Source organism: Pipistrellus kuhlii, unplaced genomic scaffold (assembly GCF_014108245.1).
Source record: "Pipistrellus kuhlii isolate mPipKuh1 unplaced genomic scaffold, mPipKuh1.p scaffold_m20_p_1, whole genome shotgun sequence".
Taxonomy (NCBI): domain Eukaryota; kingdom Metazoa; phylum Chordata; class Mammalia; order Chiroptera; family Vespertilionidae; genus Pipistrellus; species Pipistrellus kuhlii.
In genome coordinates this window covers 89,717,000-89,861,178 of record NW_023425404.1, presented here as the reverse complement: position 1 = coordinate 89,861,178, position 144,179 = coordinate 89,717,000, and the positions used below count along the sequence as shown (strand labels likewise).

At 43.6% G+C, this 144,179-nt stretch overlaps 2 protein-coding genes, 1 long non-coding RNA gene and 1 pseudogene across 4 annotated transcripts; 3 read left to right on the top strand and 1 right to left on the bottom strand.

Annotated features, from left to right (window-relative positions):
• Positions 1-42,394: 42,394 nt before the first annotated feature.
• On the top strand, positions 42,395-63,197 carry CD276 (CD276 molecule). The gene is made up of 9 exons (XM_045587084.1): positions 42,395-42,415; positions 43,167-43,287; positions 54,756-55,094; positions 55,267-55,563; positions 56,725-56,790; positions 58,892-59,026; positions 60,106-60,147; positions 61,208-61,243; positions 62,388-63,197. Exons 2-9 carry the CDS (start codon positions 43,221-43,223, stop codon positions 62,447-62,449), a joined length of 1,044 nt encoding a protein of 347 aa, XP_045443040.1. The 5' UTR covers positions 42,395-42,415; positions 43,167-43,220; the 3' UTR covers positions 62,450-63,197.
• A 2,216-nt stretch (positions 63,198-65,413) lies between these two features.
• LOC123653004 lies at positions 65,414-69,997 on the top strand. The gene is made up of 3 exons (XR_006742618.1): positions 65,414-66,799; positions 67,165-67,166; positions 69,984-69,997. It is a non-coding gene; the product is annotated as an uncharacterized LOC123653004 (long non-coding RNA).
• A 14,103-nt stretch (positions 69,998-84,100) lies between these two features.
• LOC118729144 lies at positions 84,101-84,927 on the top strand (annotated as a pseudogene).
• Positions 84,928-102,040: 17,113 nt separating this feature from the next.
• Positions 102,041-113,638, bottom strand: INSYN1 (inhibitory synaptic factor 1). Of its 2 annotated transcripts, XM_036456377.2 has the most exons (3): positions 112,560-113,638; positions 111,448-112,167; positions 102,046-102,831 (listed from the first exon to the last, which is right to left on the bottom strand). In XM_036456377.2, the coding sequence occupies exons 2-3, from the start codon at positions 111,601-111,603 to the stop codon at positions 102,118-102,120; spliced, it is 870 nt and encodes a 289-aa protein (XP_036312270.1). In that variant the 5' UTR covers positions 111,604-112,167; positions 112,560-113,638; the 3' UTR covers positions 102,046-102,117. The 2 variants fall into 2 exon arrangements, with proteins under 2 accessions (XP_045443035.1, XP_036312270.1); XM_045587079.1 differs by lacking the exons at positions 111,448-112,167; positions 112,560-113,638 and adding an exon at positions 109,802-109,910 and having other exon boundaries at positions 102,041-102,831.
• Positions 113,639-144,179: the final 30,541 nt, after the last annotated feature.

The following is a 144,179-nucleotide window of genomic DNA, read 5'->3' as shown; positions in this document are numbered from 1 at the left end:
TGTTCTCTTTGGTTTTGCCTCTTCCCATTCTGATTCCCTGATTTCAGTGTGGAGAGGATGCTGGGTGGGGATGGTGTGGCTTGGAAAGACCAACAACTCTTCTCTGTCCTAGTCTCCTCTTCTTTGTTCTTCTTAAAGCCAGGAGGAAAGTAGGAGGAGGATGCCAAGAAAACCTTGCTGCCACTTTGCTGGGCTGGTCCTGATGACACACTGCTGCCCTGATTCACAGAAATCACTTTGAGAGGAAGAATTGATTTCTTCTCTTGGGTGGGATCATGGGGCTTGGAGCCCCAGTCAGTTCTAAACTGACTCAGATAATCAGAAAAAGGGAAGGTCAACATGGAACTATTTCCAGGGAACTCTTGAGACTGCTTCCCTCCCCCATGCCTCTTCCCATTCATAGAGCACCTATACTAACTAGGTACGTTCAGATAATTCTGCTCAATTCAGTCCTACAATCATCCTAAAATGGTAGAGTTTATAATGTCTATTTTACAAATGAGCAAACTGAGGTTTAGACAGTATGGGTTCCTAAAGTCACATGACTAGGAAGTAATGAGTTTGGATTTGAACCTCTACCTCTGACTCCAAAGTCATCTTCTGAAATATCAGAGCTCACTTCTTCCATGAAGACCCTTTTAGCTAGGCCAGCCCATCATGTTGTCGAAGCATGGACCCTCTTTTGAGGGTTGATGAGATGAAGATCCAGAGAGAATGGGTTCACTCAAACCTAGAAGTGAGTAATGGAGCCTGGTCTAAAAATAACTCGTCAATGTTGCTCTTTTCTTTGGTTAAGTGTAAAATAATTACATTCTCATTGTCAAAGTTACAGAAGTGTATCAACTAGAAAATAGTTGGAGACTCCCACACCGCAGATTGGGTTCCCTATCAGGGTTCTAGTCCCTTTTCCCGTAACATCCATCCATCCATCCCTCTGTCTACCTAAACATTCATTCATTTGTTCAATGAACAATGCACTGACCTCTTATTATTCCCAAGCTTTTGCTAGAATTAAGAATACAATAGTAAAGCAGATGCGTTTCCTGCTCAGAGAACTTTCAATATGATAAGAAGAAAACAAACTGGGCAATAAATGACAGGGACTACCTTAAAGTGGCAAACCTCTGATCCACCTTTTCTGCCAAGATGAATCTCAGGATAGAGAGAACTGAAAGGGAACTGAAAGGCCCACTGTGGGGGGTGGCCAGTCTGGGGGATGAGGCACAGTCAAGTAGTGCCATGGAGGAGCTGGGATCTTATTCCAAATAAGAGGAACAGTCCTAAGATAAAATATTGAAATATTAAAAGTGATTATATGATGCAACTTGGGTTTTCATAGCAGTACTGGCTGCTGTGTAGATTGGAGTATAGAACTGGGTGGGGGGCAAGGGATAAAGTGGGGAGACTGGTGAACAGACTTCTGTGGTTATGCAGGCAAGAGTTGATGGTTATTTGGCAGACTAGTGAGAGAAGCAGAGGTAGAAGAGATAAAGATATATCAGGCCAGCCGAAACTGGTTTGGCTCAGTTGATAGAGAGTCGTCCTGTGGACTGAAAGGTCCCGGGTTCCATTCCAATCAAGGGCATATACCTTGGTTGCGGGTACATCCCCGGTGGTGTGTGCAGGAGGCAGCTGATTGATGTTTCTGTCTCATTGATGTTTCTGACTCTATTCCTCTCCCTTCCTTTCTGTAAAAAAAAAAATCAATAAAATATATATATTAAAAAAAAAGAAGAAGAAGATATATCAGGCCAGCAAACCTTTTCTGCAAAGAGGCAGAAAGTAAATATTTGAAGCCAATTGCTATTATTTGTTCTGCTGTTATAGTGTACAAGCAGCCACAGAGAATGTGCAAATGAAAGAAGTGTGGCTGTGTGCCAATGAAACTTTATTTTAGACACTGAAATTTGAATTACATATAATTTCCTTGTATCACAAAACAATCTTTTCTTTTGATTTCCCCAGCCATTTAAAAAGGGAAAAACCTTTCTTAACTGGTGATCTGAATAAAAGCAAGTGGTGGGTTAGATTTGGTACTTAAATTGCTATATTTTGCAGACCCCTAATATATATACACTGAGTGGTCAGATTATTATAATCTCTGAACGCATAATAATCTGGCCACTCAGTGTATATTCTATATAATAAAAAGCTAATATGAAAATTGTCCCCTCTACCAGAAATTTGTCCAGCAGGCAGGCCAGACAACTGCCCATGTCCCCTCCCCCTGGCCAGGCTGACCAGACTCCACCCATGTACAAATTCATGCACCAGGCCTCTAATACACACACACACACACACACACCATAATAATCTGGCCACTCGGTGTATATACTAGAGGCCTGGTGCACGAAAATCGTGCATGGGGGTGAGGGTCCCCTCAGCCCGCCTGCACCCTCTCCTGTTGGGACCCCTCCAGGATCAGGCCTAAACCAGCAGTCGAACATCCCTCTCACAATCTGGGAATACTGGCTCCTAACTGCTCACCTGCCTGCCTGCCTGCCTCACTGGCCCTAACTGGCCCCTATCCACCGGCTTGGTTGCCCCTAACTGCCCCCGTGCTTCCCTCCCTCCCCCGCTGCCAGCCTGGTCACCCCTTACTACTGCCCTTGCCAGTCTGGTCGCTCCTAACTACCCCCACTGCCAGTATGGTCACCCCTCACTGCCCCCCGACTACTGCCAGCCTGGTCGCCCCCCTGTGGGTTTGGTCACCCCATGTAGCCTGCTGTTCGGTTATTTGGTTGCCCCTCACAAACGCCTCTTCTGGACTGGTTACCCCACCCAGCTTGCTGCTCAATTGTTTGGTTGCCCCAACTGTCTCCCCCAGCCCCGCCTTGCTGGCCTGGTAGCCCCATGCAGCCTGCTGCTCAGTCATTTTGCCACCTCTAACTAACTACCCTGCAGGCTTTGTCGCCCCCTGCTGCTCAGTTGTTTGGTTGTCCCCAATCCCCAACCCTTTCTCCTCCCTTTACCTCCAGGTCACCCTTAACTCCCCTCCTTCCCCCCCTGTGTGCCTGGTTGCCCCAAACAGCCTGTTTGGTCATCAGTTTGGTTGTAATGGTTGCTTAGGGTTTATATATAAATATTGGGATGCTTGTTCTTTGTGATGGACTGTAGAGGTGAGAGAAACTCAGGTTTCTGGCTTGAGCAGAGGGTGGGAGAGTAGTGCCTTTACCAAGTGTAAAGGGCTAGGGAAGAACAGGTTTGGGGAAGAAATCAAGAGTTTGAAAAGGGACATGTAAAGAGGGAGATGCCTGTACAGACATTAAGAAGCAGTTTAAGTTTGGAACACAGATGAAAGGTGTAGACTGAAGAAGTAAATTCAGGAGTTGCCAGTATATAAATGATATTTAAAGCCATTGGAGTGGATAAAATCGTCTAGGCCCATGGTTGGCAAACCATAGCTCGCGAGCCACATGCGGCTCTTTGGCCCCTTGAGTGTGGCTCTTCCACAAAATACCATGGCTTGGGCAAGTCTATTTTGAAAAAGTGGCATTAGAAGAGGTTTAAGTTTAAAAAAATTGGCTCTCAAAAGAAATTTCAATCGTTCTACTGTTGATATTTGGCTCTGTTGACTAATGAGTTTGCCCACCACTGGTCTAGGCGGAAAATAATAGAGAGTTAAAGAGAGAGCCTAGAAGATGCAATGAAGTGCTGGAGAAGGAAGGTCCTGCAATGATAGAGATTAGGTGACTAGGTCCGAGACCATAAGACATTCTGTTAATACAAAAATGAGATCATATTATATTTGTACTAGAAGCCCGGTGCACAAAATTCGTGCACAGGGTGTGTGTGTGTGTCCCTCAGCCCAGCCTGCACTGTCTCCAATCTGGTACCCCTTGAGGGATGTCCAACTGCCCGTCAAACATCCCTAAAACATTGACTAAATGGGCAGTCAGACACCCCTCTCACAATCCAGGACTGCTGGCTCCCAACTGCATGCCTGCTTGCCTGCCTGCTTGCCCCTAACCACTTCTGCCTGCCAGCCTGACCACCCACTAACTACTCCCCTCCCAGCCTAGTTGATGCCTAACTGCTTCCCTGCCTGCCCGATTGCCCCTAACTGCCCTCCCCTGCCGGCCTGGTCACCCCTAACTGCCCTCCCCTGCTGGCCTGGTCACCCCCAATTGTTCTCCCTGAAGGTCTGGGCCCCCCCCCCAACTGCCCTCCCCTGCAGGCCTGGTCCCCCCACAACTGCCCTCCCCTGCAGGCCGGTCCCCCTCAACTGCCCTCCCCTGCAGGCCTGGTCTCCCCCCAACTGCCCTCCTCTACTGGCCTGGTCTCCCCCAACTGCCCTCCTTTGCTGGCCTGATCGCCCACAATTGCCCTCTCCTGCAGGCTATCTTGTGGCAGCCATCTTGTATCCACATGGGGGCAGCCATCTGTGTGTTGGAGTGATGGTCAATTTGCATATCACTTTTTTATTAGATAGGATGGTTGTTCACTCAATAATACTAGTATGTCATGGACTTATTTCCATATCAGTATGTCTTCTTTTGAAAAGCTATATGCTATTCCATTATCTAGATTGGCTGTAGTTAATGTATCAGTTCCCCATTGCTTCCCACTTTTGCTGCTACTTGGGTATCTTTGTGCAATGATGCTAAACTAGCTTCTAAAACTATAGCCCATGGGCCAAACCTTTTGTTGCTTGTTTTGTATAGGCACAGCTAAGAATGGTTTTTACATTTTTTTTTCAAAATTTCTTTATTGATTAAGGTATCAGATATTTGTCCTTATCCCCCCATTCCCAGCCAAACCCCTCCTCACGTATGCTCCTACCCCCCTGTTGTCCATGTGGTTGGAAAAAATCATGTGATTCTTGAAAATTATATTCAATTCATATATGAGTGTCCATAAAGTTCTCTTGGAACAGAGCTGTTTTGTCCCATTATACATTATCTACAACTGCTGTCCTGCTACATCAGGCTACTGGATGGCCTACAAAACGTAAAATATTTTCCATCTGGATCTTTGCTGACCCCTGCAAAAATTCTACATCTAGACCAGTGGTAGGTTTATGCACTTTTTTTTCCTTTTTCTCAAAAGAAGGCATACTAATATGGAAATAAGTCCATGATTGTTGAGTGAACAATCATCTATACTAATAAAAGGGTAATGTGTTTATTAGAAAGGGTTGACCAGACATTTTCCAGATGTTCGACTTCCTTCCAAAGCCATTGTGGCAGGGGCCAAGGCATATGGCAGTTAGGGGCAATCAGGCAAGCAGGAGAGGGCAGTTATGGCCTGCAGGGGAGGGCTGTTGGGGGCAACCACACTGGCAGGGGAGGACAGTTGAGGGCAAGCAGGCTGGCAGCGGAGTGAGTGCATTTGGGGGCGACCAGGCCTGCAGGGGAGGGCCATTGGGGACAACAAGACTGGCAGAGGAGGGCAGTTGGGGGCATTAGGCAGGCAGGCAGGTGAATAGTTAGGAGCCAGTGGTCCTGGATTGCGAGAGGGATGTCCAACTGTCTCTGCAGGATTGGGCCTAAATTGGCAATTAGACATCCCCCAAAGGGTTCCCGATTGAAGAGGGTGCAGGCCAGGCTGAGGGACACCCCCTCCCCCTGTGCACAGATTTTGTGCACCAGGCCTCTAGTACAAATATAATATGACTTGATCTTACACCCAGGACCAGTAGTGGGTTTACATACAGGTGGAGTTGAGTGTTTTGAGTAGCTTCAGAAGGGTATAATCTCTAAAAAAATTCCTTAATTCCCTGAAGTCCACCATTAACTCATTATTTTAAGTAAATTGTTGCCCTTTTATATATCTTCCTTTGGAATTTAAACCTCCTCAACAAAGTTATCATTACATATTAATCAGTTAATCAAGATTGAGCCTACCTATAGCAATAATGTTACTCCTCTACTTCAGACTCTTCCTTACCACCTCCAAAGTACAAACAAAACTTCCTCTCTGGCCCCTGACTTCCTTTTAGCTTCTCCCAATCTTGTGATCAGCACCTTGCTATTCATGTTAGTCCATTCTGAAATGCTTGCAATTCCTCCAGCTTGCTATGCTGCTTCCTATCTTAGTGCCCTTGCCTGGGTTTCTCTCTCAGTCTGGAATGGCCTTTTTCTCTCTACCTAGTAGCTTCGTGTCAATCTCAGGGCTCAGTTTTGGTATTACCAAGTATATAAGGTGCCTCCAAGTGGCTTACACTGCATGTTATGGAGTAGAGTACACTGGCTGCAGTGATGCGTGTACATGTTCACCTTTCCGTTTGGAATGCAGGCTGCTTGAGGACAGACCCAAAGTTTAATCATTTCTCTGTTCCCATGAATAGTTAAAAAAATTACTGGATACATAAGTGGATGTATATTCAAGGACTTCTTCAGTTGTAGGTAATAGAACTTAATTCAAACTGGCTTAAGAAAAAAAGAGAGGAGAATCCAAGATGGCTGACCAGGTAAACACCTAGCCACAGCCGCACACAACAATTTCAATAAAATACAACTAAAATATAAAATGGACATTATCCAGAACGACAGGAAAGTCAACTGATAGGAAATTCTACAATGAGAAGCAAGGAGAAAACCAGAAGGAAGCGCGGAGGAGCTGTAAAAGCCTAAGGTACGGAGACACACGGCGTGCATGCAGAGAGGACGGAGCCGGAGAGGAGGGCAGCTGAGTGCCTGGCTGGCGTTCCCTAGCAGGAAGGAGATAAAAGCTCCGACTGTGTTGGGCCCCAGTTGCGACTGCTCTGAACCCCAGTTCTGGGCCAGACCCTGGGGTCCCAGGCTCAAACAGAGGGAGCTGGGCTGTAAGGCGGAACCCCGGGGGAGTGGCGAAAGGAGGTCCCGGAGGCATGAACATTGCGCGCAGAGAAGGGACGGTTGGCTGTGCCGAGGGACTGCCCTGGCGGTATGGAGACAGGGGCTCCAGACTTCTTTGAACGCCACCTCCAATTCCACTTCCAACTGAACTGAACCCCAGTTCCGGGCTCATTGCGGGAGAGCATAGACTGTTTGGTAGCAGGCGAAAATCGAGGGCACCTTTCTCTCAGAGACACTTGCAGCGAGTACTGAAGGACCCTGAGACCCAGGAGCCGCATAGGGCTCCAAAGCTGTAGGCTCCATCCTGAAACCCCGCCCCATCAGGAAAGCTGCGAAAATGCTGAGACAATGAAATAGATCACAAACGAAAGAAATGGAGGACAAAAACCGACTGGATATAGAGTTCAAATCTACGCTCATAAGGTTTTTTAAGAATTTCCTAGAAAAGATCGATAAGACCTATGAGGATATGAAAAGAGATCAACTAGAATTAATAAGGAATCAACAAGAAATGATAAGGGATCAACAAGAAATGATAAGGGTTCAACAAGAAATAAAGAATACATTGTCTGAAATAAAAAATATTATACAGAGTCCTAAAAACAGAATGGAAGATTGCAAGAATCAAGTCAAAGATTTGGAACATAAAGAGCCAGAAGACACTCCTCCACAGAAGCTAGAAGGCAAGAGAATCCAGAAAATTGAAGATAATGTAAGAAACCTCTGGGACAACTTCAAGCGAACCAACATCAGAATTATGGGGGTCCCAGAAGATGAGAGAGAGCAAGATATCGAAAACATACTGAACCTGTCAGAATGGCCAACATCAACAAATCAACAAATGACAAGTGTTGGCGAGGTTGCGGAGAAAAAGGAACCCTCGTGCACTGCTTGTGCGAATGCAGACTGGTGCAACCACTGTGGAGAACAGTGTGGAATTTCCTCAAAAAACTGAAAATGGAACTCCCATTTGATCCAGTAATCCCACTCCTAGGAATATATCCCAAGAAACTAGAAACACCAATCAGAAAGGATATATGCACCCCTATGTTCATAGCAGCACAATCTACAATAGCCAGAATTTGGAAACAGCCTAGGTGCCTGTCAGCAGATGATTGGATCCAAAAACTATTGTACATCTACACAATGGACTACTATGCTGCCATAAAAAAGAAGGAATTCTCATCATTTGCAGCAACCTGGATGGAATTAGAGAACATCATGCTGAGTGAAATAAGCCAATCAATGAAAGAGAAACACCACATGACCTACTCATTTGTGGATAATAAAGATCATTATAAACTGATGAACCAAAAGATAGATACAGAGACAGTAAAGCAACAAGCAGATTGTCAAATTTCAGCGGGGAGGGGAGGAGGATCTGGGGGAGATAATAGATCAACTGAAGGACTTGTATACATGCATATAAGTACATGGACATAAAGGTCTGGGGAGGGAGGGGATGTGTGGGAGGGAGGGAGGGGGGAAAATCAATAAAATATGTAAAAATAAGTAAATAAAAAAAGAAGAAAAAAAAAAAAGAAAAGAAAACATACTGAAAGAAATAGTGACAGAAAACTTCCCCCACCTGGTGAAAGAATTAGACTTACAAGTCCAGGAAGTGCACAGAACTCCAAACAAAAGGAATCCAAAGAGGACCACACCAAGACAAATCATAATTAAAATTCCAAGAGCAAAAGACAAAGAGAATATTAAATGCAGCAAGAGCAAAGCAGGTAGTTACCTATAAAGGAGCACCTATACGATTGTCAGCTGATTTCTCAACAGAAACTATTCAGGCCAGACGGGAATGGCAAGAAATATTCAAGGTGATGAATAGTAAGAACCTACAGCCAAAGATAATTTATCCAGCAAAGCTATCACTCAGAATCAAAGGCCAGGTAAAGAGCTTCACTAATAAAAAAAAGCTAAAGGGAGTTCATCAACACCAAACCAGAATTATATGAATTGCTAAAAGGGGTCCTCAATAAAGAGGAAGAAAATAAAGGTAAAAATTATGAACAACAAATACGTACCGTATTTTTCGGACCATAAGACGCACCAGTTTTTAGAGAAGGGAAATGAAGAAAAAAAGATTCTGAAACAAATAGTGTCCTAAAATATTTTATGTGCATTAAAACCCAACATCACAGTCATAAACACATGTAATCAACCCTGTAAAGTAAACAGCAGCATTTAGAACCATTTTAGAGCCGGGCAAGCACACACAGACCACACAGAGCCGGGCAAGTAAAACACTTTTTTTTTTAAAGTATATGTGTAGGCTATATTTGGATCATAAGACGCAGGGACTTTTTCCCCCCACTTCTGGGGGGAAAAAAGTGCGTCTTATGGTCCGAAAAATATGGTAACTATCAACAAGTGAATTGAAAAACCAAGGGAATTTAAAAAAAATCTGATGAACAATATTAACTGTAGAATATAATAGAGTCAGAGGTATGGAAGGGGAGTGAACTGATGATTCTTGGGGAAAAGGACAGGGGGATGTGGGAAGAGAGTGAACATAAACTGTTCACCTATGGATGAGGACAATGGGGAGTGGGGAAAGGGCAGAGGGTGGGGTGGGAACATGGTGGAGGAGAGCAATGGGGGGAGGGAGGAAGGAACATTTGTAGTATGAACAATAAAAATTTATTAAAAAAAGAAAAAAAGAAAAAAGATTAGCTCAAGTGCCTGGGCAGTCTAGGTGTGCAGCTTGCATCAGGCATAGAAGCTTAAATGATATTTTCAGGGCTCTATATCCCTCTAGCTTTCAACTCTGCCCCTGTATGAGCCAATTTTTTATATTGTTGGTAGCCGATAGACTCATTGCACATCCTCCTTAACAACCTCAGCAAGAAGGAATCTTTTCTGATAATTCCCTAACATGCTGGGAAGTCTCTGATTGGGTGTGGCTCGGTTCACTGGCCAAGCCCCATCAGCATTAGATTGTCTGGGTTCCCTGCAGGAAAGTGACCCTGCTATCAGAAGGAGTAAATCTAGAATAGGAGAGAGGCTGTGAAGCAGAGTAAGAGTATCAAGACTAGTGACTGACTTATGATTAGGCAGACATTTGGAGTGTGTGTGTGGAGGGGTGAGTATGGGAGAATGGAGGAATTAAGAGAAAAAGAGCCCTGGCTCTGCTGGTGTGGCTCAGTGGTTAAACATCAACCTATGAAGCAGGAGGCAGGTGATGGTTGTTCAATTTCACTCAGGGCACAGGCCCAGGTTGGGGCTCCATCTACATTGGGGGTGGTGGTGGTGGTGCAGGAGGCAGCTGATGGATAATTCTCATCATTGATGCTTCTATCTCTCCCTCTCCCTTCCTCTCTGAAATCAATAAAATATCAATAACAAATATTTTTTTTTAAAAAAGAGCCCTGGTCAGTTTTTTTCCAGTGGTTAGAGGGTCGCACGTTTGATTCCTGGTCAAAAGCACATACCTGGGTTGCAGGTTCGATCCCTGGTCCCATGCAGGAAGTGACCAATTAATGTGTCTCTCTTTTATTTGTGTTTCTCTCTCCCCCTCCCCCTCCCTCCCCTCTCCACCTCCCCCTCCCTCTCCCCCTCCCCCTCCCTCTCCCCCTCTCCCTCCCCCTCCCTCTCCCCCTCCCTCTCCCTCCTCACATCTCCCTTCCACTTACTTTAAAAATCAATGGAAAAATATCCTCACTCCTTGGGTGAGGATATTTTCCCTCTCTTTTTCCCTCTCCCTCTCCCTCCTCACATCTTCCTTCCACTTACTTTAAAAATCAATGGAAAAATATCCTCACTCCTTGGGTGAAGGTTACAGAAAGAAAGGAAAAAGGAAAAAAAAAAAAAAAAAGAGAGAGAGAGAGAGAGAGAGAGAGAGAGAGAGAACTCCTGGACATGGACAACAGTGTGGTGATTCTGGGGGTGGAGGTAGAAGATGGCATAGAGGGGATAAAAGGTGATGGGAAAAATTAAATCAAAAACAATAAGAACAACAACATCAAAAGACTAAATACTGAAGACAGAAGATTTGTTCAGCATGTTTGTCAGTGAAAATAAGACCAGAAGCTGTGAAGAAGGAACTTCCAGGTGGGGAGGTGATAATCTGCTTTAAATGGATTTGTCTTCTGGCAATGGAGATTGCATACCATGGCACTGAGTGAACTTGGAAATAAGATCTCTGAGAAGCTGTCAGGGATATTTCGGGACAGTTTGGGATAGACGGGAGGGAGAGAAGTGTAGGTATAGGTTTTAGTTTTTCACAGTTTTCCTGTTTCCAAGATAAATTTGGGGTCCTTAACGGACCACTAACTACCTGGCCTCATTTCCTTATAGCCTTTCCTAGGAGTCTCTGTCTTCCAGTGGTTGTTCCCTCCTCCACAAACTTGCTTGTGCTGTCCCATAAGCTAGACAGCTGAACTGTGTCTCCTCCTCTGTGAGGACTTTCCTAATCCTCCCCACTCCTCCAGCAAACTGCTTGACCCTCTACTCTCACAATATCCTATCTAATAAAAGTAATATACAGCCGAAACCGGTTTGGCTCAGTGGTAGAGCGTCGGTCTGCGGACTGAAAGGTCCCAGGTTCAATTCTAGTCAAGGGCATGTACATTGGTTGCGGGCACATCCCCGGTAGGGGGTGTGCAAGAGGCAGCTGGTCGATGTTTCTCTTTCATCGACGTTTCTAGCTCTCTATCCCTCTCTCCTCCTCTCTGAAAAAATCAATAAAATATATTTTTAAAAAAAAGTAATATACAAATTTACTGTCACTCCAACACTAAGGTGACCAGATCAGTCCCGATTTCTAACATTTTTTCCTGCATTCTGCGGCGTTTTTAAAAAGTCCTGATTTTTGGAAAGAATCTTTCCAATCTTTCAAAAAATCGGGACTTTTTAAAAACGCTGCAGGACTCAGGAAAAATGGTTAGAAATTGGGACTGTCCTGCCAAAAGTGGGACGATTTGGTCACCTTATCCAACATACAAGATGCTTCCATGTAGTCAAAGATGGCTACCCCCTTGTGGACACAAGATGGCCAGCAGGGGAGGATAGTTAGGAGGGATTAAGGCCTGCAAGGGAGGGCAATTGTGGGTGATCAGGCCAGGAGTGGAGGGCAGTTGGGAGGGACCGGGCCTGCAAGGGAGGGCAGTTGGGGGGCGATCAAACCTACAGGGGAGGACAGTTGGGAGGGACTAGGCCTACAGAGGAAGAAAGCTGGGGTGACCAGGCCTGCAGGGAAGGGAGGTGGGGGGAACCCAGCCTGCAGGAGAGAGCAGTTCGGGAGGACCAAGACTGCAGGGGAAGGCAGTTGGGGGTGACCAGGCCTGCAGGGGAAGGCAGTTAAGGATGACCAGGCATGCAGGGGCGGGCAGTTAGAGTCAATCATTTTATTAGATAGGATTTAGTGCAAACAAAATAATATAAAGTGGAACCTCGGTTTTTGAACTTAATTTGTTCTGGAAGGCTGTTCCAGAAGCTATTTGTTAAAAAAAAAAACACTAATCATTTTCCCCCATTATAAATCGTGTAAATTTAATTAATTGTTCCAGAACCCCAAATGATTCCCTGTTTTAACCTTACTTATATACAGCACATGTCTAATGTACTGTTTATAAATTAACACTTTAAAAACAAAATGGACATAAAATGTAAATGAAGATTTAACAAAAAGGAAATGAAATGTAGAGTAAAAAGTGAAATTTACAAACACACTAGAATTTACCTTTAATGTTGAGAGCTATTGATGACTGACTATGGAGGGATGGAGGATGTCATTGTTTGGAATGGGGGTCTCCTTCTGTAAAAAGATCAGGTAGCTGTTCTGTGCTTCTTTCTCCCTTTGTCTCCATTAGAACTTGCTTCTGGGTTCTAAAAGTCTGTCTCACTAAAAGCCTATCCAATGATGTGTTTTTGTATGTGTTTTAACACTTGCCTGAGTGAAACACTGCACTGCCATTATTATGGTAGGGTTTGCTACCTCTTTGTCAGGGTGATATTTCTCAATAAAAGTTTGCATTTCTCTCCATTTGCGAAGCATTTCTTTGATTAGTGAAGTAAGAATACTCCCATTCCCTCCTCCTCCTCCTCAGCTGCCGCGTGTTGCTGCTCCCTCTGAAGGTATTGGAGCTCCTCGGTGGTCAGCTCAGTGCTGTGGTCCTCTGCCAACTCCTCCACATCATCATCATCCACCTCCAAGCCATGGACTCGCCCAGAGACACAATACCCTCCACAACAGACACAGGCTCATCCTCAAAGCCCTCAAAGTCTCTTAGAGCAACAGACTCAGGCCACAGTGTCTTCCAGGCTGATTGCACATTTCCCCCCATGCTTTGTCTATCAGCCTCATGCAAGTGGGGATATTCCAAAACTCCCTGAGGGTTAAAGCAGTTTCGGAGGTCACCTCAAAACACCTCGGAAACAGTGCCTTCTTAAAATTAGAAGTGACCTGCTGGCCCATGGGCTGGATGAGAGGAGTTGTTAGGTGGCAAGAACCTAACAGTGATAAAGCTGTATTCTACTGCCATCTCGGCCTCCAAGCCTGTAATATCCCAAATAGCAAGCTGGGACTCTCCTTGCAGGTTCTTGTCCTACAAAGTTTGAAGAATAAAATTTGTGGACTAAAAGATTTTAGGCAAAAGTGTGGAAATTTATTATAAGTGTATACAAACTGGGGAGGGGGGAGTCCCCAAAATGGGAAAAATCCTTTCTCTTTCTGTAAAATGGAAAAAAAGACACACCAGTCCAGAGTTTCTTTGTCTATGGGTTTATAAATGCTGGCAGCTCTTTGTCTGTTTATCCCACTTTCTAATTGGACCCTTCCTTATTTTATAGCCCTCGTTGTTTCCTAATTGGCCATTTTCCCCTCTTTCCCTGCATGGTATCAGTTTCAAAGTTACAAACCTCACTGGTGCCCCCCACCACCCTTCTGCTTCCCCTTACCTTGTAACATTATTGTAAATAATTTGGCAGATTGGAGCTGTCTCTGCCTGTCATGTATGCATTTCCCTCCCAAGAACCCTCCTCCCCTAATCTGCCTTTCCTGTCTCAAAAATCCTTTCACCTTGAGGGTAGGCAGGAGCATGGTCCATTATAAGAAGTGCCCTGAGTGGCATTTGTTTTTCCCAAAGGTATTTATTCACACTTGGAGCAAACTCTTCATAAGTCCACTTAGTAAAAAGGTTATACAAGCTTTGCTATTAGCCCACCACATGGCATTCACTTTGTTTTTCAATATTTATTAACATTAAAAAAACCCCACATTCAGAGAAATCAAGAACTGCTGTCTCGCACAACAATTTCAAAACTACTACTATAAGACAAAACGGACATCATCCAGAACCACAAGAAGGCTGGCTGAATGGAAATTCTACAACTAGAAGGAAAAAGAAAAGAACACTGAGAGTCAGAGGAGCTGTGGAAGTAAAGGCAGAGGTATGGAGGCACGCACGCAGAGAGGGCTGTCAACTGAGTACGAGGCTTTCTTTTTCAAGTGGGAGGGAGACAAAAGCTCTTGACTGCTCTAAACTCCAGTTCTGGTTGAGACTCTAGGGACCTAGACTCATGGGGAGAAACTGGATGGTCTGTCAGCGGGTGAAACTTGAGAGCAGCTTTCTCTCAGAAGTGCTTGCAGCCATTACTGGATTACCTCGGGACACTAAGACCCAGGGGCTTCTTAGGGGAAGCCACAGCTGTTTGCTCTGCTCTCAAATCCCACCACTCGAAGCCATGGCTGTTTGCTCCGCCCTGAGACTCCACCCCATCCAAGCTGAGGGAAGAGGCTTTTGCATATGAATGGCCTGGTCCTTTGAATTCTAAACTTATCTAACAAACTGTAGCTGAGTCTGTGAGACCCAGAACATCCAAAACAAGGGCCAAGACTCTGCAGCAGCTTGCATTGCTTCACAGCTGGGCCTCATCTGGGCACCTCCAAAACCCAAACAAAGAGGAGGAATCTGCAGATTTCTCTGTAGCTCCTGCTGGGTGGCCTCAGGCAGAGGCTAAATTAGCACTGCCTTAAAGATCCAAGAGCCAGTAGTCAGAGTAGGACCATTCAGATTACAACTCCTCACATTGATAAGGGACACACTCAGGGGACAGACTCAGTGAGCACCAAAGCCCCACTAAAGCAAGTCTTGCCTCAAAAGGGTGTCTCTAGCACAGAAATTCTCCCAGCATAGACACAGCTGATCCTCACAGCCAATTGACCTGGGTCAAGTCCTCCCAGTGATACCAACAACAATCAAGGCTTAATTACAACAAGACTGTGCACACAGCCGACAAAGGGGTGCACCAAGAGGGTCCACCCCAGGTAACTGGGGAGTCTGAGCCACTGGGCCCTAGCACACAAAGCCACTCTGTCAACTCAGAGAAGCAGCCAAAATGCAGAGAGAAAGAAACATCACAAATGAAAGAAATGGAGGAAAGCAAACGACTGGATATAGAGTTCTAAACCATGGTTATAAGGTTTTTCAAGAATTTTCTAGAAAAGGCCTATAAATTTAGTGAGACCCTTGAGGATATGAAATAAGACCAACTAGAAATTAAGCATACACTGACTGAAATAAAAAATAATATACAGAGATCCAATAGCAGACTAGAGCACCACAAAAATCAAGTCAAAGATTTGAAATTCAAAGAAGCAAAAAACACCCAACCAGAAAAGAAAAGAAAAAAAAGAATTGAAAAATATGAAGATAGTGTAAGAAACTTCTGGGACAACTTCAAGCATACCAACATCCGAATTATGGGGGTGCCAGAAGAAGAGAGAGAGCAAGATAATGAAAACCTATTTGAAGAAATAATGACCGAAAACTTCCACACCTGTTGAAAGAAATAGACTTAAAAGTCCAGGAAGCACAGAGAACCCCAAGCAAAAGGATTCCAAAGAGGACCATACCAAGACATCATAATTAAAATGCCAAGAGCAAAAGACAGAGAATATCAAAACAGCAAGAGAAAAACAGTTAATAACCTACAAAGGAGTACCCTTACAATTGTCAGCTGATTACTCAACAGAAACTATGCAGGCCAGATGGGAGTTGCAAGAAATATTCAAAGTGATGAATAGCAAGAACCTACAAACAACAGTACTCTACCCACAAAGCTATCATTCAGAATTGAAGGGCAGATAAAGAGCTTCACAGATAAAAGAAAGCTAAAGGAATTCATCACCACCAAACCAGTATTATATGAAATGCTGAAAGGTATTCTTTAAGGAGAGGAAAAAGAAGAAAAAGGTAAAGATAAAAATTATGAACAACAGCTGAAACTGGTTTGGCTCAGTGGATAGAGCGTCAGCCTGCAGACTGAACAGTCCTGGGTTCAATTCCGGGCAAGGGCATGTACCTTGGTTGCGGGCACATCCCCAGTGGGGAGTGTGCAAGAGGCAACTGGTCTATGATTCTCCCTCATCGATATTTCTAACTCTCTATCCCTCTCTCTTCCTCTCTGTAAAAAATCAATAAAATATATTTAAAAATTATGAACAACAAATATATATATCTATTAACAAATGAATCTAAAAATCAAGTGAATGAAAAATCTGATGAACAGAATAAACTGTGAATATAATAGAATCAGGGGCATAGAAAGGGAGTGGACTGACAATTCTTGGGGGGAAAGGGGTGTGGGGGGTGTGGGAAGATACTGGATAAAAATCGTACACCTATTGATAGGACAGTGGGGGGGGGGCAGAGTGTGGGGTGGGAACCAGGTAGGGGGGGTTATGGGAGGAAGAAAGAGGAACAATTGTAATAATCTGAACAATAAAGATTTATTTAAAAGAACTATTCAAACCTGTAAAGAATTTTTGTGAATTTATTTAAGCCAACCTGTCGACAATTGCCGGGAAGCAGAATCTCAAGGTATTGGGCTAGTGTTCTGGAGAATGGCAATTTTTCACCTTGTTTCATAAATTACTAGAGGCCTGGTGCATGAAAATCCATGCACTGGAGGGGGGTCCCTCAGCCTAGACCACCCCCTCCCACAGTTTGAAAGCCTTCAGGGCGAGAAGTGACCCGGCCATCAGCGGAAGGCGACGCCCCGTCACACCTCTGCAGCTGCCACTGCTGGCACCACATCCTTGGCCCGACCTGGTTACCTGAGCCTCAGGTGGTCCTGGGTAACTGGGCTTGCCTGTGCCTCGGGTGTCAGCTGGGCAACTGCCATCCAATGCTTGCCTGCGCCTCTGGCTGTGGAGCTGAGGGGACTGGGGTACTCCTGAGGCAGGCATGCAGAGTGGCCAGATGTCTGCCGCCCCTGAGGGGCTCAGGGGACTGGGTACCAACATCTTGTGGCTGTGGGTGCCGCCATCTTTGAGGGTGGGACAGTCAGCATATTCCCTCCTTATTGGTTGTGGACACTACCATTTTTGAGGGCACGGTAGTCAATTAGCATATTTCCTCCTTATTAACTGTGGGCATCTCCATCTTTTCAACAACCTGAGGGTCAATTAGCATATTCCCTCTTTATTAGATAGGATAGTCAAAGGAGGAGACCTAAGTGGGTTACATGAAATCCATTGGTGATAGATTAGGGAGATGGGAGAAGCAAAGGGGAGGGGTAACCTCTAAGATTAAATAAAAAGTAAAATGATAGAGACATACTTTTATTTAAGTGCATATAGGATAAACAGTCAACAATTAACATGATGACAATAACAATGAAGGAATTTATGATCATTGTCCTGGTGTTCAGTCATATTTGGTTGTGCCATGAGGGGCCCAGATAAAGGCATTATAAGTTACCTTGATATTCCAATGATATGTTATCATAGATGCAAACACATCAGACAGTCTTATTTACCGTATTTTTCGGACCATAAGACACTCCAGACCATAAGACGCACCAGTTTTTAGAGAAGGGAAATGAAGAAAAAAAGATTCTGAAACAAATAGTGTCCTAAAATATTTTATGTGCATTAAAACCCAACATCACAGTCATAAACACATGTAATCAACCCTGTAAAGTAAACAGCATTTAGAACCATTTTAGAGCCGGGCAAGCACACAGAGACCACACAGAGCCGGGCAAGTAAAAAACTTTTTTTTTAAAGTATATGTGTAGGCTATATTTGGACCATAAGACTCAGGGACTTTTTCCCCCCACTTCTGGGGGGAAAAAAGTGCGTCTTATGGTCCGAAAAATACGGTAAAGATTGACCTTTTTTTTTTTTTTGCCTTTTAAAGTTTTTAATACAAAAATATTCATACACAATTTTCCAAACACAACTTCCACTTTAAATGCTTTTCCTCCCCAATGTTGGCAATTCCCAAGTCTACATTTCCATATATTCCCCTGATGTGAGCTTCAAGTTTCAGAGTCCATCGGAACGTGGTAGCATCATGTTCCTAAGAAGCCTGGCTGCATGTCCGTCAGGTCTAGACACCAGGAGGCACAGAGGTTGAGGTTTAAGTTCTGATAGTTTCACATCCCAATGGCACATGGGCACTGTCATGGACACCACACTTTTAGGACTTAGCATGGGGGTTTGCCTTCCGCTCCTGACAGCAGGTCATCCTGGAAGATGGGCTCTGTCCACATGAGCAGGTTCTACATCAAGATAAATACTTCAAAGGCCTCAGAGTACAGACCTGAGTGTGAGGCCTGGGAGCGAGGGAGAGCGGACAGACATTTCCACATGAGTGGGGGCCAGACTGGCCTCCCCAGTGGTCATTGCTGAGGTGGACACACTCCTGGGCCTTTTCAGCTGATGATGTGCCTATCTTCCCAGGCCAGTGCCTGCCGAGCATCCATGACCTCACTTGGCATAGGTTCTTGACGCCAAGGAATCCTGAGGTTGGCCATTTCATTTTGTTTCTGCTTCACATTAATGACATAAGGGCTGAAACATGTTTGGAGACTGAAACCCCATGTCACTGCTGAGGCGAGGTCCCATGGAGATGGAGTCCTACAGCCCCAGTGGGAAGGCCCTTCAAGATCTGGCACTCCTCCAATGGCTGGTCCTGACCATGGATGGTTTCCTAAAGACTCAAAAGTGTGAGATCCTTCCTCCCCCCCCCCCCAACTGGTGGGGGCATTTATGATGTTACTGCATCTGCCATGGAGAAATCCCCAAGACATTGAACCACCAATCCGCCCATGCCGAGTGCCCTGGGGCCCACCCCTCCAGTTCCGCCCTGGGCCCAACCCCTTCCAGTTCCCTTTCCTTAAAAGGATCCTCCACCTGCCCATGTGGGCTGCTGTCTGTTTCCATTTCTCCGTCTGTAGCCCGGTTGGGTCCCTTCTCTCCCTCCTCCTCTAATCTGATTTCTCTATCTCTATAATGAATCTCGCTCACCACTGTGGAATAAACCTTCCTTTAATATGCCCGCCATGTTCCCTCCCACACGCCTGGGATAGCAGGCACCAGCGCACATGTGTGCTCCCCCTTCTCAGGGGGTTCTAGCCCCAGGGTGGAGACGGACTCCAGAAAGAAGAATTGTGTCTTGCACAGAGAATGCAATATTTTCCAGAAGATTCTCCAGGGTTGGCAGGCGATGCCCTGGCTGAGCATGTCTGACTGGCTCAGTTGTGTTCTGCAAACAGACCCACAGAGCGAGGAAGCAGCCGTGACAACGCATGGCCAGCTCTAGCCTTGCCTCACCTCAGGCCCTGGAGAGAACACTTTAGAGATGCACATGTGAAGACGTCCAAGCGAAAGGCGAAGATCTTCCAAGATTGACTTATCAGGGAAGAATCTAGCATAGGACAAGACTACCTACTATAAATTGCTTTTAGTTAAAAAGTTTTAATTTTAGAGCATTTTTTTGTGTGGTTACTTTAAAGCTCTAGAGTTTACAAGGCCACGATGCAGGTCTTCCTTGAACTACTCAGATTAACATGTGACCCCTTTTTGTCCACACGTTATTTTTCTTGAGAACTCCTAGGTTTTCAGAATGGTAGATCAGTGGATGCTTCAGTTTAAAGTTCCCACTCCCTTTACCACACAGCAATAACATCAGCCTGTCCTCCACTGGCTTGTGTCCTGGCAGTGACTTCTGTGTGATGTAGGTCCTCTTTGCCATTTCCTCCCAGAAGCGGCCTTTCTCATCATAATTGAACATTGTTGGGAACAAATCCGTTGGCCTATAAGTATTGAAATTCTGTCATGAAATTACCAATAGCTACTTGGTTAGAACTATCAGCCTCTCCATGCCTCACTACACTATGAATGCCACTTCTTTTCTTAAATTTATCAAACTACCCCTTGTTAAGGTCACTAAAGGAGGAACACGTGAGGCCAAAAGGGATAAAGAATTATAAATTTACTTGAGGCTTGGTGCACAAGATTCATGTACGGGTTGGAATCCCCTCAGCTCAGCCTGCACCCTCTAGGATAGGGCCTAAACTGGCAGACATCCCTCTCGTAATCCTGGACCACTGGTTCCTATTATAATTACTCACCTGCCTGCCTTGTTGCCCCTAACTTCCCTCCACTGCCAGCCAGGTCACCCCCAACTGCACCCTCCCTGCTAGCCTGGTTGCTCCTAACTCCCCCCTCCCCCACCAGCCTGGTCACCACTTACTGCCCCCCTGCCTGCCTAGTTGCCCCCAATTGCACCCCCACTGGCCTAGTCACTCCTCACTACTCCCCTCCCTGCCAGCCTAATCACCTCCAACTGCCCCCCACCAGTGTGGTTGCCCCTAACTGCCCCTTGCTGACCTGGTCACCTCTTACTGCCCCCAGCTAGCCTGGTCACCTCCTACTGCCCCCTGCTGGCCTGGTCACCCCCAAATGCCCCCCACACCACCAACCTGGTCAATCCTCATGGCCCCCCTGCCAGCCTGGTTGCCCCACACAGCCTCCTGCTCAGTTGTTTGGTCACCCCTCACTAACCCCCCTGCCGGCCTGGTCATTGGCAACCATCTTTTGAGGGTTAATTTGTATATTACCTCTTTATTTTATAGGATTATTACATCTGCTAGCAGAAGGGCTGAGACCAAAATGGCATTATCAGGTAGAGTAGTTAGGTATAGGATATTTATGTCTTTTGTAAAGGTCAGCCAGAATAACTGGTCGGACCAGGTGCTGGTGGGGCCAGATGTAGTTGGTCCACTGGGAATTAAGGACCATTAATCATGAAACCTCCAATGAAAATAATAGAAAAATTGCCAAAAGGGGCAAGAGCCCAAAGTGGGACCTAATGGAACCCAAGAATATGCCTAACACCCACTACTAGCTTTAAGTGAATAATTTTCAGCACCTAATCCAGGGGTGTCTTTTAGGAGGTCAGTATGCACATATCGTTACCTCCAAAATGCTGTCACATATCATTACTTCCAAAATGCTGTCACTGGCTGATTTTCATTTATCCAAGTCAACAGCAATTTATGGAACCAAAAAAGACACCAAATAGCCATAGCAATCTTGAAAAAGAAGAACAAAGTTGGAGGAATCACAATACCAGATTTCAAGTTATACTACAAAGCCACCATAATCAAAATAGCCTGGTAGTGGCACAAGAACAGTTGAGAACTACTACAAGAACAGGTATATAGATCAATGGAATAGAACAGAGACCCAGAAATTGACCCAAGCCATTATGCTCAATTAATATTTGACATAGGATGCAAAAGCATACAGTGAGGTCAAGGCAGTCTCTTCAATAAATGGTGTTTGGAAAATTGGACAGGTACATGCAAAAAAACGAAACTAGACCACCAATTTACATCATACATAAGAATAAATGCAAAATGGATAAAAGACTTAAATGTAAATTGTGAAACCATAAAAATCCTAGAAGAATCCATAGGCAGCAAAATCTCAGATATCTCTCATGCCAATATGCTTATGGATACGTCTCCTGGGGCAAAGGAAACTAATGAGAAAATAAACAAATAGGACTACATCAAAATAAAAAGCTGCATAGCAAAAGAAACCATCGACAAAATGGAAAGGGAACCCACTGTGTGGGAGAATATATTTGACAATATTACATCTGATAAAGGGTTAATATCCAAAACATATAAGTAACTCATACAACTTAACAAAAGGAAGATAAACAATCCAATTAAACAATGGGCAAAGAAATAGATACTGGACATAAAGATGGACAAGAGACATATGAAAAAATGCTCAAAGTTGCCGAGACCGGTTTGGCTCAATGGATAGAGTGTCGGCTTGGGGACTGAAGGGTTCGATTCCGGTCAAGTGCATGTACCTTGGTTGCGGGCATATCCCCAGTAGGGGGTGTGCAAGAGGCAGCTGATCGATGACTCTCTCTCATCGATGTTTCTAACTCTCTATCTCTCTCCCTTCCTCTCTGTACAAAATCAATAAAATATATTAAAAAAAAAAAAAGGAAAAAATGCTTAAAGTCACTGATCATCAGAGAGATGCAAATTAAAACAACATTGAGGAATTACCTCACACCTGTCAGAATGGCTGCTATCAACAAATCAACAAATGACAAGTGCTGGTGAGGATGTGGAAAAAAGGGAACCCTAGAACACTGCTAGTGGGAATGCAGACTGGAGTAGCTATTATGAAAAAAAAAAATGGAGTTTCCTAAAAAAATTAAATATGGAACTGCCATTTGACCCAGTGACCCCACTTCTAGAAATATCCTAAGAAACCTGAAGCACCAATCAGAAAGAATGTATGCAACCATATGTTCATAGCAGCACATTTTTCAATAGCTAAGATCTGGAAACAGCCCAAATGACCATCAGTAGATGAGTAGATAAAAAAAATCTGTAGTATATTTATGTAATGGAATACTATGCAGCAGTAAAAAAGAATCTCTTACCCTTTGAGATAGTATGGCAGGACCTAGAGAGTATCATGCTAAGTGAAATAAGTCAGTCAAAGAATGACAAGTATCACATAATCTCATTGGTGTGTGGAATCTAGGTAACAAAATAAACGTAGTGGACCTAGAGACATGGAATCATGGCACAGAGTGCAGAATGTCAAAAGGAAGGTGGGGAAAGGTGGGTGGATGGGAAAGCAATCAACTAAGAACCTTGTATACGCACTGTATACTGTTCATTCAGTCTCAATTTTTCTTTCTCCTAATTTCCCCTGAAAGTACTTTTATAAATCCAGATATTCTAGGAATTCTAATAATTTTCATCCAGTTCAAAGGGGATGATCTGAAAATGTGAGAATCATTTCCATGGATCCCTAGTATTAACATTTTTTTTCAAATGCATTATAACAATACAGTGACTGTCTCTAAAATGATATGGTTATGGATTTGATTATAATGTAGATGGCATGCAATTTTGTCCTTTCTGAAAAACACAATATTCCAGAATAACAATTAGAGTTACAAATGAAAGCATAATGCAATTATTTCTTTAATTGATGTGGCTTAAGAAAAAAAATTTCCTGAGGTTTATTCTCTAACTTCATTTGTCCTTGGGTATGGTCAATAAATGACATTAATTGGATTTTTGCTATTTGTCTCCCTGAGTAGGTTGTTATAAGCTACTTACCTTCTGTCAAAATGCAAATAGTTTATTCTTTTAAAAATATATATATTTTATTGATTTTTTACAGAGAGGAAAGGAGAGAGAGAAAGAGCTAGAAATGTCAATGAGAGAGAAACATTGACCAGCTGCCTCTTGCATACCCCCTACAGGGGTTGTGCCCGCAACCAAGGTACATGCCCTTGACCGAAATCGAACCTGGGACCTTTCAGTCCGCAGATTGATGCTCTAATACCGAGCCAAACTGGTTTCAGCACAAATAATTTATTCTTAAGTGTCCTTGTTTTAGGAAACATAGGATTTACTAGATGGCACCAAATTGCTGTTTAACCATCTCAGTTTCCCTATTCCTGGTTTACCGGCCTGTGTTATTTATGTAACTTCCTTTTAACATTTTAAAAAAATTTTTACTTTATTGTTTAAAGTATTACAAATAGTAGTACATATGTCTCCTTTTTTTCCCCATTGACCTTCCGCTGGCCTCCCCTACCCCCCTGGCACATGCCCTCTTCCTACCCACCCAATGTCTTTTGCCCATTGGTTATGCTTATATGCATGCATACAAGTCCTTCTGTTGATCTCTTACCCCCACCCCCCAAATTCTCCCCAGCCTTCCTGCTGTAATTTGGCAGTCTCTCTAATGCTTCTCTGCCTCTGTATCTATATTTTTGTTCATCGGGTCATAATGTTCTTTATTATCCCTAAATGAGTGAGATCATGTGGTATTTTCCTTTCATTGACTGGCTTAATACACTTACCATAATGTTGTCCAGTTCCATCCATGCTGTTGCAAATGGTAAGAATTCCTTCTTTTTATAGCAATGTAGTATTCCATTGTGTATCAATGTTTTCCAAACTTTTGACATATGTGTACCCCTTCTATAATTTTCATAATACTGAGTACCCCTTGTACTCATGAGAATGTAGAATTAGGCGCAGCTAAGCACGGTGCAGTGCATATCCCCACCAAACTCTTCCCATACCCCTGGGGGTATGCATACCACACTTTGGGAAACACTGGTAGATGTACCATTATTTTCTATTCCAGTCATCTTTTGATGGGCACTTAGGCTGTTTCCAAATCTTAGCTATGGTTAATACTGCCACTATGAATATAGGGGTGCATATATCCTTTCTTATTGGTGTTTCTATAATGGTTTCTTGGGATATATTCCTAGAAGTGCGATCACTGGGTCAAATGGAAGTTTCATTTTTAGTTTTTTTTGTTTGTTTGTTTAGTTTTGTTTTTTTAAAAACAACCAACAAAGGTTTTTGTTTCTTTATTTTTTATTTTTTAAGTATATTTTTTATTGACTTTTTATAGAGAGGAAGGGAGAGGAACAGAGAGCTAGAAACATCCACTGGGGATGTGCCCGCAACCAAGATACATACCCTTGACCGGAATCGAACCTGGGACCCTTCAGTCCACAGGCTCTATCCACTGATCCAAACCAGTGTCGACCCATTTTTAGTTTATTGAAGAAACTCCATACTGTTCTCCACAGTGGCTGCACCAATTTGCATTCCCACCAGCAGTGCACGAGGGTTGCTTTTTCTCCACATACTCTCCAGCACTTGTTATTTGTTCATTTGTTGTTGATAGCCATTTTGACAGGTGTGAGGTACTCCTCATTGTTGTTGTTTTTTTTAAAATAAGTTTTTATTGTTCATATTATTATAAATGTCCCTCCCCCCCTCCCCCATTGCTCTCCTCCACCAGGTTCCCACCCCACCCTCTGGCCTTTCCCCACTCCCCATTGTCCTCATTCATAGGTGCACAGTTTATGTTCAGTCTCTTCCCACATCCCCCTCTCCCCTTTTCCCCAAGAATCATCAGTTCACTCCCCTTCCATACCTCTGATTCTGTTATATTCAACAGTTAATATTGTTCATCAGATTTTTTTTTAATTTCCTTGGTTTTTAGATTCACTTGTTGATAGTTACGTATTTGTTGTTCATAATTTTTATCTTTATTTACTTTCTCTTCTGAAAGAACCCCTTCAGCAATTCATATAATTCTGGTTTGGTGTTGATGAACTCCTTTAGCTTTTTTTTTTATTAGTGAAGCTCTTTATCTGGCCTTCGATTCTGAGTGATAGCTTTGCTGGATAGATTATCTTTGGCTGTAGGTTCTTGCTATTCATCACCTTGAATATTTCTTGCCATTCCTGTCTGGCCTGCATGGTTTCTGTTGAGAAATCAGCTGACAATCGTATAGATGCTCCTTTATAGGTAACTACCTTCTTTGCTCTTGCTTCTTTTAATATTCTCTCTTTGATTTTTGCTCTTGGAATTTTAATTATGATGTGTCTTGGTGTGGTCCTCTTTGGATTCCTTTTATTTGGAGTTCTGTGCACTTCCTGGACTTGTAAGTCTAATTCTTTCACCAGGTGGGGGAAGTTTTCTGTCACTATTTCTTTCAGTATGTTTTCAGTATCTTGCTCTCTCATCTTCTGGGACCCCCATAATTCTGATGTTGGTTCGCTTGAAGTTGTCCCAGAGGTTTCTTACATTATCTTCAATTTTCTGGATTCTCTTGCCTTCTAGCTTCTGTGGAGGAGTGTCTTCTGGCTCCTTATGTTCCAAATCTTTGACTTGATTCTTGCAATCTTCCATTCTGTTTTTAGGACTCTGTATAATATTTTTTATTTCAGACAATGTATTCTTTATTTCTTGTTGATCCCTTATCATTTCTTGTTGATCCCTTATCATTTCTTATTGATTCCTTATTAATTCTAGTTGATCTTTTTTTTATATCCTCATAGGTCTTATCGATCTTTTCTAGGAAATTCTTGAAAAACCTTATAAGCGTAGCTTTGAACTCTATATCCAGCCGCTTTTTGTCCTCTTCTTTCGTTTGTGATCTATTTCATTGTCGCATTTCGCAGCTACAGATGGGGCGGGGTTTCAGGGTGTAGCCTACAGCCTTGGCTTCTGAGAGCCCCGCCCTATGCAGTTCCTGGGTCTCAGGGTCCTTCAGTACTCGCTGCAAGTGCCTCTGAGAGAAAAGTGCCTTCAATTTTCGCCTGCTACCAAACAGTCTGTGCTCCCCCGCAATGAGCCCGGTATTGGGGTTCAGTTCAGTTGGAAATGGGGTTGGAGATGGCGTTCAGAGCAGTCTGGAGCCCCAGTCTCCTTCCCACCAGGGCAATACCGCGGCACAGCCAACCGTCCCTTCTCTGTGCGCAATGTGCGCGCCGCCGGGACCTCCTTTCGCCGCTTCCCCGGGGCTCCGCCTTACAGCCCAGCTCCCTATGGATTTGCCTAGGTCCCTGGGGTTCCGCCTTACAGCCCAGCTCCCTATGGATTAGCCTGGGTCCTCGGGGTTCCGCCTTATAGCCCAGCTCCCTATGGATGAGCCTGGGTCCCCGGGGTCTGGCCTAGAACTGGGGTTCAATCTCCTTCCTGCTAGAGAACGCCAGCCAGGCACTCAGCCGCCCTCCTCTTCAGCTCCGTCCTCTCCACATGGGCCGTGTCTCCATACCGTAGGCTTTTACAGCTCCTCCGTGTTTCCTTCTGGTTTTCTCCTTGCTTCTCGTTGTAGAATTTCCAGTCAGTCGACTTTCCTGTAGTTCTGGGTAATGTCCATTTTATATTTTAGTTGTATTTTATTGAAATTGTTGTGTGCGGCTGTGGCTAGGTGTTTACCTGGGCGCAGCCATCTTGGATTCCTCCCTCATTGTTGTTTTGATTTGCATCTCTTGTATGATTAGTGACTTTGAGCATGTTTTCATATGTCTCTGAATAGAGGCCTGGTGCACGAATTCGTGCACTCAGAGGGGGTGGGTCCCTCAGCCCAGCCTGCACCCTCTTGCAATACAGGAGCCCTTGGGGGACATCCAACTGATAGCCTAGCTCTGCTCCCAGCTGTCAGTTGGACATCCTTAGTGCTGCTGCAGAGGCAGGAGAGGCTGTACTCGCCAGCTGTGACCCGATTTCTGGTGCACTCAACACTAGGGAGCAGCTCCTGCATTGAGCGGGATTGGGCCGAAACCAGCCCTCCAACATCCCATGAGGGGTCTCAGATCCCGAGAGGGTTTAGGCCAGGCAGAGGGACCCACTGGTGAACAATCAGGGCTGAGGAGGGACATAGGAGGGCATGTCCAGCCCTTCTCACTCAGTCCCTATCAGCCGGACCCCAGCAGCAAGCTAACCTACCGGTCAGAGCATCTGGCCCCTGGTTGTCAGTGTCAGAGCACATCATAGCAAGCGGTTGAGCAGTCTTAGTATATCATTAGCATATTATGCTTTGATTGGTTGAACTGACAACTGGATGAACAGACACTTAGGCTTTTATCATATAGGATTTCTGTATGTCCTCTTTCGAGAAGTATCTATTTAAATCCTTTGCCCATTTTTTTTTTATTGGGTTGTTTATCTTCCTTTTGTTAAGTTGTATGAGTTCCCTGTAAATGTTTGATTAAACTCTTATTTGAAATATCATTGGTAAATATGTTCTCCCACGCAGTGGGCTTTCTTGATGTTTTGTTGATGGTGTAGTTCCATTTGTTTATTTTCTCCTTAATCTCTGTTGCACTAGATCTGTGTCTTTAAAGGTATTGCTATGACATATGTCTGCAATTTTGCTGCCTATGGAGTCATACGATTTTTACGGTTTCCCTTCTTATATTCAAGTCCTTTAACCATTTTGAGTTTGTTTTTGTGTATGGTGTAAGTTGGTGATCTAGTTTCATTTTGTTGCATGTATCTAATCAAATTTCCCAGCACCATTTATTAAAGAGACTGTTTGACTTTATTGTATGCTCTTGCCTCCTTTGTCAAATATTAATTGAGTATAATGGCTTGGGTCCATTTCTAGGTTCTCTCTTCTGTTCCATTGGTCTATTTTTATGTTCTTGTGCCAGTACCAGTCAGTTTTGAGAACCGTGGCTTGGTAATATAGCTTGATATCTGGTATTGTTGATTCCTCCAACTTTTTGTTCTTCTTTCTCAGGATATCTGTGGCTATTTGGGGTGTTTATTATCTCAGATTAATTTCTGGAGAGTTCATTTTAGATCTTAGAAATATGCCATTGGTATTTTATTATTATTTTTTTAAATTTAATAAATCTTATTCAGATTATTACAATAGTTTCTCCCCCCCCCCCCAACTCCCCTCCACCTGGTTCCTACCCCACCCTCTGCCCTTGCCTCTCCTGCACTGTTCTTATCCATAGGTGTACAATATTTTGTCCAGTCTCTTCCTGCACCCCTGAGAATTATCAGTCCACTCCCTTTCTATGCCCCTGATTCTATTATATTCACAGTTTATTCTGTTGATCAGATTTTTCATTCACTTGATTTTTGGGTTCACTTTTTAATAGATATGTATTTGTTGATCATAATTTTTATCTTTACTTTTTTCTTCTTTTTCCTCTCCTTAAAGAATACCTTTCAGCATTTCATATAATACTGGTTTGGTGGTGATGAATTCCTTTAGCTTTCTTTTATCTGTGAAGCTCTTTATCTGCCCTTCAATTCTGAATGATAGCTTTCTGGGTAGAGTACTCTTGTTTGTAGGTTCTTGCTATTTATCATTTTGAATATTCTTGCAACTCCCATCTGGTCTGCATAGTTTCTATTGAGAAATCAGCTGATAATCACATGGTGCTCCCTTATGGGTAATTAACTGTTTTTCTCTTGCTGCTTTAAATATTCTCTCTTTGTCTTTTGTTCTTGGTGTTTTAATTATGATGTGTCTTGGTGTGGTCCTCTTTGGATGCCTTTTGTTTGGGGTTCTCTGTGCTTCCTGGACTTGTAAGTCTATTTCTTTCACCAGGTGGGGGAAGTTTTCGGTCATTATTTCTTCAAATAGATTTTCAATATTTTGCTCTCTCTCTTCTTCTGGCACCCCCATAATTTGGATGTTGGTATGCTTGAAGTTGTCCTAGAGGCTTCTTACACTATCTTCATATTTTTTAATTCTTTTTTCTTTTTGCTTTTGTGATTGAGTATTTTTTGCTTTTTTGTAATGCAAATCTTAGACTTGAATCTTGTGATCCTCTAGTCTGCTTTTAGATCTCTTTATAATATATATTTTTTATTTCAGTCAGTGTATGCTTAATTTCTAGTTGGTTCTTCTTTCAAATCCTCAAGTGTCTCACAAAATTTATAGGCCTTTTCTAGAAAATTCTTGAAAAACCTTATAACCATGGTTTTGAACTCTATATCCAGTCGTTTGCTTTCCTCTATTTCTTTCATTTGTGATGTTTGTTTCTCTCTGCATTTTGCCTGAGTTGATAGAGTGGCTTTATGTGCTAGGTGTCCTCTAGGGCCCAGTGACTCAGACTCCCCAGTTATCTGAGGTGGACACTCTTGGTACACCCCTTTGTGGACTGTGTGCCCAGTCTTATTGTAATTAAGCCTTGATTGTTGTTGGTATCACTGGGAGGAACTGACCTCCAGGCCAATTGGCTGTGAGTATCAGCTGTGTCTGTGTTGGGACAACTTCTTTGCTGGAGACATCCTTATGAGACAAGACCTACAAAAGCCTTTGTGCTCAGCTTGGATGGTGTGGAGACTCAGGATGGAGCAGACAGCATTGTTATCCAATCAGCCCTCCCCTAATAGGCCCCTGTGTCTCAGTGTCCCACAGTAATCGCTGCAAGCACCTCTGAGAGAAAGCTGCCCTTGATTTCTGCCTGCTGCCAGACAGTTGAATATCTCCCCGAATGAGTCTGGGTCCCCAGAATCTTGCCCAGAACTGGTGGTAAGCGAAGTTGGGAGCTTTTGTCTCCCTCCCACCTGTGAAAGCCAGGCGCATACTCAGTTGCCTGCCCTCTCCGTACACATGCCTTCTGCAGTTGCTCTGAGTCTCAGTATGCTTTTCTCTTTCTTGAACAGTCCAGTTTCACCCCATAAGAATCTGGGTCCCCAAAGTCTCTCCTGGGACTGGAGTTCAGTGCAGTCGGGAGCTTTTGTCTCTTTCCCTCTTGAGAAAGCCACCCGTGCCCTCAGTTGCCAGTCCTCTCTGCACGTGTGTTCGTCTCAGTATTTCTGCCTGCTGCAGCTCCTCCTAATCTGTGTGCTTTTCTCTTTCTTTCTAGTTGTAGAATTTACATTCACCCAGCCTTCCTATGGTTCTGGATGATGTCCTTTTTGTTTTTTAGTTGTAATTTTGAAATTGTGAGAGGCCACAGTTTAGGTGTTTACCTATGCTGCCATCTTGGTTTTCTCTAAAAAAAAAATAGTTTCTTAAGTAAAAGATAAAAAATAAAAATGTGTAGTAGTGAATGTCATGCACTTCTTCTACTGTTGTATTTGGCATGCCTGTTTTCTGTCAGATAATCAGTATAGTATTGAAATTCCCTGCATTCCACTGCTCCTCTGTGTTGTAAGCCATAATCCTGTTTTCAAGCATGTGATATTTCTTAGTTTCTCAGACTGCCTTTAGATGTATTTACACAGGAGTTAATTTATGATTCCACCTCTGGGTGGCAGTGTTTCTATATTGACATATGTGGCTATAAGTCCTCTCTAGGCAGTATTTAATTTTTGTTTTCCCTGCCTCACTTAATACTGAGTTGGGGGAATGGACTGCCCCAGAGCTGGTTTCTGAACTCTGATCCCCAGGTTCCACAAAAACAACTTTCCCCTGCAATCTCTGGGAGTGTTTTTTATTTGGGAGATCCTATGTACTGGGCATATTAATCTAAAGCAAGGATTTAAAGAGAAAAAAAAAAAAAAGCCAGAGTAATCACACAAACTTGGCAACTTTTTCCCTCAGCACTGTGCGCATCTCTGTGCACATCTTTTCCCCTTGGCACTGCACAGCTGGTATACTGGTAGAACTTCCGGTTGCCTTTCTGTGCCTGGCGCAGATATGGGTTGATTTCTAGAGTTCCCTTCTGCCAGCAACCCCATGAATCCCTTTCCACATTTGCAGGCTACACTGACCCCAATGGCCATAGATTTTGTGGGGGCGCAGATTTCCTTTGAAACTCTAGATTTCGCTGTGCGCTTTTCTCCCTCCAGCCTGGTTTTCAGACCTCACCTTTTTCTAGGTTTATTTAACCTTTCTGTGAGAAGGTGCAGGGCTCATCTGCATCTGTGTATTCATGCTCTTGAGACCGGTGTTCACCAGTTTGCAGCTGGTCCCTGGGTGTTGTGTTAGTATGGTCCCAGGAGGTATCTGAGTTCTTCCCAGTTGATGGTAAGGCTAAGCTTCTGATCACGGCCACTCTCCCCTTCAAGATGGTGCAGTCTCTCTTAACATTTTTCTTTACAAACATTCTACAACTTCCACAAACCGTGCTATGCCTCTTGCCTTCTATTATACCCAAATCGTAATTTATTTCCAATTAGTTAGAATTCTTAACCTTTAGAAGCCCTAATTTTAGGTGACACATAAATAATTAACATTCCTCAGATTAGCAATACATTCTCAATTTAAAGAGTTTCTTCAAATAAAATACAAGACTTCTTCATTAACAGTTTCAAATCCATCCTCTAGATCACATGTGTCAAACACAAGGCCCGCGGGCCAAATCCGTCCCACCAGGCCTTGCAGTGTGGCCCGCACCGCGCTGTCATCACTGCACTCCACTGCGTTTCCATCACAATGACAGTTTTTGACTGTTCAGTAAACCATTCGGCCCGCGATTTAGGCTGGATTTTAGATTTTGGCCCCTTCTCTGATTGAGTTCGACACCCCTACTCTAGATTGTCCATATGAGGCAAACTCAGATTAATATTTCAGTGTTCTGCTTGTTGGGGTAGCCAAAAAAAAGAATGCGAGAGACCAAAGTGTTAGAGATTATAAACTTATTAGGTCATCTGGATACCAAATGGCGTCAGCATCCAAAGTCAGGGAGTCAGATTTTTTAAAGGACTCTAGGAGGGCTTTTTCTGGGCATAGAATTCTCTGGGCAGGTCTGGATCCTATGAAGGTCCAGATGTGAAGAATAATGGTCTTAGCAAGTGAAATGTGGTCTAAGTGAAAGGGAATGCCCATGGTGAAGTGACTTAAAGGTCAGTTCCCAGGCGTGGGAGTATTGATTCAATTAGTTGATCAGACCTAACTTTTCAGCTTTTTTGTCTTATGGAATAAGGATGAAGTCATATCTTCCATAGTTACTTTTTGCTAAGGGAAGACATTGAGATAATAGGGGGATGGACTTTTATTTTAGTCAGCTGGAACATTGTATAGATTCTTCTTGGTTGGAGCAAAGAGTTCTAGCATGATTTCCCTGGTTGATGAAGGCGTGAAACCAGTCCTGTTGAGTGACTTGGGAGGTGAAAGCTGGTCCTGAGGCTTCCACAGCATCACTTGTCTGGTTTGCTGCTTTTCTGGGCCTGGAGCTAAAAGACAACTGAAGCCTAGATGTTATCTTTAGGGAGGAAAAGATTAGGGACCTACTAGTAAGTTGCCTGACTAGTGATATGAAAGAGGAAGATAGGTTACCTTGGGGGTGAGGTTCTTGTTTTCCCAGTTTTGCCCTTTGTTAGGCATCCAGAGCTTTCTTGTAGGTCCTGAGACAGGATTTCAAAATATGGTTGATCAGTGGTTCAGCTCCCTATGCCAGTCCCAATACCTGCTGTGATTCAAAGTGTTATGAGGAAAGGGATTATCTGGACTGCCCTTTTGTGTCAGATATGATGGGTTACAGGGAATGATAAAGACTGATTATTGGGGGCTACATCTACACTGGGTGAGAGATAGATGAAAGTACAAGTTCCTGTCCAGTGGTTGAAGCAAATGTATGTGTTTTCCCCACAGAGGAAGAAGAATCCCTTATCATGGAGATTAGCTAAAAGGTGCAGGGAGAAGAGATGGACTAAAGGGTATAAGATTCTTTTTCCAATTTCCACACTCCAAACCCAGAGGGTAGTCACCATGGTGCTATCCATAAGGGGTAATAGATGTGTACTTGAGATCCTATTGCAGTGAAAGTGGGCATGAATACTAGAGTGGGCTGTTATCCAAGGGAAGAGAGAAAGGGAAGGAAAGGAGAAGTTAAAGCCAAGGGCCTGGATGGTTGGATAAGAGGTAAAATGTAGGAAATAACTATTGGCTTCTGGGGATACCTGCTAGTTAACCCATTGGGACCAATAGCCGTTGGGTAGTTCTAAGTTGCAAACTGATGATGACAGATGGACTATTGATATATTGTTCTGTGACCTTGTAAAGTATAGAGCGTCTTAGGCGATTTGTGGGGTGTGTAGAGTGATAGGACCTGTGACCAGGATGGAGGGAGGAACTGCCTTAGTAAGAGATTGAATGTAAGTACAGAAAAGAAGGGAGGCTTGATTTGCCTGGTCTGTAGGATAATTACCTAGAAGGGTGTCTGCCTTTTGAGACATATAGTTCCCTTTTCCTTTTTATAAGCTAGAGTGATTTTTGCATGGTCCCATCTCTTGATTGTTATAGGGATGGTGGTATACACTGAAGAGGAGAGGGAAAGGCAGAGCCAGCAATCCCTGGCTAAGGCTGGATTGGTCTGGTTTAGGAGGAATGGGTAAGGTTAAGTGTTTGTTCTAGATGAGTGGAGGTGAGAAAGTTCTTTATAGGAGTAGGAGAGGAGGGCTGGGATAGGATGGGAAGGAGAGCTAATCCTGCTTCCAGGGTTGGGATCTTTTCCAGGTGGTGGAAAGGTACGTTTGGGATCTAGAAAGAGGAAACCTCATCCCATGGGTAATCGAAGCCCCCTGGTAGAAGGGAGTCCCATAGAAAGGTGAGATCTTGGTGCAAAGGTAGAGGGGGCAGCCGAAACCGGTTTGGCTCAATGGATAGAGCGTCGGCTTGGGGACTGAAGGGACCCAGGTTCGATTCCGGTCAAGGGCATGTACCTTGGTTGCGGGCATATCCCCAGTAGGGGGTGTGCAAGAGGCAGCTGATCGATGACTCTCTCATTGATGTTTCTAGCTCTCTATCTCTCTCCCTTCCTCTCTGTACAAAATCAATAAAATGTATTTAAAAAAAAAAAAGGGAGAGGGGGCAGTAGTAGGACATGGAGGGTTTGCATTGGGAGAGAAGGTGGGCTTTCAGGGAGGTCAGGGTATTGGGGTCGGTGCACAGGGGGCACGGGCAGGGAGGTCAGGTTATTGAGGTCAGTACACAGGGGCACGGGCAGGGAGGTCAGGGTATTGGGGTCAGTACACAGGGGCACGGGCAGGGAGGACAGGGTATTGGGGTCGGTGCACAGGGGGCACGGGCAGGGAGGTCAGGGTATTGGGGTCAGTGCACAGGGGCACGTGCAGGGAGGTCAGGTTATTGGGGTCAGTACACAGGGGCACGGGCAGGGAGGTCAGGGTATTGGGGTCAGTACACAGGGGCACGGGCAGGGAGGTCAGGGTATTGGGGTCGGTGCACAGGGGCACGGGCAGGGAGGTCAGGGTATTGGGGTCGGTGCACAGGGGCACGGGCAGGGAGGTCAGGGTATTGGGGTCGGTGCACAGGGGCACGGGCAGGGAGGTCAGGGTATTGGGGTTGGTGCACAGGGGGCACGGGCAGGGAGGTCAGGGTATTGGGGTCAGTGCACAGGGGGCACATGCAGGGAGGTCAGGGTATTGGGGTCAGTGCAGAGGGGCATGGGCAGGGCTGCTCACTCATGTGTCCTCCTCTTCTGGGGTGTAGGAAGGTGGGGTCTGGTGGGCCTGATCTGGTGGCTGTGACACTGAGGGGACTCTAGCTCATGTGATGGTGGTGTTCCTGGGATGGGTTTTAGTCTGGAAAGGTGGGACCATGGGGCATGCCTGATAGTTTAGCTGCAGTCGGGTAGCTAGGAGTACCTGATAAGGGCCTTGCCATGTAAATTGTTTGACAAATGGGTTTCCTTTAGGAGGACCCCGGTCCCTGGCTGTAGAGGAGCAGGGGAGGATGTCCCCAGTAAAAGGATGAGGGAGGACCTGGTCAGCATGTTCTCTCAGTAACTGTCGGATGAGATTTAAAATAAGGACATAGTCTCCTAGAGGGGTCTCTGTGGAAGGGAAGTTTCCTAATAAGAAGGGTTTTCTATACATGAGTTCAAAGGGATTAAGAAAGGAGGGTGCATGGGGCGTTGCCCTGATGCATATAAGGGCTAGAGGTAGGAGAGTACTCCAAATTACTTTAAAAAAAATTTTAAATTATTTATTTATTTTTTAAAATAAATCTTTATTGTTCATATTATTACAAATGTTCCTCTTTTTTTCTCCCTCAATTGCTCCCCTCCACCAGGTTCCCACCCACCCTCTGCTCTTTGCCCACTCCGCATTGTCCTCACCCATAGGTGCACAGTTTATGTTCAGGCTCTTCCCGCACCCCTCACTCCCCTTTTTCCCGAGAATCGTCAGTCCACTCCCCTTCCATACCTCTGATTCTATTATATTCACCAGTTAATATTGTTCATCAGGGTTTTTATTTTTATTTATTTTATTTTATTTTTTTAAATATATTTTATTGATTTTTACAGAGAGGAAGGGAGAGAGATAGAGAGCTAGAAACATCGATGAGAGAGAAACATCGACCAGCTGCCTCTTGCACACCCCCTACTGGGGATGTGCCTGCAACCAACGTACATGCCCCTGACCGGAATCGAACCCGGGACCTTTCAGTCCACAGACCGACGCTCTACCACTGAGCCAAACAGGTTTTGGCTCATCAGGGTTTTTAATTCCCTTGGTTTTTAGATTCACTTGTTGATAATTATGTATTTGTTGTTCATAATTTTTATCTTTATTTTCTTCCTCTTCATTGAGGACCCCTTTCAGCAATTCATATAATTCTGGTTTGGTGGTGATGAACTTTTTTAGCTTTTTATTTATTTATTTGTGAAGCTCTTTATCTGGCCTTTGACTCTAAGTGATAGCTTTGCTGGGTAGCATAATTTTGGCTGTAGGTTCTTGTTATTCATCAACTTGAATATTTCTTGCCATTCCTGTCTGGCCTGCATGGTTTCTGTTGAGAAATCAGCTGACAATTGTATGAGTGCTCCTTTATAGGTAACTACCTGCTTTGCTCTTGGTGCTTTTAATATTCTCTCTTTGTATTTTGCTCTTGGGATTTTAATTATGATGTGTCTTGGTGTGGTCCTCTTTGGATTCCTTTTGTTTGGGGTTCTGTGCACTTCCTGGACTTGTAAGTCTATTTCTTTCACCAGGTGGGGGAAGTTTTCTGTCACTATTTCTTCCAATATGTTTTCGGTATCTTGCTCTCTCTTCTTCTGGGACCCCCATAATTCTGATGTTGGTTAGCTTGAAGTTGTCCCAGAGGTTTCTTACACTATCTTCAACTTTCTGGATTCTCTTGTCTTCTTGCTTCTGTGGAGGAGTGTCCTCTGGCTCTTTGTGTTCCAAGTCTTTGACTTGATTCTTGCATTCCTCTAGCTTGCTATTGGGTGTCTGTATAATATTTTTTATTTCAATCAGTGTATGTTTAATTTCTAGTTGGTCCTTTTCCATGTCCTCGAGGGTCTCTCTCATATGTTTGAGGGTCTCGCTAAATTTATCGGCCTTTTCTAGGAAATTCTTGAAAAACCTTATAACCGTGATTTTGAACTCTATATCCAGTCCCTTGTCCTCCATTTCTTTCATTTGTGATCTGTATCCTTGTCTCAGCATTTTTGCTGCTTCCATGAGTTGGTAGGGTGGCTTTGTGTGCTAAAGTGTCCTATATGGTTGAGTGGGTCAGCCTCCCAGTTACCTGAGGTGAACACTCTTGGTGCCCCCTTTTGTGGACTGTATGTACAGCCTTGTTGTGTTAAGTATTGATTGTTGTTGGTATCACTGGGAAGAACTGATCTCCAGGCCAATTGACTGTGAGGATCAGCTGTGTCTCTGCCAGGAGACAGCCTTATTCGACTAGACTTACAAAATTGCAAAAGCCTGTGTGCTCAGCTTGGATGGGGTGGACTTACAGGGTAGAGCCTACAGCCTTCCTGAGTCTCAGTGTTCCTCAGTGTCCTTTGGTACTCGCTACAAGTACCTCTGAGAGAAAGATGCCCTCGAGTTTCACCCGCTACCAGACAGTTTAGTCTCTCCCCCAATGAGCCCGGAACTGGGGTTCAGTGCAGTTAGAAGTGGGGTTCAGTGCAGTCCAGAGCTTTTGTCTCCTTCCCGCCAGCACATGTGTCAAACACAAGGCCCACGGGCCAAATCCATCCCGCCAGGCCTTGCAATGTGGCCCGCACCGCGCTGTCATCACTGCACTCCGCTGCGTTTCCATCACAATGACAGTTTATGACTGTTCAGTAAACCATTCGGCCCGCGATTTAGGCTGGATTTTAGATTTTGGCCCCTTCTCTGATTGAGTTCGACACCCCTAGTAGGAGATAGATTGGGCAATCCAGCGGCACAGTCAACAGTCTGTCCTCTGCATACATTCACATGCACGCCTCCAGAGCTCTGCCTTTCACCGCTCCCCTGAGTTTCGCCCTTACGGCCCAGACTCCCTTCATATGAGCCTGGGTCCCCAGGGTCTGGCCAAGAACTGGGGTTCAGTGCAGTTGGAACTGGGGTACAGTGCATCTGGAAGCTTTCATCGCCTTCCCGCTAGGAAACGCCATCCAGGCACTCAGCGGCCCCTCCTCTCTGGCTCCGTCCTCTCCACACACACACCCGTGTCTCCGTACCTTAGGCTTTTACTGCTCCTCTGATTTTCCTTCTGGTTTTCTCTTTCCTTCTAGTTGTAGAATTTCTAGTCAGTCAACTTTCCTGTAGTTCTGGATAATGTCCATTTTGTATTTTAGTTGTATTTTTGAAATTATTGTTTGAGGCTGCAGTTAGGCATTTACCTCTGTCGCCATCTTGGGTTCTCCCTCCAAATTTTTTTTAGTTTTGGAGAGTTAATTTAGTTAGGTGAGACTTAATTAAGGGATTCACTTTTTCTACCTTGCCTGAAGGTTTGGGCTGGTAGGGTACATAAGATCCAGCAGACGTTCAGAGTGGAGGAGACCTGTTGAGTCATTTGGGATATGAAAGCAGGTCCATTTTCTGATTGTAATGAGGTGGGTCAGACATAGTGGGGAATGCTTTTACCCAGTCTGAGAAGGCATCTATAAGGGTTAAGAGATATTTGATTGAAGTCAATTTGCCAGTCTTGTCTAGGGATTTGGCCCCTAGACTGATAAGTGGAGAAAAGAAGGAGGTCTACTTCCTTGGGGAGATACTGAGTAACAAGTAGAACAGGTTTGGTGATATCTTACAGTAGGGAGGTTAGGCTAGGACATGTGATGAGGGTTTTTAGGAGTTATAAAAGTAGTCTGTATCCTATATGTAGGGAATTGTGAGTAGCCTGTAAGATATCATGGGCCAGTCCCTGGGGAAGGACATATTTTCCCTGAAATTTTAACCAGGGATCTTCCTGAGTGGTCCCAGGAGTTAATAACTGAAGTTCTTCTGGAGTGTATTTGGGTGTTAGATGGGTAGAGCTAAGAGCTGGGGTGATGGAGGCTTCCTCTGAGCTGCTGCCTTGGCCTTCTGGCCTGCTTGGTCATCTCCCTGTGTTATGGGATCATTCCTGACTTGGTGTCCTTTGCAGTGTATGACTTTTAAGAAGGCTAGAAAGGGGAGAGAAGGTCCTAAATGCCAAGCAGGAAGACTTGTTGTGCCTTTCAGTGATAGTGTCAAGGACTGTGAATGAGCAGTGGAAATGAAAGTCTAGGCTCTGATCTAGGGACATAAGCAACAGGAGAGAGCCTGGGTGAGGCTGCTTTAGCTTACTAAGAGAGAAGGGGTCCCTTTGGTCATCAGGGATGATCAGGTCCTGACTTTCTGGACAAACTTTTCTATAATTTTCACAAACTTTTCTACTGATTCATAAATAACCATCATTAGCCAAAAAGTAAAACAACCAGCATTTCTCAGATTGATATTTATGAACACACTTTAAACACACTCTTACATCTAAGAAAATATACCTTCCACAAAGTATAAGAAACATCTGTAATAAAAGCTAAGTGCAGGCAAATTTAAAACTTGTCTAGCAATTAATGTTTCAGTATTTTTTGTTATTTTAAAATATTTAGATGTTTATCATTTAACCCAGCAATGGTCCAAAGCCTTTAAATGACCAAAGACTTTTTTTTTTTTTTAAACTTATGTATAAGCATATGAGGCTGGATAAAAGGCATGGGGTAGCAGGGGTCTTCAAACTATGGCCCGCGGGCCACATGAGGCCCGCAGAGGAGTCTGATCCGGCCCGCCAGGTTTTTTGGGCAGTGAGTGCAGCCGAGGTGTTACAGTAGGAATTAGTAGTTCATATAGTCCGGCCCTCCAGCTCTCTGAGGGACCGTGATCTGGCCCCCACTTTAAAAAGTTTGAGGACGCCTGGTAGAGGGAGCAGGTCCACAGCCCCTTGGATTTAAAGCTGCCACATATTAAGGTTTTGGTGATAATGATTCAACTTCTGATATTAGCAGGACTGGTAAGTAAGCATTTTCAGTTTTGCAGTAAAGAAATTTTTGGGGAAAGTGTAGGTGAGAAGGCATTGAGGTGAGATCAGTTTTCAGAACATTAAAAGGGTAAAATGCTGGCCTTGGGATCTAAAGCCTCAGTGAGGGATCCTTTGCCCTGTCATAGAGGAGCTTTGCGAGAAGACTAAAGTTGGGAACCAAGGGACGAAAGTACTCAGCAAGTCCGAGAAAGGAAATTATTTCTTGTTTGGAGGAGATAACATGTTTACATTTTAAGGTAATGGCTGGATTTTGTGGGGTGAGAGTGAAACTGAGGTGGGTGACTGTGGTTCGGGACAATTGGGAATTATGAGGGGATGCATGGTAGCCCTTGTTGGGCACTGAAGTAGAGTGGATAAAAGAGTGGATAAAGAGTAAGATGCACTTCAGGGGTGAGGTGGCTAATGGCTGTGAGACTAGTCCCTCAAACCCCATAATGGAGACTGAGGAGGGGACAAGGGTCCCAGCAAATTTGGGAGGACAGAATAAGTGGCCACAGAGTCAATTAAAAGGAGATTGGCTTACCTGCCACCACAGTCATTACCCGAGGCTCTGTCCTGGTGATGTAAGTCTATGGGGTCTTGTCAGGGCCTGGGCAGCTTCAGTCTTCAGTGGCCAGTCCCAGGAGGTCAGGAAGCTCCAAACCAGATCCAGAGGGTGCCTTTTCTGGACTGGCTGAGGTCTGACCTGGAGAGGACAGACTACAGTCTGATTTCCAGTGGTCTTCCCTTTCACACTTTGGGTTTGAGCAGGACTTGGCCCAGTCTCCTTCTTTGTTGCATTTGAAGCATGGACCAGGAGAAGGCTTAGCCCCTAACTTACCCTTGGGTGGAGGACTAGCACTTCATTTGGGGCTCATGAGAACAGTGGGTAGGAGCTGGAAGGCCTTGTTCTGGGCCTCAGCCTTGACCCGATCTCACTTTGGTTTTTGTATTTGGGTTTCCTCGTCTCTATTATTGAAGACCTTAAAGGCCAGGTTAATGAGGCTTTTTTTGAGATGTTTGTGGACCTATGTTTATTTTTTGAAGTTTGTGGTGTCTGTTGGGGTTGATTGGGATATAAAATGGATGTTCAGAAGAAGGTTCCCTCTGGGGAGGTGTGGTCTAAGGTGATAAGTTTCTGTAAGGCCTCCATGAGGCAAGAGGAAGAGAGCTGGATTTTTATCAGAACCCTGAATGATTTTATTAAGTTGTTGTAGTTGACTGCCTTACAGGCAGCCTTTTTGAGTCCGGCAATATGGCTACAGGGCTGGTGCCTGGAGAATTAACTTGACAGTGCTACCTTGGGTTAGTTTGAGGGACCATGCCAGTGCCAACCAGAATCCTGTCTATGGAGAGCATCAGCATGGCCCTGAGCTGCTAGCCAAATGTGCTCCTTCTCCTCTGGGGTGAGAGAGGAGGAAAGAATGACACAGATGTCGTGCCAGGACAGGTCATAGGACTGGGTCAGATACTTAAATTCCTTAATAAATGTGGTGGAATCAGTGGAAAAAGACCTGAGATGCCTTGCAATCTGTGTGAGGTCGGACATATAAAATGGGACATGGACTTGGACTATCCCCTCAGATACTGTTTAGGGAAGGTGTCCCTGCTGCTAAACAAATCACCATGAGAAATGAGGGGGTGACCCTCAGGTCTAGGGAAGGACCTAAAGCTAAATGGCTGAGGAGTCTTCTGGCCTAGTGCTAGGACTTTTGAGACAAGATACTTTTGAGAAGTCAGTGAGAGTGAGTGGTCAAAACTCAAAGGAAATTGTGGCAGGTTACTCACCTAGATTGGCCAGTGTGGGATGGAGGGTCAGCAATGGAGAAAGAGAGATTCCCAATCTAGCGTCCTCCTTGGCTGGTTTGAGAGGGCCCATAAGGGAGGGAGGCCTAATTGAGGCCAACAATTGAGTCATCCAAATAGGATTTGGAGGTAAACCCAGGATGAGCTGCTGATGCCTACTGCTCTATGAATAGCAAACATAGGGTGACTGAAGCCAGTTAGATGGCTCTCATTCCCTGTGGAACCCTCCCAGGCTTCAGCATCAAATTTTAGGGTCACCAAAGGAGGAATGCACAAGGCCAAAGTGGTAAGGGATTATAAACTCATTAGGTCATCTGGATACCAGATGGGCTGAGCCCCCAAATGGTGCCAGAATCCAAAGACAGGGAGTCAGAGATTTTAAAGGACTGTAGGAAGGCTTTTTCTAGGCGGAGAATTCTCTGGGCAGGTCTGGATCCTAGGAAGGTTCAGAGGGAAGGATAATGGTCTTAGCAAGTGGAATGTGGTCTTGGCAAAATGGAATGTGGGGTCTAAGTGAAAGGGAATGTCTATTGTGAAGTGGCCTAAAGGACAGTTCCCAGGGGAGAGAGTATTAATTCATTTATTAGATTAGACCCAACACTGTTATTTCAAAATACCTAGATATTTAATAATTTTTTACTATTCAATCTATTAGAAAACTACAAAAATTTTAAGTTACCAAAGACTTTGGAAAACTATGTTTAGGCATATAATTATCACTGAAAAAGCTTTATCATGTACCTTTCATTTTAGTTATATTTATTTTGTCTTAACAATTTTGAAATTTTAAAGTCAATTATTATTACCCAAGGCATTTTCTTGGCAAATTTGTAGCAAGGATAACTCACCAGCCTTCAGTGGCTTTAATGTGAAAGTACTATTTTATTTTATTTTATTTTATTTTATTTATTTATTTTATTTTATTTTTCTTTATAAAATGGGAGTGGCCCAATTTTCACAACCTGCTGGAGGGTACTTCTGCAGATCTGGTCCTCCTGGGTAAGAGACTTGGAGTGGGCCACAGACCTACCTCTCACTCAGTCCTGCCTCCAGTCTTGGGGATCAGCCCCAAGAGGTCAGCCTCTTCCATTTCTGATTGTCTTGGTCACTCAATCAATATCTATGAAACTAGCAAATGTTCCCTCTCTCTGGGCCCCACACTCATACACCCAGCTGCTTCCCAAAACTTGCTCCTGGAAGTTTCTGCACAAACCATGCCCTGCACGGAACCCGTTTCTGTCTGAGTACTCCACAGGTTACTGGGCACAAAACTGTGGGCCCCTCACGGCTCCCTTTCTCTGTCTTCACACCCTCCAGTCCTATATCTTTCACCCAGTTCTACTTCTGTCCTGCAGATGCCTGCAGAATAATCTTTATGAAGCAAAGTAGGACCATATCCTTTCCTCAATTCTAGAATCTTTGGTTGCTCCCAGCTGCCTTTAAAGTAAAGGCCAGACCTCTTAGTCTCTGTCTTAAGTCTGGCTCCAACTTCAGCTCCTCTCCCCACACTGATCTGAGCACATCCTTGCCCTGAGCAGGCTGACCTTGACTCTATTTGCCTCTACTTGCCTCTTCTTCCTTATACTTGCATCTTAGTTCTGAAAGGGTAGGTCATAGCCACTTCTCCTGGTTTACCCTCCCCAGTGACTCAGTTCCTGCCAGCATCTCTCGAAAATTCCCTCAGCAGAGAGCCTTGTGGGTGTGTGGGAGGAAGGACCTCTCAGCTGGCAGTTGCAATCTTGCCCCACGCTGGTCCAGGGGAGATGGGGTCAATATGCCTGGAGAGAATCGTTTGAGACAAAGGCTTCCATTCCTCTTTCTCACAGGTAGGGGAAGCCTTCTGCCACCGAGAGCCCAGCCGTCAGTTGTCTCCGAGGAAGATGGGCAGCCCTGGCACAGGTGTGCACATGGCCACTACCCTAGGAGTGCTGTGGTTCTTCTTCACAGGTGAGGGGTGCGGTTTTAGGGTTGGAGGTGGGGGAGGGACTCCCACCATGGGTTTTGTGGCACATCTCTGTCTAACAGGGAAGGGGAGGGGTTATTGAACCTCTTCCCAATCTCCCCTGTCCCCTGTCCATGCTCATTCCCACCTCCAGGATCCAACAGGCAACTTATTTTACACTAGGGCCCCAGTGCGCAAGATTCGTGGTGCAGTCCCTCCACCTGCCCTGCACCCTCTCCATCTGGGAGCCTCAGGGGAGCCCTCTCTAATCCGGGAGTTTCTGTCTGTCTTTGCAGTCATATGAGCAAATTGTCTGAGACCCTAACTCAGTTTGGTTTGGTGCTCACAATAATAGAGACCTTTTTTTCCTTCTTCTTTTTTTCTTTGCTACACTGGTGGAGATTTTCTTAAAGTTGCAGGACATCTTCCCTTTAATTTTTCCTTGACACTCTGATTTTACTTATCTCTCACCCTGCTTTCACTCCATCCCCCACCTGCAACAGTAACTTTGCTCTAGTGACTAGGACCATGGTCGGCAAACTGCAGCTCGCAAGCCACAGGCGGCTCTTTGGCCCCTTCAGTATAGCTCTTCCACAAAATACTATGACCTGGGTGAGTCTATTTTGAAGAAGTGGCATTAGAAGAAGTTTAAGTTTTAAAAATTTGGCTCTCAAAAAGAAATTTCAATTGTTGTACTATTGATATTTGGCTTTGTTGACTGAGTTTGCCAACCACTGGTCTAGGAGATCCTGCAACATGTCTGCTACCAGAACTACGATTCCTAGCATTCCTGGTGCTTCCCATGCTCTGGGTTTCCCCTTCTGGTCCAGGGGCTGCCACCAGAACTAGGACTCCCAGAATTTCTGGTGCTCCCCATGCTCCTGGTTTCTGCTTCAAGTCCAGAGGCTGCACAAACCAAAAGGACTGTGAACTACAGCCACCCCCCCCCCCCCCCCCAGGTCAGACTGACGGGACCAGACACTCCAGTGGCATCATGGGACCCCAGCCACTCAGTGCTGGTGTGCACACTTGCGTTGGCCACAGGTTCAAAGCAGACAGGGTCCTGGGGACGCCTGCAGTGTTGCCCTGGCTATGCAGAGGGTACGTGGGCATCCCATCCCGCCCCTGGCTGCTCAGCACCTGTGCACTTGCACACTGCCCACAGGCCCACCATCTTTGTCAGGATAATTTGCATATTCACTCCCGATTGGCTGTGGGCATCGCAGAGGAATGATTAATTTACATATTTGTCTATTATTAGTGTGGATTTCTTAGCTTCCATTTCCCCTTCAATAAAATGACATTGTGCTGAAACCAGTTTGGCTCAACGGATAGAGCGCTGGTCTGCAGACTGAAAGGTCCCAGGTTCGATTCTGGTCAAGGACGTGTACATTGGTTGCAGGCACATCCCCAGTGGAAGGTGTGCAGGAGGCAGCTGGTCGATGATTCTCTCTCATCAATGTTTTTAGCTTCTATCTCTCTGTGAAAAATCAATAAAATATATATTTTTAAAAATGGCATTGTGAGCACTAATAAGTCAAATGTCACCTCCTCAGCAAGGCTTTCCTGACTACCTTATATAAAACAGCATATCCCTCCCCATCCTGACCTTACTTCATGCTTCTGGCATTTATCTCTACTTGACATATTATATGTTTATTTCCTTATTGCTTTCTCTGCACTATGAAGAGGATTGGTGCCAGCCACATAATAGGTGCTCATTAACTATATTAAATAAATTATTCAAATCTTCCAACATTGTTGTTTGGCAGAGTTGGTATTCAATGGTGGCAACTACTTTCATAACAATATTCTCACCTTGTATTTCAAATCCCAATCAGCACCTCTCTTCTGAGGAGGGACCGCCTTCTTCCTCCATAGATGAAGACAAAGCTTAGTGTCTGCCGCCATCTAGTGGTCGAAAAGCGACATCTCTAGCCACTGCTGCTCTTCTTTAGAGAAAGGACTTTGGGTGATTCTTCAGGTTTCGTTCCCCAAATGCTCTATAACAGGCGTCCTCAAACTTTTTAAAGTGGGGGCCAGATCACGGTCCCTCAGAGAGCTGGAGGGCCGGACTATATGAACTACTAATTCCTACTGTAACACCTCGGCTGCGCTCACTGCCCAAAAAACCTGGCGGGCCGGATCAGGCTCCTCTGCGGGCCGCATGTGGCCCGCGGGCCGTAGTTTGAAGACCCCTGCTCTATAAGAAGGGCACTCTGGTCCAGTTGGTCTCTAGTAGCAAAGCTGGCCTGGAACGCCTGGGATTGCAGGGAGAGAGCTCAGTGCACTGCACAGATTATGATATCCCCTTCTTTCCATAAAATGTTCTTCCCCCCATTACCATATTATTTTATTTATTTATTTATTTATTTATTTATTTATTTATTTATTTTTAAATTGAATTTATTGGGGGTGACATTGGTTAATAAAATTATACAGGTTTCAGGTATACAATTCTACAGTACATTATCTATATATTGTATTGTGTGTTCACCAAATCAAGTCAAGTCTCTTTCTATCACCATTTATTCCCCCTTTCCCGTCTTCTACCTCTCCTCAGCCCCCTTCCCTCTGGCAATCACCATACTGTTGTCTGTTTCTATGAGCCTTTCTCTGTTTTCTTTTCTTAATCCCTTTACTCTTTTCACCCAGCCCTCAACTCCCTCCCCTCTGATAGCTGTCAGTTTGTTCTCTGTATTCATGAGCCTGTCTCCACTTTTTTAGTTTATTTTGTTCATGAGATTCCATATATAGTGAAATTACAATATATGGTACTTATCTTTCTCTGATTGGCTTTTTTCACTTAGCATAATACTTCCAGGTTCATCCATGCTATCAAAAAAGGCAAGGCGAGTAGCTCTCCATTGTGTAAATGTACCACTGTGTTTTATCTACTCTTCTACTGATGGGCACTTGGGCTGCTTCCAAATCTTGGCGATTGTAAATAATGCTGCATAAGAGTGCATATATTCTTTTGAATTAGTGTTTTGGGTTTCTTTGGATATATTTCCAGAAGTGGAATCACTGGATCCATTTTTAATTTTTTGAGGTAACTACATACTGCTTTCCACAGTAGCTGCATCAATCTATATTCCCTTTTCTCCACATGAAAGGTACAGAGAAGATGTCTTATTGTGGTTTTAATTTGCACTTCTCTGAGGATTAATATTGTTGGGCATGCCTTCATATATGCATTTGGCCATCTGTATGTTTTCTTTGGAGAAGTGTCTATTCAGGCCTTTTGCCAATTTCTTAATTGGATTTTTAATTTTTGGTATTGAGTTTTATAAGGTCCTTCTAAATTTCGGATATTAAGCCCTTATTGGATGTATGGCCAAAATGTTCTCCCATTCGGGGGGTTGTCTTTTTATTTTGTTGATAGTTTCCATTGCTGGGCAAAAACTTTTTAGTTTGATGTAGTCCCATTTGTTTAGTTTTTGTTTGTTTGTTTGTTTGTTTCCCTTGCCCAAAGAGATATATCAGAAAATATATTGATACAAGAAATGACTGAGATTTTACTTATGTTTTCTAGTAGGATATTTATGGTTTGGAGCCTAACATTTAAGTCTTTAACCCATTTAGAGTTTATTCTTGTGTATAGTGTCTGAAAGTAGTCTAGTTTCATTTTTTGCACACATCTATCCAATATTCCAAACACCATTTATTGAATTGACTATCTTTACCCTGCTGTATGATTTTGCCTCCTTTGTAAAATATTGACTGTAAAGGCATGTGTTTACTTCTGGGCTTTCTATTCTGTTCCATTGATCAGTATGCCAGTACTATATTGTTTTGATTACTCTAGTCTTGTATAGTTTGATATCAGGTAGAAAGATTCCTCTAACTTTATTCTTTTTTTCTCAAGATTGCTGTGGCAATTTGGGATCTTTTGTGGTTCAATATAAATTTTTGGAATATTTGTTCAAGTTTTGTGAAATATGCCATTGTATCTTGATAGGAATTGCATTGAATCTGTAGATTGCTTTGGGTAGAATGGACTTTTTAATGATGTTAATTATTCCTATCCATGAACATGGTATATGTTTCAACTTATTTGTATTTTCTTCAATTTTGTTCTTCAGTTTGTTATAATTTTTTGAGTATAGGTCTTTTACATTCTTGGTTAAATTTATTCCTAGGTTTTTTATTCTTTTGGGGGCAATTTTGAATGAAATTGTTTTCTTAGCTTCTCTTTCTGATAGTTCATTATTGATGTACAAAAATGCAACTGATTTCTGGGTATTTATTTTGTATTCAGCTATTTTGCAGAATTTATTTTTCAGTTCTAGTAGTTTTTGTGTGTGGAATCTTTAAGGTTCTTTATATACAGTAATGTGTAATCTGCAAATAATGACAGTTCTACTTCTTCCTTTTCAATTTGAATATCTTTATTTCTTCTTCTTCTCTGATCACTGTGGCTAGAACTTCCAGCACTATGTTGAATAAGAATGGTGATATTCCCAATCTTGGGGGAATATCTGTAGTCTTTCCCATTGAATGTGATGTTGGCTGTAGGTTTTTCATATATGGCCTTTATTATGTTGCTCTATGGTCCCTCTATTCCTGCTTTGCTGAGATTTGTATGTTGTCGTTGTTTCTTTTGCTTTTTTTTTGTGTGTGTGTGTGTGTTGTTGTTGTTTTTTTAACCATAAATGGGTGCTGGATTTTATCAAATGCTTTTTCTGCCTCTATTGATATGATGGTATAGTTTTTATATTCCATTTTGTTTATGTAAAGGCATTACATTTGTTAATTTGTGAATATTGTACCAGCCTTACATCCTCAGAATAAATCTCACTTGGTCATTTTGTATGATCTTTTAAATGTATTGCTGGATCTGATTTGCTAATATTTTGTTAAGGATTTTTAGCATCTGTGTTCATCAGAGATATTGTCCTATAATTTTTTTTTTCTTTATCTGGTTTTGAAATTCAGATAATACTGGTCTCATAGAATGAGCTTCAGAGTTTTCCCTCTTCTTGAATATTTTGGAATAGTTTGAAAAGGATAGGTGTTAGATGAATGTTTGGCAGAAGTCATCTGTGAAATCAACCAGTCCAGGACTTTTGATTGTTGGTGTTTTTTTAATTACTACTTCAGTTTCACTAGTTGTAATCTGTCTATCCAGATTCTCTCTGATTCAGTTTTGGAAGATTGTATGCTTCTAGGTATTTATCCATTCATTCCAATTTGGTTGGCATATAGTTGTTTGTAATATTTTCTTGAAAAAATGTTATTTTTGTGAATTCAAGAAACCTTTCTGAATACTGTATTTAGTAAATTATGTGTTAAGATTGATTTTCACATGTTTTTTAGTGTGCCTGTTTTGCTGGTACCAAAAGCACACACTTATCAAACTATGACCCAGGAATGGCAGTGTCAGGGTAGGGGCACACCTTCCCCAAAAAGTCTATTGGGGATCCTTTCCTAATTTTGCAGGGCTCCAAAAGAAGAGTTGGAATGGAGACAGAAGTATACGGTGGGGCAGCTACAGGGGACATCAATAGGATGGAGGGCAGGTGTGGAGCAGGGGTTTTGTCTCTGGCTGTACCTGCTTTTGGAGATGGAGATGACCCTGGCTGATGAGATCCAAGCTCCTGTGTTCCCCTCACTAGACTTCATCAGCAAACCCTGTTCATCCTCCCTCCTAAATAAACCTTGAATCTGTCTCCTTTTTTCATAGCCACTGCCAATCTCTGAAACTAAACCATCATTACTTCTTACAGGGACCACTGAAGAGCCAGAGGGAATTTGAAGCATTGTTATCCAGATTATACATGATTAAAACTCTCCAAATGATTTCCAAATGACTATATATATTTTATTGTTTTTTTTACAGAGAAGGAGAGGGATAGAAAGTTAGAAACATCGATGAGAGAGAATCATCGATCAGCTGCCTCTTACACACCCCCTACTGGGGATGTGCCCGCAACTAAGGTACATGCCCTTGACAGGAATTGAACCCAGGACCTTTCAGTCTGCAGGCCAACACTCTATCCACTGAGCCAAACCGGCTTTGGCTTTATCTTTATTTTATTTTATTTTTGTTTTCAAAGTAATATTTTATTTTTCAATTACAGTTGATATACAATATCATATTAGTTTCAGTGTGTACAAAATGGTGATTAGACATTTATATAACTTATGAGGTGATCACCCCCATAAATCTAGTATACATCTAACACCATAAAGTTATGACAATATTATTGGCTGTATTCCCTTTTCTGTATTTTACATCCCCATGACTATTTTGTGATTACCAATTTATACTTCTTTATCCCTTCCTCTTTCACACCCAGCCTCCCAACCATCTGCAACCATCAAAATGTCTGTATCTATGAGTCTGTGTTTTGCATGTTCATTGATTTTGTTTTTTAGATTTTACATATAATTGAAATCATGTGGTATTTGTCTTCCTCTGAATTATTTCACTTAGAATAATACTTTTTAGGTCCTTCCAGATTGTCACAAATGTTAAGATTTCATTCAATTTTATGGCTGGGTATGTATGTACCACTTCCTTATCCATTGTATGTATGTACCACTTCTTTATCCATTCATCTATTGATGAACATGTAGGTTGCTTGCATATCTTAACTATCCTATATACGTAATAAAAAGCTAATATTCAATTAGACTGAACAGTGAAAACAACTGAAACAAATAACCAGCGCTATGATGTGCGCTGACCACCAGGGGGCGTTGGCAGCAGATGGCAGAGAGCAGAACATGGTGGGCGGCGGGATGGTGGAGCAGGTAAGCTGGGACGCTAGACCAAAGCGAGGCGCCAGTCGCTGTCATCAGGGTGAGCTTCTGCTGGTTACTAAAAATTCTTTGCTCCTGCTTGCTGTGGTCCTGCCCAAAGCTCGCACCTGCTGCTAGCACTGGCCCTGCTTGCACCTGCTGCCAGTACTGAAGCTGCCTCTTGTACCCGCCGTCAGCAACAGCACCGCTCGCGCTCACTGCTGGTGTTGGAACCGCCACTCACACCCACTGTTGGTGCCGGCCCCACTTGTACCTGCAGCCCGCACCTGGCACCAGTCCTTATCACTGGGCACTGTCAGCAGATGCAAGCGGTGTCTGCTGGTCCTGATGGCCCCATGAAGGCTTCTCCATCTTCTCCTGCTCCTGAGGTGTGATTGAGGCAGCAGCCACCACTTGCACCTACTGCTGGTGCCAGCCCCAATAGCTCTGCGCCCTCAGCACATAGGGTCGGCAGTGGGAGTGGGGCTACTAGCAGACAGGGGACGGGGGCCACAGCAGGAGGGTCAGGCAGGGGGTGTGCAGGATGGGCCAAGACCCGCCCCTGTGCCCACTGCAGCCTGGAGGCCCATAGTCCCTTTCAAGGTGTACAAATTCGTTGGCCCCCTAGTTGTTAATAATGGTGCGATGAACATAGGGGTACATATGTCTTTTTGAATTAGTGTTTTTGATCTCTTCAGATAAATACCCAAAAGTGGAATTGCTGGGTCCTTCTTTGTCTTTTGTTATTATAGCCTTTGTTTTAAAAGTCTATTTTGTCTGGTATAAGTATTGCTACCCCAGCTTTTTAATTTAAATTCTATTTTCATGAAATACCTTTTTCATCTTTTTACTTTCAGTGTGTGTGTGTCTTTTGATCTGAAGTAAGTTTCTTGTAAGCAGCATATATAAAGATATTTTTTTTCTTTTTTTCTTTTTTTTTTTTATGTGTTAATCGTCACCTGAGGATATTTTTTCCATTGAATTTTAGAGAGGGTAGGGCTGAGGGAGGGAAGAGGAGAGAGAGAAACATCGATGTGAGAGAGAAATGTGCCCTGACTGGGAATGGAGATCAAAGCTGCAAACATTTGGGACATGGGCCAATGTTCTAACCACTGAGCACACTAGCCAGGGCAAGGGTCTTGTTTTCTTATCTATTCAGCCACCCTATGTCTTTTCATTTAAGCATTTAATATGTTTTATATTTAAAGTAATTGTTGACAGATATGTAGTTATTGCCATATTATTATTCACACTTTTTGTTATTAATCTTTACCTAAGGATATTTTTTTCATTGATTTTTTTAGAGAGAGTGGAAGGGAGGAGGAGAAACACCAATGTGAGAGAGACACATCAATTGGTTGCCTCCTGCACTCATCCTGATGGGGACTTGTTGTGGGGTCAAACCCTGGGTTCAAAATAAGACCACTGGAGGCTGATGATTAATTTAAAAAAGCAGGCAAAGAATTTATTGGAATATCTGGCCAGGGCAGCCGCAAGAGCACCACACGCAGGCGGACTCCAAACGACTGTGAGGCTTTAGGGGCAGGTAGTTATTTTTAAAAGTTCTGAGAAGGAAAACCCCCATTCTGCAACAAACTGTTGTTTGGAATTTTCTGCTATTCTTCCTAGATAAAATGTTGCTTTCTAGTTTGCTTTAGCCCGTTTGAAGCATGATGAAAATAAACTTAGCTGTCTGACCTTGCAGGCCAGTGACCAGATATGCCCACAATCTCAATACCATACCAGGTGCACTTTTTTTAATTGGATAGAACAGCATTGTTTTTCAAGGCCAGAATAGAGATAACCACTAAGTGCACATAGGGCTGGCTCTTTAATAAAAAATAAAAAATATAAAAAAAGGAAGTTCTGCCTGTAACCTTGCTTAGAATTTGAATTCATCCTAATTCAGACTGAGGATGGAGTCTGCAACAAAGGTACATGCCCTTGACTGGAATTGAACCTGTGATCTTCAGTCAGGTTGATGCTCTAATCACTGAGAAAAACCATCTAGGGCTTATCATTCATAGTTGAATCTTCTTTTCTTATTTTCCTTCATGAAAGCCCTTTAATATTTCATGTAATGAAATAGTGATGAACTTGGTTAGCTTTTCTCGTCTGGAAAGCTCTTTATCCTTTGATTCTAAATGATAGCTTTGCTGAGTAGAGTAATCTTGGTTCTAGGAACTTGTTTTTCACCACTTTGAATATTTTGTGCCAATTTCTTCGGGCCTGCAAAATTTCTATTGAGAAATCAGCTGTCAGTCTTACAGAAGCTCCATTGCAGGTAACTCTCTGCTTTTTTTCCTTGCTGCTCTTAAGATTCTCTCTTTGTCTTTAACCTTTGGGATTTTAATTATGATGGGCCTTGGTGTGGGCCTCTTTGGGTTTATCTTGTTTGGGACTCTTTGTGCTTCCTAGTCTTGTCTGTCTATTTCCTTCTCCAGTTAGGGATTTTTTTTTCTGTCATTGTTTCTTCAAATAACTTATTTCCTTGCTTCCTCTCTTTTCCTCTGGGACCTCTATGCTATGGATGTTGAGACATTTTATGTTGTCCCAGAAGTCCCTTAAAACTATCCTAATTTTTTAATTCTTTTTTCTTTTTGCTATTTTTATTGGGTGTTTTCTGCTAATTTATCTTCCAAATTGCTGATTGATCCTCTGCTTCTTCTATTCCACTGTTAATTCCCTTTAATATAGTCTTCATTTCAGTTAATGAATTATTCATTTCTAACTGCTTTATGTTTTCTATCTTCATTTTTATGTCTCTTATTTCTTTGTTGAAATCATTACTGAGACCATTGAGCATCCTTATAACCAGTGTTTTGAATTCTGCATCTGGTAGATTGCTTGTCTTGATCGTGGTTAGTTATTTTTCTAGAGTTTTGGTATGTTATTTTATTTGGGACTATTTTTTCTGTATCCTTATTTTGGCTGGCTCCTTGTGTTGGTTTCTATTTATTAGGTAGAGCTGCTCTGCCTTCTGGTTTTGGTAGAGTGGTCTATGTAGTAGGTGTCCTGTGGGGCCCAGTGGCACATTCTCTGTGGTCAGCCTAGCCAGGTGCTCCAGATATATCCCTGGTGTATGCCCTTCTCTGTAGTTGAGCCCTGATTGCTATTGGCATGTCAGTGGGAGGAATTGACGCTTAGGCTGACTGGCTGAGGACTGGCTATGAGTACAGTAGAACTGTTATTTAGTGATTGACTGTACAGAACAAGTTACTTTAGTGGGGCTCCAGTGTGTCAGGCTCTTTTTCATTCCCTTTAAGTCTCAGCTTAATAGCTCTAAGAATGTGTCTCACTACCATATTTAAAAGTATGGGCACTTTTTTTCCTTCTATACAAGCTAATCATGTTTATTTAAGACAAGAAAAAAGCACTTGTGATCCTTTCTCATCCAGAGAAAACCACTATTAACACTACAATGCATACTTTTTTAGACTCCCCTTTCCAATTTATAAAGATAATACTAGATGCCTGGTGCACGGAATCTGTACAGAAAAGAGGGATGGTCCCTCAGCCCAGCCTGCACCCTCTCGCAATCTGAAACCACTGGCTCCTAATGCTCACCTGCCTGTCTGCATGATTGCCCCTAACCACTCTGCCTGCCTGCCTGATTGCCCTTAACACTCACCTGCATGCCTGATTGACCCTAACCACTCTGCCTGGTTGCCTCTAACCACTCTGCCTGCCTGCCTGCCTGATTGCCACTAACGGCCTTTGCCTTGGCCCCCGCTGCTGTGGCTTCTCCAAGAAGGATGTCTGGAAGGTCATTTGGCTGTCCAGTCTAAACAGTATATTACACTTTTATTATTACAAATATATTCATGAGAAAATGAAAACAGCACAGATAGCTGTACCTGCCGGGTGTTTGAAAAGCTACCTCTGTACTTTCTAATTCATTGGCATGTTTTCTTCCAAGTCTAGACCTAATCACATGCTAATAAGGATTTGTGTGCTAGTATGTTCATCTCTTCCATTAAAATGTCAGCTCTTTATAGATGTGACTTTGGTCCTATTTTCTTGCATTCCTAACTATTTGGCAAATACAATAGTAAGTAGGTGCTTACTGTATTTGTATTGATTGAATGAGAATTGTAGCCAGTAAATTTACTTTAGGTCTCAGGCCTCAAAGTTCAGGTAAGATGAGGTTTGGGGTTCACCCTGAAGGAGAAGGGGGTTAGAGTGGCCCAGAGTGCTCCACCCATCCTGACTACCTTGCCCCACTGACTATGCCCCCAGGCACTGCCTGGAGATACAGGCCCTAACTAATCATGTCTATTTAAGAAAAGATAAAAGCAGGGTCGGTAGTAGTAAAGGGTGAGGGTGATGGTAACAGACCTTCTCTGCTCTCTAGATCTCCTGACTCAGAGCCCTGGAGATTTCTGGAAGGATGGAGAAGCATTCAGATCTCACTCAGCAGGGATAAAGGAAAGGAGAGGGAAATGAGTCCTAGCTGGGAGGAAGGGTTTGCTAGGGCCAGGGACAGCCCGTCTGACCCCCAGAATGGACCTTGTCAGACCAAGGCCAACCTGCTGTGATTTCTGTCAGATGAGGGAGACTCTATGTCTGGGAGTCTGAAGCTCGATCTGCTTTTGGGTGTGGGGAGAAAATGGGAAAGTGGAACGGGGCTTGGGGTTGATTGGGAAGGAGGTGTGGGAGGCTGGAGGGTGCTAACAGTGCGTTGCTACCCCTCCTCACTACCCTGTTCCTCCAACCTTGCTGTCAGGTGCAGTAGAGGTCCAGGTCCCTGAAGACCCTGTGGTGGCCCTGCTGGGCACCGATGCTACTCTGCGCTGCTCCTTCTCACCGGAGCCCAGTTTCAGTCTGGAGCAGCTCAACCTCATCTGGCAGCTGACAGACACCAAACAGCTGGTGCACAGCTTCACGCAGGGCCAGGATCAGGGCAGCGCCTATGCCAACCGCACTGCACTCTTCCCTGACCTACTGGCTCAGGGCAACGCATCCCTGAGGCTTCAGCGTGTTCGTGTGGCTGATGAGGGCAGCTTTACCTGCTTCGTGAGCATCCGAGACTTTGGCAGTGCTGCAGTCAGCCTGCAGGTGGCAGGTGAGCACCAGAAGGGGGCACCCTCCCCCTGAATCACCCTTCTCACTTCCCTAACTCCTTATCCACTGCCCTGTGCTGACCCCTGTTACTCACAGCCCCAGGCACCCTGTTCCTCCACTGTGTCCCCTCTGTCCTTGCCTTATCTTGACCTTTACCCTTTGCCTCCCTCCAGCCCCCTACTCAAAGCCCAGCATGACCCTGGAGCCCAACAAGGACCTGCAGCCTGGAGATATAGTGACCATCACATGCTCCAGCTACCAGGGCTACCCTGAGGCCGAGGTGTTCTGGCAGGATGGGCAGGGTGTGCCTTTGGCGGGCAATGTGACCACATCGCAGATGGCCAATGAACAGGGTTTGTTTGACGTGCACAGTGTTCTGAGAGTGGTGCTGGGTGCTAATGGCACCTACAGCTGCCTGGTGCGCAACCTTGTGCTGCAGCAGGACACTCACGGCTCCGTCACCATCACAGGTAGGGGACTGATGAACAGGTGGGGAGGATGAAGGAGCCACCCTCTCTTTTCTAGATGCTGGGCTGGAATTTAGATAGGTTTGAATGTTCAGAAGACTTGAAAAACCATTTTCATACATTTTAGGTGTCTCAAATCCTCTCCCAATAAGTCCTTAAGGGACTTGCCTAATGAACTAATAAGAGGCATTTGTAATGTTTGCTATCCTAGCAGCACCTTAGGTGGCACTTATGCTTCTTATATAGGGAACCAAGTACCTGCCTGGAATATGAAGTGTGAGTGGGGGTTCTGGGGCAGCCCCAAGGCATGGTCGTGGTGAGAGAGTGTTTTCTATGGGAACTTCTGGCTGATGGGAAGGCTTTGCTGCGTCCTTGGGTGCCATTTGATTCTGAGACCCTGAGAGACAGCAGGGCTTCTACATGTGGTCAGCCCGCAGCAACCCATCAATGTCAGCTCTCCTATAATTGCGCTCGCAACCCAGGCAGCAGTAGAATGGCTGGGGCTCTCTCTGCTGCTCCATACTAGGTTGATGCCACAATCTCTGGTTTGGGGGAGGGAGGTGTCCTAGTACAGACACCCTTTCTCTTCCTTGAATGCCCATCTTAGTGGGCATCCCTTGTGCCTGGAGATGTGAAGCAGGCTTAGGCCAAGGGAAGCAGTCTCCATCTGTGTTTGGATCTCAGTCTAGTTCCTCTAGTTCCTCATTGACATGCAGCCAACTGACCTTTCCAGGGGCCTCCCAATAAATCTGGGCCAGGACAGCAGGTTCTGTCCTGTTTTTCTTCGTATGACTTCTACTCAACCCCCTTTCCCCCAGCCCACCCATGTCCTGATCTGCACCTGGTCCCCAGTTTCTACACAAGCCTCAGAATTCACTGACTTATTCCTCTCTCTTCTCACAGGTGAACCTGGACCTTCCAAGGCCTTCACTTGTCTTCTAGGCATTCAGGCTCACTCCTCCTCTTTCAGTTGTTGCCTTCTGTAAAGTCTGTGTTCCCTCTGCCCACCCCTGCAAGATGAACCCCACCCTATTCCTGGAGACCCCCTGGGCTAGTGATCTTTGTGGGGAAGTCCCTGTCCCAGATTTTGGATGTTCTGAGGATGTCTCCTTGGCCTTTTAAAGAACAGCTTTTTTTTTTTTTTTTTTTTTGGTGTGTTTGCAGGAGAAAATAAGAACTATCAGATAGTGAGGTTGACTGCAGTGGTTCAAGAGAAGTCTCCAGGGACTGGTGAGAGTTGAGAGTCCTTGACAGATTGGTGGGCTTCCTGGCAATTTGTACACTGGGCTGAAATGGACATTTGCCATGCCTGCAAAAAGGGCTTGTCAGTCAAATGTAATTGCAAGGAGGTTTACCCCACCAAAGACAAAGATCTTTATTTAAAACTTTAGTAACTAACATTTAAAGTGCTTTACTTTTACAGATGAGGAAACTGAAGCCCTGCCAGGCCATCGACCAGCCCAGTGGCTCTGGGTCTTCTGGGGATCAGGCACCTCTTTGAAAATTGGATAAATGATAAATGCAATAGCTTGTATATTTAAATTTTGAGGGTGTGTGGCCCCTCTAAATTCATGCCTGGGGGGGGGGGGTCTGTTGACCTTGGCTCCAGCACCCTCCAGTGAGCAGATGAACCAGGTCCAAAATTCAACTCTTAGCCTTTCAGTTTAATTTTCTCTCCTCCCCACCACCCAGCCTCCTGTTTTTGTTAGAGCAGGTCTGGCCTACTTTGGAGTCCTTGGCCTGTATCTCACTTCAAGCAGCTTTGTGCCTTGTAAAACATTCTGGGATTGAAACTTCTAGCCATCCAGCCTAGTTTCTCCTACACCTGCTGGAGGTTAGTGAAGCTAAGTGGGCTTTATGGAGCAGGCACTGTACAGGAGCCAGAAGACAAAGGTCTGAACTTTTCTGGTTGAATGAGGGAAAGTCTAACCTGTGTTCTAGGCACCAGCCCACGATGAACAACGAAAGAGTCTTCCTTCCCCTGGGTATTTCTTTGGCTCTGCTCTGTCATCGCTGTAGGAGCCCCAGCCTGGGCTCCCCAGAGGTTTTATGGACTGGCCCTCCTGACTCCTCATATAACTGCTGTCCTCTCCTGTTTATCAGGTGATGGGTTCCTCTGCTTCCTGTGTCCAGATAGCAGCTTTGCCAGCCATGCCAGCTGAAGGTAGCATCTGCCTCAAATGCCCATATCTATGCCAGTGCCTCCACTGCTAAAGGTCTGAGGACAATACTCAGCAAAGCTGGTGCATTCTACAGGAGCCATTGGGCCCCAGGCTGCTAATGCCTGGGGTGTTTGTGTTTTCCAGAGAGCATAGGAAAGCAGCACTGTCTTTGGTTAGATTTGTTGTCCCCAAGCCTTCTACCCTGGAGCCAGCAGGAATCTTAGGACTGGGCTGGAGGATGGCATGCTCAGAACAACTGCTGGCCCTGACCCAGATGTGGGCACTTCATTTCCTCCATCTGTTGTGAGAAAGTTCACAGAAGGGCCCTCAGCATTTCACAGAAAGACAACCATGGCAAGCTCCTCAGTCTAGTGCCCTCAGTGCCCATCCTCATTGACATGTAGGATCTGAAGACACTTTCCGTAAAAAGCTGGGTAATAAATATTTTAGGCTTTATGGACCACACACCATCTTTTACTGTTGCTGTTTTCCTACTTCCTTCTGTTCTTCCCTTGCCATTTCTTGGCAACCCTTTACAAAAATTATCTCACGGGCTATACAAACACAGGTTACAGGCCAGATTTAACTGACAGGCCTTAGTTTGCTGACTCCTGATTTGTAGGGTGGGGAATGTCACCAGGTGGGGCTGGGGTAGTCAGGGAAGACCTCCTAAAGAGGTGGACTTAAGGTAGGTGGAGAGCTTAAGAGCATTTTTTTAGGTCAGGGAAACTGACAGTAATGTATGGTGGCTGGAAGGAGTCAGTTGTCTCTGCAGAGAAGGGCCAGGACACTGGAAGGAGTCAGAGGTTCCTATATTGGAATTAGATACAAAGGAGGGGGAGGGGGAGTTAAGTGGCAGCTAGATTATTGAGGTCCTCGAATCTTGTGGAAAAAAAATTGAAGGATTATTCTCAGATCTGCAGGGAGCCATAGAAAGTGCTTGAGCATCATCAACTGAAGACTCTTCAACCTTACCAGGTTGAAGCATGTTCTTACCAGCCATGGTCTGTCAGGGTTTGGAGGGTGTATGGATGAGCAAGGAAAGGGTATGTGCATAGTGTTGTGGCCCAGAGAGGGTGGGAGCCCCCCATTCACCTTGGAGCCAGAGGGTACTGTCTTCATGGCCATGGGGGCCAGAGATGATGATTTCTCCCCACTGTCCCTCTCAGGACAGCCCATGACATTCCCCCCTGAGGCCCTGTGGGTGACCGTGGGACTCTCTGTCTGTCTTGTTGCACTGCTGGTGGCCCTGGCCTTCGTGTGCTGGAGAAAGATCAAACAGAGCTGTGAAGAGGAGAATGCAGGTGAGAGGGATGTGTGGATGTGCGAGCACATATCTTTGGGCATGTTGATGTACCTGTGACATCAAATATTACTTTCCCCTGACAGAATGAATGTGGGTGTGCCGGTGGGTCTAGATTGTGTGTGTATGACCTTGGGGCTGAATATGTCTTGTGTGTGTGAACAAATTGAGTCTACTTGTGAGTGTGCAAGTATGGCAGGTTAAATATGTATATGAGTGTGACTGGAAGCGAGTAGTGAGGAGGTGAATATGTATATGAGTGTGACTGAAGTGTGAGGAGGTGATGAATGTGTCTGTGAGAATACTAGTTAGTCCCATGAGTATATCTGTAAGAGCCCAGGTTTAGAAATTTAATGTAAGTGTAAATGTTTCATGGATTTGGGGTCATTATGTGAAGGTGTGTCTGCCTCAGAGGGGCCAGAGCCTGGATCCTCTGACATTTGCTGGGGTAGAATCGGTTTGAGCTGATTTTGGTGACTGGCAGTTGGTGAGTTGATCTCAGTAGATGGGTGGCTTGATCTTAGTAGGTAAATTGATCCTAGTGAGTAGTGGGTGAGGGAGTGGACATGGATGAGCAGGTGAATTGACCCTGGTGGGTGGTACAGAGGTTAACAGAGGTTTTCTTGGGTAAACATGGAAGTAATGGTGAGAGATAAAGTTGACTTGGTATCAGGAAGGACAGTGAATATGTGAATGGGGAAGGGCTGGTCAGTTGACAGATAACTGATGCTTGTGCAGCAGTGCCTGGGTGGGCTGGTGAAGGATGAGTGGACCAATAGATGGGTGGGTATGCATGTTGGAGGGTGGTGGTTGTCCAGATTGGTGGTTGAATGGACAGGTAAATGATGGGTTTAGTGAATTGGTGAAGGTGAGTAGCTGGTCCTTGGCTAGGAGAGTGGCTGGGAGCCCTTTATCCTGCCCTGGAGCTCTGCTCTGTGATACTTGCTCTCAAGTTATGACTCTATATCTAATACTTGACCATGGTCAGGCCTACCTCCCATTTACCTGCCTCTTGCACCCCCAGGTAGGGAAGTGCAATAATGGAAATGGGGCTGAGAAAGTTTTTGTTTGCTCTTCCAGGAGCTGAGGACCAGGATGGGGATGGAGAAGGAACTAAGACTGGTAAGTCTAAGCTTATATAGCCTTATTGGCTGAGGAAAGGACACAGGGACAGGAAGAGGTTTTCAGGACCTGGAGGAGCCATATTTGCTTGAGGTTGAATGAAGCGTGTCCTGTGAACTGAGACCTCACCACCCAGTGAGTCTGGTCTCTGCTCAGCATTAGGCCTACTATCATACCTGGTACCTAGGAAGCGCTCAATACCTTGGAGTCCTGTTACTAGTCAGATAGTGTAATGTAGTCTCATTCTGTATAGAAGTTAAGTAACTCTGGTAACTTCCTCCTTTGAGCTTCAGTTTTTCATCTGTAAATGTCATCCTGCCCTTGCCCTGATGGCACCCGAAGCTTGTTTTTGGAGCTCTCTGAAGTGACAGGATAGGAAAGATATGTTTTTGAAGGTCCTAGTGCTGTGGGGGCACAAACTGGGAGCCCAGCTTGGGGTGGATGCCAAGGTGCTGGTATCCCATGGCCATGGTGCCCTCATTGCCTTCTGGCTCCTGGGCTGGGAGAGGCAGGTTCCTGCTGAGCCATTTGGGATGATGCCAGTTCTCTCCCCACACGCATAGAACGAAGGGCAAGAAATTGACACCTGGGACTGCTATAAATTACGCCAATTAATTATCTGTCTTTGGTGTCTGTGTGTGGAGATGGTTCTGGGATCAGGCCTCCTTTTTTCATGCTCAGAGGCAGATAGAGTTGAAAGAAGAGAGGGCAGGAGCTGGTAGCTTAGAAATTTGGTCAGTGTCTGTTCCACACAGTTCTAGGGATATCTGGGGACAATCTGCAACCTCTCTGGCTCCTTACTTCACTGTGTTTGTGGAGTAGATAACACATCTCTAGCTCAAGAGACCAGGTAGTTCTCATTCTACTGATGCAGAAAACTACTGAGGCCTAGAGATGGGAATAACAAGCCAGAGTGGAGCTATGACTTGGGCCCCTTCCTTGGTGCTGATGTTGCCTCCACTCTCCTGCCTCCTTCCAGTTCTTCTATCTCTCCATACCACCCTCTACAACACAACTTTCCACAGTTCCTCCTAACTATGTGCTTCTTCATTTTTTGCAGTCCTGAGGCCTCTAAAGCACTCTGAAAACAAAGAAGGTAATGACACGTAGTGCTTGAGATTGTGTGTGTCTGTGTACCTGTGTGTAGGAGGCATGGAGGGTTAAGGGGAAGTGATTGCACTTCTTGGTGGTGACCTGCTCCCCAGGAGAGCAGCCTCCACTCCCCTCACACCCCCTAGTAGAGCTGCTGGGACCTTGGTTACTCCACCCTCTGAAGGGTAGGGCCAGACCAAACCTGGGTTCAGCAACCTTGATACTTGGGTTCTGGCTAGGAAAGAATTTAGAGCCAAGACCCAAATGTAAGGGAACATTTATTTAGTAAATCATAGAAGTAAAAAAGTCATTATAGAAGAAATGCACCTAGTAAACAAGTTATAGAGGTAAAGGAAGGGCCCTGGGAGCTTGGGAGTGAGGAAGCAAATGGTAAAGTGCCTGGTGCAGGAAGGGGCAGAGGATGGAGAAGGAAAGGCAAGGAGGGGAGGGGAGAGAAAAAAGGGGGAAGGAGGAGAGAAAGGCAAGAGCATGTTCCCAGAAGAGAGAATGCACTGGATCCTCTGTCCTAAGGGTTTTAAGGGTGGAGAGTTTAGGGGAGGTCCCAGGGGAAAATCTCAATAGAATGTTCAGCAGCTTTCCAGGTGTCCTTTCAGGGTCTAAATCTCCACTGATTGATTGGTGGTCAGGGCAGCGGGTCATTATCCAATGCAGCTGGTCCTGAGGTGGGCTGAGGCTGGTTTTGTTGCTTATCTGGGTCTTGAACTGAAATCCAGCTGAGGCCTAGATGTTATCTCTAGGGAGGAAAGGTTAGGGGGCCCAAACCCCATAACCAGCTATATGCTAGGGGAGGAGAGATCACCCTGGGGCAAGGTCTTACTCTACAATTGTCCTTTGCTAGGTGTTACGCCCAGACTTCGTGATCCCCAAGGACCACCAGGGAACCGAGTCTGATGCAATAAACAAAAGAGCCTTTTCCATGCTAGCATGGGCTCTGTCCCACTCACGCCGGCAGCATGGTGGAAGAGATAGCAAATTTCGCCCATCCCGTCGGTGGTGATGTCACTGCCTCGGCTAACCCTGATTGGTTGGGTGAGGGCTAGGGTTCAATTACAGAATGGAGGATAACTCCGCCCTGCCCCACAGTGGAGTCAGGAGCCCATCCTTGCCCCACCCTGCCCTCTCACTAGGCACCACCCTGGTGACCTTCTGTACTTGGCCTATTGTCCTTGCTCTGTGCATGTCTCTCTAACTGTCTATCACAGATCTGAGTGGCTTCCACCTAGAAAATCAAGGCTGATTGCCAAAGGTATGGAGCCTTAGAGTTTTTTCAAGTCACCTTGGTGTCCCTGTTAGGAATTCCTGGGTGCTCATCCCTGCATTTAGCTTTCCTCTGGGTCCCAGGCTCTGGACTTGCTGGGCAAGCACAGGGGCAGTCCACAGGAGGAGAGCTATTTTCCCAGACAGACAGACAGACTGCCAAAGAATAGGAGAGAAAGGGTGGGTCACACATGACCCTGTCTTCCTTCTAAACTCTCCATTCAGGCCAGGAGTAGAGTGAGGCCAGGACTATGAATCCATGAGGTGCCCTCTACATGGAGACAAGAAGCCAGGGGGAAAAAGGTTTCCCACAGCATGACTGCTAGGGAAATTGGTATGGGAAAGAAAAGATGGAAAGGGTTTCCTGCTAGCTGACAGAGGCAATGGGAAGGGAAAAGTGTGCCAGGCAGAGGGGCAAGTGGGAGGGAAGTGTTTGAGTTGAGTGGACCCATGAGGATTGGTGAGGACTAAGCAGTCTCCCTCAGGCGCCCTGGTGGTCTGTCTGATGCCCAACTCTGGTGTTTGTGCTTTTGGGGCCGTGGGACAGCACTAGTGCTGGGGACTACTGCTAGCTGGACCTCTGTGGCCACTCCCATACACACTGCCCACACTGAAGTATATGACCATGTCCTGGGCTTCTGGCACTCTCCCAAGAGTAGAACTCAGATACTTAATTCTCCCCCCCCCCCCTTTTTTTTTTCTTCCCATCATGAAATTCAGGTGATGGACCAGAAATAGCCTGACCACAAGAATCAGGAAGCTGCTGCCCTTGCCTTGGGCTCAACTCTTTGCTTGCACTAGAGTCTCTGTGTGAGCCCTGGGCTGGGTCTTCCCTGCCCCCAACAGATGGCTCCCATCCTGGAGAATCTACTCATTCTGCAAAGGATGTGATACAAGACCACTTACAGTCTCATTTCTTCATTGGACATGACTCCCAAGTCATCCTGTTGCCTTATTTCTTATGGACACAGACCCCACCAACTTGCTTCTCCAGTGGTACACTACATGGACCATCTGGCTGCATTTTTTCTCTAGAGCTTACAACATTCAGACTGACCTTCTGACTTGTTTCTCCAAAGACTTGATATAAAGTCACTTCTCGCCTAGTTTTTCCAGTGGCCCTGATACACTAGCTCTCACTACTCAGACTTCCTCCCACCTGCCTGTAATCCGTATCCTCAGAAGGAGCAATGTAGCCCAGTATTGCCTAGCGGTGTCTAGCAGTGTCTCCTCTTGCTTTCTCCCACGCTGGCCCCAAGGCTGGCCTTTCCCTCCTCCACTAAGTGAGCAAACGTCCCCTCCCAGGCATGCAGAGGCACAGGTGCACTTTTCTCTTGGGCGGGTCTCTTCCACGGTGCCCTGGTCTGTGCCCCGTGAGCCCCCCTCTGCCCACCATGCCCGTGGGAAGTGTGTGCTGGTCACACTGGGTCCTGAGGATCAGCTTCTGTTCTCTGCTTTTCTGCCTTTTGCTTATTCATTCAAGTAATGTTCACCAAGCACCTTGGGGGTTGGTACTGTGTTAGGTGTGGGGAACCCTCCCTGAGAAGACAAGCTGCTTCTTCAAGGACTTGCCCCTCAGCTGCAACCCTGTGAGGAAATAGCAGATCATGAGAGGGGCTCCTGCTTTGCTCTCTGCTATACCCCTCTGCTGTGCCCCCAGCTACCTAGGTACCTTACCCAAATCCATCCCTGGTTCTTAGCAGAGTGGCGGGGGTGGGTAGAAACCTGGAGAGAGGGATGAAATCTCTCACTCCAACTGGTGAGAAGCTAATGATTCCCAAAGTGTCTTTTCAGGGTGAGCAGTGGGCAGTCAGGCAAGACCAAACAGACCCCAAGAACCCAGCAAGGAGGACGCCCAAGACCTCAGCCAGGGGTACAGCCCCTCCACCCTTCCCCCCACCATGGTGCTATTCTGGTCCTATTTCTTGGCCTCTCTTTGGCCAGCCCCCAGCCTCTGGTAGAATGAACTTCTGATGTCCTCCCACTGACATAGCCAGCAGTGGAAGACATGGCGATTTGTAATTTAAATGTGGGACTCTCAGGAATTTCATTAACTGGGGGGTGGAGGGGAGGTACTTGGAGGAAAATAAATGCCTTTGTAGAAAGCTTTTTCTCTGTGAAGTGAATGAAATAGGTCTGGGTCAGGACTCAGCAGGAAGGATTCCTACCTGGACATCACAGCTGGGCCTCCTTTCACCATCCTTACAGCACTCAGTCTTGGGAGCCATATTGCCCCTCCCTGGCCTCAGTTTTCCTCTTGGCGAAGTGAAGTTGGCGGTGTAAAAAGTCAGGCCCTTTGGTTACTCTATGGGGCTCCACTCATTTCTAAAACACCCCCTAAAGAAGACTCTGACCCCAGGTTTGTTTAGGGCTTCTGCTAATACCCCATTTTGTAGATAAGAAAGCTGAGACCTAGTGAGAAGCTGGCACTGGGAAAGGAGTTCTGAGTGCTATTCTTTTAAATAAAATTGTATTATTATTATTGGTTTTGGGAGAGAAAGGGAGAGGGAGAGATGGAAACATCGATGAGAGAGAGAGACATTGATCGACTGTCTCATACCTGTTTTACATATGGACAAACTGATCCAGTCAGTTTGTTCTGGGCCACAAAATCACCTAGGGAGCAACAGTGTGCAACCTTGACTGCAGGAGAGGAAACGTAAGCCCTCCTATGGGCCCAATACTTTATAGTTTGCAGTGTCTCCTTACTCACTGCCTGTCGAGCACTCATAACAATCTTATGAAATGAACTACTGTCATCCCACCTTATAGATGGGGTTGAAACCCCGTAATATGAGCAAACCCAAGGTGGTAGAAGGGGGAAGCAAAGGCAGAGACTCTCATGGACCTTTTGGTTCTAAACCAGTGGTGGGACTTCAAGCAAGGTGACCCTATCCTTCCTAACAGTGCGGTTAAGGCTTAGAGATGACACTATATTAAGTGCTTCTAGGAGTGACCTAGCAGGTAACAGACTTGCCTGGGGGGAAGAGGGGCTGAGGAAGATGGCCACTAAGTTCTCTGTGACAAGTACCCAGACAGCACTATTTTTAGCTGCCCTTTCTGGGCAAAGCTCCACCTCTTGCATTTTAATGGAGAAATAATTCTCACAGTGCCTCAAGCTGTAGCCTGCAGGTGTCACATCCATATTAAAAAGGGGACAGAGCAAGGGTTCATTTGCCTGGCTTGAGTTGTGGCTGGAATTCAACTCCAGAACCATTTGTAACCAAGGCTGTGAAGACCAATTAGTATATCTGACCACTCTGAGGGATGAGACTGGTAGAAGTGAAATCAGCATGGCCAGGGGCCTTGAATCACCCAGTCTTTCTCTATCTGCCTCTTTCCTCCAGAATGCTCTGCTGTTCACAGGCATTAATGGTGCCTTCCAAGAGCTCTGTTCAGGGACAGGCCTGTGACCTTGCTCATCCCAGAAGGCAGTTGTTGAGTAGGATGCTGATCCTTTTGGGCCAATGAGCAGAGACCTTGGCTAATCTGAGTGGGGCAATGTTAGCATATCCTGTTGCAAAGCCCAAGTATTAAACTAAGATACGGAGCCAAAGTTTGCCCCAAGTAGCCAAACCCCAAGCCTCCAAGGGCAGGGAACCCACAGAGAAGCTGGAGGCTGACATGAAGTGAGGAGGCAGAATAGATGGGGGTGGGGAGCAGCAGATCCAAATGCAAACAAAAGAGAAATGTATAAAATGCTCGCCTTCACTTCCGTCCCCCACTCAGAGGGAAGCACTATTAAGGATTTGCTGTCCTTCCAGACTTTTCCCCAGGTTACACATTTACAAAAATGAAGTCAGACATATTATTCTGCAACTTTTTGTTGTTTTTTCTTTACCAAAGTCAGTCCTTCTGTTTCTTTACTTTTTAAACAAGGTGTAACATATATCTAGTGTTTAAAAGACAGTAGTCCTCAGTGTATAGCCCCATGAATTTTCACACAAGTATCTCTACCCATGCAATCATCATCCAGGTCAAGATATAAAACACTTTTAAAATCCAGAAACTTCCCCAGAGCCCCTTTGTTATGGAAAGAGCCAAGGTCTGAGTAAATCTGATGGGGTATTACGTGTGGATTTCGAAGAAATAACTCAGAGGCCTAGCTGTGAAAGACACAGGTTTACTACTGGCGGTTCCCTGAGTCTCTGCAGCACAGGGTTCACAGCGAGTGTAGGAAACAAGACAAACTGCACGGGGGCCCAGGCTTGCACACAGCTGTGGGAGATCTGAACGCTAGCTGATTCTCTACAGTTGTTCACAGCCCAGGCTCTCATCTACCGTAGAAGCAGTTTCTCTTTGGCAGTTTCTTGACTGAGGAGCTGGTCACACTCCCAAGGTCTGTTCTAGTTTGCTTACTGATGGTCTTCATCATATTCCCACAGGGTGGGAGGGGGAATTGGAGCTTGGGAAGGGGCAGGGTCATGTTCTCACATACCACACATGCTTCCCAGTCAGTGGCCCCACCAAAGATATTATTCTGGCTGTTTTCACCATAGATTCATTGTGCTTGTTCTTTAACTTCATATAAATGCAATCCTATAGTTTCCTTTTTTAGAGTGCTCTGCTTCTGGCTAGAGCCCCTGGTTAGCAATGACCTCAACCATCAGCACCAGGAAAAAACCACTGGATTAATGGGATCCAGAGCTGTATCTGGAATAGTATATTCTATTTTGTGTCTAGCTTCTTGCAAAGAGTTCCTCATCCTATTTAAATTGTTACATATTATCTCCTAGTACTACTGTTCTGGAATATATTTTTCAAGTTTCTATATCTAGTTTGGATATAAACAATGTGGACTTGTGCTAGAGTTTCTACAGTATGGAGCCCAATAAGTGGAAACTTGGGGTCACAGGCCTGTGCATTTTAAATGTTGGTAGAGTTACCAATTGTTTGGACTGCCTTTATAGCCAGTCCCTGTGGCAGCAAGAACCTGCAAGCAAAGAACATTTAGGCCACTAGCAAAACCAATTCTAGACAGGGCAGAAAGGCTGCTGGGAATTCCCACCCTAGCTGGTCGGGGACCTGAAGGGTGGAACCTAAATCAGCAGTGGATGGTGGATGTGATCATCTCTTCCTTTCCAACCTACCCTAGATGCTTTCCCCTTCAACATCTGCCTTGGGGCAGTGGCTGCTTCAGTTCCCTGGAAGCTATCTTCACATTTCTGGGACCCCAGTCCTGGAGATGAGTGTGTGTGCCTCCTGCTGGATGAAGTGGTCTGAGCGTGTGCTGGGGTTGGGCTGAGCCCTGCCTCCTTCACTTGGAACACCTGACCACAGTGGATGGAGGCAGTTCATCAGCACCTCACTGCGTACAGGTGCCTCAGGGCAAGTTAAATCTGCTCTTGTGTCTGAAGATGTTCCTAACCTGCCATTTGGTACCACGAACTCCAGGTAATTATGATGACACTATTTCACCATTAATGAGGTGGTGCTTGTTAGAGCATAGGAAACCGTGGGTCTCATGGGACAAGCAGTGCCGATGGCTTTTTCCAGCATCTGAGCAGCAAAATAGCCCCCTTGCCTCAACTTCCTCAGCTGATTTGATTTCTTCACCCCCACTGTCATTCTCTGGACATGTTTGTTACATCACTGTCATTTTAGAGTGAGGCCCTGGCATGGATTGTAATATTTCAGGTCATAATAGAGCAGTCTCTTACCTCCTTGATCCTGAGTGTTATGCTCCTAGTGATAATGCTCTGGATCCCATTAATCCAGTGGTTTTTAACCCTGGCTGCACATTAGAATCACTTAGGAGACTTTTAAGAATAGAGGTACCTGGGCTCCCTCCCTAGAAGTTCTGGTGTAGTTGGTTGAGATCATTGCTAAAGATTTTATGTGCACACACCAGGGGCTCTAGTCAGCCTTACAAGTTAATGTTAAATAAGATTCAGAGGACAACCTTGAGGAAAGACCTTTGAGACCAAGCACCTGAGATAAGCCAGCTGTTCTAAATGATCTCTGAATCAGACCAAGAGGTGTTTGTTTTCTCACTAAAGGATGCACAGAAAATACAGGTGCAAGAAACATTGAGGGACAAGATCATGGTTAGATTGGAGAAGGGGGGTGGGCTTTCCCTATGTTATAAGGCCCAGGAGAGAGCAGGAACCCTGAGTCTCATCCCTTGGTCAGACCAAGTACCCAGGGTCTGGTGGAGTGAGGAAGATGGCATGGACAATGGCTCAGTCCTTTTCTGTTCAGTATAGGAAATGAGGGGCCATTACCCTCCTTTTCTCTCTGTGTCTATCTCTCTTGTCACACACAGTCCTCCAGATGTGCACATCCATGTGACTAGTTCTGGCTCCCTCCTACCCTCCTTCTAGCACCATGTTCTCCATGAGGTGAGGACTATCTGTCCTCCTGACAGTACTCAGTCTGTGTGTGGGGGCCAGACTAAGAAAAACAGCTTTCATACTCTTTCTGCTTTATTCCTTCCCTGTCTCAAATTTGCTTCTGCTCCAAGATGTCCTGGGGCCTCTACTGTGCTGTAGACCTGCCACATCCAGAGTGATCAGAGCAGAGCCTCTCTCCTCTACCACTACCCCCATTGACCTGTAGTGTCTCTGGCCTCTAGTCCTTCCTCAGGCTCAAATTTTATCTAGCCAGGATTTACCCACCTAGTCCCATCATTCACAGGATTCTGGCAGGATGGATGGACATGGGTTTCTGCCAGCCACTGAACTGACATTTTGCCTCATTTGCTAAGATAATTTAGTGTAATTTGCTGCTAACAAATGATTGCACTGCTTCTTGTTTCTCTAGCTTTCATAATTGCTTTGAAGTCTATGTGCTCGTGATGGCAGTTTGAGCAAATATTCTGGAAACCCACAGCTGGCTAGGTTGCAGAGGGAGCTCAGCCTCTTTGCGTGACCATGCCAAGGGCCTTGGTGACCCAAGAGCCTTGACTGGGGTGCTGATTGTGTGGGTGTCTCTCTCCATGCTGTCCTGAGTGTCCCCTGCCTGCTGCAGCAAAGCAGATCTGGGTCATCCCCAAAAGAGAATGTGCTAGCAGCCAGGGATTCTGGCCCCCAGGTGTTTGTGGAACAGGTTCTGAACTACTGGGAGAGGGGTCATTCTGCTCTGTTGGTAGGATGGATTATGAGGGAGAAGGGGAGAGATATGACCTGTGGAGGGCAGACATTGCATTGATCGTATTCAATCTTGGTCAGAAGCTTTTGCTCAAGCTCTTCCCTTCATGGATCTGCCCTCCGTCTCCTCTGCCCAGGCAAATCCTACACATGTCATCCCCTGTGTCACTCTAGTCTCTAGCTGTATCTGTATTTTACAGCCATGACAAGGCACTGGCTCCTTCACTGTTCTCTGGGAGATTATCTCCTCTGCAGAGCAGGTCTGCATTTGTCCCCTGCCAGCCCAGTGCAAGCAGGGAAGTACCCAAATCACATTCACCAACCTCTAAATGGAAGACCAGGCTGAAGATTATTTCTGCACTACCCTCTGAAAACAAGGTTTCCCAGCAAGTGACTAATGAAAATGAGGCTGCCAAAGGTACTTAATCTATTTAAAGCAATAAACTATTTTTGAAAATCTCTTAGAAGTCCTCATTTACCCATAAATAATTTATATGGTAATTACAAGTCATTATTTATGTTTACCAGAAGATTCTCTAAGCCTTGTTTGTCCACTGCCCTGTGCTCTGTGTGGGAGACATTCCCTGCAAACCCTTGGGGAGATGAATGCTCTGAGACCTTATAGGTAAGCACCTGTAAAATAGGGACAAAAGTCATGCCCCCTTCCCTGGTTCACTGGGCTGGAAAAAGGTCACCAAGAGGATGGAGGCTCTGTGGGGCCACCCCATCTGCATTTAGGATGCAGGGTAACCCAAGAGGCCTGGCTAGGGTGCCGATTGTCTTGGTATCCTCCTCCATGCTCAGGAATACAATTTATAACCCATCAAATCGGTCTGAGCAGATGGCATCAAGCCTAGCCCAGATGCTGGAGGCTGAGGACAATAGTTAGCATAATAAATGTGAGAAGTTCATCAGAAGGCTGATGGATATCTTCAGCATAGCTGAAGATCTGCATATTATTACCTGTGGTGGGGTGCTTCTCCTTTTTCTGCATCCCATATAGAAAGGGAGAAGGACAGGTTCCTGAGTGGAGGAGCTGGGGATTAAAAAATAAAAGAAAGAGACAAGAGGCAGAAATAGATCCAAAAGCTGGGTGCTGGGTGGAGGCTGTCACTCTGATGGAGGGACAGTCAATACCCACCACAGACAACACAGCGCATTTATTGATTTCCAGAGGGGGGTTTAAGGTCAAAGAAGTTTTGGGTGTGCCCAGGTCCTATTCATTCCCTCATTCCTGGGATTTAGCATATCAAGACCTGGGTAAGTCAAGGTCCTATTCATTCCTCATTCCAAGCACAAGAATGAAGATAAGAAATCAGTACTGATAACAGTCTCCAACTTTTTGGGAGGCTGTTTCTGGGGGACAGCCATTCCAGTCACCTTGGACTCAGCTGACATTAATTTAAAGGTCATCCATGTTCATTCCCAAGGGGCACTCTATAATTACCTTCTGTCAAACAGCTGGGGGCAATTCCTCTAACATGATGGTCCTTTATTGTTTACCAAACCTTACCTTTGATATGTATATCTGCTTTGCTAAAGGGAAAAGTCTCTATATAAAAGCTTAAGTGGCTGTTTCATCTGAAACAACAGAATAAATGAGCGAACAGACTGTGTGGGGCAGGGGAGTTAGTGAGGGGCGATCAAATGACTGAGTAGCAGGCTGTGTGTGCCAGTTGGGGGTGACCAGGCTGTCAAGTGGGGGGGGGGGGGGCATGTGAGAGATGACCAAATGACCAAGCAGCAGGCTGCATGGGGTGACTAGGCCCATACTGGTGTGTGTGTGTGGAAGTTTGGGGTGATCAAGCCAGCAGGGGGTGGGGGGCAGTAAGGGGTGACCAGGCACGGCAGAGGAGGCAGTAAGGCCAGCAGTGGGCCAGTTAGGAGTGACCAGGCCAGTGGGGTGAGGACAGTTGGGGGCAACCAGACTGGCATGGGGGGGTCACTAAGGGGTGACCAGGCAAGTGGGGGGAGGGAAGTTAGGGATAATCAGGCCAGCAGGGGGGAAGGAGTTGGGGGCAACTATGCTGGCAGGGGTGCAATTGGGGGTGACCAGATCATCAGGGGGGCAGTTAGGGGCAATCAGGTAGATAGGTGAGCAGTTAGTATCCAGTGGTCTCAGATTGTGAGAGGAATGTCTGACTGCCAGTTTAGTCCTGATCCCCAGGATCAGACTAAACCGGCAGTCGGACATCCCCTGAGGGGTCCCAGATTGGAGAGGGTGCAGGCTGGGCTGAGGGGACCCCTCTCCGTGCACAAATTTTGTGAACTGGACCTCTAGTGTGTTAATAAAAAGCCATGGGTCCCAAGATTTGGGGAGCTTAGTCACTGGCTCCCCCAAAATGCCTTCCAAATTTATATTTCTTGTCTAGTCTCTATTCATTTATGCAGAGACCTCCAGATTCCTGAACCCTAGCTGTAGAAAGACTGTGGCATTTATGGCGCCTCAACAAGGGACATCAAGAGAAGAAGATTATTCACCTGGGTAAAGGTGGGGATCATCGGTAAAGGTGGGAGTCATTGAAAATTTAGTGGTGAGATTCACTGTGATTAAAGCTCATACCAGCTTTGGAATTTGTGATCCAAAGAGGGTGTGGAAGTCTTTTTCAAGCCAGGCCATAATGGGGAAGAATTTGCTTAAAAGGCAAAATTATAAAGAAATTAAAATGTCAAAAGGTATTCTTAAATCAGGCTCAAGGAAAAAGAGTGCCCTTGTTATATTTAACTATGTGGGATCTTATTCAAATTGCAAAATGCCTAATTCGTATTGGGGATCAAAAGTCTGTAAAAATTAAAAAGGCCTCAGATATCAGCTTCTATTGTGGGGTGACTTGGCAGCTAGAAAGGGTGAAGCTGTCAGCTCTCTCACAGAGGAACTCTGATGCTTTGTTTAAAAATTACCATATGATGCCTTGGGACAGCAGAGTTTAGCTAAAATAATTTTAAGGGGTAGTCAATACTATGGAGAGAAATCTCTGGGAAAAGAACTGTGATATATTAAGTCTTGTCTATATGTTTATTGATCTGTCCTTTTTATTTGGCTTACTGTTTTTATTGTTAGTTTATTAAGCATGCCTTAATTTAATTGGGAAAAGAAATCTGGGTGGCCAGCCTATTTACTGAATATCCCCAGAGCAAATAAAATGTCGGGGTGGGGAGACACGTAGTGATCCTGTAAAATGGACGCCCACCCCAAGAGTGCTATTAAAAGGTCTCAGGTTCTTTATTTCCTGGTTTGTCATTTAAAATCTTGCAGACTTTAGGAATGCATCTGGGATTTCTGTATTTCTAAAGAGAGAAAGCTGGCTTAAGACAAAAGTGTGCTCTGTCCAATCTTAAATGGGTTTTGGGATAAGTTTAAATCTCTTTATGGATAATATAGGATAAACCCAAGACTGTTTATCTCAAAAAAAAAAGAAAGAAAGAAAGAAAAGGAAAGGAAAGGAAAGGAAAGGAAAGGAAAGGGAAAGGAAAGGGAAAGGAAAGGGAAAGGAAAGGGAAAGGAAAGGGAAAGGAAAGGGAAAGGAAAGGGAAAGGAAAGGGAAAGGAAAGGAAAGGAAAGGAAATGTGGCAAAAATGACCAAAAATGGGGGTGGGATGGGGATAGGCTGAGTTTGGGCAATAAGATTGGTATTTCCATAATAGAGGGCAGTTTTTGAATATTAATGGACCACATCCCAAAGTTAACTTTAAGGCCATTGAAAGTCAGTAAGTTATCTGTTACAGAATTTGCCAAAGAAAATGCCATAGATAATAATTACTAGCTTTAAAATCTCAAAATTATTAAAACGTGGGTAAATATATATAGCTAAGATGAAGGATTTGTAGTGAATCTTTTCAGTAATAATTATAGGTATATTGGTAGTGGGGATTCACTCCATGTTGAAGGAGGGTGCTGATCCTGCAGCAGCAACCTCTAAGGAAAGAATGTGACAATTTTACATTTAAATAGCTCCAGGTTTGCTTCCAAAGTCATTAGCAACTTAAAACTTTGGAGTTTACTGAATTAAGTAATAAAAAACTTGTTAAATATCTAGTTATTTTGAAAGGACAAAATAGTTAAATATTAATCTGAGTTTCCCTCATATGAAAAATCTAGAGGATAGAATTGAATCTATTAATTGCATGTGTCTTGCATTTTATTTAAAACATATTCTTATAAATGTCAGGTTATTACTATTCTAAGAAATGCTAAGTATTTAACTTGCCAGCTAAACTTTAAGGCTTCTGAGAGTTTAAAGTTCAAATTAAGTTAGGAGAAATTATATAGTGTGATAACAAAATGAATAAAGTATAGAAATTTATTTTTGAGAAAAGAATTCTTATATTTTCTCTGGAGAAATCAGTAGTTTAAAATAATATATTATAGTCTTTATTTGTGGTAAAATTTCAACCTAGAGCCCTAGCTAGTTTGGCTCAATGGGTAGAACATTGGCCTGTGGACTGAAGGGTCCCAGGTTTGATTCCAACCAAGGGCACATGCCTGTGTTGCAGGCTCGGTCCCCAGTAGAGGGCGTGCAGGAGGCAGCCAATCAATGATTCTCTCTCATCATGGATGTTTCTCTCTCTCTCTCTCTTTCTCTCCTTTCCTCTCTAAAAATCAATAAAATATATATTTTAAAAAAATTCAACCTAGAGTATAATCTTTTATATGGTCTAATTAATAAAGAGGATTAAGTCTGTGGTCTCAACCAAATTTTTAATATAAAATTCAGTTTATATTTAATTGATATATTTTAGAATAATTATAAAAAGTATATAATATAATCTTTGGGATATATATATTTGATGGCCTTTCCAATTTAAATTTCAAGACTTTAACCAAGAAATGACTTTGTAACATTCCATGGGCCCTGGAGTGATTCAAGGATTTATTCTCTCTTAAAAGAAATACTTAAAAACCAAATTAGGCTGATCAAATACACTTGAAATCACATGGAAAGCTTTATCAAATAAAAATTAATAAATATATTTTACTTACATACATATATTTTACATGTTATAAAGATTTCAACCTTTAAGGGAGGGTAAGACAAAAGTTGCTAAATATTTTTTAAGATTCAGCAGTGAAAATTTAAAGCCCTCAGGCAGCTTGCTTTCCAAATAGGCTGGGGGATGGAACTTCATCTGTACTTCATAGGTCAAATGTATAAGTTTTCTTACTTTATTTTTTCAATAAAGATACCCATTTTAATTACTTAATAAATTAGCTTTTTAAAATATAATTTCAGTTATATGAGAAGCCAATATTTTTATAAGCAATTGACTTTAACAAAGGTCAACATAAAAATTTGCATACAGCCAGTCCTCTGAAATAGTTCCTGAGACCACCCTTAATCCCTCTGTGTATACAAATGAGCACCAGTCAAAAAGAATGCTGTTTAAAAGTAAATTTTAAGCTTAATAAAAAGGAGAAAATTTGAAATCTCTTATGCTAATATTTATAGGGTAAACTGAAGGTTATTATTCAAGCATTAAATCTGATCATTAATAAAGTCACCATAAGTAAAGAGAGTCACTTAAAATTTAGGCATGGTTGCCAAAACCAGTTGGCTCAGTGGTAAAGCGTCGGTCTGCGGACTGAAAGGTCCCAGGTTCAATTCCGATCAAGGGCATGTACATTGGTTGCGGGCACATCCCTGGTAAGGGGGTGTGCAAGAGGCAGCTGGTCGATGTTTCTCTCTCATTGATGTTTCTAGCTTTCTATCTCTCTCCCTTCCTCTCTGCAAAATATCAATAAAATATATATTTTTTTAAAATTTAGGCATGGCAGTATGAACCAGCATCTGAAAAGCAACTAAGTTTGTTGCTCAGTTTAAAAGAAAGGGAGAAAAAAGGCTAAAAGAAGAAACTTCCTAAATGTGGTCTAGAAATTACTCTGGGAGGAAATAAAAGCAAATGCCCTTCAAATATATAGAAAGCTATAATTAAAAGTCAATGTATTAGGCCTCAAAACTAAAAGTAAATTATTTGTGTTTTTGCCTCCCTAAATAAAGCTTATGTGGATATGCTCAAAGACTAATAGCAGAAATTCAATTAGTGTTGTTTACTGTCCACACCGAAGGACAAACAAAATTAGAAAATGAGCCTTATTTCAGATTGATTTAAATTGGCAAATTGAAATAAATGAATATTCAGGAGAACTTAGTTATACTAAGCAGGAACCTATTCCTGGAGCATTACCTATTTTTTTACTGATGTTTCATCTCATAGTAAAAGCTGCTTATCATACAATAAATTCAGACCAGTCATATTTCTGTACCAATAATTGAATTAAAAGCTATGAAGACTGCATGGCAAAATTTCCAAAAGCCTCTTGATATTATTTAAAACCAAAAAGGGGAGGGGGGAGTGGAGTAATCTCCTGTAAGTAAATTACATCAAGCCTTAATTACTTTAAATTTTTTCACTTAAACATTTTTTTTTTATTTGTAATGTGATATCAGGACACCCATGATGTCAGAATAAGTCAAAAGAAAATGGTTTAGCAAAAATGAAAAGACCCCAAGAGTCTAGTTTATAGAAGGATTCCTTTATTAACCTTAGGTTGAAAATATGCCTATATATTCCCTCCAAGGCCATATGGATTCCTGAAACAATGGATCCGAGAGAGGAACTGTCCAGACTACTCCAGCCACAGATGGCAGTGGCCCCAAGCAACACACTGACAAGACAGAAAATAAACAGTTCAGAGATGGGCGATGGTAAAGACAACTTGCCATGCTATGCGTCACTGAAGGTTTCCCAGGAACAAGCCAAAGAAGGTTGGACATGTATTGCCATTGCTCACTGTTTGTCCACCATCCAGGTCTGGAGTATCATTGCTGTCACATCACAGTGGACAGTGATTGGGAAGGGGAAACCATAAAAAACTGTTGGACAGTAATGGAGAAGGGAAGTCATAAAAACTGACAGTGATTGGAAAGGGAACTCAAAGAACTGTGGCCCAGAAAGGAATTTACTACAGACTGATTCCTTTGATGCCTGGTAGCAATTTAAAAGGACATAAAAGAACTCAATACTTCCCATTGAATTTAAAAATCTTAAAAGGACCCAAGCTCTGCAAATGGAGAATTCTTATTAAATTTATTAAATAAAAATGGAAATATGCTGGGGAATAAGGACAGTAATTAGCATAATAAATGCAAGAAGTTCATCAGAAGGCTGATTTATTATTACCTGCTGCCAAACAGATGAGGGCAATTCCTCTAACATGATGATCCTTTATTGTTTACCAAACCTTACCTTTGATATGTACATCTGCTTTGCTAAAGGGTAAAACGTATCAATAAAAAGCCATGGGTCTGGAGATTTGGGGAGCTTAGTCACTAGAGCTAAACTTTTGTCTGGCTCCCCCAAAATGCCTTCCAAATTTATATTTCTTGTCTAGTCTCCATTTATGCACAGCCCTTCTCTAGACTCCTGAACCCTAGTTGTGGAAAGACTGTGGTACCCAGACAAAGCAGAGAGATTTTCCCTGAGAAATAGAGAGGGGATAGGCAGCAAGACTGGGTGTTTGGGGGCGGGGTGGGTTGGATAGAGATAGGGGTGGAAAGATGGTTCATTGCTCAGAGGGTGATGGCAATAGAGAAGCTCCAGGCACATGAGGAAGCAGCCATGGACCCTGGGTGCTAGCAGAACACAGCAATGTCATCCTGTAACCTGTGGATTGATTCTGTTTTCTCAGGGTTTAATTGGCTTGTTGGCTTTGGCTTGTGGAAGAGAAAAGCTCTTTCCAAGGAGAGGCACTGAGTTAGAGACAGTCATAGTGCCTCCCTCCAAGTCCCACTCCCATCAGAGGGAAGACGGTGCAGCAGACATATGCCTTTCTTACCCCTCCCAGTCCCTGAACAGGTTCTGCCTGCTTCATGGAGTAGGGTGGGGTGAGGCAGGCCAAGATGCTCATGGAAATGTCTATCTGGCTCTGGGTATGTGCTGTGGCCCTGCTGTTCCTGATATGACATGGCCTTGTATAGTTATGAGTGGGAGAGAGGGAGTGGCAAAGGAGAGCAAAAGACAGCATCCACACATTTAGAAACATCAGCCTCTTCTCCACTGTATCATTGAGCTCAGAGAAGGGGAGGAACTGGGTGCAGTTGAGAGCAAAGCTCAGAGGAAGACCCAGAAAGCCCCTGCTCTAGCTCAGTGCCATGGCCATAGGTCTCTGTTATATAGCTCTATGGGGTTCAATTCAAGGCATCTGCTCAGCCTCCTCCTGTAAGGGGTCGTGCAGCCTAATAATGTGGGGTTTTCCTTTTTGCAGACCACCCCCCCAGCACCAGCCCTCTGAAGGAGTGAAAGTAATTATGGTGGTGGTAGCCCTGCAGCAGAGACCTTACAGGACTCCTCTCCTCTAAACCTCAGCAGCCTTCTCTCTGTCCCTGTGGTTTTCCTAATAACCACCTTTAAACTATGATGGCAACTTCAATGAAGCAGCACAACATTGTTTTAAAATGACTTTCTTCTTCTAATAGGCAACTTTGGCATGAGCGCTGATTCCCAAGCTCCTCAGGGCTGGCCCACAAGGTGAAGCCCCAGGTTGGGCACTCAGGGCTCTCCCTTAATAAGCTAAGCAATGGGATCCCTTCCCTCTCTGCAGGAGAGGGCAGGCCTAGTGCCAGGTGAGGAGGTGTGACAACTGGGCAGAACTCAATGACTGAATTCTCAGAAAAGGGGTCAAGGGAGTGAGGGGATGGTTGAGGCTCTGGAATAACTTACAAGGAAGGAGTGTGTTCTATTTCACACTGGGACCTCTCTGGACCACAGTATGTGAGGTGAGGATGCTCCAGGAGCAGCTATATCTCAGAAGCATGAAGTATGAGGAGGCTCTGAATCTAGAGTCTATAAAGCCCAGATGACCTTGGTTCAGAGTTTGGGCCATGTGTCCTTGTGGTCCTGTGTGGGTATCAGAAACACCACCTTGTACAATTCTAAAAGACACCATTCCCATGGTACATTCTTGGGAGTTGTGCTCAGGGACCATATTACATGGAATGGGTTGTAAATAGTATCCTTGGAGATGTACAGTGGTCCTTGCAGATGCCCTCAAAAGCTTCCAGTGAAGGAAGTTCTGATAGGACTGGGAAGGGGCAGAAGAAGCCAAGGATACATGGCTGGCCAGCAGGTTGTCTTGGAAGGCTTTTGAGGCAGCCCCTTGAGGCTGCAAGCAGTTGGGAGTTGGGGTATTCAGAAGCTGGTGTATTTAAGTAGGCCTGCTTGTCTGAAGCTTCGTGGGGACTTAGAATGTGCCAACTTTATGGGGCAAAGGCACTTGATTAAGCAAAAATTCTCTTAACTGACATCTCACAATGTCCCATCTAACACTTGAACAATGTAATTACTTCGTGAACAAGTTATCACTGTGGGTGGTGCTCCAGTGGACTGATGGAAGAGCTACAAGGTTATTTCACTTGAACCTTCCTTTATGAAAAAGTATGAAATCTTCCCTCAGCCCTGCAATGTTGCCTCTGAATTAGAAAGCAAACAAGGCAAAACAAAACAGAGTGAGTGTTTTGGCACTTCCATCAGAGTCCCACCTCAAAGAGAAAGAGGGTCAGGTTTCTTCTCTTCCAGAAGACACACCCTCCTTTGGGAAAGAATTTGGGAGTCATGGCCCATACTCTGAGTCTGGAGAGAAATTAAATCCTAGGGCAAAGGATAGCTATTAACTCACTGCATACTGATTGACTGCCTGAGAAACCCCTGGAAGCACATTAACTACTGTATTTCTGCTCTCAGGGGGCTTACAATCCACTTGAGCAGACAGCTATGCCAGGAAAAAGTCTTGATGCAATAATGAAGGAGAAGGGAAAGTATATTTAAGACTCAGCAGGGGCAGAAAGGAAGGGATGGCATGATGGGAGATGAAGGTGGAAGGGGGAGTTGGTTATCAGAGGAATCAGACTCATCTACCTGCAGGAGGTATAGCAAATGAAAGAGGGCCAGGGTGGCCTATGGGTGAGAGAGGTACTGGGGACTGGTAAGCACCACACCTGGAGGACTCCAGCTTTTCACCTCCTGCCACTTATTTTCTGCTGGGATTTCAGCCCACTGTTCTGAGATCTAATGATTTAAAAAATAATTTTTTTCCTTTTATTGAATTTATTGCAGTAGCATTGGTTAACAAAATTACACAGGTTTCAAAAGACTGGAACATTTTGGCTGGCAGGACAGCAGTGAGGAATAGTGTATAGTGAAGGAGTTAAAGAGGATTGTGTGGATGTTTGGGGTGTGTTTGTGTGCATGTGAGTGAAGGACAGTTAGATCATGTAAGACTTTTGGGGCTAGTGGATGGGGTTCGCCTAGCTGGGCAGTTCCTGCTACTGCTGTGATCACTCCCAGGGCATCCAGCTCTGCCACAGAGGCTGTGCCATACTGAAGGGGAGAACTGCTGTGACTGGGGGCCCAGCCTCACCACCACTAAGGGTGCCTTCAGACACTACCTGGGACCTTACGGCCATTCTGGCCCAGGACCTGCTGCCTCAGCTGTGGACCCACAGATACTGGGACTCCAGCCTCCCCAGCCATGGGCTCCTGTGAGTTCCAGAGCACACTCTCCTTCTGCTGCCCCAGTGCTGAGCCACTACCAAGCCAGATGCATCAACCCCAGGAGCTGCAACTGCACAACCCACTACCAAGACAACCACTTTGACCCTGAGCCTGGTGACTGTACAAGCTGCCATCAAGCCCCATGCATTGACCCTGGAGCCACCAAGCTTGCATCAACCCCAGGCCTAGTGACTGTGCAACTCACTATCAAGCCTGCTGCTGCAGTCACAGACCCTTCAATGAGAGCAAAAATGGGGAAACAAAGAAACAACACACAAAGAAAAGAAGAAATCACCAGGAAAGGAAGTAAATAAAATGGAGGCATGCAACATTTCAGAAAAAGAATTCAGAATAAGGGTCCAATAGTTCAGTGTTTTTCAACCTTTTTTGGGCAAAGGCACACTTGTTTCATGAAAAAAATCACGAGGCACACCACCATTAGAAAATGTTAAAAAATTTAACTCTGTGCCTATATTGACTATATATAAAGTAATTCTCTTGAATAGGAATCAAATAAACACAAAGAAAGTATTTTATAATTACTTTATTATGAAATATTAAGTAAACAAAATGGTGAAAAATTATAAAATTCTTGTCTTGTCTGCACCTACAGCATACCAGGCAACATCTCGCGGCACACTACAGTGGTTTAAAAACGCTGCTATAGTTCATAAACCAGATGGATGAGAAAATCAACAACTTATGTAAGAATCAAGAGAAAATAAAAATGGTGATCTAGCTACAATAGAAAACACTATGGGAGGTTTCAACAGTAGACTAGAAGAAGCAGAGGACTGAATTAGTGAATTAGAAGACAGGGTAATAAAATACACCCAATTTGAACTGCAATTGGAGGAAAAAAAAAATGAAAAGGCAGGAGGCTTTCGGACAACATGAAACGAAGTAATATATGTATATTAGGGTTGAACAACAAAAAGAGGAACAAGGAGTAGAGAACCTATTTGAAGAAATAATGACAGAAAACTTCCCAGATTAGGGGAAGAAAGTCACACAAGTACAGAGTCCCAAACAAGATGGACCCAAAAAGACCCACACCCAGACACGTTGTAATTACATTGGGAAACATTAATGACAAAGAGAGAATCTTAATCTTAAAGGCTGCAAAAGAGATATAGAGTTATGCATAAGGGATCTCCCATTAGATTATCAAATGATTTCTCAACAGAAACAAATCAGGACAGAAATGAATGGAAGAAAGTATACAAAGTGATGGAAAACAAGGGTCTGAATCCAAGAATACTCTATCCAGCAAGGCTATCATTCAGAACTGAATGGGAAATCAGGAGCTTCACAGACAAAAAATAAAAAATAAAAAAATAAGGGAGTTTATCACTACCAAGCCAGCAATGCAAGAAATGCTAATGTTGTAAAAAGAAGAAATAAAAAGGGAAGAAGAAATATAGGCAAAAAAAATGGCTACAAACAAGTACCTATTGATAATAACCTTAATTGTAAATGCACTAAATGTTCTAATCAAAAGACATCAAGTGGCTGATTGGATAAGAAAACATGACTCAAATATATGTTTTGTATAAGAAACCCAACTCAGAACAAGGGACTCACATAGACTGAAAGTGAAGAGATGGAAAATATCTTTCAGGTAAATGAAAAAAAAAAAAAAAAAAAAAAAAAAAGCTGGGGTTGCAATACTTATATCTGACAAATTAGACCTCAAAGTGAAGGCCATAACAAGAGATAAAGAGGCCATTTTATAATATTAATGGGATTGATACTTGAGGATATAACTCTGATAAACATATATGCACCCAATGCAGGAGCACCAAATACATACAAAAACTTCTGGAAGATACCAAGGGAGAGCTCATCAGCAATACAGTTATAATAGAGGATTTTAATACCCCACTTGCATCATTGGAAAAATCCTCTAAACAAAAAATCAGCAAAGAAAAACAGCAATCCTAAATGACTCACTAGATCAGGTGGACTTAATTGACATCTTCTGAACATTTCATCCCAAAGCTACGGATTATATATTCTTAAGTGCACATGGGACATTTTAAAAAAATAGACCACATATTGGGTCACAGAAAACGTTATCTCCAAATTCAAAAAGATTGAAATCATATCAAGCATTTTCTCAGACCACAGTGGAATACTGTTAGAAATCAACTACAATAAAAACAATAAAAATATGTAAACACTTGGAGGCTGAATAGTATGCTACTAAACAATGATTGGGTTATCAAAGAGGTCAAAGAAGAAATTAAAAACATTCTGGAAATGATTGACAATGAAAACACAGCAATCCAAAATCCATGGGACACAGTGAAAACAGTCCTGAAAGGGAAGTTCATAACATTACTGGCCTACCTCAAAAAACAAAAACAAATCAAACCAAGAAAAATTGCTAATAAAATATCTTACTCTACAACTTAAAGAACTAAAAAGAGAGAGAGAAAAAAAAAATTCCAGAGTGAGCAGAAGGAAGGAAATAGTAAAGATTAGAGCAGAAATAAATGACGGAGACAAATAAATAATACAAAAGATCAAAGAAACCATGATCTAGTTCTTTGAAAGGGTAAATAAGATTGATGAACCTCTAGCCAGGCTCACCAAGAAGCAAAGATAGAGGACCCAAATAAACAAAATCAGAAATGATAGAGGTGAGATAGCAACAGACCCCACAGAAATACAAAGGATTGTTTAAATATATATATAAAATCATATATATAATGAACAACTAACTCTGTTCCAACAAACTAGACAATCCAGAAGAAATAGACATATTCCTAGAAAAATATGAACTTCCTAAACTCAACCAGGAAGAATAAAAAATTCTCAATAGGCCAATAACTATGGGGGAAATTGAAGAGGTAATCAAAAAACTTCAGGCAAGCTGAAACTAGTTTGGCTCAGTGGATAGAGCATCAGCCTGCAGTCTGAAAGGTCCCAGGTTCAATTCCAGTCAAGGACGTGTACCTTAGTTGCAGGCACATCCTTGGTAGGGGTTGTGCCAGAGGCAACTGGTCGATGTTTCTCTCTCACTGATGTTTCTGGCTATCTCTCTCCCTTCCTCTATGTAAAAAAATCAAATATATATTCAGGCAAATGAAATCCTGGACCAGATGGCTTCACAGGGGTATTTTACCAGTCAAAGAAGAACTAAAACATATCCTCCTTAGACTATTCCAAAAAATTCAAAAGAAGGAACACTTCCAAGCTCCTTCTATGAAGCCAGCATTACCCTAATCCAAAAGCCAGATAAAGATGCTACAAAGAAAGAGAACTACAGGTCAATATCCTCATGAACACATATGCCAGAATCTTCAACAAAATTCCAGCAAATTGGATTCAACATTACATTAGAAAAATCATACATCATGATCAAATGGAATTCATTCTTGGGGTGGAAGGATGGTACAATATCTGCAAATCAATAAACATGATACATCACATAAAGGAACTGAGAGATAAAAATCACATAGTCATATCAATGGATTCAGAAAAAGCATTTGACAAAATCCAACACCCTTACTTGATAAAAACTCTCAGCCAAGTGGGAATAGAATGATCATACCTCAACATAATAAAAGCCTTATATGACAAACCTACAGCCAACATCATACTCAATGGGCATCATACTCATTTCCCCTAAGAACTGGAACAAGACAGGGGTGCCCACTTTCACCATTCCTATTCGACATTGTACTGGAAGTGTTAGCCATAGTGATTAGATAAGAAGAAGAAATAAAAAGCATCCAAATTGGAAAAAGAAATAAAACTGTCATTATTTGAAGATAATGATATAGTACATAGAAAACCTTAAGGACTCCATAAGAATTTATTAGACTTAATAAATTAATTTGGCAATGTAGCAAGATACAAAATTAACACCCAGAAATCTATGGCATTTTTATACATCAATAGTGAACTTACAGAAAGAGAGATTAAAAAGACAATCCCGATCCTCTTTCCGCCGTGCTAGGCAGAAGACTACCGCCATGGGCCGCGTGATTCATGGGCAGAGGAAAGGCGCTGGCTCCGTGTTCCGTGTGCACGTGAAACATCGCAAGGGCTCGTTTCCACACCGTGGACTTCGCAGAGTGGCGCGGCTACATCAAGGGCATTGTGAAGGATATCATCCATGACCCAGGCCGGGGCGCACCCCTGGCCAAGGTACTCTTCCAGGATCCTTACTCTTTTAAGGAGTGGACGGAGTTATTCATTGTCGCCAAAGGCATCCACACAGGCCAGTTCGTGTACTATGGCAAGAAGGCTTAGCTGAACATTGACAATGTGCTCCCGGTGGGCACCATGCCTGAGTGCACCATCGTGTGTTGCCTGGAGGAGAAGCCTGGTGATCGGGGCAAGTTGGCCCGGGTCTCTGGGAATTATGACACAATCATCTCCCACTACCCTGAGACCAAAAAGACTAGAGTGAAGTTACCCTCGGGCTCCAAGAAAGTAATTTCCTCTGCCAACAGAGCTGTGGTAGGTGTGGTGGCTGGAGGTGGCCGTATTGTCAAGCCCATCCTGGAGGCTGGATGTGCCTACCACAAGTATAAAGCAAAGAGAAATTGCTGGCCACGTGTGCGGGGTGTGGCCATGAACCCTGTGCATCCATTTGGAGGAGGCAGCCACCAGCACATCAGCAAACCTTCCACCACCCACAGAGATGCCCCTGCAGGCCAAAAAGTGGGTCTCATTGCCTCTTGCCAGACTTGGCATCTACGGGGAACCAAGACTATACAAGAGAAAGAGAACTAGGGCTCAATAAAGTTTGTTTTCCTGCTACAGAAAAAGAAAAAAAGAAAAAAAAAAGACAATCCCATTTCTCATTGCAACAAAAAATTTAAGATACCCAGGAATAAATTTAACTAAGGAGGTAAAAGATCTACATGCAGAAAACTACAGGACATTGAAAAAAGACATAGGGGAAGACATAAACAAATGAATAATATACCATGTTCATAGATTGATAGAATCAACATCATTAAAATGTGCATACTACTCAAAACAATCTATAGATTCAATGCACTCCCCATTAAATACCAATGCCATATTTCACAGACCTAGAATAAGCTCTCAAAAAATTCATATGGAATAAAAAAAGGACCTTGAATAGCTGCAGCAATCCTGAGAAAGAAGAACAAATTAGGAGAGCTTTCAACTTACGTTTCAAATCCACTGTCCTCAAAACTGCCTGGTACTGGTACAAGAACAGACATATAGACCAATGGAACAGAACAGAGAACCCAGAAATCAACACAAACCACACAAATAATAAATCAATACTTGCCAAAAGAGAAAAGAGAATACAATGGAGTCAAGACAGTCTCTTCAATAAATGATGTTGGGAAAATTGGACAGATACATGCAAAAAATAAATAAACTAGACCACCAACTTGCACCACACACAAAAGCAAACTCAAAATGTTTAAAGGACTTAAACCTAAGACAGGAAACTATAAAAATCTTAGAAGAATCCACAGGCAGCAAAATATCAGACATATGTCATAGCAATATATTTACTGATACAGCTTCTAGGGCAGGGCAATGGAAACTAAAGAGAAAATAAACAAATGGAACTACATTAAAATAAAAAGCTTCTGCACAGCAAAAGAAACCATCAACAAAACAACAACAACAACAACAAAAAACCCACTGCATGGGAGAACATATTTGCCAATGTTATCTCTGTGTCTATTCAGATCCTTTATTAATTTCTTAATTGAATTTTTTTTGTGTGTTGAGTTTGATAAGTTCTTCTAAATTTTGGATATTAAGTTCTTATCAGATGTATGGGCGAATATGTTCTCCTATTCAGTGGATAGTCTTTTCATTTTGTTAATGATTTCCTTTGCTGTTCAAAACTTTTTTTAGTTTGATATAGTTTCATTTGTTTAGATTTTCTTTTGTTTCCCTTACCTGAGGAGATATATCAGAAAAAAATATTGCTACAAGAAATGACTGAGATTTTACTGCCTGTTTTCTTCTAGGACTTTTATGATTTGGAGTATAACATTTAAGTCCTTAACCCATTTAGAGTTTATTCTTGTGTATGGTGTCAGAAAGTGATCTAGTATCAGTTTTTGCATGATCATTCCAATACCATTTACTGAATACACTATCTTTAGTCCATTGTATGTTTTTTGCTTCCTTTGTCAAATATTAATTGATTATAAAGGCAGGAGTTTATTTCTGGCTCTCTATTCTGATCTATAGGTATGTTTTATGCCAGTATCATGATGTTTTGATTACTATGGCCCTGTAGTATAGTTTGGTGTAGTATAGTATGATTCACCCAAATTTGTTCTTTTTTTCTCAAGATTGATGTGGCTATTTGGGGTCTTTTGTGGTTAGATATAAATTTTTGAAATATCTCTTCTAGTTATGCGAAATATGCCATTGGTATATTGATAGGAATTGCATTGAATCTGTAGATTGCTTTGGGTAGTATGGACATTTTAATGATGTTAATTTCTTTTTATCCATGAACATGTTATATGCTTCCATTTATATGTACCTTCTTTAATTTCTTTCTTCAGTGTGTTAAACTTTTGCAAGTATAGGTTACATACTTGGTTAAATTTATTCCCAGGTATTTTATTCCTTTTAAAGTAATTGTGAATGGGATTTTTTTTTTTAGTTTCACTTTCGATAGTTTGTTATTGATACATAAAAATACAATTGATTTCTGGATATTTATTTTGTGGAATCTTTAGGGTTCTCTGTATATAGTAACATATCATGTGCAAATAATTATAGGTTTTCTTCTTCTTTTCCAATTTGCATGCCTGTTATTTCTTCTTGTCTGATCACTGTGGCTAGGACTTCCAGCACTATCCTATATAATAAAAGGCTAATATGCAAATCAACTGAATGGCAGGATGATAGGCATAATGACCAGTCATTATCACACACACAGATCACCAGAGGGCAGACGCTTAATGCAGGAGCTGCCCCCTGGTGGTCAGTGCATTACTACTGGGGGAGCACTGCTCAGCCAGAAGCCGGGCTCATTGCTGGTGAGCCCAGAGGCAGTGGCAGGAGCAGTTGGTCATCCTTCAAGGGGTCCTGGACTACGAGAGGGCACAGGCCGAGCTGAGGGGATCCCCAACCCCTGAGTGCACAAACCGGGCCTCTAGTATTAAATAAGAATGCTGAAAGCAAACATCTCTGTTTTCTTCCCAATCTTAAGGGGAATATTTGTAGTTTTGCCCACTGAGTAATGATCTTGGCTATGGGTTTGTCATATATATTGCCTTTATTTCATTGAGGTATGGTCTCTCTATTCCTATTTTTTCTGAGAATACTTATTAAAAATGGGTGTTGGCCGGAACTGGTTTGGCTCAGTGAAAGAGCATCGGTCTGGAGACTGAGAGGTCCTGGGTTCGATTTTGGTCAAGGGCATGTACCTTGGTTGTGGGCACATCCCCGGTAGGGGGTGTGCAAGAGGCAGCTGATCGATGTTTCTCTCTTATCAATGTTCCTAGCTTTCTTTTTCTTTTCTTTTTTAAAAAAATATATATTTTATTGATTTTTTTACAGAGAAAGGGAGAGAGATAGAGAGCTAGAAACGCCCATGAGAGAGAAACATTGACCAGCTGCCTCTTGCACACCCCCTACTGGGGATGTGCCCGCAACAAAGGTACATGCCCTTGACCGGAATCGAACCCAGGACCTTTCAGTCTGCAGACCGAGGCTCTACCACTGAGCCAAACCAGTTTTGGCGATGTTTCTAGCTTTCTATCTCTCTTCCTTCCTCTCTGTAAAAAATCAATAAAATATATATTTTTTAAAATGGGTGTTGTATTTTATCAAATGCTTTTTCTGCATTTATTGATATGATAATGTGTTTTTTCCTTCTTCATTTTATTTATGTGGTGTATCACGTTTATTGTTTTGCAGTGAAGATATTTACCAACTTGTACTCCTGGGATAAATCCTACTTGAGCATGGTATATGATATATTTTTTAAATCACTTCATTAAAATATATATATATATATATATATATATATATATATATATATCCTATATAATAAAGAGGTAATATGCAAATTGACCCTCATACCCCATGTCATCACAAGATGGCTGCCCTATGTCATCACAAGATGGACTCCCCCATATTTTAACAAGATGGCTGACAAGGGAGGGCAACTAGAGGTGACCAGGCCTGCAGGGGCAGGCAGTTGGGGGGAACTAGGACAGCAAGGGAGGGCAGTAGGGGTGATGGGTTGTCAGGGGAGCAGTTAGGTATCAATCATGCAAGCAGGGAAGTGGTTAGACATCAATTAGGCAAGCAGGGAAGCGGTTAGGGGGCAATCAGGCTGGCAGGCAGAAGTAGTTAGGGAAAATCAGGTAGGTAGGCAGGTGAGTTATTAGGAGCCAGCAGTCCCAGATTATGAGAGGATATTTGACTGCCAATTTGGGATCAGGCCCAAACTGGCAGTTGGAAATCCCCTGAGGGGTCCCAGATTGGAGAGGGTGCAGGCTGGACTGAGGCACAACCCCCAATGCACAGATTTTGTGCACCAGGCCTCTAGTACATATATATTAGAGGCCCAATGCACGAACTTTGTGTAAGAGTAGGCCTTCCTTCCACTGGCTGCTGGAACCGGCTTCCCCCTAGCACCTGGGATCTGGGCTTTCCTCCAGTCATTGGCAGGCACCTGGGACCCAGGACCCAGTCTTCCCTCACAGCCCCAGCTTCATCTGGAAGGTCATCTGGAAGAATGTTCAGTTTAATTAGCATGTTATGCTTTTATTATTATAGATTTCAGAGAGGAATGGAGAGGGAGAGAGATATAGAAACATTAATGATAAGAGAGAATCATTGATTGGCTGCCTTCTGCATACTCCACAATGGTGATTGAGCCTACAATCCCAGCATATGCCCCAACTGAGAAATGAACCACAATCTGCTGCTTCACAGGTCGATGCTCAACCACTGAGCCAGGCCAGCTGGGCTGGTGTATGATCTTTTTAGTGTATTGTTGGAATCAATTTGCTAATATTTTATTGAGGATTTTAGCATGTTCACTGTGGATATTGACCTGTCATCTTCTTTCTTTGTTGTATCTTTATCTGGTTTTGAAATTAGGATAATGTTGAGCTCTTAAAATGAGCTTTGGTCTTCCTTTTTCTTGAGTTTTTTGGAATAGTTTGAGAGGATAAGTATTAGTTTTTCTTTGAATGTTTGGTAAAATTTACCTGTGAAGCCATCCAATCCAGAACTTTTGTTTGTTGGGAGCTTTATTTTTTTTTTATTACTACTTCAATTTCACTAGTTGTAAACTGTCTATTCAGATTCTTTGATTCTTTCTAATTCAGTATTGGAAGATTGTATACATCTAGGTATTTATCCATTTATCCCAGATTGTTCATAATACTTTCTTACAATCCTTTGTATTTCTGTGGTGTCAGTTTTTGTTTCTCCTCTTTCATTTCTGATTTTACTCATTTGGATCCTCTCTCTTTTATTCTTGACTAGAAGCGCAGTGCATGAAATTTGTGCATGGGTATGGTCCCTAGGCCTGGCCCATGATGGAAGCACAAACGTCTGGCATGGAAGGACAGGTCCCATCTGACCTCTGGGCCCTGGGCAGCACCTGGGTCCCTGATCTCCTGGTTGAACTCTTGGTTGAAGGACTGCTCAAAGAGAAAATTTGCATATTAGGCTTTTATTACATAGGATGAGCCTGGTGAATGGTTTTTCAATCTTGTTTATCTTATTCAAGAGTCATCTCTTCTTTTCATTGATCTTTTGTATTGTTGTTGCTGTTTTTCAGACTCTATTTCATTTATTTCTGCTTTGATCTTTATTATTTTCTCCCTTCTATTCCCTCTGGGATTTGTTTATTGTTTTTTTCAAAATTCCTTTAAGTGTAAAGTTAGATTGTTTATTTGAGCTATTACTTATTTATTGGTAATGCTATGAATTTCCCTCTTAGAACTGCTTTAACTGAGTGCCATATCCTGTATTTTGGGCTGTGGTGTTCCCATTTTTTAAAAAAGTTTCAGATCATCTTTTGTAGTTACTTTAGGTCTCTGAATTTGCAAGATCACCATGCAGGTCTTTTCTGAGTTAGTCAGTTAAGCATGTGGTCCCTTTTCTTTCATACATTCCCCTTTTGGTCATAAGTAAATCAAAGGGTGCATTGATGACCAACCTTTTGGTTGCATAATGGAGTCCCATAGTGCTAGGACTCATTCCTAGACAGTCTCATTTGTTTTGCTGAACAGGGTGGACCACGGGGATGGGACAAGACTATAACCTTAGATGGCATTTAAGGTCCAATTATTATTATTATTCAAAATAAAAGGCAGATAAATGAAAGGCAGCCAGATCCTATATGTCCTAGTTAAAAAGTATTTTGGGCCAAAACCGGTTTGGCTCACTGGTAGAGTGTCTTTCTGTGGATTGAAAGGTCCCAGGTTCGATTCTGGTCAAGGGCATGTACCTTGGTTGTGGGCACAGCCCCGGTAGGGGGTGTGCAAGAGGCAGCTGGTTGATGTTTCTCTCTCATCGACGTTTCTAGCTCTCTATCTCTCTCCCTTCCTCTCTGTAAAATATCAATAAAATATATATATTTTTTAAAGTATTTTGGATCATTTCTAATTTGTCCATTTGTAGTTAGGTACTGATTAGCTAAGGTTCCTCATCAGGGAACTGTTGGAGAGAGTTTTTAATTAATGTATTTCCCAATGGACAAAAATTTGGGGTTGTAAATCGTGTTCTTTGAATATTTGTCTCCTGGGATTACTGTAAAATGAATGTTACTAATTTATTAGTTCCTATAATGCAGAATGTCTGCTTTTTAGGTTTCCTTATATTTGGAAAACAAAATATTTAAAATTAAGCAATATTTTAAACAGAATCATAAGAGAAATAATTATTCTCAATTTATTTAGTACCATAACCATTTTTGTTAAGCCTGTGTATTTGTCAGTATATTTTAAATATTTATTGTTGAAAGTATTAAGTATGCCCCATTTTAATGTTAGTTTCCATAAGTGAGTGAGATCATATGGTATTTTTCTTTCATTGCCTGGCTTATTTCACTTAGCATAATGCTTTTCAGGTCCATCCATGCTGCTGCAAATGGTAAGAATTCCTTTTTTATAGCAGTGTAGTATTCCATTGTCTAGAAGCAACATAGTTTTCTAATCCACTCGTCTGCTAATGGGCATTTAGTCTGTTTTCAAATCTTTGCTATGGTGAATGGTACTGCAATGACTATAGGGGTGTATATATCCTTTCTGATTGGTGTTTCTAGTTTCTTGGGATATATTCCTATAAGTGGGATCACTGGGTCAAATGGGAGCTCCATTTTTAGTTTTTTGAAGAAACTCCAAACTATTCTCCACAGTGGCTGTACCAGTCTGCATCCCCACCAGCAGTGCACAAGGGTTCCTTTTTCTCAGCATCCTCGCCAGCACTTGTCATTTGTTGACTTGTTGTTAATAACCATTCTGACAGGTGTGAGATGGTACCACATTGTTGTTTTGATTTGCATCTGTTGAATGATTAGTGACTTTGAACATGTTTTCATATGTCTCTTGGCCTTCCTTCTGTCTTCTTTCAAAGTGTCTATTTACATCAATTGCCCATTTTTTTTATTGGGTTGTTTACCTTCTTTTTGTTAAGCTGTATGAGTTCCATGTAAATGTTGGAAATTAAACCTTATAGTTGATATCATTGGCAAATATGTTCTCCCCATGCAGTGGGCTTTCTTGCTGTCTTATTGATGGTTTCCTTTGCTGTACAAAAGCTTTTTATTTTGATGTAGTCCCATTTTTTTTATTTTATCTTTAGTTTCCATTGCCCTAGGAGCAGTATCAGTGAAGAAATTGCTTTGGCATATGTCAGAGATTTTTCTGCCTTTAGATTCCCCTAGTATTTTTATAGTTTCCCATCTTACGTTTAAGTTCTAGATCTGTTTTGAGTTTGTTTTTGTGTATGGTGTAAGTTGGTAGTCTAGTTTCATTTTTTTGCATATATCTGTCCAATTTTCCAAACACCATTCACTTCATTGTATGTTCATGCCTCCGTTGTCAAATATTAACTGAGCACAATGATTTAAATTGATTTTGGGGTTCTCTATTTTATTCCATTGATCTATATGTCTGTTCTTCTGCTAATACCAGACAGTTTTGAGAACAGTGGCTTTGTAATATAGCTTGATATCTGGTATTGAGATCCATCCTACTTTGTTCTTCTTTCTCAGAATTGTTGTGGCTATTCAGGTCTTTTTTTATTCCAGATGAATTTTTAGAAAGTTCATTTAGGTTTGTAAAATATGCCTTTGGTATATTAATGGGAAGTAAATTGAATCTATAGATTGTTTTTGGTAGTATGGACATTTTGATGATTTTGATTCCACCAATACATGAACATGGTATGTTCTTCCATCTGTTTATGTCTTCCTCTATCTCTTTTTCCAGTGTCGTGCAGTTTTTCACATATAGGTCTTTTACCTCCTTAGTTAAGTTTATTCCTAGGTATCTTATTTTTTTTTTTTTTTTTTTTTTTGGTGTGATGGTAAATGGGATTGCTTTTTTAGTCTCTCTTTCTGTAAGTTCATTATTGGTGCATAAATGCTATAGATTTCTTGGCATTAATTTGTATCCTGCTACACTTATATATTCATTTATAAAGCCTAATAATTTTTTGATTGAGTCTTTAGGGTTTTCTATGTACAGTATCAGGTCCTTTGCAGATAAAGACAGTTTTACTTCTTCTTTTCCAATTTGGATGCCTTTTATTTCTTATTCTTGTTTGATTGCAATGGCTAGTACTTCCAGCACTATGTTGAACTAGGAGTATGAGAGTGGGCATCCCTGTCTTGTTCCTGTTCTTCTGGGAAATGGTTTTAGTTTTTGCCCATAGAGTATGATGTTGGCTTTGGGTTTGTCATATATAGCTTTTATTATGTTGAAGTATAATTCTTCTATTCCCATCTTTCTGAGAGTTTTTATCAAGAAAGTGTGTTGGATTTTGTCAAATGCTTTTCCTGCATCAATTTATATTTCTATGTGATTTTACCTCTCAATATGTTTGTGTGATGTATTACATTTATTGATTTGCGGATATTGTACCATCCTTGCATCCCTGGGATAAATCCTACTTGATCATGGTATATGATCTTTCTGATGTACTGCTGGAGCCAATTTGCTAGAAGTTTGTTGAGGATTTTGGCATCTATGTTCATGAGGGATATTGGCCTGTAATTCTCTTTCATTGTATTATCTTTATCTGGTTTTGGTATTAGGGGGATGCTGGCTTCATAGAAAGAGCTTGGAAGTGTTCCTTCCTTTTGAATTTTCAGGAATAGTTTGAGGAAGATAGTTTTTTATTTTATTTTATTATTTTCATTATTTTTTAACAGTGTATGATTGTATTTAATACACAAGTTTGATATAACCAAAAAGTGAAACAGCAGAGTAAAATAGTAACAAAAACATGGTATTTCATTTGCAATGCATGAGAAATGGTTAACATCTTTAGTCATAAACAAACTCTTAAAAACCAGTGACACTATAATAATGCAAGGAAACTGGGAAAATGAAATGAAAAGGTGCAGGTGAAGAGGAAACAGTGAGCATGTGATTTTGCTGAGCAATGCTGGAGAAGAGCTTCTCTGCAGTCAGTGAGCAGAATAAAGACACTGACACCTAATAGTCTACAGCAGCGTTTTTCAACCGCTGTTCCGCGGCACACTAGTGTGCCGCGAGATGTTGCCTGGTGTGCCGTAGGTGCAGACAAGACAAGAATTTTATAATTTTTCACTATTTTGTTTACTTAATATTTCATAATAAAGTAATTATAAAATACTTTCTTTGTGTTTATTTGATTCCTATTCAAGAGAATTACTTTATATATAGTCAATATAGGCACAGAGTTAAATTTTTTTAACATTTTCTAATGGTGGTGTGCCTCGTGATTTTTTTCATGAAACAAGTGTGCCTTTGCCCAAAAAAAGGTTGAAAAACACTGGTCTACAGTTCTGAACAGGGTTGTGCAGTTTGAACTCTAAAACAGCAGAGGCAGATTAATGAGAAGGACCTGGTGTGAGAGGAAAGCTAACTTGAGCCTATATATAAATTGAGTATTTTTAGCCAGAGAAATTCCAACTCATTGGAATTTTTTCATCAAGTTAGTTGAATAAATTCAAAAGGAATGATATAAAAGCATGTTTAATGCAGAGAAAATGTGTGGTCAGTGTAAGTACAATGTCTGAGCACCACCACAAGGGTGCACACTAACTCTATTAGTAGATGATAGCATAGGGCAGTGTTTTTCAACCTTTTTTGGGCAAAGGCACACTTGTTTCATGAAAAAAATCATGAGGCACACCACCATTAGAAAATGTTAAAAAATTTAACTCTGTGCCTATATTGACTATATATAAAGTAATTCTCTTGAATAGGAATCAAATAAACACAAAGAAAGTATTTTATAATTACTTTATTATGAAATATTAAGTAAACAAAATAGTGAAAAATTATAAAATTCTTGTCTTGTCTGCACCTACGGCACACCAGGCAACATCTCGCGGCACACTAGTGTGCCGCGGAACAGCGGTTGAAAAACGCTGATCTAACGTGCTCTTGATTCCCTGTTATGTATACTTCATTTCAGTTATTGTATTCTTCATTACTATTTAAAAAATATTTTCTATCTCTTTGTGTTAGTTCTCAGTGAGTTTGTTTATTCTCAAGTTTATTGAGCATCCATATAACCAGTGTTTTGAACTCTGTATATGGGAGATGTTTGCTTTCATTTTTTCAGTTTTATTCTGTTTTTTTTTTTTTTCATTTGGGATATGTTTCTTTATCTCCAAATTTTGGCTGCTTTTCTGTTTGTTTCTATGTATTATGTAGATATGCTACATCTTCCAGTTTTTTTTTTTTAAAATAATTCTTTATTGTTAAAAGTATTAACTCTTCTCCTCCCTCCCCCCACCCCCAACACATTTTCCAATCATGGCAGGGTGGCCTTATGTGGTAGTTGTCCTGTGAGCCCCAATGGCGCAGTATCCCTATCACCTGAGCTGTGTGCTCCAGGAGTGTTCCTTATGTTGGTTGTGGTTGAGCATTGATTAGTTAGCATGCCAGTGTGAGGGCTTGACCTTTAGGCTGACTAACTGTGAGAACTGACTTTGTCTATATTGGAGGAGCTATTGTGTGAGGAGCTGACCCCCCAGAGAAAGATTCACTTTAATGAAGCTCTGGTGTCTGCCAAGTCCACCTTTGGGTATGCCATTTGTGGACTAATTGTGTGGTCCTCTGGTGTGAACTGAAGCAAAACACTAAATGTTTTGGTTCTAGAACCTCTTTTGAGGGGCTCTAGTGCAGGTCACTGCTTTGCCCAGACTGATAGGGGCTAAAAAGTGATCTACAGTTTGTAGCTTCCTGTGCTGGACTTTGAGGTACCTGGGAGAGGGCATTCTGTGTACTGAGATTTGCTGTTACTAGTGCCAGGCTTAGGGTCGCTTAGAAAGAGGTACAGGGCATGCCGAGGACAGCTGATGATTGGGTTTGTGTAACTTTGAACGATTTTAGGAAAAGCCATATTATGTGCCTAGGCAGGCTGCTTGTGAGGGATAGTAGTGAAAGAGGTTGGGGTTGTTGCTCAGTAGGGTGGGACAGGGCCTCAGGGAATCACCATGGTGGGGTGAATGGTGTTAATCAGGTGAATGGTAAATCAGATTTGGTACCCACCTGAGCCTGCTGTCTGGGTAGAGGGAGAGCTCAGCAAAGGAACAATATCTTCTGCTAGCCTAGCATTTCTTTCTGGGAGAGAGCTGCCCTGAATTCAGACAATTCTTTTCCTCTCCATATGTGTCTGGTGCTTTTGAGCTGCTTTCCCTTTGCTGCACTTAGGGTGAGTGTTTGTGAGAGAGTGTGTTTATACTGGAATCATTTAAGAGGACACCTGCATCTACGGCAGATATTTATCTTCCCTGGATGGAATCCTAGCTGGTTTTCACAGCCAGTTACTGTGGGGATTCCTCTTTTGGCACAGGAGGTCCAGGTTGGTGTGGGACTAGAATCCCTCACTCCCAAGGGGGAACTCTTGATATTTCTCTCGATTCTTAACTACCACTCCTGGATGTAGGATCATCCCACTCTATTCTCTGCCCCTTCTACCAGTCTGGATGTGGTATATCCTTAGTTATAGGATTTCTGTTCAACTAGATGTTTTTCAAGAATTGTTGTTCTATAATTTTGTTGCAACTTTGATGTGGTCATGGAAGGAGGTGAACATAACATTTATATCTATTCTACTATTGACCAGAAATCTCTTTAAAATAAAACAACATTATGTGTGGGAAGCAAAGCAGGTGTACAGGCCACCAATTTGTAACCTCTGGATGAGAAGAGAAATGCTCAGGGAATTGGAGGGTGAGTAGGGTCAGTGTGGCCTAGGGAAGTATCTCTGGGCAAGAGAAGTTCTCAGAGTGCCCACTGGACTTTCCTGACCTGTCCCTCCACACCTTCATAACTGGGTCATCAGTGAACTTATTCCCTTCTCCACCTCATCGAAGTCAACATAGCCATCACTACCTCCTTTAAAACTCCTCCCACAAGTAGTTTACAACTTGGCTCTGGGGAAAATTTTCCATCCTTACGGAGGTCTCCTGGGAGGGCCCTACCACTGGCCACAGTGAAACCTCATAAAAATCAGGGCTTCCAGGGCTCTTTTCATAGTTTCTCCTCAGCTGCTCCTCTAGTGACCTCCACCCTATGCTGCCTTCTTAGGGCTCAAGGTAGAGTGACTTGGTAGGTGAGCTGATACCTGGAGACTGGGTTTCTGCGGTGCGTTTAAGAGGACTGCAAGGAGGACACCTTACTGGGCAACAATATGTGAAACAGATCCACTTGGGACAGGAGCGGGAGCTGAGAGCCACAGGCAGGCTATGAATGTGAGCGCTTCTGGCAGGGAGTCAATCAGAACAAGCACAGTGGACAGTGGACCTGGGTCACCCACTTGATCTCCTTAGCTAGTATGGCTAGGGACAGGTACAGGGGGAGAGGCGGGTGGTGATGGTGGCTGGGTATGTAGTCTCATTCAGGACAGGCAGGTGGGCACAGTCAGGTCTTATCAGAATCTCATCTAGCTTAACTGGGACAGGACAATGAAGCCTAGCGTCTCCACTCTCTCTGGGAAAAGAGGTCAAATGAGAATGCACTACAGGGAAAAATGTTTAACCTACTTGTAAGACACAATGACTTGCAAGGGCTTTAGCATATCTGTTTTACTTACCAATGTGCAATTATGTGCTGTTCTTGACTGTTCATTACAGTGGATCCCCATTTATTGAGCTCTCTTAAATCCATTCTCTCAGCCTCAGACTAGACAGAAAACCCCATTCCTCCTCACACAGTCAGAGGATGGTTCTGAAATTTCTTCCTGATGCCATGGGACTCTCAAGTCCCTTATGCAGCACTCACATCCTTCCTGTCCTGTACCCTCTGTTTTAACAAGGCCTCTCTATAATCCCTGTGTGGCCACTCCAGCATTTTTGGCCCACTTCTATATGCCTAAGTTCCACTCCTTCGCAAATGAATTCTATTTCAGTCCCCCCATCCTCCCAAAAGCCTTTTCTAGATATTCTAGTCCAAACTAAAGCCAGTTTGGGCCAAACCAGAAAGGGGCTGAGGGCAGCCTAGTCTTGCAGGCTCTGCCAAAGATAGGAGAAGGGGAAAGGACACTTGACTTGGAGCTGTGTGGGTTGGTTGCCTAGTCATTGCCCCGAACTCACAAGGAACTGGGGTGGGTTCTAGAAACCTGGGCTAATGCTCCCAGGATCCTTAGTACTGAGTTGAGGAGGGCAGGTCTGAGCCCTGGTGAGCACTGCTCAGTTGGCCAAGGGTAAATGTGGGCTCTGGCAATGTCTGACAGGGATCCTCGGGCCCTACAAGCTATGTGTATGGTAAGCAGAGTGAAGCGTAGAGTCAGGTCTTATTTCTGCACAGGGGCTGTTTATGTGGGGCAGGGTACTACACCTCATTGAGTCTGTTTTCTCCTGTGTAAAATGGTAATGGTCTCAGTTGTTTGGAGGGTTGTATAAAGTAGGTAAGATAATTTATGTAAAGTGCCTAATGCATCAAATTGTATGTGTTCCAGAAACAGCAGCTCTTATGTAAGTCTAAATAATAAATAATAACAATTCCAAATCTCTAGCTCCACCGATTTCTGTGTGCAACTTTGAACAAATTCCTTATTAGCTCATCTGCTTCCTCATCTGTAAAATAAAGATTGTGGTTCATCCATTTATTCAATAATTACTGAGCAACTTATTATGTGTTGGGTGCAACTAAATCTGTCATTTAGTGTTAGCTAAAAAACATGGCACAGTGCTTGGCATATTCTAGGTGGTTAATAAATGTCATTTTCTTACACAAGTTCCAGCTGGATGATGGAAGATAGATAGAGGGCGGCAGGGGATGAGGTGAGGGATGGAGCAAGGGAATTTAGGAGGGGTAGTGGTGGAGATCTGTGTCTGCCTTGAATTCCCAGCTCCCCCAGCCCTTGTCCCTTCCATTGACAGGGTCTCACTTTGTCTCTAAGGGTGGGGGATGGTGCTGGGGCCTCTGAATAGTTTGTCCCCCTTTCTGTTCCTTGGTCCCATCAGACCTCTGTAGACTACATGGTCTATCCCTTGCCTGTAAATGGAGACAATGAGGTCTCCTCATTCTCAGACATTGGAGACACTGCAATGTGCCCACCTCATTAAAGTGGTATCAGGCTGAGGAACTTCCCTCATTCCTCCCAATTCCAGAGTGGTCTCCTTATCAAACTGGCCCCCTATCTCATGCTCCTGGCTTCTTTTCCAGGGACCACAGGCTGGACTCACCATCACCTCTGGCTTCTCAGCACCGAAGCCCCACACCTCTTTGTTTTGACTTTTCTCAGCTGCTGGGCCACACCAGATCAGACCCTCCCAGGGAGTTGTGTGTATGTATGTATACAAACAATATGAGACCTGGCACATAGGAGGCCTACAATAAAAGCTGATTGAATGAATGCTCCCTCTGCAAATGGGGCTCATTCATTCATTCATTCATTCATTCTGCAAACATTTTATTTAATACATAATCCATTTGGTGCCAGGCTCTGTGTCAAGGGCCATCAATAGTAGCCAAGTTCTCCAAAGAATGAATGGAATTCACAGGTTTTCTGCTCCCAATACCCACATCCCACCAAAGGCCCATCTGGCTCTCAGACCCCAGCCCCTCCCACACCCCCAGAGACCAGGGCACTGTCTCCACCAGGGATATGACTATAGCATGTTTGAGTACCAAGTCACTGAGTTTGGAATCAATCCTGGTGCCATACCTATCCTGTGCCCTTAGGCAAGTTACTAACTTCCCAGAGCTTTAGGTTCCCCATCTGGAAAACAGATGTAAATATAATTGCTTATCTCATATTTGCCAAGTGGGATAAATGCAGTAAAGCATATGCTTAGGACATGCCCACTGCATAGTAGGTGCTCAATAAACATGAGCTATTATGATTATGACCCCTCCATAGCACTGCTTGTCACAAGTCTGAACTCACAGTAGATGGTCAGTAAAATAAGACTTCCTGTAAACAGGGAGATCTGATGGGACATTCTGGGTAAAGAAACCCAGAAACTGGCAAAGAGCTGGTGAAGAGCAGTGAGAGACTACCTGGAGGGGCAGGTAGGTCTGGAAGAAATCCCCAGGATGTCTGTGTCTGCCTCCAGGTCAGGGAGCTCACTACTCTGAAGCAGTGTATTTTGTGCTTACCAGCTCTGATAGTCACAGTTCTTTGCATAAGTGACCACATTCTGTCTTTCAAGTCATAAGAAAACTCCAGGAACCCAGGAGTGAGGCTCAGACTAGTTGTGGCATATATACAAGGGTACTCAATTACTTTTGGGGCCTTTGAAACCTATGCTCACTTCAATACCTACTTTCCCCTCTTTCAGGACACTCTCACACTACTGCCCCATTTGGAGCAAGTAGCCAGGTGTTGGGAGTTAGCCATAGCCACATGAAATCACACAGAGAGAAGTGGGGTTGGGTCTCTCAGGAGAGAACAATGCCTTCCACAGGGTTCTCTCAGTTTCTTCCTGGTGAAATGCGTTCTCTCTGCAGATTTTTTTATTTTTATTTTTACTGTTGTAAAGCTGTGAGACAAACAATCTTGCCACTGGAGAGCAAAAATGCATCCCAAAGCTAGATGCATCCATACCTGGGCAGGGCCTGTCCTTCTTCACTGTCAGGCAGTGCAGGACCCAGCCGGCCATCCTTCAGGGGAGCCCCTGGCATACATTCTTTGAAGCCAGGGTCCTATCACTAATCAATACCACTGCTCAAGAGTTTACCTGGGACTGAGGGAGGAGTTCAGACCTCTTATTCTCAGGCCTTGGCAGGAACAGCTTCCCTGTGTTTCCACTCTGGAGGCTACACTCTGGCTGGCCATTTAGGGCCCAAGGAGAGATCCCAACACTGCAGGGCAGGCCTTCTAGGCCCGGCCCGTCTCATTCTGATAGTATCCCTGGCAACTGCCCCAAACTGGGGGCTGGACAGTACCTCTTTTGCCATGCTCTCCTGGGTGCTCTTCTGACAGTCCCTGGCAGGCTGTACCTCTGCTTTCATTGAATGTGCATCAGGGAGGCCCTGAGCAGTGACATCCTTGCACTGCCATCACTTCTTCCTCCCTGCTCTGAGCTATTGGAGACCAATAACTCGTGGAGACCATAAAGCTATGGCCCAGTTGATGGCAGTGGCTTCTTTCCCACCCCACTCCAGGGATCTCAGCCCTGGAAAACACTGAAATCTGAGTTGGGGCGCCACTGACCACGTCCCCATCTTGTTGAAGCCCCACAGCAGTTGGTGAGGTAGATGAACATTACCAGAACCCCTTCATAGATTAGGTAGATAGGCTCAGAGAGTCAAATGGACTTTCCCAAGATCACACAGCTACTAGATAGCAGAGCCAGATATAGTGGAAACCATGTGCTCAAGGGGGGAGAGGGGGAGCGGAGGGGCACAGGCTCTGTGACCTTGGGCCAGTTACTTCTCTGAATCTCTCTTCTCATTTGAAAAATGGAAATAATAATACTTCCTGTCTTGTCAGGCTACTGTGAAAATTAAATTAGATTATGCCATAGGATGTATTTAGCATAGTAGCAACATGGAGATCTGCTCAGTAAATGTGGCAATGGTTGGGATTATTAGCCCAATGATATTCAGATGCTGTCTCTGTTTGAACCATGCCCCAAATTAAGCTTTGGTACCTCTAGGCTCCCATATGTCTTTGTTGGTGTCATTCATGACCTGCCAAAGTGAACTCAGGGTCCCAGTATGGAGGAGCAGTGGTAGAGTGGGGCCATTAGATTCCTTCCTGGGGCTGCCTGCCTGCTGACAGGTCAGAGGCCTATCTCTGGCCCATGGTGGCTGCTACCTGTTTTCTCACATGGACCTCAGCAGCACTCCGGGCCTTGCTGGGGCTTTGCTATGAGTCTTTGATCTCTGGAGGACAAGGCTGAGCAGGGAGCTACCCACTTAGTGATGCCACTCAGTCTCATGCACATCATGCCCTGGCTTTGGACACTGCTCCTTCAGAGTCTGCCTCCTGCAGATGAATCCCTCCAGGATATGGTCCAGGCCAGCAGCCTGACATTTGGACACCCCCTTCAGGAGCACTGCAATGGGAAGGAAGGTTCTAGACACACTTCGTGGAACCAGAAGGGAAGTAAGATGAGCTCTGAGAAAGCTTTGGGGCCTGTGGGACTGGATACTCAGTATTTTAAAATTTTATTATTACTGTGTTTGTTTAAATATATATGTGTGTGTGTGTGATATATATATATATATGTGTGCGTGTATGTGTATATATATATATACTATATATATATATATATATATATATATATATATATATATATATATATGACTTTATATACCTCCCCCCACCCAATCCCAGTCCCCTCCGACCCTTAATTTTTCCCTTTGGCTTTCTGTCTGGAGGCTGTGTAGGGAAGCACTGTCTGCGTGCTCTTGTCTGACACTGTTTGGGTGCTGCTGTTCCTCATGATCCTTCGCGTCTGCTCAGGGGCCAATGAGCATTGTCCAGTCAGTGTAGGGCGCCTTGGCTTGTTGGGGGCCGGGGAGGTCTTGAGGGGGCCCACATGGGTCTCTGTATTGGGAGGCTCTGGTGACAGGCCCACCTCCTCCTCTGCTGCTGTCTCCTCACCATCCCCCTCTTCATCGTCACAGCACAAAGCATGGTAGAGCACTTTGTCACTGAAGCGCACTCTCTCCCGTGTGCCTGGGGTTCGCTGGGGCAGTTGCCCCTTGAGAGGGCCGGTGCTGAAGGCCTCCTCACTGGAGGAGTCTGGAGTCTCCACCCGTGGCCCATTAGGAATAGGCATGCCACCGTTCATGAGTCGGCAGTCTGAACCAGCCCCTGGTTGTGTTGGTTCAGGGGCATCCATGGAATCTGAAGGGGTAGAGACATCCAGGAAGGAGCAGAACTCCCAGCTGTCTGAGAGGATGTCAGCTGTCATGAAGTCCAGGTGGCCCAAGTCAAAGGGGCCACCTACACCGGCCTTGTCGCTGCTAGAGGTACTGCTCACAGTGGCTGTGGTCCAGTCATCTGGCTCCAGTTCAAAATCGAAGTCTGAGGTTAACTTGTCTATCTGGCTCACCACCTGTCCAGGGAAGGGCAGAAGCATTAGAGCAGCCAGGCCAGACTTGGCATCACATAGGTGTGAGCATGTGCCCCCCTCCATGACATCCTCCCTGATGATGTCCCTACAGGATGGCAACTGGACTTGAGGTCACAGGCTTGTTTGCTCTGTGAAAGGCCCAAACTGGACCAGGGTGAACAGAGCTTGTTTTTCATTCCTCAGTCTCTTGGGTGGAGGAGGGACTGTCTTCTAGACTGTACTCCATCCATTCACATAGCCCTCTCCCCCTAGCCAGCTGCTGTTCTGAGGGGAGAGGTATAGGGGGTTACAGGCTCTGGTGCTCAGAGCTTGATCTTCCTATGACTGAAAAGGCTATTTAAAGAGGGTGGTTAATAGATGAAAGGATTAGTGTAGTAAAGGTTAAAGGGGGCCAAGTATATAGTGATGGAAGGTGATTTAACTTTTTAGGGGGGGGCACACATTGCAATATACAGATCATGTATCATAGAAATGTACATTTGAAACCTATGACCCTATTGACCAGTATCACTCCAATAAATTTAATCAGAAAATGAAATAAAAAATAAAGAGGGCTGAGAGACTCCAGGAAACCCACTTAGTGGAGAGGTGGGAAAATGATATGGGGTGCTCTGAGGAAGCATTCTGGGCCAGCCTGTGCAGCTGGTCAGTGACTGTCCCTCAAGGGTCTCCATCACTCCACCCCTACCCCTCAGAGCCTTCTCCCTCCTTCCTCTCCCTGGTCTCTGATGACTGGAGATCAATCCTGGCTTGTTGGGGAATGAATAAAACAAGTATTATTTGGTAAGCAATAAAAACAACCCCATCCATTCTGGGCCCAGAGGTGCCTGTTAAATGCACTTGGGATGGGAGGGGAGACAATTCAGCTGCAACCTGTCCACTCTACAAAGACTAAAGCTCTGACTCCATGCAGGCAGCCCTGCCAATGGACATCCCCTGACCTTGGCCACTGTCAGCACTTGAGTCAGGAATGAAGATAATAGGGAAAGGAGAATCAAGAAGAGGAGAGAGTCTTCAGGCCAAAAACAAAAATAGCAAAACATCAAAAGCAAAGTAGAGGAACCAAGAGACCCAGAGACAAAGGCATATGCAGTGAGTCACAAGCCCAGGGCCTCTCCCGGTATTCTTACCTGGAGTCAGATCAGCCAGTTAATTGATTACCTAATCAACAAAACTTTATTGAGGACCACAACTGTCCAGAGATGTGCTAGGTATTTGGTGAGGAGTGGGGGTGAGGAATGCCCCACAGCAAAAGAAGAAAGCAAAGACAAAACTGAGGGGTCAAGAGGAGTCTGGGTCACTGGGATGTCTTCTTGGTTAGGGGGTCAGGAGACTCCATGCAGGTGACCTGGTCAGTTAATTTCCCACTTAGGTCTCAGTTTCTCAATCTGTAAATGGGAGTTGAGTGAACTGGTTGATATCCAAGGTTCCTTTCATCGCTGTGATCTTAGGAAAGGGTTCTGTAGGGCATTGGCGATAAAAGTGATATTATCTCCCATCTCTGAGCACCTACTTATGTGTCAGACTTTCCACCCATGAGATCATAGATAATGGGCCTGAAGCGCCAGTCAATGGGGAAGCTGAGATTACTGCCTTCGCCACACCCCTGCAAGACTGCACACTGCTCCAAGTGCTACTGTGATTTCTGGGGATGAGTAGGCAATGGGCATAGGGCTCCACCCTCCAATCTGGCCACCTCTTCTATGTCTCTCACTCCAGTGACTCCCCCTACCACAGAGAAGGTCATATCCCCCAGGAGTCCTTGCTCAACCCAATCCACACCTGAGGGCTGATAAGGACCCTGGCCTCAAACTAGAATGTGTATCAGCCCACTCTCCAGAGTTTCTGATTTTTCAGGTTTTGGGTAAGGTTTGAGAAAGTATAGATCTAACAGGCTTCCCTGTGCTGCTGCTGTTGGTCTGAGGACAAAGTCTGAGAACCACTAACCAAGGTACCTGATATTTAAGCTGATGAAGAAATAGCACCCCACAGCATTGCTGCTTCAGAAGTGTCCTCTCGCTGCTGGGCAGCCACACCCTCCAATTACACTCCCCAGAGCAAGCTAGCTGCTGATAGTCTGCTGCTGCACTAGAGAAGGCAACAATAGCAGGAATCTGGAGTTAAATTTCCTGGCTGTAGGGGCACAGATTTGGCTGAGGCTAGGCCAGGCCCAGAAGCTAGGCTCCTAACGTCCTGTGAGGAAGATCCAGGGAGCACAAGGCAGGATTTCTGAAGCCTTCAGGCCTGAACATACCCCCCATCCAAGAGACCCTTCTCAGGTGGCCTTCACATTCAGGCCCTTCCTCTCCTCCCTTAGAACACCCTCTCTGGTTCCACCCTGGGGGTGTGGGAGAAGTCTCATTTTCCTCCCCTATAAAGTGGGATGATGCTCTTTGCCTCATCCAGTTGGTGGAGATTTAATAGATATGAATGTGCATTAGACTGCAGAGTCAGCACATATAAGCATCTAAGAATCTGGGCTCTGGAGCCACACCTAGGGTCCAACCTTGGCATCATAACTTACTAGATTTATTACCTTAGCCAGGTTGCTCAATGTCTCTGTGCGTAAGTATCCTCAGCCAAGGAGAATCCTAATAGTACCTACTTGTTAGGCTGTTGCGATGATTAATGATGTGATGCACAGAAAGCATGTAAAACAATATCCACCATGGACATTGAGAGCCAACATGTAACAGGTACCAGCCCCAAGAGCTGATGGAAACCAGTTCTTCTCAAAGGAATGACACTCTGATGGGGATGTTTCCAGTGCCTGTGGCAGAATAATGGGACATGTTGGGCCTTTCAAGCCCCAACACATGGGTGGAACCTATGTTCCGTGAAGTAGGGCTGTTTCCAAATGGAAACAGAAGGGGTTCTAAAAGCCAAATGGTTGAGGCTCAGAAGAAAATCTGGCTCAGTTCATTAGGTGGTGTAGTTCAAACATACTTGATAAATGACATAAGTAAGGATCAGAAAGGGAAGTGAGATGCTCAGGGTACCCAGATTATATGCAGAGCCTGGTCAGTCCATAACTCTACCTGTCCTTGGTGCCCCTCATTTCATGGGGCCCATGGGAGGGCAGGAGTCAGGCAGGCCCTAGGCTACCTGCCTCTCTGGATGTCTTGAAGTCTGTAATTTCTGCCTGAGATTTAATAATCATTTTGCCTGCATGTAACTTGAGACTGTCTTAGAGTACAGGCAAAATATCTATATACACAGAATAAAAGAGGGGAAGTGGGGGAATGGAGAGAGAAATGAAACCATAAAAATCACAGAATCCTACCACCTCAAAGCCAGAAGGGACTGGAGACACTGTTGAGACCACCCTTCTTACTGTGTTTAGTGATAGGGAACTGAGGCCCAGCGACTATAATGAGCTGACCTGAGACCAGAAGTCAGGAGTCCTGACTCCTGGGCCTGATCTTTTAAGAACATGAATTACCTACTCAAGAGGAGGCAAGAGGGAACACTTGAGAGAAGGGCAGGAACGAGGGCTGAGACAAAATCCCCCGGGGAGGCCCAGGTCCTGACTCAGCCTCTGTCCTGGTCACAGCTTTAGCTCCCCTCATCTGAACAACTGCATCCACACTCATCTAGTCAAAAAGTCAACAGGACCACGACACCCATCCACTTCTAGCACTCCTGTGCTCCCCAAACTTATGGACCTCCAAACACTGCCCACACCAAGCCTGTCTCCTTACCACACCTACACACATACACCCTGAGTTCACTTCTGCCTCTGGGCCTCACCTGAACGCCTCACACCTTTCTTACTCATTCTATCTCACTTCCTATGGAAGTCCTCCTTGATCCCCAGTTGAGAACAGGTTTCCTATGAAAGGCTCTCAAAGTACCTCATACCTTTCCTTAAAATATTATCTAGTATTTATCACTGCTACAATATTTTGAGCATATAGGTTACAATGTGGTTGATATCTTCTCCTCATAAGGAGTGGGCCTGGAAATGCACCACCACCATGCATCCCCAGTTTGGCAGAGATTGGTACTCTTTACAATACAGCCATTAAATGACTAGATGGGTTGAGGTATCTCAATAAAAATTGCTGGGAAGTTCTTTTCTGAGAAAATGTGCCATGGTCCCGGACACCACAATATTGCCTGCCCCAGCCCCAGCTGCCTCTCCAAGAAAAGCATGGATGTGTTCCATCAAACCCTAGAGTCAGGACCAAGGACTGGGGAATCTACCTCTATTTCCTGTCTCCCCCTCCCTCCCCACCTCTGGCCCCTCACTTTTCTTGACAAGTTGCTACCTCCTTCTCTTCTGTCTAGCTCCCTGGGCAGCTGATTATATAACTAGGGATTCTGCAATATTTATGACAACTGATTACTTTTTAATTCTGTGATTACGTTATTTATCTTCCTGGGGGCTGTGAAATTGGGAAGGGGGAGAGAGGTGACTGTGATTTTTGACTCTCATTATGCAATTTGGCCTAATTGGCCCCGGAGCTTTGTGAATCTGTCTGGAGGAGGAGGATGCAAAGGGAAAAGGGAGGTGAAAAGAAGAAAAAATCTGCACAATTCTTGCTGAGCTGTGGGTGATGGAGCTGACCCACTTTGGCACCACTCTGTGATCCCCAGCCTCTCCTGCTCCAGCTGCCATGTGGCTGGGCCACATTTATCTCCTGCTGTATGTCCCATGGCTCTCCTGGCTACCTCATATACAGCACCTTGCTGATGGGATAGCACAATTGCATGAGCCTCATTCCCAAGAAAATCAGGTGTGTGTGTGTGTGGGGGGGGGGGGGGAGGGTCTTCATTGCCACTCCAGGCTGCAAAAGGGTTTTGCCTGCCCTTCACCCTCTGGAGGTGTTCAGACCAAGGTGGGCAACTGTGCCCTTAAGTTATATCCTGCCCAATCGCCAGTGATGGTGTGAGGGATACTAGTGGTCAACACAGAACATTTTTAGTCCCATGCTGAGTGACATCTTGGGGGAGGGGTAACCAAGAGGGAGGTCAAGTACCTATTCAAGGTAAGCTCAACATTTGGGGGGCCAAGAACAAGGTCCTATACCCCTGCCCTTGTGGGCTCCCAATTAGTAGGGAACTGGGAGAACGGTGGAGAGGCAGATTCCCACAGAGAAACACAATGAGATTCCTGGAGAGTGTGTGGGATTCTTATAGGATAAAATCCAAATTTTGTACTGTGACCTGCATGCCCTGTGTGCCCTGGCCTCCTGCTCTCCTTCCCTAGTTCCCTCTGCTCCAAATGCATCAGCTTCCTTGCTGATCCTGACTATGCCAAGGATACTTCCTTCTCAAGACCAGCTGCTCCCCCTGCTTGGAGGCTCATTTCCAGATATCCATATGACTTGTATGTATCCTCACTTCCTTTGGGTCTTTGTTCAAACGCCATCTCTTTGGAGATCTGCCTCCCAACCCCATCACAACCCCTTTCCTTCGCCAGAAGAGGGTAGGACTGCCTGCTGCGGGCCCTGGGCCTGACCTCCCTGATAATGGCTAAGATGCCAATGTGACTCCAAAAGAACAAGGGCTTACACAGAGCTGAGGAGCAGGCTAGTGCTAGAACAGTCATCAATAATATCTAACAGATATGGAGCTAGTTTTGTGCCCATCACCGTGTGAAGTACATTGTATATAATATCACATTTAATCCTCACAACCACTGTAGAGCTGGTGATGATGAGGAGGCATACTATTCTGTATTTTCATTTTAGAGACGCAAAAGAAAAGCACAGAGAGGTAAAGTAACTTTCCTAAGTACACACAGCTAAGAAGGCAGTGAAGATCATATGTGAACCAGAAACATTTGGCTGCAAAGCCCAAGCTCAGCCCCTAGGCTGTACTGCTTCTCCAAATTATGATCCACAGAATTCTGAGGAGCTTAGAGAGCCTGCTGGGATTGGCTTAGCACCTGGAGTGCTGGGGACTTAGGAGAAATGAAGGCTAGCTAATTATTGACTCATATCCTCTGCAGCACAATTTTTGCTTTCAAGACACTTTTATATTCCTCACCTCACTTAGTCCATAAAAATATTTTCCCAATCATGGGACAGAACTTTCCTCCTATCCCTTGGGGAGAGTCAGGAGTTTGGGGAAACAGGAGATGCATGGGAGAGGGAACTCCAAATCTTTCAGGGGTGTGAGTAGGTGTTGATCCCCCAATATGTCCTTGTAAGATCACTCTGAAGTATGATTATCATCACTCCCATTTCAGAGATGAGCAGACTGAGGCTCGGGGGCCTGGGGAACAGTGCTTTAGTGCTGCTCATCTTTCTATGATGCTCAAGAGGATGAGGAGACTCTGCTATGATCCATGGCATGTGGGGAAGGGAGCAGCAGATGGAGGAGGATAGCAGAGGCAATATAGCTAAGCCCTTCCTCTCTGCCAGCCTTCCTCCCTTATCAAGCACCCTGCACTGCCCTCTGGCAGTCTTGTATGTAAATCCTGGCTTCACATCTAAGTGCTTCACCCTCTAGAGAACAGAATTCAGTTGGTGAAGTCTGTGCTGTGCTGCCCATCATGCCATCTCTAGGACCTGCCTAGGGGATGGGGAAGCTCTGAGACCTGCTCCCCCCACACCCCCTTCCCAGCTGAGTGCCATTGGCAGCAGGCAGGTGGTAGCACACAGGGTAGATTCTGGTTGCCATAGCAACCTGTCAGAGTTTTGGGTGGAGGCACATGGCCTATAGTGGGTAATGGGGGGAGGGAACTCATCTTTCTCTGTCCTGGCTCAGGCCTCTGGGTTGCACAGTACATGAACCTGAAGCTCTGCTGTTCAGGACATGGGAATGGGTTGAGAGTGTGTGCTGAGAAGAGAGGGAGAGGATATCTCAAAAATCTGCAAGTAAATCCTAGTGCTTCTGATCTTCCTGCCTCACTCCCCAAAGGGCATCCCCCCAGAGTATCACAGGATGAGCATAAGGTCTCATGTCTAGAAGGTCCCTAATGAAATGGAAAGAGGTTGCCCACCTGTTGAAGCTCCAGAGCAGGAATCAGGACCCGAGTTCTACTGAGCACTCCTGGTAGGCTCTGTGACCTTCAACAAGCCCCTATCCCTCTCTGGGCCTCAATTTCTTCATCTGTAAACGGATAGGCTGGTCTGGATGACCTGTGTGATGCCTTCAAGCTCTGGTTGGTTCTGTTGGGAGTGAGGGTTGGGGTGGGGGTGGGATGAGCAGATGCCTGCAAGATGCTTAGCTGGTCAGTTGGGAGTAGGCTCTGTACTACAATATATCAAAACTGAGCCCCAGGCTTAGAATCCATCCTAGTTCTTTCTGGGTAGGCCTGCTGGGGCATAGGTCCCATGGCTCTGCTCAAGACAGAGACTCTCGACAGTTCCCATGACTGATGGAACCACAGAACATCTGAAATAGATGGGGTTGGGGAGGTATGAAGTGGAGATGGTAGTCCTTCGGACCAATGAGGAGTTACTCATAGGCATTGACCACTAAATTGGATTCCCCAGAGATGTTCAGCCCACACCCCAGCCAGTCCAGTTCATGGGCAGAAGCACCACACCTCTCTCTTCCTGTCTCCTGAGGAAGGACTTCATGGCAGGCTCCATGAGGCTGACTCTGGGCAGAGAGGCTGCCTGCCCAACCTTAGTTCCTGGACCAAATCTCCACTCTGAAGATTCAAACACCCCTGCTCCTTAACTCTTGGGCCAGGCTAGAAGACCACTTTGCCAGTCTGGAGTTGGTATCTACCACCACCCCTTTCCTCAATCTTCCTAGAGCCCCCATCTCCCTACACATCTGGCTGGGAAAGTCTGAACCCATAACTCCAATTCAGTCACTCTCCCTGCCATCTCTGCAGGGGCCCTGGTTACAAGGAGTTGAAATTTGCCTAAAGCCCACCTATTGGCTGGCATAATGGTACTCAGGCCAATGGCTCAGAACCATGGTCATCATGCATTTTGGGCTCAAACACAGTCCAGGGGGCAGGAGCAATGTGGGAAGTGTTAAGTAAATCGGGCTCTACTTGGAGGGACACACATCCTAGGCTCTCTGCGTGACTTTTCAATCTTGGCCAAAAATGTTCAGAACGCGGGATGGGGATACATCTCTTTAGAGTACATTCCTGCCCCTGCCAGTGTACATAGGAACTCTTGATACCCACTAGCAGCTCCCTAGACTCATTTCTACCTCAGGGCAGGGAGGACCTAATTTTTTCAGGATCAAGTGTTCTGTAACATCTGGGGAATGCTCCAAGCAGTGGGGACTGCCTCATTAAACCATCTACACTCTCCCAGGGCCCCTTGTGACCAGCAGGTGGTGGGGTCAAAGGTAAAAGCTTAGGCTTCTGAAGAGATTATTGTGGAATTCAGTCCTTATTGGCTATCTTGGCAGATGAATCATAACCACAGAGCCATGGGCCCATTACATGCTGTCCAAATGCTCTCTGCAACACTGAGATCCCCTCCTCCCCTGAGCTATTGTGAAATTTTTAGCAGAGCAGACTTGGAGAAAGGAGAACAAGACAGAGGTACCCAGCAAAGTGGCCTGTGCGTGCACACCCGCACACACACACACACACACACAGACATAGATGCCAGAGTATGTTTTTGTGCCAGGCCCAGGAAAACTGGTTTAGGGTCCATCTGGCCCCTCACTCACCTCCCTGAGCTCCTTGGCCACTTCCTTGAGCTCCCGTAGGATGCCCTCCAGCTGTCCGATAACCATCTTCATGCGCTGTCGAATCCGCTCACGTTCACCACCACTGCTGGGGTCGACACTGGGCTGCCCGAGGTCTGGGGTGCCCCGAATGTTCATCCTTCACCACGTGGCTGCAGGCCTGCCCATACTCCCCCCAGCCAGGCACACACTGCGTCTGCCTCCACAGAGCCCCCCTCAGCCAGGCAGTGCTCCACATCTTAACGGCCCCCCAGCCTACGCTGGCCCTGGGTGGCCCTCACCCAGCCCCTGACTCCTGCCACCCCGCTTCCTTTGCCTCTGGATGGGGAATGGAACACCCAGAAGGAGACAGAATCTGACCCAAGGGGCCAAGATGAGGACATAGAAGGGGAGGGAGAGGGGGCTTCGGTCTCAGGAGGCCTTCAGGACTTGAAGTGCCTATAGGTATGCTAGACTGATATCTAGCTGAATCTGGACACAGAGGCAGGGGGATGACTCTGCAGGGACTAAGGGTAAGAGATGCCCTTGGGATTGGGCAAGGCAGCACAATCCCCTCACGATTCTTGGGCAGTTGCAAAGGCAGAGGTCTCTGGTTGCAAGTGACATCTGCAGAAGAACTGTGCCTGGGTTCTTCCAGCTGTGGAGGGGGCTCCAGATGTGGACAGCTCTGGGAAGGGAGCTGGACTGGAGGAGGGCAGCCCCCTGCAGAGAGAGCAAGCCTGGCATCAGCCCTCCCAGGCTGCAGCATCAGCCAGCAATGCTGCTGCCTCCATACTCTTCACAGCCAGCACCCTTCCTCGCTGGGGATTTGTTTTTCTTTGTGGGAAAAGATGGTGGAGGCATATGGCCTACAGCACAGCCTCTCTTTGGGAAGAAAGAGGGAGCCCCTGCTTTTGAGGCAGAAGTCCTCAGCCTGTGATGGGGCATAGAACACCAAGTCCCCCAAACACCCCTCCCAGCCAGGCCTTGCTCTGGAGGTTCACCAGAGGGTCTCTCCAGTCTCAGTCCTCCCTCATAGCGCCCCCAGAGTGCCCTCGTTCCCAGCAGACCCTCCCTTTTCCAGCCCAGCCTTCCCTTAGAACCCCCGGACTCACCGAGGGTGGGGGCACCAGCCTGCCTTCCGAGTAGCGTGGGGGCCAAGCCCCAAGATGAGGTTGGGGGAAGGGGGCAGGCTCCCTAGGGTGGGCTTCTTTCTCTGGACCCTTCAGCCCCTGGCCTCAGGGAGGTCTTCAGAGCCGCCCCGGAAGACATATGGGCGGTGGGAGTGGCAGGGCCTCCGCGCTCCCTGACTGGGGGCAGGAAAAATGTCCCTCAAACCCCGTCAGGCGCCGGGTGAGGAATGGGGAGAAGGGTCTGATGAGTCTGGGGCTCTCAGGCCACAGGTGACCCGGGCGTAGGGCGTCCCGGTGCGTGAGCCAAAGTAGCTGGGATCGGGGGGCGCCGGGATCCCCTCAGACCGCGCCCGGCATCCCCGGGCTCTGTACGGTCCAAGCTTCGCTCGGCCCAGTCCAGAGCGGTATGAGCCGGCACCTCTGGGTGCCCCGGACGCACTCAGCCCGGGCCCAGGCTGTCCGCGCTTCCGCACCTCGGCGCCCCGAGGGTCCGAGCAGCCCAGCCCCGCGCTCGGCCGGTGGCCAGAGAGCGCTGCCGCCGTCCTCCGCGGCCCGGGAAAGGCCGAGGGACTGGTCCCCGCTGCCCGGCCCGGAACGCGCGGGCGAGGGGCCCGGCCGGCTGGGCGGCAGCCCGGGCGCAGGCGGGAGGGGCGCGAGGCGGCGGAGAGGAGGCGACCGGAATGGAGGAGAAGGCTCGGCGCGGCTAGGGGCGGGGGGAGAATGCGCGACGGCCCAGCCGGCAGGAAGCACCGGGTTCGCAGCCCGAGACCAGCGGCCGCCGCCTCCCGCTGGCTCCCACCCGCCCGCCGCCTCCCAGCCCCCGGCGCCGGGCCGCTGCCGGAGGGGCACAGGCGCCGCCTGGGGCTGGGCCTCCCTCCGAGGCCTCGCCCTGACCTGCCCCGGGCCCGGGCTCCGCGGGCCCGGGCCGCTCCTCGAGGGTCGCCCCGCGCCTCCGGCGCCCGGCCACCTCCCGCCCCCACCGGATGGCTGCCCAGCGGGTGCTGCTCCCTCCCAGACCCCGGGCTCGGCGGCCCCGCTCGCTCGGCGCCGGCAGAGAAGGGCCGCCCCGCGCGGGGAGGGAGCTTTTAAAGAGACACACACGCCTCCCAGTGCCGAGCGCGCGTGCTGAGCGTGGTTCTCGCCACCTCGGCTGTGGGGAGATGTCCTGCGCTGGCGGGGCTGGAGGCGGACTAGCCCGGCTGGAATCCGCTGACCTCGGGGCATGGAGGGACAGCAGGCTATAGACTTAACCCTTTTCCACCTTTCCAGACACCCCCAGTACCCCTTCCCCCACCGCCATGCACCCCTCGCTTTCCCTTGGCTAAATTTCCCGCATCCAGACCCTTTCCTTCTATCACACTTCAAACTACCCCAGACATTGCCTTACATCAGATTAATTTAGGAAACAAAACATGGGCAACTTTTACTGGGCACCTCCGCAGATGACAGATAAGTCTAACGGTTAGACACTCAACATTTATTCAGCTCCCCTGTGTACCATGCCCCATATACTAGACTAGGGTACAGGAAGGAAAAAGCAACATTTTAGGAAACTCACAGCTCCTGGGAAACACTCCGGAGTAAAAGGAAGGGTGGTAAACACAGGACAAAAGCAAGTTCTTGAAGCAATTGGTGAGTGGCGAGGACAGCTGGGAAGGCCAGGAGCAACCTCTCCTGGGAAGCAACCCTGAGCTGTAGGAACTAGAGGTGACAGCTAGCCAAGCCTTACCATTGTGAGGGAGGCAGGGCTGGGGCTGAACATTCAAGGCAGTAAAGGGGAGGAACAGCAGGGCTCAGATGCAGAAGTGAGGGGAGTTTCAACTGTGGCCTTTTAGAAATACCGTTTTGACAGCTCTATGGAACTTAAACTCTAAGGACAGAGATTGTTGTGCTTCCATCACCAACATCCAACTCCAGAATGCTTCATCATAGAAAGCTGAAACTCTAGGGGATCGGGACGGCAGGCTGCAAGATAGTGTGTGAGTGAGAGTGAAAGGAGAGTGTGTGGATGTGCGGGGAGTGTCTGATTTGTAGTGAGGGACAGCTATATTCCAAGGAATTGTTGGGGACTGGTGGACTGGCTCCCCTGGCCCGGCAGCCTCTACTGCTGCTGAGATCTCCCCCTGAGCGGCTGCTCTGCTGCAGAGACCGCACCATCTTGAAGGGGAAAGCAGCTGTGATCCGAAGCCCAGCCTTACCTTCAAATGGGGAGACCTTGGATACCTCCCGGGTCCCTACAATCACACCCCCCATGGACAAGCTGCCTCAGCTGTGAACCCAGGAACACCAAGATTCCAGCCTCCCTGGCCACGGATGCCTAAAAAGTTTGTCCAGGAGGAGACAAAGCGGCACGGAATATGTGGACAGGCCCTGTGCCTTCTCACAGAGCAGATAGAAGGAACAGCTGGATCCAACAACATCCACCTGAAATTGGTGAATTAAACACAGCTGGTGAGGCAATCCATGGACTGAAACAGGCGTCTTCAAACTACGGCCCGCGGGCCACATGCGGCCCGCAGAGGAGCCTGATCCGGCCCGCCAGGTTTTTTGGGCAGTGAGCACAGCCAAGGTGTTACAATAGGAATTAGTAGTTCATATAGTTCGGCCCTCCAGCTCTCTGAGGGACCGTGACCTGGCCCCCACTTTAAAAAGTTTGAGGACCCCTGGCACTGAAAGGTCAGAAATTGCCTAGAGAGAGATGTGATCTGGGATCCAGGCTGGAGGGAGAAAGGCACGAAACAGGGATTAGAGTCTCAGAGGAAGACTTCAGTCCACCAATCTGCAGCCCTGTGCTAAGTGTAGCCCTCAAATGTGGAAGGGTGTCCACAGGGCTGCTGGCAGAAGGGGACCCTAAATATAAGCCCGCAGCCATAGTAAACTGTGTCCAGAAAGGCAGCCTGAAGTTCTATACCGGCCACCCAGTGCCAGGGAAAAAGATGCTAGTCAGTGCAATTACTTTGTCTTTTTTATTTTATTTTATTTATTTTTTATTTTTTACCTTGTTGCTTTTGCTTGCTAAGTCCAGTAATTAAAAACACACACCAAGACTTCAGGGGAAAGTTGTTTCTGTGGGAACTGGAGATCACAATAAGGAGAGATGAGCAGGAAACCAGCTCTGGGTAAGTCCGTCCCTCCAATCCCATCTTAAGTGTGGCAGGGAAAGAAGAGTCTAAACACTGGTTAGAGGTGGCCATTAATACAGAAACACTGCCACCCAGGGGTTGTGTCAGAAATTGACTTGTGTAAATACAGCTGAAGGCAGGCAGAGAAACAAAGTGAGCAGAGATCCTGCCTGCTTGAAAACAAGGTTGTGGCTTATGACAAACGAGTAGTGGATCACAGGGAACTTCAACATTGTGCTGACTACCTGACAGGAAATAGATGTGTGAGGCAGAACAGTAGCGGAACTGAACGACCTTCACTACTTAACTTTTTCATTTTTTATCTTTTACTTAAGAAACTAAAATATTTTTTCTTTTTTTCTCTTGATTTTACTTTTTTATTAATATATTTTTATTTTTAATTATCATTTTACCTTTTAAAAAGTTTTATTTTATTCTGGGATTGGTGTTCTACATTCTACTTTTATTTTTCTTTTAGTATTATTTTACTCTATCTCAATTTTTCCTTTATGCCAACACTTTCTTCCTCACTTTTCCTTTTTCCTTTTCCCCTCTTTCATCCTGTTTCTCTTACCCTGTTCCTGCTTTAGTTTTTCTCTATACTTTCTTTTTTTTAAATATATTTTATTGATTTCTTATAGAGAGAAAGGGAGAGAGATAGAGAGCTAGAAACATCGATGAGAGAGAATCATCAATCAGCTGCCTCTTGCACACCCCCCACTGGGGACGTGCCTGCAACCAAGGCACATGCCCTTGACCGGAATCAAACCTGGGACCCTTCAGCTCTATCCACTGAGCCAAACCGGTTTTGGCTATACTTTCTTTTTACTCCCTGTTAAAAATTGATCTTACTGATATATCTAATTTCCTGCTTCAAATCCATGCATACTTCTCTCTTCGCTTTCTTCACTAGGCAGTTTTTTCCCCCCTTTCTTTCCTCCCCTTTTCTCTTTCTGACTTGTTGTTGTTTGATGGTTAGTTTTTTTTTTGTTTTGTTTTTTTGCTTCCATTTTTCCTCTCTTCACTTATTCTCTTCTTCTACTAATAGCTTAATTACTTCCAATCACCAACTCAGGCCTATCTACTCTCTATGCTCCTTTTCTAATAATAGATGAATACATAGATAGATAGATTAAAGAAAGTATATATATATATATATATATATATATATATATATATATATATATTAACTTATATATATTCTCTTTTTTGTAGTTTAAAAAATATATAATTTATTAATTTTTTATAGAGAGGAAGGGAGAGGGATAGAGTCAAAACCATCAATGAGAGAGAAACATTTGTTAGCTGCCTCCTGCACACCTCCTACTGGGAATGTGCCTGCAACCAAGGTATATGCCCTTGATCTGAATCAAACCTTGGACCTTTCAGTCCACAGGCTGACACTCTATCCATTGAACCAAACCGGTTAGGGCTGTAGTTTATTTTTTACTTTTCTTCTTATATACTCATTCTCTTTCTATCTTCTCTATACTAAATTTTGGCCATTTCCCTATCCATCCAATTCTTTGATCTTATCTTCTGGAAATAAGCTGTGCATCCTCATATTCAGCTGAGTGTTGTTTGGGTATTGTTGTTTGCATATTTTAGATTAGTTGTTGCATTCATCTCAGAGTGTTTGTTGTTTGCATTTTTTTTTGGATTAGCTGTTGGTTTTTGGAGTTTTCATGGGAAAAATAAAAAAATATATATTTTCCCTTCTTTTTCTTTTCTCTTACATTTTTTCTTTTCTCAATATAATTTTTTATACTTTTTAAAAAATATATATATTTTATTGATTTTTTACAGAGAGGAAGAGAGAAGAATAGAGTTAGAAACATCAATGAGAGAGAGTCATCGATCAGCTGCCTCTTGCACACCCCCTACTGGGGATATGCCCGCAACCAAGGTACATGCCCTTGACCGGAATCGAACCCAGGACCTTTCAGTCCACAGACTGACACTCTACCACCGAGCCAAACCGGTTTCAGCTATACTTATTTTTATTTTTTTTATTTTTATCTCCTAATTCTCTTTTTCCTGGTGGTCACCTTTGGGGTTATTGGTATTGAGAATACATTTGTGTTTGGTTTCCTATGTGATGTGTCCTGTTGTGTTGTATTTTGTGCCTTTAAGACAATTCAGGAGAGACAGAGCTACATAACCAGACACCCTGAGAGAAGCAACCATGGGGAGACAAAGAAATAGCAAGCATATGAAAGAAAAAGAGGAATCACCAGAAAAGGAAGTAAATGAAATGGAGGTAAGCAATATGACAGAGAAAGAATTCAGTCCAATGGTCATAAGGTCACTAAAAAGGATGGAAGACAAATTCAACAATATGTTTAAGAACCAAGAGGAAATGAAGGAGAACCAAGAAGAATTGAAAAATGACATCAGTGTAATAAAGAACACAATAGAAATCATCAACAGTAGTTAGAAGAAGCGGAGGACTGCATCAGTAAGCTAGAAGACAAGGTAGAAAAAAATACCCAAGCAGAGCAGCAACTGGAGAAAAAATTTAAAAAACAGGAGGGAACATCGGAACAACATGAAACAAAACAACATTTGCATAATAGGGGTCCCAGAGGAGAGGCAATGAGCAAGGAATAGAAAACATATTTGAAGAAATAATGACAGAAAACTTCCCTGATATTGGAAAGAAGAAAAAACTCACACAAGTCCAAGAAGCTCAGAGTCCCAAACAAGGCGAACCCAAAAAGATGGACACAAAGACACATTATAATTAAATTGGCAAAATTTTAAAGGTTGCCAGAGAGAGACAGAAAGTTACCTACAAAGGATCTCCCATCAGGCTATTGACTTATTTCTCAACAGAAACACATCAGGCCAGGAGGGAATGGAATGAAATATACAAAGTCATGCAAAGCAAGGGTCTGAATCCAAGAATACTCTACCCAGCAAGGCTATCAATCAAAATGAGGATGAAATCAGGAGCTTCATAGACAAAAAAGGACTAAGGGAGTTTATTACCACCAAACCAGCAATGCAAGAAATGCTAAAGGATCTGTTATAAAAAGAAGAAATAGGAAGGGAAGAAGGAACATAAGCATAAAGAATAAAATTGGCAACAAACAAGTACCTATCAATAATAACTTTAAATGTAAATGGATTAAATGTCCCAATACAGAGACATAGGGTATCTGAGTGGATAAGAAATCATGAACCATATATCTGCTGTCTACAGGAGACCCACATCAGAACAAAGGACTCAGACAGATAGTGAAGGGATGGAAAAAGGTTTTTCAGGCAAATGGAAATTTTAAAAAATCTGGTGTAGCAATACTTATATCTGACAAATTAGACCTCAAAGTGAAGGCCATAACAAGAGATAAGGAAGGCCACTTCCTAATACTAAAGGGAGCAATACAACAAAAATATATAACTCTGTTAAACGTATATGCACCTAATACAGGAGCACCCAAATATGTAAATCACACACACAAAACAAACAAACAAACAACAAAACCTTCTGAAGGATATCAAGGGAGAGATTCACAGCAATACAGTCATAGTAGGGGACTTTAATACCCCAATAACACCACTGGATAAATCCTTTAAACAAAGAATCAGCAAAGAAGTAGCAATCCTAAATGACTCACTAGATCAGATGGAATTAATTGACATCTTCAGAACATTTCACCCTAAAGCCATAGAATATATATTCTTCTTAAGTGCACATGGATCATTTTCAAAGATAGACCACATATTGGGGCACAGGCAAAGTCTCTTTAAATTCAAGAAGATAGAAATTATATCAATCATCTTCTTAGATCACAATGGCATACAAGTAGAAATCAACTACAATTAAAAAATGAAAAATTCAGTACCTGGAGGCTAAATAGCATGCTATTATTAAATAATGATTGGGTTATCAAAGAGATCAAAGTAGAAATAAAAGCATTATGGCTACAAACGACAACAAACACAGAACAATGTAAAATCTATGGGACACAGTGAAATGAGTTTTGAGAGGGAAGTTCATAGCTCTACAGGCCTACCTAAAAAAAAATAAAACCCAATAAAAAATGGTTATAAATTACCTAACCCTACAACTCAGAAAGAGAACAACAAGAAAATCCCAGCATAAGCAAGAAGGAAGGAAATGATAAAGATCAGAGTAGAAATAAATACCATAGAGAAGAAACAACAAAAAAGCCCCACAATACAAAAGATCAACAATGCCAAGAGCTGGTTCCTTGAAAAGATAAACAAGAGTGACGAACCTCTAGCCAGACTCAATGAGAAGCAAAGAGAAGGGCCCAAATAAACAAAATCAGAAATGAAAGAGATGAAGTAACAACCAATCCCACAGAAATACAAACTACTATGGGAAAAAAATGCTATAAACAACTCTATTCCAACAAAATAGACAACCTAGATGAAATGGACATATTCTTAGAAAAATACAAACTCCCAAAACTCAATCAAGAAGAATCAAAAAACCTGATTAGGCCAATAACTACTGAAGAAATTGAAGAAGCGATAAAAAAATCTTCTAGCAAACTAAAGCCCTGGTCCAGATAGGTTTACAAGGGAGTTCTACCAAGCATTCAAAGAACTAAAACCTATCCTCCTCAGACAATTTCAAAAAAATCCAAGAGGAAGGCACTCTTCCAAGCTCTTTTTATGAAGCCAGCATTACCCTAATCCTCAAATCAGATAAAGACACCATCAAAAAAGAGAACGAAAGGCCAATATTCTTTATGAACATAGATGCTAAAAATCCTCAACAAAATTCTAGCAAATCAAATTCAGCATTACATTAGAAGGAACATACATCATGACCAAATGGGATTTATTCCGGGGATGCAAGAATGGTACAATATCAATAAAGAAATAAACGTGATACATCACATAAACAATTTGAGAGGCAAAAATCACACACTCATATCAAATGATGCAGAAAAAGCATTTGACAAAATCCATCAAACATCCTTTCTTGATAAAAACTCTCAGCAAGGTGGGAATAGAGGTATTATACCTCAACATAATAAAAGACTTATATGACACACCTACAGCCAACATCATACTCAATGGGCAAAAACTAAACTCATTTCCCCTAAGAATGGGAACAAGACAGGGATGCCCACTTTCACCACTCCTGTTCGACATAGCACTGGAAGTGCTACCCCTAGCAATCAGACAAGAAGAAGAAATAAAAGGCATCCAAATTGGAAAAGAAGTAAAAGTATCCTTATTTGCAGATGACATGATACTATACATAGAAAACCCCAAAGACGATATTAAAAAACTACTAGGCCTAACAAATGAATTAAGCAATGTAGCAAGATAAAAAATTAACACCCAGAAATCAATGGCCTTTTTATACACCAATAATGAACTCCCAGAAAGAGAAATGCAAAAAACAATTCCATTTATCATTGCATCAAAAAAATTAAGATACCTAGGAATAAACTAAGGAGGTAAAAGACCTGTACTTGGAAAACTACAGAACATTAAAAAAAGAGAGGAAGACATAAACAGATGGAAGAACATAACATGCTCATGGAATGGTAGAATCAACATCATTAAAATCAACCAAAGCAATTATAGATTCAATGTACTCCCCATTAAAATACCAATGGAATATTTCAAAGATCTAGAACAAACTCTCCAAAAATTCATCTGGAATAAAAGAAGACCCCAAATAGCCACAGCAATCCTGAGAAAGAACAAAGTTGGACAGATCACAATACCAGATATCAAGCTATATTACCAAGCCATGGTTCTCAAAACTGCCTGGTACTAGCACAAGAACAGAAATATAGACCAATGGAACAGAATAGAGAATCCAGAAATTGACCCAAGCCATTATGCTCAATTAATATTTGACAAAGGAGGCAAGAGCATATAATGGAGTCAAGACAGTTTCTTCAATAAATGGTGTTGGGAAATTTTTGTCAGATACATTAAAAAAAAATGAAACTAGATCACCAACTTATACCATACACAAAAACTCAAGGCTAATGGACTTGAATGTAAGATGGGAAACCATAAAAATCTTACAAGACTCCATAGGCAGCAAAATAATAGACATATGCCTTAGCAGTATCTTTACAGACACAGATCCTAGAGCTATAGAGACTAAAGAGGAAATAAACAAATGGGACTATATCAAAATAGAAAGCTTCACAGCAGAAGAACTCATTAACAAAACAACAAAAAGCCCACTGTGTGGGGGAACATATTTGCCAATGATATTTCAAATAAGGGTTTAATCTCCAAAATTTTCAGAGAACTCATACAACTTACCAAAATGAAGATAAATGATCCAATCAGAAAATGGGCAAAGGACCTAAATAGACACTTCTTGAAAGATGACATCTAGAGATATATGAAAACATGATCAAAGTCACTAATCACCCAAGAGATGCAAATCAAAACAACAATGAGATATCATCTCACACCTGTCAGAATGGCTATCATCAACAATCAATAAATGACAAGTGCTGGTGAGGATGTGGAGAAAAAGGAACCCTCCTTTACTACTGGTGGGAATGTAGACTGATACAGCCACTGTGGAAGACAGTATGAGGTTTCCTCAAAAATTTAAAAATGAAACTGCCTTTTGATCCAGTAATCCAACTTCTAGGAATATATTCCAATAAAACAGAAAGGATATATGCACCCCTGTATTCATAGAAGCACAATTTACAGTAGCTAAGATTTGGAAACAACCTAAGTATCCATCAGCAGATGAGTGGATTAGAAAACTGTGGTACATCTACACAATGGAATACTATGCTGCTATAAAAAAGAAGAACTTTTACCATTTGCAAAAGCATTGATGGAACTGGAGAGCATTATGCTAAGTGAAATAAGCCAGTTGGAGAAAGATAAATATCATATGATCTCACTCATATGTGGGATATAATGATCAACATAATTTGATGAACAAGAATAGATCCAAAGACAAATGGCAAAGGAGGAGGGGTTAGAGAACAACCAAAGGACTTGTATGCATGCATACCCTATTTCCCTGAAAATAAGACAGTGCCTTATATTAATTTTTGCTCCCAAAGATGTGCTAGGTCTTATTTTCAGGGGATGTCTTATTTTTCCATGAAGAAGAATACGGTACACATTTATTGTTAAATGAAAATAAAGGAAATTTATTACCTGTATACGGTACAGTAGTATGGTAGTTGTCAACACAAACCAGACAAACTGTGAATCCTACAGTATCAATAATTTACTAATTTATTCAATGACAATCATGTTATCATCTTCTGGAACATCATCCTAACAATCCAATTCCTGAATTTCCTGGTGAATTTCTTGTGACCCCATTACTTAAGGAATCAGTGGACCAAATCTCTCATGTTTAGCAATAGGATTCTGAGACAGATCCTAGGGGGGGGGCCTTATTTTCGGTGGATGTCTTATTTTTGTGGAAACACGGTATTAGCATGACTAATGGACACAGACACTGGGGTGGTGGGGGCTTGCTTGAGGTGGGAATGGGTGGGGGTGGGGGTAAGGGGCATCAACTGGGGGAAGGATGTAAAACTTTAGACAATAAATAAAAAAATAAAAAAGGAAAGCTCAAACTCTGTCCCCATTAAAAATAACTGTCCCTTCTCCTCCCATGGCCTCTGGCAACCACCATTTCATTTTCTGTGTTTGTAAATGGCTACTCTAGGTATCTCATACAGTGAAATTATCTAGTCCCATTCATCACTTTCATGGAAACTGTGATGCTAAGGATTGGCCAAGATCAAAATAGGCTGAGCTTGAGGAAATAAAATGAGTTTCTAGTCTCAGGTGCATGGAATTATCTGCCCAAAACCAAAATTGGGGAGTTGTATTGAACTGGGAGTGTTTTGAGACAACGAACTCAGTTTGAGAGGATGGGATGTGACTGCTTAATACCTAATTGATCTTGTGTCTCATTAATAAATGTAGGATTTTTTTAAAGGAGGTAACATTTCTTTTGTCATCCACGTGGATGACAAATTCACTAGGTGTATCCACAGGAGGGCAGGCAGTGTGGAGGAGGGGAGAGATTGGTATATACCTCATGTGAAGAAGGGTTGAGCTGGTCAGGGAAGGCTGGTGAAGGGGAGCCACCAGAGGGGTTTCTGATTATAAATCTCCAAGGGGCTGCCAGGGGCAAGAGGGAATACATAAGTCCTGGGAGGTTTACAGGCTTGCCTCCCTTAGTGTTTGGAAACTGACCTGTTCTTTCTTTGCCCTAACCTCCCTGCCCAGATGTTCCATTCTTCAGAGCTCTGCTTAGATCCACTACCCTTAACCCATCCCAGAGAGTCTTCTATGATCCTTTAGTCAACAGGAAGAAACAGAAACTCTTTTGGTCCCCAACTAAATGTTTCCCACAATATTTATTTAATGTGCTAGCTGTGTGACCTTGGGCAAGTGATTTAACCTTTGTGAGCAGGGATTAAGAGCCTATAACATTTTAATTTTTTTCTGCATTGGCCCAAAAAAGGGAGACTGTCTCATTGATTCAGAAAAATAGGGATGATAAGAATACCTACTTTCTAGGATCACTGTGAACATGGAATAAAATAATGTATATGAATGTACTTGGCTCAGAGCCTGGCACCTGGCATGTGCTTCTCAAATGGTAACTGCTGCTTTTTTGCTTCAAAGAGTGCTAAGAAATAGATTTAAAATGGTGGTGGAGCAAGTGGATGGTACACAGGCATGCTTCCAGGACTAAACTGGAATTGCAACTAAAATAAAAACAAAAACAAAAACAAAACCATCCCAAATAATCAACTGAAGACTAGCTGTAGAGAACTCTGATAACCAAATAGAAGAATGCATAGAGACTGGTAGGAAAGTCGGAGGCACAAAAAGGTTGTCTGGGCTCTCACAGACAGCAACTGAAGTTCTGGAGAGATATCTCAGCTGTGGGGGGTTGCCACTGAGAAATCAGGAGTCTAAACCCCTAGGTAGGCCCTGCAGCAGAGAGCACCAGAACTGAGGCAGGTGCCCACACAATATCTGGCTGTGAAAAGCAGCAATGGGGTTGCTGTCTGCCAGGAAGAGCTAGCTGGAAATGAAAGTACCCTCTTAAAAGAACAGATGCACAAAACTTCTGTGTGCAGCCACTCACCTTGGACTCCAGCAGAAGGAGGGCAGAGTAGACTAGAGCTATGTGAGCAGAAGCCATGTTTGGGGCTTTAAGGTTAGAGATCAGAAGGCAGAAACTCTGGTTTCCTATGCTGAACCATTGCCTTATACTTCGGAGGATATCTTTCTTGGGTAGACCTTTGCTATCCAGGCAGTTTTTGCCTGGGGGGATGATAGTTGTCCCATCCTATTGGAAAACTAACTCCACCATGTGGAGTTTCTGAGACCCATTAAGAGACTGAGAATAATAAAGCCTCCAGGCAGAAGCAATTGCCCCATCCTGTTGGAAAACCTCTCACTCTACATGTGGATGACTGCCTGAGGCTACTCCAGACTGAAACCAATCAGACTGCAGGCAGAAGTAAGTCTCTGGAGGCTTTGAATCTTTGCCTGATACAATTAGTCAGAAACAGCATTTGGACACTAGAGATTGGGAGGCATAGGAGATGTACCCAATACATAGTCACAAACCCAAACTGGCAGCCAAAGTGGGAGACAAAAAAATATCCCCCAATGAAAGAACAAGAGAATTTTCCAGAAGAAGAGCTAAATGAATGAAGATAAGTAATTTACCAGATACAGAGTTTAGAATAATGATGGCAAAGATGTTCAACAGCATGAGGAAAAAAAAGACATAGTAACTATGAAGAATGACATAGCCTAATAAAGAACATGGTGGAAGGAATATACAGCAGGTAAGGGGAGGCTGAGGATCAGATCAGTGAATTATAAGATAGGGTAGAAAAAAATCATGCAATCAGAGAACCAAAAAAAAAAAAATAATAATAATAATAATAAAAAACCCCAGGAAGATAGCTTAAGGGAGCTTTGGGACAATGTGAAATGTAACAATATTCACATAATAGATGTACCAGGAGGAGAAGAAAGTGAGCAAGGGATGTAGAATGTGTTTGAAGAAAAAATGGCAGAAAGAAATTCCTAACCAGGTGAAGGAAAAAGTCACATAAGTAAAGGAGTCACAGAGAACTCCAAGCAAGAACTGAAACAGGCCCATGTCCAGACACATCATAATTAAAATGCCAAATATGAATGACAAAGAGAGAATATTAAAGGCAGCAAGAGAAACGCAATTTTTACCTACAAAGGAGCTTATATAAAGCTACCATATGATTTCTCATTAGAAACCCAATAGGCCACAAGGGAATGGTATGAATTATTCAAGGTAATGAAAAGAAGTATTCAAGGTATCTGGAGGAAAGATTTCTATATCCAGCAAGGCTATCATTCAAAATAGACAGTGAAATAAAGAGTTTCCCAGGTTTAAAAAAAAAAAAAGAGGTTAATGGAGTTTATCACCACCAAACCAGCACAAGAAATGCTAAAGTGACTGTAATGAAAAGAAGAAATAGAGAAATATAGGCATACAAAATTAAAATGGCAATAAATAAGTACCTGTTAGTAATAACCTTAAATGTAAATGAATTAAATGTTCCAATCAAAAGTCATAGGGTGGCTGAAAGGATAAAAAAACATGACCCAAATAGATATAAGAGACATACCTCAGGAAAAAGATGAAACTGATGGGATGGAAAATAAATTTCCATAAAAATGGAAAAGCAAAAGAAGCTGGGATAGCAAAACTCATATCTTGACAAAATAGACTTCTAAATGAAGGCCATCACAAGAGACAACAAAGGTCACTGCATAATACTAAACTAATTGAACGAACAGGAAGATATAACCCTGATAATCATATATGCACCCAATATAGGAGCACCCAAATAGATAAAAATACTTCTGCAGGACTTTAAGGGAGAGATTAACCACAATACAGCTATCATAGGAGATTCCAACACCCTGCTGACTTCACTGGATAGATCTTCTAGACAAAAAATTAACAAGGAAACAATGACTCTAAATGACACATTGGATCAGATGAATTTAATTGACATTTATAGAACATTTCACCCCAAAGTTGCAGAATATACATTCTTCTTAAGTACCCATGGGCCATTTACAAAGATAGAACACATGTTAGGACAAAAAATAAATCTCTATAACTTTAAGAAGATTTAAATCATATCAAGCATCTTCTCAGATCACAAATAATTAAATTAGAAACAAACTACAGTAAAACCACTCAAAAACATTCAAACTCAAGGAGGCTAAATAGCATAGTATTAAACCAGTGGTTCCCAATGTGGGGCACACACCCCTAAGGGTAGGCAATTTGATTTTTAAGAGGGGGAAATTTGAGAATGAGTTATCTAACAGTGAATTTTTTGAATTTCTTATGGTTCTAGGGGCCTCATATATAGTATATAAATATATATTGTGACATATGTACACATTTAAGTCCTCTTTGCTATTTTTCATATCACTTTGTATTATTATTATTATTATTATTATTATTATTATTTTAAATAATTTCTTAATGATTCCTTCCTCAGTACGTCATCTGTCCTTTCATTCTTTTATTTTCTGTTTCCTGGATGTCATGTTCTTTGGAAGCTTGTTTAGACAAAGTTAATGGCCTTTTAGGCTTCCTCCATGTGAATAGGAGTTCACTTTTTTCATAATAAGAGTTATATGTCATGGAGAGTGGGCATCAGGATTTTAGAGATGCTTAGGTGGAGCATGGCAAAAGGAAAAGAAAAAAAAAAAGGGGGGGCAGGTGGGAACCACTGTATTAAACAAAGAATGGGTTACCAATGAAATCCAAGAAGAAACAAAAAACTTTCTGGAAACAAATGAAAATGAATACACAATAATTCAAAATCTCTGGGACACAACAAAAGCAGTCCTAGGAGGGAAGTTCATAGCACCATAGGCCTACCTAAAATAATAATAATAATAATAATAAGAAGAAGAAGAAGAAGAAGAAGAAGAAGAAATAAAAAACAATAAATTATTTAACCCTACAACTTAAGGAATTAGAAAGAAAACAACAAAAAAAGCCCAGAATAAGCAGAAAGAAGGAAATAATAAAGATTAGAGCAGAAATAAGAGACATGGAGACTAAAAAAATAAAAAACAAAAACAAAATAAAATAAATAAATGAAAGCAAGAGCTGGTTCTTTGAAAAGATAAACAAGATTGATGGAACATTAGATAGACTCACCAAGAAACAGAGAGAAGACACAAATAAATAAAATCAGAACTGAAAGAAGTGAAGTAACAACTCACACCATGGAAATACAAAGAATAGTAAGAAAATATTATGAACAACTATATGCCAACCAGCCAAACAATGTGGATGAAAAGGACAAATTCCTTGAAAAATACAATCTTCAAAACTGAATCCGAAAGAATCAGAAAACTTGCATAGGCCAATAATAATGGAGGAAAAAGAAGCAATAATGAAAAAACAAACACAAACAAAAAATTCCCAGCACACAAAAGCCCTGGTCCAGAAGTTTTAAGAAGGGAGTTTTAGAGAGATGCAAATCAAAACAACAATACAGTATCATCTCACACCTGTCAGAATGGCCAACATCAACAAATCAACAAACAAGTGTTGGCGAGGTTGCAGAGAAAAAGGAACCCTTGCACTGCTGGTGGGAATGTAGACTGGTGCAACCATTGTGGAGAACAGTATGGAGCTTCCTCAAAAAACTGAAAATGGAACTCCCATTTGACCCAATAATCCCACTCCTAGGAATATATCCCAAGAAGCTAGAAACACCGATCAGAAAGGATATATGCACCCCTATGTTCATAGCAGCACAATTTACAATAGCTAGGATTTGGAAACAGCCTAGGTTCCCATCAGCAGATGATTGGATCCAAAAACTATGGTACATCTACACAATGGAATATTATGCTGCCATGAAAAAGAAGAAATTTTCATCATTTGCAGCAACCTGGATGGAATTGGGGAACATCATGCTGAGTGAAAGAAGCCAGTCAATGAAAGAGAAACACCACATGACCTCACTTATTTATGGAGGATAAAGAACATTATAAACTGAAGAATCAAAAGAGAGATATAGAGACAGTAAAGCAACAAGCAGACTGTGAAATTACAGCGGGGAGATTAGGGAGAGCTCAGGGAGATAAAAGATCAACTGAAGGACTTATATACATGCATATAAGCACAACCAATGGACACAAAACTCTGGGAAGGGAGGGCATGTATGGGAGGAAGGCAATGGAATATGTACAAACATAATAATTTAATAAAAAAAACATTAAAAAAGGGAGTTTTACCAAACACTCAAAGAAAAACTAACACCTATATTCCACAAATTATTCCAAAATATCCAAGAGGAAGGAACACTTCCAGGCTCTTTTAATGAGTACCATATTAACCTAATTCCAAAACCAGATAAAGAAAGTGCAAAGAAAGAATTATGGGCTAACATCCCTGATGAGCATAGATGCTAAAATCCTCAACAAAATATTAGCAAATCTCATCCAGCAATATATTAAAAAGATCATATACCATGACCAAGTGGGATTTGTTCCAGGAATGCAAGGGTGGTACATATTTACAAATCCATAAACATGATGCATCACATAAACAAAGTGAAAGACAAAAATCACATGATTATATCAATTGATGCAGAAAAAAAAATCTATACTAATAAAAGGACAATATGCTAATTAGACCAGATAGACTGGATGTCATTCCAGATGTCTTTCCTAACAAAGCTGGGGCCTGGTCCGGACTAAGCAGCCTGGGGTCCTGGGTGCCTGCGGCCAGCCAGGGGGAAGGAAGCCCTGGTACTGGGGGCCAGAGAAAAGTCACTGCAGGCAGCCCAGTCCCAGGTGCCAGAGGGAAGCCAGTGCTGGCAGCGCAGGGAAGGAAGGCCTACTATTACATGAATTCTTGTGCAACATGCTTCTAGTCATTCAATAAAATCCAACACCCATTTTTGATTAAAACCCTCAGCAAAGTGGGAATAGAGGGAGCATATATTAACATACCAAAGGCCAAATATGATGAACATCATACTAAATGGGCAAAAACTAAAACCATTTCCCCTAAGAACAAGACAGGAAAGTCTGCTTTCACCATTCTTATTTAACATAGTCCTGGAAATCCTACCCAAATTGAAAAGGAGGAAGTAAAACACTCATTATTCAGATGGCATGATATTGTACATAGAAAATCCTAAAGACTTCACCAAAAAAAACTACTAGATTTAATAAATGTATTTGGCAATGTATTATAGCAGGATACAAAATTAACTTTAAAAAATCAATGGCTTTTTATATACCAAATAGAGGCCCAATGCACGAAATTCATTCAAGGGGCTTGGCCCTTGCAGCCATGGCAGCTTGCCTCAGCCCTTGTAGCCCCGGGTTCATCTGGAAGGTCATCTTGAAGGATGTCCAGAAGGTTGTTCAGCTGTCTGGTCTAATTAGCATATTATACTTTTATTATTATAGATAATGAATTCTCAGAAAGAAAACTAAATAATCCTATTTACCATTGCAATAAAAAAAATTAAGATACCTAGGAATAAACTTAACCAAGGAGATAAAAGACTTGTACTTGGGAAACTACAGGATATTGAAAAAAGAGATAGAGGAAGATAAAAACAAGTGGAAGAATATATAATGTTCATGAATTGGTAGAATTAAAACGTCTAGCCTACCAAAACGTCTATCCCAATTAAATGTCTATCCTTCCAAAGATAATTTACAGATTCAATGCAACTTCTATTAAAATACCAACAGCATGTTTCAGAGGTCTAGAACAAATACTCCAAAAATTTACATGGAACCAAAAAAGACCCCAAATATCCACAGCAATCTTGAGAAAGCAGAACAAAGTTGGAGGAATCACATAACCAGATATTACATTATACTACAAAGTCACTGTAATCAAAATAGCCTAGAACTGGCACAAGAACAGGCATATAGATCAATGGAACAGAACAGAGATCCCAGAAATTGACCCAAGCCATAACTCTAAATATTTGACAAAGGAGGCAAGAACATACAATAGAGTCAAGACAGCCTCTTTAATAAATTGTGCTGAAAAAATTGGACAGGTACATGCAAAAAACAAAACAAAACAAAACAAAACAAAACTAGACCACAAAACAAAACTAGAATCTGGAACCTTTCAGTCCACAGGCAGATGCTCTATCCACTGAGCCAAACCGGTTTTGGCTGAGAGCCAAATTTTAAAAACTTAAACTTCTTCTAACACCACTTCTTCAAAATAGACTCTCCCAGGCTGTGGTATTTTTTTGGAAGAGCCACACTCAAGGGGCCAAAGAGCCGCATGTGGCTCACGAGCTGCAGTTTGCCAACCACGGGTATACCATGGAATACTATGCAGCAATAAAAAAGAAGGAACTCGTACCCTTTGAGACAGCATGGAGGTACCTGGACAGTATTACGCTAAGCAAAATAATCCAGTCACAGAAAGATAAGTATCACATGATCTCACTCATATGTCCAATCTACTAGTAACCTCCTGAAGTCTTCTCCCAGTGTGTAACTGATGAACAAAATATATTCAGAGACACAGAAGGACAGAACAGATAGGGGAATCTTAGAGGGAAGAAGGGGGAGGGTGGGTGGTTGGGAAGTAATAAACTTGTATGCATTTATGTCTAACCCATGGACACATACAATAGGGTGGTGAAGGTCAGGGGTGGGGTGAGATGGGGTGGGATAGAAGTGGTCAATGGGTGGAAAATGGGGACATATGTAATGCTTTCAACAATAAAGGTTAAAACACACACACACACACACACACACACACACACGAAAAACACAAACAACCCCACAAATGGTACCTGCTCTCAGCTCTTGTTAAAGGCTTTGTGTCTGTAAGCCTTATTTCCTTGTGAGGCTGTGAACTCCCAGGATGATATCTGTGTTGCATCTGCCCTGTTCTCACATGGACCAGTAGAATGGAATAAAATAGCTAGTGACTTTTACTTTGGTCTGTTTTCCATTGTCCCATTTCTGGTATTCCTTTCCTTTAGACAATTCCTTCTTGTTATCACATAGACCTGATGGGTATTTGTTAGTCCCACTACTCCCACCCATGCCTATCCCATTGCCAACAGGTAGGTGTGTGACCTATCCTACCTAATAAAAGAGTAATATACACACAGGGGTCCTGGAACTGATACCCTGCAGATACTGAGGGAGACTTTCTATATATCTAACTGCAAACCAATGAGAACATGCCATTAGAATCAGAGTTCTCGTGAAGATTAAATGAGTGAACATCAAAAGGGACAGAAAGTATCTTTCTAGACATGTAATACTCTGGACCAGACTTCTTGGAATTACTGGGGATAAGACAGAGAGTACCAAGACATTGACTTCTGGGGCCAGGCCAAATGGATTTCTGGTTCTTGGATTGTGCTGGTCGATGTAACTGCATCTCTCCTATGGAGGGAATGACTGGCGACATTGAGAAGCTTGGGAAAGGAGCAGAAGAATGAGCATTCACTTTCGCTGAGGAGAAAATAGATAAGGTCACAGTCCTGTTTGGTCACACGACAAAAGCACATTCCTGGGAGAGTTTGTGCTAATCCGGGTGCATGAAGTATAGCTCCATTGAGGGATGACACACTGCCTCTCAAAGCTCTGAAGTTCTGGGGGCGGAGCTTGAAGATGGCGACCGAACAGATGGACTTGTTCTGACTCCGTTCCCAAAACAGATAAAGGCAGAGTCTGAGTAGCTCAGGGAATGTTGATTAGCAGCTAAAGGGCAGCGGATATCTCTAGGAAAGTAAGGAAGGGTCCGCTGGACAGGATTTCCTGACCAAGAGGCCAGCACTGCCGACTTTTCCCGGAGCGGCCTTGGCGAGAAGGCTGCACTACCCTACCAGGAAAGGAGGAGCATCTCTGAGGCCTGGAAAACCCACAGGGGAGGAGTCCATCGAGCACCTGTGACGCCCCAATCGGCGCAAACGCATGGATTCAACGGAGTTCATCGGCTACCCACAGAAAGGTCAGAGTTTGTGGGGATAGCCTGAGGGTTCTGGCGGCGCAGGCAGCGGTAGCCCCGGAGCTCCCGGGAGGCCCCGCCCCCAGAGCGGCCCAGGAGCGCTACGGCCCGCCTCTATTGTAGCCCCAGAGCGCTGCGAGGCCGCGCCCCCAGTGCGGCCCCGGAGCACCGCGGCAGCTGCGCCAGAGCTGTGCCCAAAGAAGGCCGTAACGAGAAACCTGTCTGGCAATACCCAGTCCGGGATTTGGCATAATCATCCCCAGAAACAGGACTTTTTCTAAAACCCCAGGGGGACACGGGACAGGTTGTTAAGAATCGCGGCTGTCCCGCTAAGGTTGGAACACCTGGACACCTCGGCGCCTGATCCCCTTCACCGCCTTGCATCTGTATACTAGGGAAGGACTGCACAGTTGGGCATATCCGGGAAATCGCAGGGGGAAATTGCCTTCCTGGAAACAAGGGATAGGAGCCAGAGGAGATAGTCTGGGAGCTAGCTGGCACTCTGCCAGCTAGAGCCATAGAGAAAGAAGGCCAGAGCAACAAAAAGACTTGGAGGTCAAACCGGTAACACTGACACCTAAGGGCTGAATTACAAACTGCCTTTTTTTTTTCTTCTTTCTTTCTTTTTCTTTTTCTTTTAATTAATCAAAAATAAATGGACACAAATAACTAAGATATAGTCTACCTAAAATTAAGGACTACCTTACAAAACTGAGGTGCAGTGGAATGCTGGGAACTACAAGATTCTCTGGTCTGAGAATCAGGTGTGCCAAATACAACAACAGAGGAAGTGAATGACCACTACTGGACATTTTTAGCTAATTTTACTATTCTTTATTTTACTTTCATTTTTTACATCTTTTACTTAAGAAACGATTTTTTTTCTTTTTTCCTTACTTGATTTTACCTTTTCAATTATTACATTTTTCAATCTCTATCATCACTATTACTACTGCTATTTTGCAGTTTTTTTTTTCTTTTCCTCTCCAGTACCATTTTATTTCTTCTTTATTTTACATTGGGAGTAACCTTCATTCTATTTTAATCTCTATAACATCATTCAACCATATCTCAACTCAACCTTTACACCATCACTCTCTTACTAAACTTTAACCTTTTAGTCTCCAGTTTATCCTATCCCTTTCCGGCCTTAGTTTTTCCTCTATTCTTTCTGTGTACCCCCTGCTAAAGCTCTCACTATACTTATAGACCTAAATTCCAACCCCTGATCCAAGTGTATAAATACCAATCTCTGTAATATATTAACTAGTTTAAAAAAAAACAAAACTACTTTCTATCCTTTTCTCATGGTTTGTGTAAAGGTTGATTATTGTGAATTTTTATGCTTTTTAGTGAAATTGTTATGCTTATTCCTGTGTTGTTATTGTTGCTTTGTATTTTTTAAACAAAAAAAAAAAATCCTCTGTTTTTGTTTGTTTCTTTTACTTCTGTATTGTATTAATCTCCAAGTATTGTTACTGGCATTGGCTGGGTTCAGAGGTTGTTCTATGGCAATTTTCTCCACATATATATAGTTTGTTTCCCATTTCTCTTTTAGTTTGCTTCTTCTTCTTCTTCTTCTTCTTCTTCTTCTTCTTCTTCTCTCTCTCTCTCTCTCTCTCTCTCTCTCTCTCTCTTTTCTTTTTTTCCCTTGTTTTCCAACTTCATTTTGTCATTACTTTTTTTCTTCTTTTTCTATCTCTTTATCCCTCTTTTTAAATTTTGTTTACTTAATTTTTTTTTAATTTTAATTTTAATTTTTAAAAATTTTTCTTTATTTTATTTTTACCTTTCTTCCTTCTCTCCTATCCCCTAAGTAGCCTTTCTCTAGTGGTCACCTTTATTAGAGGTTATTAATATTATAAATACATTCCTGTTAAGTGCCTCTTGTGTTGTACCTGGTAGTGTTGTATTGTGTACCTTTAAATCAACGCAGGAGAAGGAACACCACATAACCAGACATCCTGAGAAGAGAGGCCATGGGGAGACAAAAACATAGTCCGCACATGAAAGAAAAGCAGGCATCACCAGAAAAGGAAATAAACGAGTCAGAGGCAAGCAGCCTACCAGAGCAAGAGTTCAGAATAATGATCATAGGTTGGCTAAAAAGAATGGAAGAGAAATTTGACAATAACTAAGAAGAAATGAGGAAGAACCATGAGGAAGTGAAGAAGAGCCATGAGGAATTGAAGAAGAACCAAGAGGAATTGAAGAAGAACCAAGAGGAACTGAAGAAGAACCAAGAAGAAATGAAAAATGACATCACTATCATGAAGAACTCAATAGAATGCGTAAAGAGTAGACTAGATGAAGCAGAGGACCGCATCAGTGAGCTAGAAGACAAGATGGAAAAAAATACCCAATTAGAGCAGCTTCTAGAAAAAAAGATTAAAAAGCAGGAGGAGAGCCTACGGGAGTTTTGGGACAATACAAAACAAAATAATATTCGAATAATAGGGGTTCCAGAAGGAAAGGAAACTGAGGTAGACATGGAAAAAGTATTTCAAGAAATAATGACAGAAAACTTTCCTGAGATAGAGAAGAAAAAACCCACACAAATCCAAGATGCTCGCAGAGTCCCAAGCAAAATGAATCCCAGAAGACAGACGCCAAGGCACGTTATAATTAAAGTGGCAAACAACAACGACAAAGTAAGAATCTTAAAAGCAGCCAGAGAGAGACAGAAAGTTACATACAAAGGAACCCCCATCAGACTAGCAACTGATTTCTCAACAGAAACATATCAAGCCAGAAGGGAATGGGATGAAATATACAAAGTCATGCAAAGGAAGGGTCTGAATCCAAGAATACTGTACCCAGCAAGGCTATCAATCAAAATTGAAGGGGAAATCAGGAGTTTCACAGACAAAAAAAGACTGAAGGAATTTATCTCCACCAAACCAGCAATGCAAGAAATGCTAAAGGGTCTACTGTAAAAATAAAGAAATAGGAAGTGAAGAAGGAACACTGGCGTCAAAATGGCGTCAAATGAGTACCTATCAATAATAACCTTAAATGTAAATGGATTAAATGCTCCAATCAAAAGACATAGGGTGTCAGACTGGATAAGAAAATAAGACCCATACATCTGTTGTCTACAAGAAACCCACCTCAGAAAAAAAGATGCACACAGACTGAGGGTGAAGGGATGGAAAAAAGTTTTCCAGGCAAATGGAAATGAAAAAAAAAGCTGGGGTAGCAATACTTATATCTGACAAATTAGATCTCAGAGTGAAGGACATAACAAGAGATAATGAAGGCCACTTCATAATACTAAAGGGAACAATCCAACAAGAAGAAATAACCCTGGTAAATATATATATGCACCCAATACAGGAGCACCCAAATACATAAAAACAAAAAAAACAAAAAACTGCTGGAGGACATTAAGGGAGAGATTAATAGCAATACAATCATAGTAGGAGATTTTAATACCCCACTGTCACCCTTCGACAAATCATCTCAACAAAAAAGCAGCAAAGAAATATCAATCCTAAACGACTCACTAGACCAGATGGAATTAATTGACATCTTCAGAACATTCTACCCCAAAGCCACAGAATATACATTCTTCTCAAGTGCACATGGGACATTCTCAAAGATAGACCACATTTTGGGACATAGGCAAAGTCTTTTCAAATTCAAGAAGATAGAAATCATATCAAGCATCTTCTCAGATCATAATGGCATAAAACTAGAAATTAACTACAATAAAAATAATCCAAAGAAATCAAACACATGGAGACTAAACAACATGCTATTAAACAAGAACTGGGTTACCAGAGAAATCAAGGAAGAAATTAAAAGCATCCTGGAAACAAATGACAATGAAAACACAACAATCCAAAATCTATGGGACACAGCAAAAGCAATTTTGAGAGGGAAGTTCATATCCTTACAAGTCTATTGCAAAAAACTAGAAAAAATGGTAACAAATGATCTAACTCTACAACTCAAAGAGTTAGAAAAAGAGCAACAAAAAAGCCCAGTGTAAGCAGAAGGAAGGAAATAACAAATCAGAGCACAGATAAACGACATAGAGACCAAAGAAACAATACATAAGATCAACAAAACCAAGAGCTGGTTCTTTGAAAGGATAAACAAGATAGATGGACCTCTAGCCAGGCTAACCAAGAAACAAAGAGAGAGGACCCAAATAAACAAAATCAGAAATGAAAGAGGTGAAATAACAACAGACCCCACCGAAATACAATGGATTGTTACAAAATACTACAAACAACTCTATTCCAACAAACTGAACAACCTGGAGGAAATGGACATATTCCTAGAAAAATACAAACTGCCAAAACTCAATCAGAAAGAATCTAAAAATCTCAATAGACCAGTGATGTGGGAAGAAATTGAAACAGTCATCCAAAAGCTTCCAGCAAACAAAAGCCCAGGGCCAGATGGCTTCACGGGAGAGTTTTACCAAACATTCAAGGAAGAACTAAAACCTATCCTCCTCAGACTATTCCAAAAAATCCAAGAGGAAGGAACACTTCCAAACTCCTTCTATGAAGCCAGCATCACCCTAATACCAAAACCAGATAAAGACAACTCAATGAAAGAGAATTACAGGCCAATATCCCTCATGAACATAGATGCCAAAATCCTCAACAAAATCCTAGCAAATCGGCTCCAGCAGAGCATCACAAAGATCATACACCATGACCAAGTAGGATTTATTCCAGGAATGCAAGGATGGTACAATATCCGCAAATCAATAAACATGATACATCACATAAACAAATTGAATGATAAAAATCATATAGTCATATCAATTGATGCAGAAAAATCATTTGATAAAATCCCACACCCTTTCCTGATAAAAACTCTTACCAAGGTGGGAGTACAAAGATCATACCCCAACATAATAAAAGCTATATATGATAAACCCACAGCCAACATCATACTCAATGGGCAAAAACTAAAACCATTTCCTCTAAGAACAGGAACAAGACAGGGATGCCCACTCTCGCCACTCCTGTTTGACATAGTACTGGAACTACTAGCCATTGCAATTAGACAAGAGGAGGAAATAAAAGGCATCCAAATTGGAAAAGAAGAAGTAAAGTTATCATTATTTGCAGATGACATGATATTGTACATAAAAAACCCAAAAGACTCCATTAAAAAACTAATTGACTTAATAAATGAATTTGGCAATGTAGCAGGATACAAAATTAATGCCAAGAAATCCATGGCATTTCTATACACCAACAGTGAAACCACAGAAACAGAGACTAAAAAAGCAATTCCATTTACCATCGCACCAAAAAAATTAAGATACCTAGGAATAAATTTAACTAAGGAAGTAAAGGACCTATTTGCGGAAAACTACACGACACTGAAAAAAGAGATAGAGGAAGATGTAAGGAGATGGAAGAACATACCATGTTCATGGATTGGTAGAATCAACATCATCAAAATGTCCATACTTCCTAAAGCAATCTATAGGTTCAATGCACTCCCCATTAAAATACCAATGGCATATTTCACCGACCTAGAAAGAACTCTCCAAAAATTCATTTGGAACAATAAAAGACCCCGAATAGCCACAGCAATCCTGAGAAAGAAGAGTAAGGTAGGAGGGATCTCAATACCAGACTTCAAACTGTATTACAAAGCCACTGTTCTCAAAACAGCCTGGTACTGGCACAAGAACAGACATATAGATCAATGGAATCGAATCGAGAACCCAGATATCAACCCAAATCACTATGCTCAATTAATATTTGACAAAGGAGGCACGAATATACAATGGAGTCAAGACAGTTTCTTCAATAAATGGTGTTGGGAAAATTGGACAGACACTTGCAAAAGAATGAAACTAGATCACCAACTTACACCATTCACAAAAATAAACTCAAAATGGATACAGGACTTAAACATCAGACGGGAAACCATAAAAATACTAGAAGCATCCACAGGCAGCAAAATCTCAGACGTATGCCAAAAGAACTTCTTCACTGATACTACCCCTAGGGCAATGGAAGCTAAAGAGAAAATAAACAAATGGGACTACATCAAAATAAAAAGCTTTTTTACAGCAAAAGAAACCATCAACAAAACAACAAGAAAGCCCACTGTGTGGGAGAACATATTTGCAAATGATACCACTGATAAAGGTTTAATCTCCAACATCTACAAACAGCTTATACAACTAAATAAAAGGAAGATGAATAATCCAATTAAAAAATGGGCAATGGACCTAAATAGAACATTTTCAAAAGAAGACAGAAGGAAGGCCAAAAGGCACATAAAAACATGCTCAAAGTCACTAATTGTCCGAGAGATCCAAATCAAAACAATGCGGTACCATCTCACACCTGTCAGAATGGCCAACATCAACGAGTCAACAAACGACAAGTGTTGGCTAGGTTGCAGAGAAAAAGGAACCCTCGTGGGAATGCAGACTGGTGCAACCACTGTGGAGAACAGTGTGGAGTTTCCTCAAAAAACTGAAAATGGAACTCCCATTTGACCCAGTAATGCCACTCCTAGGAATATATCCCAAGAAATTAGAAAGACCAATCAGAAAGGATATATGCACCCCTATGTTCATAGCAGCACAATCTACAATAGCTAGAATTTGGAAACAGCCTAGGTGCCCGTCAGCAGAGGATTGGATCCAAAAACTATGGTACATCTACACAATGGAATACTATGCTGCCATAAAAAAGAAGAAATTCTCATCATTTGCAGCAACCTGGATGGAATTGGAGAACATCATGCTGAGTGAAAGAAGCTAATCAATGAAAGAGAAACACCACATGACCTCACTCATTTGTGGATGATAAAGAACATTATAAACTGATGAACCAAAAGATAGATATAGAGACAGTATATCAACAAGTAGACTGTCAAATTACAGCGGGGAGGGGAGGAAGATCTGGGAGAGATAATAGATCAACCAAAGGACTTTTATACATGCATATAAGTACAACCAATTGTCACAAAACTCTGGGGAGGGAGGGGAAGGAGGGGGGCAAAAAAAATCAATAAAATATATTAAAAAAAAGAGTAATATACAAATTAACCACCTCTTTGCTACACTCACAAGTCACGCCCACCAGCCACACCTACCAGCCAATCAGAACAAGTGTGCAAATAAACCCAACCAAGACAGCTACAACCACAGAGAGCAGGAGGGAGGCTTGGGTTTCCCAGGCAATGGAAGAAACCAAGCTCTCTGCCTGCCCTTGTGGGCCTAAGCCTCCACTCAAAGCTACAAAGTTTCAATTATATAAGGTAAACAAATCCAAATAGAAATGGTGGCAGCTACGAAGCAAGCAGGAGGCTTGGCTCCCCTCCAGGCTACAAAGTTTCAATTGTAGAAGGTAAATAAATTCCAGATACCAGGGCCTCCACTTGAGTTGCCAGGGGGCATGGCTAGCCTGCAAACCACTACAAGCCCCTCGCTTAGGCCACCCCACACCACCCCACACCACACCTTCAGGGCAAATCAGTTGGCCCCACCCATGCACCAGGCCTCTATCCTATCTAATAAAAGAGTAATATGCAGATTGACCATCACTCCAACACGCAAGATGGCTGCCCCCATGTGGTCAAAGATCCTGCCCCCATGTGGACACAAGATGCCACCACAAGATGGCCAGCAGGGGAGCGCAGTTGGGGGAGACCAGGCTTGCAAGGGAGGGCAGTTGGGGATGATCAACCCTGCAGGGGAGGGAAGTTAGGGGTGACCAGGCCAGCAGAGGAGGGAAGTTGGGGGCAAACAGGCTGGCAGGGGATCAGTTAGGCATCAATCAGGCTGGTATGGAGTGGTTAGGGGGTGATCAGGCTGGCAGGTAGAAGTAGTTAAGGGCAATCAGGAAGGCAGATAGGTGAGCAGTTGGGAGCCAGCAGTCCTGGATTGTGAGAGGGATGATATCCAACTGCCCCTTTAGGCCTGATCCCACGATGCAGTCAGACATCCCTTGAGGGGTCCCAGATTGAAGAGGTTGCAGGCTGTGCTGAGGGACACCCCCCTCCAACCCCCATACATGAATTTCGTGCACCTGGCCTCTAGTACTGTACTAATCATAGAAGGCCATTCTCTAGCACCAGGGGTTGGCTCCAGGGGTGCGCACATTATCCAAACAGGACCATTTGGAAGCTTTCTCTGGGATTGATATGTAAATGAGGGGAGGAAGCCTCCTTCCTGCTGAGCAAACAGCTGGATGCTATGGGCCCCAGGCATTGAGGCTTTCCTCAAAGGCATCTTTTACACTAAATGTGGGGGCCAAGCAAGGCAACAGATGGGAGAGGAATTTAGAGAGCATGATGGCAGCACAGTCCTGATTTTGGTTTTTATGCCTTGGTTTCTGTTGTTCTTCTTTCAGTTCTGAGAGCGGCAACAACACCCTACTCATCTATAAGAGCCAATAAATTCCTCAACTGCTCCAGTTGATTTGGCAAGTTTCTGTCTCATGCAACCAATGGGAGTCTGACATGTATTCTCAGGGAATACTAAATGAATATATGATCTACTAAATGATTGGACTTCCATATGGGGGAGGGGATGTCCAAAGATTCTGAAACCAGAGGGTCAGGACCTGCTGCCCTTTGGTCACAGACAGGAGGATGGGTATTTGGGAGGTTATTGCATCATGCAGACTTGGATTTGGGTCCCAGTTCTGCAATTCACCAGCTGGCGATCTTGGGCAAGTTATTTGCCCTCTCTGAATTTGAGGTTCCTTATATGTAAAGTAGGCAAAATATTAGTGACACATACAGTTGCCTTGAGGATGGAATGAGATTAAGAACAAGATGCATCAAACATAGTGCTCTAGGTTAGGGCCAGGGAGCCAGGAGCTGGAAAAATGGTAGCTTTTTATTGGCCTGCCATCCATTGTGGCTGAATATGCAAAACTGAGATTGGCATGCAGGTCAGGAGGGAACAAAAGTTCAATGTGCAAGTTGAATTCCCAGAAGGAGTGGGTCCTGAAAGCACCTAAACCAGAGTGAGCATATTCAAGCCAGAAATTTGAGATTACCCTAAGCTTCCATTCTCCTATATCTAATTAGTCACTAAGTCCTATTGATTCTACCCTCTGGACATTATGTAAATAGGTTTCTTCTCTCTACTAATGACCAGGCCCTTACTTGAACCCACTGGTCCCTGCATTAGCTAATGACCAACTAATGGATCTGCCAACCTTCAGACTTATCCTGCAGATTCCACTGTTGTTGGCACCAGCTTTATGTAGTATCTGTTTGTCATTGTAGGACTCCCAGTCCCCACAAGGCAAGTCTAATCCCCTTAATTTGGTGTTCATGTTTTTCTAGAAGCTTGCCCTCATCCATCTCTCTAGCTTCCGTTCTGTTGCCTCTTGCTCCATATGCTTCTGCCAGACTGAGTTACTTGCAGCTTTTCCCTACTATCCGCCTTACACTTGCTCTCTTGTTTGTCTGGAATGCTCCGCTTCTCATCCTTCTCCTGGAGGTCAACCACCAGAACCTCCTGAAATTTTCTCCCAGTGTGTAAGGTCTCTCCTCTGCGCTGCCACAAAGTCCTCATCCACCACAAGTGTAGCACCTATCACATTACATTGCCATTGTGACTCTGACCCTCTCCCACCAGATCATGAGCTGCTGGAGACAGACACCTCCATGCCCTCAATATCCAGCAGAGTCTGCTGTAGTCAGTTCTGAAGGTATGTTTTTTGAATATTGAATCTGTTACTTATTAGTTTTACAGCTTTATTAAACAAAATATTTTAAAGGTGACCTGAGATATGAAAAAACTGGGGGAAAGGGAAGGGCTCAGAGTTCATCCTGAACCTTCATACCCCTGAACCTCTAATATTCAGACCAGGCTCTCTTCAGGAAAGACCTGAATAGAAAGCTCTGCAATGTGACTTAGACCAATCACATACTTCTCTGTCCCTCTGCTTCCTCTTCTGAAAAGGGATATTCCAGGAAGATGATATTTTGCAGAGTACCTCACACTAAGAATCCTCAATTAGTCTCCCTACAGCCCAGGAGAACTATGTTCTTGTCACCCCTTCCTGCCTTCTGGGGAAAGAGAAACATCAGATCTCACCCAATAAGTTCTTTTTGTTTTGTGTCTGGAGTCCACTTTCACTACTCACCTAACAAAACTGCACCATCATCTCTCCACCAGACAAGGAAATCCAGCCCCAACCACATGGACCCAAGGGTTGCAGGTTCAATAGAGAAAGGGCAAACAGTGATATTAGAATCCTCAATTAATCTCCCTACAGCCCAGGAGAACTATGTTGTTGTCACCCCTTCCTGCCTTCTGGGGATTCTTATGCTGTCCATTACTCTTTCCTTCTGGGCCCCTCCTTCCCTTCCACCATCTGGTCAGCATCTAAACTGCTCTCTAAACTTATCCATCTTAAAATTAAGGTTCCAATGCCCTCTCTAAGTACTGTCTCATCTTTCTTCTTTTCATTGCCAGGCTTACCCAAAGAGTTGTCCCCATTTCCTGCCTCTTCTTCCCCTGCTTTCACCCAATAATTTCTCTTTGTTTTGTGGTCTGGAGTCCACTTCCACTACTCACCTAACAAAACTTTAAATGCTAATGTCATTGGTGACCTCCAAGGTTCTCAATCCACAGTCCTGATCTGACTTGTCTTTCCACTGTAGTTGGTACAATCAACTACCTCTTTTCCCTTAGCCTTAGGGATGCCAAGCCTGCCTGCTGGCTGCATTCTCATGGCTGACTCTCAACTTCCTCTCCCCACTTTTCACACTGTGCATCTTTGAACACTGGAGCTTTTCAAGTTTTAATTCTGTGTCCTTTTCATTCTCACCCCTCTCTCTTCCCCTCCATCATTCCCTCCTCTCTCATGGTTGCTGTTACCACCTATATGGCCCCTAATCCCAAACACACATCTCCAGCCCAGATCTCTCCAAGTTCCAGACTCTTGGATCCTCCTGCCTCCTGAGCAGCTCAAATTCAAAACTGAACTTAGGGTATCATCTAAATCAACTGCTATCTCAACTGCTCTTACTGAAACTCTGGGAATCTTCCTTTTTATTTTCTCCTCACCCCCGCCCCCTGCCTCTTCCCCCACCATAGAATCCTGCCTTGTCATTCAGCCTCCTGAATCCATGTCCTGTCTCCATTCTCTGCTGCCACCTCTCTGTCTGAGGCACCATCATCTCTCCACCAGACAAGGAAATCCAGCCCTTACCACATGGACCGAAGGGTTACAGGTTCAATAGAGAAAGGGCAAATAGTGATATTAGAAAGTGCATTCTCAAATTTTACCTTTCCAACGTATTTGACCCACAACAGTCACAAGGATTTCAAAAAACTTTGGTATGAATATATCATTCCTCTGCTTGAAATCCCTCATGTGTTCCACATTTTCCTAAAGTCTCAAATTTTCGTCACGTTCCCACTCTGGCTCCTTTAACTCTCTCCATCCTCTCTCTCTTCACCTCCCATTAGTCTCTGTTCTTCAGTCACACTGACTTTTTCATGCCTTAAAC

Coding starts and splice junctions, on each gene's coding strand:
- CD276 (XM_045587084.1), top strand. CDS start 43,221: ATGGGCAGCCCTGGCACAGGTGTGCACATGGCCACTACCCTAGGAGTG. Junction 59,027..60,105: donor CTGTGAAGAGGAGAATGCAG/GTGAGAGGGATG, acceptor TTGCTCTTCCAG/GAGCTGAGGACCAGGATGGG. Junction 61,244..62,387: donor GCACTCTGAAAACAAAGAAG/GTAATGACACGT, acceptor CCCTCTCACTAG/GCACCACCCTGGTGACCTTC.
- INSYN1 (XM_036456377.2), bottom strand. CDS start 111,603: ATGAACATTCGGGGCACCCCAGACCTCGGGCAGCCCAGTGTCGACCCC. Junction 102,832..111,447: donor TGGCCAAGGAGCTCAGGGAG/GTGAGTGAGGGG, acceptor TTCCCTGGACAG/GTGGTGAGCCAGATAGACAA.